The sequence below is a fragment of the Solanum dulcamara genome, chromosome 1, assembly GCF_947179165.1.
Source record: "Solanum dulcamara chromosome 1, daSolDulc1.2, whole genome shotgun sequence".
Lineage (NCBI taxonomy): Eukaryota > Viridiplantae > Streptophyta > Magnoliopsida > Solanales > Solanaceae > Solanum > Solanum dulcamara.
In genome coordinates this window covers 86,394,866-86,538,337 of record NC_077237.1, presented here as the reverse complement: position 1 = coordinate 86,538,337, position 143,472 = coordinate 86,394,866, and the positions used below count along the sequence as shown (strand labels likewise).

The 143,472-nt window shown below is 36.0% G+C and overlaps 11 protein-coding genes, 1 long non-coding RNA gene, 1 other non-coding gene and 2 pseudogenes across 17 annotated transcripts; 6 read left to right on the top strand and 9 right to left on the bottom strand.

Moving 5' to 3' along the window:
* Positions 1–29,243: 29,243 nt before the first annotated feature.
* On the bottom strand, positions 29,244–36,342 carry LOC129882839 (26S proteasome non-ATPase regulatory subunit 13 homolog B-like; annotated as a pseudogene).
* A 14-nt stretch (positions 36,343–36,356) lies between these two features.
* On the bottom strand, positions 36,357–50,345 carry LOC129882831 (carboxyl-terminal-processing peptidase 2, chloroplastic). The gene is made up of 13 exons (XM_055957305.1): positions 50,123–50,345; positions 47,289–47,661; positions 47,036–47,185; positions 46,347–46,429; positions 46,030–46,238; positions 39,731–39,799; positions 39,321–39,439; positions 38,747–38,822; positions 38,635–38,676; positions 37,524–37,632; positions 36,967–37,064; positions 36,781–36,874; positions 36,357–36,697 (listed from the first exon to the last, which is right to left on the bottom strand). Exons 1-13 carry the CDS (start codon positions 50,195–50,197, stop codon positions 36,572–36,574), a joined length of 1,623 nt encoding a protein of 540 aa, XP_055813280.1. The 5' UTR covers positions 50,198–50,345; the 3' UTR covers positions 36,357–36,571.
* On the top strand, positions 43,731–45,126 carry LOC129882845 (uncharacterized). Its single transcript, XR_008765835.1, has 2 exons — positions 43,731–43,842; positions 44,839–45,126. It is a non-coding gene; the product is annotated as an uncharacterized LOC129882845 (long non-coding RNA).
* A 6,533-nt stretch (positions 50,346–56,878) lies between the features above and the next one.
* On the top strand, positions 56,879–69,788 carry LOC129882816 (disease resistance protein Roq1-like; annotated as a pseudogene). The gene is made up of 5 exons (XR_008765830.1): positions 56,879–57,882; positions 58,210–59,295; positions 59,407–59,694; positions 67,730–69,028; positions 69,488–69,788. The product of XR_008765830.1 is annotated as a disease resistance protein Roq1-like (transcript).
* Positions 69,789–69,959: 171 nt separating this feature from the next.
* LOC129882824 (disease resistance protein RPV1-like) lies at positions 69,960–72,320 on the top strand. Its single transcript, XM_055957291.1, has one exon. The coding sequence runs from the start codon at positions 70,309–70,311 to the stop codon at positions 71,371–71,373; it is 1,065 nt and encodes a 354-aa protein (XP_055813266.1). The 5' UTR covers positions 69,960–70,308; the 3' UTR covers positions 71,374–72,320.
* A 6,678-nt stretch (positions 72,321–78,998) lies between these two features.
* Positions 78,999–83,277, top strand: LOC129882809 (histone-lysine N-methyltransferase family member SUVH9-like). Its single transcript, XM_055957271.1, has 3 exons — positions 78,999–79,539; positions 79,763–81,444; positions 82,829–83,277. Exons 1-2 carry the CDS (start codon positions 79,138–79,140, stop codon positions 81,371–81,373), a joined length of 2,013 nt encoding a protein of 670 aa, XP_055813246.1. The 5' UTR covers positions 78,999–79,137; the 3' UTR covers positions 81,374–81,444; positions 82,829–83,277.
* Positions 83,278–84,373: 1,096 nt separating this feature from the next.
* On the bottom strand, positions 84,374–84,455 carry TRNAS-AGA (transfer RNA serine (anticodon AGA)). Its single transcript has one exon. It is a non-coding gene; the product is annotated as a tRNA-Ser (tRNA).
* Positions 84,456–85,393: 938 nt separating this feature from the next.
* Positions 85,394–88,060, bottom strand: LOC129890542 (auxin-responsive protein IAA13-like). Its single transcript, XM_055966080.1, has 4 exons — positions 87,826–88,060; positions 86,654–86,946; positions 85,977–86,094; positions 85,394–85,696 (listed from the first exon to the last, which is right to left on the bottom strand). Exons 1-4 carry the CDS (start codon positions 88,050–88,052, stop codon positions 85,627–85,629), a joined length of 708 nt encoding a protein of 235 aa, XP_055822055.1. The 5' UTR covers positions 88,053–88,060; the 3' UTR covers positions 85,394–85,626.
* Positions 88,061–92,743: 4,683 nt separating this feature from the next.
* Positions 92,744–94,829, bottom strand: LOC129890535 (uncharacterized). The gene is made up of 2 exons (XM_055966074.1): positions 94,452–94,829; positions 92,744–93,967 (listed from the first exon to the last, which is right to left on the bottom strand). Exons 1-2 carry the CDS (start codon positions 94,827–94,829, stop codon positions 92,744–92,746), a joined length of 1,602 nt encoding a protein of 533 aa, XP_055822049.1.
* A 1,663-nt stretch (positions 94,830–96,492) lies between these two features.
* On the bottom strand, positions 96,493–97,241 carry LOC129890526 (pathogenesis-related protein STH-2-like). Its single transcript, XM_055966067.1, has 2 exons — positions 97,042–97,241; positions 96,493–96,894 (listed from the first exon to the last, which is right to left on the bottom strand). The coding sequence occupies exons 1-2, from the start codon at positions 97,217–97,219 to the stop codon at positions 96,596–96,598; spliced, it is 477 nt and encodes a 158-aa protein (XP_055822042.1). The 5' UTR covers positions 97,220–97,241; the 3' UTR covers positions 96,493–96,595.
* Positions 97,242–98,439: 1,198 nt separating this feature from the next.
* Positions 98,440–102,930, top strand: LOC129882801 (uncharacterized). Its single transcript, XM_055957257.1, has 8 exons — positions 98,440–98,720; positions 99,708–100,201; positions 100,297–100,369; positions 100,723–100,803; positions 101,341–101,404; positions 102,120–102,207; positions 102,307–102,391; positions 102,612–102,930. Exons 1-8 carry the CDS (start codon positions 98,634–98,636, stop codon positions 102,651–102,653), a joined length of 1,014 nt encoding a protein of 337 aa, XP_055813232.1. The 5' UTR covers positions 98,440–98,633; the 3' UTR covers positions 102,654–102,930.
* A 6,776-nt stretch (positions 102,931–109,706) lies between these two features.
* LOC129882786 (pre-mRNA-processing factor 19 homolog 2-like) lies at positions 109,707–121,612 on the bottom strand. 3 transcript variants are annotated; one of them, XM_055957242.1, is made up of 18 exons: positions 121,458–121,612; positions 121,270–121,355; positions 120,368–120,439; positions 120,199–120,261; positions 117,381–117,467; positions 116,783–116,912; positions 116,559–116,680; positions 116,352–116,468; positions 115,314–115,409; positions 114,934–114,993; positions 113,985–114,059; positions 111,678–111,782; positions 111,482–111,598; positions 111,287–111,364; positions 111,069–111,165; positions 110,574–110,625; positions 110,137–110,207; positions 109,707–110,035 (listed from the first exon to the last, which is right to left on the bottom strand). In XM_055957242.1, exons 1-18 carry the CDS (start codon positions 121,468–121,470, stop codon positions 109,923–109,925), a joined length of 1,554 nt encoding a protein of 517 aa, XP_055813217.1. In that variant the 5' UTR covers positions 121,471–121,612; the 3' UTR covers positions 109,707–109,922. The 3 variants fall into 3 exon arrangements, with proteins under 3 accessions (XP_055813217.1, XP_055813209.1, XP_055813221.1); XM_055957234.1 differs by having other exon boundaries at positions 116,768–116,912; positions 121,458–121,609; XM_055957246.1 differs by lacking the exons at positions 120,368–120,439; positions 121,270–121,355; positions 121,458–121,612 and having other exon boundaries at positions 116,768–116,912; positions 117,381–117,486; positions 120,199–120,263.
* Positions 121,613–126,558: 4,946 nt separating this feature from the next.
* Positions 126,559–129,295, top strand: LOC129895381 (uncharacterized). The gene is made up of 5 exons (XM_055971095.1): positions 126,559–126,603; positions 127,403–128,263; positions 128,341–128,514; positions 128,602–128,939; positions 129,029–129,295. Exons 1-4 carry the CDS (start codon positions 126,559–126,561, stop codon positions 128,917–128,919), a joined length of 1,398 nt encoding a protein of 465 aa, XP_055827070.1. The 3' UTR covers positions 128,920–128,939; positions 129,029–129,295.
* A 2,218-nt stretch (positions 129,296–131,513) lies between these two features.
* LOC129890521 (peroxygenase-like) lies at positions 131,514–134,848 on the bottom strand. Its single transcript, XM_055966061.1, has 6 exons — positions 134,593–134,848; positions 133,449–133,598; positions 132,655–132,740; positions 132,176–132,270; positions 131,877–132,002; positions 131,514–131,807 (listed from the first exon to the last, which is right to left on the bottom strand). The coding sequence occupies exons 1-6, from the start codon at positions 134,705–134,707 to the stop codon at positions 131,648–131,650; spliced, it is 732 nt and encodes a 243-aa protein (XP_055822036.1). The 5' UTR covers positions 134,708–134,848; the 3' UTR covers positions 131,514–131,647.
* Positions 134,849–136,694: 1,846 nt separating this feature from the next.
* Positions 136,695–142,084, bottom strand: LOC129882768 (probable disease resistance RPP8-like protein 2). Of its 2 annotated transcripts, none has more exons than XM_055957215.1 (4): positions 140,966–142,084; positions 138,610–140,400; positions 138,373–138,472; positions 136,695–136,952 (listed from the first exon to the last, which is right to left on the bottom strand). In XM_055957215.1, the coding sequence occupies exons 1-3, from the start codon at positions 141,975–141,977 to the stop codon at positions 138,402–138,404; spliced, it is 2,874 nt and encodes a 957-aa protein (XP_055813190.1). In that variant the 5' UTR covers positions 141,978–142,084; the 3' UTR covers positions 136,695–136,952; positions 138,373–138,401. The 2 variants fall into 2 exon arrangements, with proteins under 2 accessions (XP_055813190.1, XP_055813198.1); XM_055957223.1 differs by having other exon boundaries at positions 136,695–136,939.
* Between the last annotated feature and the right edge of the window lie 1,388 nt (positions 142,085–143,472).

Genomic DNA, 143,472 nt, shown 5'->3' with positions numbered 1-143,472 from the left:
AAGCATTTTATTTGAGACGCAATAGGAATTAGGCAATTTTGCTAGTTTTTCTTATGTGTTAGCCCATAGATTTTTACGTGCTCGAGGGTCGTGTCGAATTTTCTTGATTTCTTCCATAGTAGCATCCATAAAGACCTGGGGAACGACTCCAGTACCCCCAGTGGCACTTTAGAGGGGTTTAGGAGCATTTTATTTGAGACACAATAGGAGTTAGGCAATTTTGCCAGTTTTTCTTGTGTGTTAGCACACAGATTTTTTAGGTGCCAGGGGCCCGTGTCAAATTTTCTTGGATTCTTCCATAGTATTGTCCGTAGCGACCTGGGGAACGACTCCAATAGCCCCAGCGGTGCTTTAGAGAGGTTTAGGAGCATTTTATTGGCGACGCAATAGGAATTAGGCAATTTTGCCAGTTTTTCGTGTGTGTTAGCCCATGGATATTTTAGGTGTCGGGGGTTCGGGTTGAATTTTATTGGATTCTTCCATAGTAGCGTCCGTAACGACTTAGGGAATGACTCAAGTAGCCCCAGCGGTGCTTTAGAGGGGTTTAGGAGCATTTTATTAGAGACGCAATAGGCATTAGGCGATTTTGCCAGTTTTTCATGTTTGTTAGCCCACTGGTTTTTTACGTGCCGGTGGGTACGTGTCGAAATTTCTTGGATTCTTCAATAGTAGCATCCGTAATGACCTGGGGAACGACTCCAGTAGCCCCGATGGCACTATAGAGAGGTTTAGGAGTATTTTATTGGCGACGCAATAGGAATTAGGCGATTTTGCCATTTTTTCGTGCGTGTTAGCCCACAGAATTTTTAGGTGCCAGAGGTCTAGATCAAATTTTCTTGGATTCTTCAAAAGTAGCATCCGTAACAACCTGGGGAACGACTCCAGCAGCCCTGGCAGCGCTATAGAGGGTTTAGAAGCATTTTATTGGCGACTCAATAGGAATTAGGCGATTTTTCAACTTTTTCGTGTATGTAAGCCCACGGATTTTTTAGGTGCCTGGGTGCGGGTCGAATTTTCTTGGATTCTTCTATTGTAGCGTCCGTAACGACCTGGGGAACGGCTCCAGTAGCCCCGGTGGCGCTTTAGAGGGGTTTAGGAGTATTTTATTGGCGACGCAATAGGAATTAGGCAATTTTGCCATTTTTTCGTGTGTGTTAGCCCACAGATATTTTAGGTGCCGGGGATCTGGGTTGAATTTTCTTGGATTCTTCTATAGTAGCGTCCGTAACGACCTGGGGAATGACTTCAGTAGCCCCGGCGGTGCTATAGAGGTGTTTAAGAGCATTTTATTGGCGATGCAATAGAAATTAGGCAATTTTGCCAGTTTTTCGTGTGTATTAGCCCCAGATTTTTTACATACCGGGGGGCCGTGTCTAAATTTCTTGGATTCTTCTATTGTAGCATTCGTACCGACCTGGGGAACGACTCCAGCAGCCCCAACGGCGCTATAGAGTGGTTTAGGAGCATTTTATTGGCGGCGCAATAGGAATTAGGCGATTTTGCCACTTCTTCGTGTGTGTTAACCCACGGACATTTAAGGTATCGGGGTACGAGTCGACTTTTCTTATATTCTTCCATAGTAGCATCCGTAACGACCTGGGGAACAACTCTAGTAGTTCGGGCGGTGCTATAGAGGGGTTTAAGAGCATTTTATTGGCGGCGCAATAGGAATTACGCAATTTTGCCACTTTTTCGTGTATGTTAGCCCATTGATATTTTAGGTGCCGGGGGTCCAGGTCGAATTTTCTTGGATTCTTCAATAGTAGAGTTCCGTAACGACCTGGCCAATAACTCCAGTAGCCCCGGCAGCGCAATAGAGGGGTTCAAAAGAATTTTATTGGCGACGCAATAGGAATTAGGCAATTTTACCAATTGCCCAAGGATTTTTTAGGTGCTGGGGGTCTGGGTCGAATATTCTTCCATTCTTCCATATTAGCGTCCGTAATTACCTGGGGAATGACTCCAGTAGGCTCGGCGGCACTATAGAGGGGTTTAGGAGCATTTTATTGGCGACATAATAGAAATTAGGCAATTTCGCCAGTTTTTCATGTGTGTTAGCCCACGGATGTTTTAGGTGCCGGGGGTTCGAGTCAAATTTTCATGGATTCTTCCATAGTAGCGTCCGTAACGACCTGTGGAATGACTCCAGTAGCCCCGGCGTCGCTGTAGAGGCGTTTAGGAACATTTTATTGGCGACGCAATAGAAATTAGGAAATTTTGCAAGTTTTTCGTGTGTATTAGCGTAAGGATTTTTTAGGTGCCGAGGGTCCGGGTCGAATTTTCTTGGATTCTTCCATAGTAGCGTCTGTAACGACCTGGGGAACGACTCCTGTTGCCCTGGCGGCACTATAGAGGGGTTTTGGAGCATTGTATTGGTGACGCAATAGGAATTAGGCGATTTTGCCAATTTTTCGTTTGTGTTAGCTCACGGATGTTTTAGGTGCCGGGGGTCCGGGTCGAATTTTCTTGGATTCTTCAATAGTAGCGTCCTAAACGACCTGGATAACGACTTCAGCAGCCCCGGCGGTGCTTTAGAGGGGTTTAGGATCATTTTATTAGAGACGCAATAGGCATTAGGCAATTTTGCAATTTTTTCGTGTTTGTTAGCCCCCGGATTTTTTACGTGCCAGTGGTTTCGTGTTGAATTTTCTTGGATTCTTCAATAGTAGCGTCTGTAACGACCTGGGGAACGACTCCAGTATCCCTGGCGGCGCTCTAGAGGTTTTAGGAGCATTGTATTGGCGACGCAATAGGAATTAGGCGATTTTGCCAGTTTTTCGTGTGTGCTAGCCCACAGATTTTTAAGGTGTTGGGGTCTGAGTCAAATTTTCTTGGATTATTCCATAGTATTGTCCGTAACGACCTGGGGAAGGACTCCAGTAGCCCCGGCGGCACTTTAGAGGGGTTTAGGATTATATTATTGGCGACGCAATAGGAATTAGGCAATTTTGCTAGTTTTTCGTGTGTGTTAGCCCACAGAATTTTTAGGTGTCGGGGGTCTAGGTTAAATTTTCTTGGATTCTTTAATAGTAGCCTCCTTAACGACCTGGGGAACGACTCCAGCTGCCCTGACGGCGCTATAGAGGGTTTAGGAGTATTTTATTGGCAACGCAATAGGAATTAGGCGATTTTGCAAATTCTTCGTGTATGCAAGCCAACGGATTTTTTAGGTGCCGGAGTGCGGGGTCGGATTTTTTAGGTGCCGGAGTGCGGCGCTTTAGAGGGGTTTAGCAGCATTTTACTGGAGACGCAATAGGAATTAGGCAATTTTGCCAGTTTTTCGTGTGTGTTAGCACACAGATTTTTTAGGTGCCAAGGGTCCGTGTCAAATTTTCTTGGATTCTTCTATAGTAGCGTCCGTAGCGACCTAGGAAACGACTCCAGTACCCCCAGCGGCGCTTTAGAGAGGTTTAGGAGCATTTTATTGGCGACGCAATAGGAATTAGGCAATTTTGCCAGTTTTTCGTGTGTGTTAGCCCACGGATATTTTAGGTGTCGGGGGTCCGGGTCGAACTTTATTGGATTCTTCTATAGTAGCGTCCGTAACGACTTAGGGAATGACTCCAGTAGCCCCGGCAGTGCTTTAGAGGGGTTTAGGAGTAATTTATTAGAGACGCAATAGGCATTAGGCAATTTTGCCAGTTTTTCGTATTTGTTAGCCCACCGATATTTTATGTGCCGGTGGGTCTATGTCGAATTTTCTTGGATTCTTCCATAGTAGCGTCCGTAACGACCTGGGGAACGACTCCAGTAGCCCCGGCGACACTATAGAGAGATTTACAAGCATTTTATTGGCGACGCAATAGGAATTAGGCAATTTTGCCAGTTTTTCGTGTGTGTTAGCCCACAGAATTTTTAGGTGCCGGGGGTCTAGGTCGAATTTTCTTGGATTCTTCCGTAGTAGCGTCCGTAACAACCTGGGAAACGACTCCAGCAGCCCTGGCGGCGCTATAGAGGGTTTAGGAGCATTTTGTTGGCGACGCAATAGGAATTAGGCGATTTTGCAAATGTTTCGTGTATGTTAGCCCCCGGATTTTTTAGGTGCCGGGGTGCGGGTCGAATTTTCTTGGATTCTTCCATTGTAGCATCCGTAACGACCTGGGGAACGACTCCAATAGCCTCGGTGGCTCTTTAGAGGGGTTTAGGAGCATTTTATTGGCGACGCAATAGGAATTAGGCGATTTTGCCAGTTTTTCGTGTGTGTTAGCCCACGAATTTTTTACATATCGGGGGGCCGTGTCAAAATTTCTTGGATTCTTCCATTCTAGCATCCGTAACGACCTGGGAAACGACTCCAGTAGCCCCGGTGGCTCTTTAGAGGGGTTTAGGAGTATTTTATTGGCAACGCAATAGGAATTAGGCAATTTTGCCATTTTTTCATGTGTGTTAGCCCACGGATATTTTAGGTGCCGGGGATCCGGGTCGAATTTTCTTGGATTCTTCCATAGTAGCGTCCGTAACGACCTGGGGAATGACTCCAGTAGCCCCGACGGTGCTATAGAGGTGTTTAAGAGCATTTTATTGGCGACGCAATAGAAATTAGGCAATTTTGCCAGTTTTTCGTGTGTGTTAGCCCACGGAGTTTTTACATGTCGGGGGGGCGTGTCTAAATTTCTTGGATTCTTCCATTGTAGCGTTCGTACCGATCTGGGGAACAACTCCAGCAGCCCCAACGATGCTATAGAGGGGTTTAGAAGCATTTTCTTGGCGGCGCAATAGGAATTAGGCAATTTTGCCACTTTTTTATGTGTGTTAGCCCACGGATATGTTAGGTGCCGGGATCCGGGTCGACTTTTCTTGTATTCTTTCATAGTAGCGTCCGTAACGACCTGGGGAACAACTCCAGTAGCCCGAGCGGTGCTATAAAGTGGTTTAAGAGCATTTTATTGGTGATGCAATAGGAATTAGGCAATTTTGCCAGTTTTTCGTGTTTGTTAGCCCACAGATATTTTAGGTGTCGGGGGTACGGGTCGAATTTTATTAGATTTTTCCATAATAGCGTCCGTAACGACTTAGAGAATGACTCCAGTAGCCCCAGCAGTTCTTTAGAGGGGTTTAGGATGATTTTATTAGAGACGCAATAGGCATTAGGCGATTTTGCCAGTTTTTCGTGTTTGTTAGCCCATGGATTTTTTATGTGCCAGTGGGTCTGTATCGAATTTTCCTGGATTCTTCCATAGTAGCGTCCGTAACGACCTGGGGAACGACTCCAGTAGCCCCGGCGGCACTATATAGAGGTTTAGGAGCATTGTATTAGAGACGCAATAGGAATTAGGCGATTTTGCCAATTTTTTGTGTGTTAGCCCACGCATTTTTAAGGTGCCGGGGGTCCGAGTCGAAATTTCTTCCATTCTTCCATAGTAGCTTCCGTAATGACCTGGAGAACTACTCCAGTTGCCCTGGGGGCGCTATAGAGGGGTTTAGGAGCATTGTATTGGCGACGCAATAGGATTTAGGCGATTTTGACAGTTTTTCGTGTGTGTTAACCCACGGATATTTTAGGTGCTGCGGGTACGGGTCGAATTTTCTTGGATTCTTTAATAGTAGCATCCGTAACGACCTAGGCAACGACTCTAGTAGCCCCGGCAGTGCTATAGAGGGGTTTAGGAGCATTTTATTGGCAACGCAATACAAATTAGGAGATTTTGCTAGTTTTTCGTGTGTGTTAGCCCACGGATTTTTTAGGTGAAGGGGGGTCCGGGTCAAATTTTCTTGAATTCTTCCATAGTAGCATTCGTAACGACCTGAGGAACGACTCCAGTAGCCCCGGCGGCGCTTTAGAGGGGTTAAGGAGCATTTTATTGGCGGCGCAATAGGAATTAAGCAATGTTTTACCACTTTTTCCTGTGTGTTAGCCCACGGATATTTTGGGTGCCGGGGGTCCGGGTTGAATTTTCTTGGATTCTTCCATAGTTACATCCGTAAAGACCTGGGGAATGACTCCAGTAGCCATGGCGGCGCTGTAGAGGGGTTTAGGAGTATTTTATTGGCGACGCAATAGAAATTAGGTAATTTTGCCAGTTTTTCATGTGTATTAGCATATGGATTTTTTGGGTGCAAAGAATCCGGGTTGAATTTTCTAGGATTCTTTCATAGTAGCGTCCGAAACGGATTGGGGAACGACTCCAGTAGCCCTGGCGGCGCTATAGAGGGGTTTAGGAGCATTTTATTGGCGAGGCAATAGGAATTAGGCGATTTTATCAGTTTTTCGTGTGTGTTATCCTACAGATTTTTTAGGTGCCGGGGGGTCCGTGTAAAATTTTCTTTGATTCTTCTATAGTAGCATCCGTAACGACCTGGGGAACGACTCCAGTAGCCCCGGCGGCGCTTTAGAGAGGTTTAGGAGCATTTTATTGGCGACGCAATAGGAATTAGGCAGTTTTGCCAGTTTTTCGTGTGTGTTAGCCCACAGATATTTTAGGTGTCGGGGGTCCGGGACGAATTTTATTGTATTCTTCCATAGTAGCATACGTAACGACCTAGGGAATGACTCCAGTAGCCCCGGCGGGGCTTTTGAGGGGTTTAGGAGCATTTTATTATAGACGCAATAGGCATTAAGCGATTTTGCTAGTTTTTCGTGTGTATTAGCCAACAAATTTTTTACGTTCCTGGGGTCCGTGCTGAAATTTCTTGGATTTTTCTATAGTAGCGTCCGTAACGACCTAGGGAACGAATCTTGTAGCCCCGACAGCGCTTAAGAGGGGTTTAGGAGAATTTTATTAGAGACGCAATAGGTATTAGGCGGTTTTGCCAGTTTTTCATGTGTGTTAGCCCACGGATTTTTAAGGTGCCGGGGGTCCGGGTCGAAGTTTCTTCCATTCTTCCATAGTAGCGTCCGTAACGACTTGGGGAACGACTCCAATAGCCTCGGCGGCGCTATAAAGGGGTATAGGAGCATTTTATTGGCGACGCAATAGGAATTAAGCGATTTTGCCAGTTTTTCATGTGTATTAGCCACGGATTTTTAAGGTGCAGGGGGTGCGGGTCAAATTTTCTTGGATTCTTCCATAGTAGCATTCGTAACGACCTGGGGAACGACTCCAGTAGCCACGGCGGCGCCTTAGAGGGGTTTAGGAGTATTTTATTGGCGGCGCAATAGGAATTAAGCAATTTTTCCACTTTTTCGTGTGTGTTAGCCCACGGATATTTTGGGTGCCGGGGGTATGGGTCGAATTTTCTTGAATTCTTCCATAGTAGCATCCGTAACGACCTGGGGAACGACTCCAGTAGCCCCGGCGGCGCTGTAGAGGGGTTTAGGAGCATTTTATTGGGGATGCAATAGAAATTAGGTAATTTTGCCAGTTTTTTGTGTGTATTAGCGTAAGGATTTTCTAAGTGCCAAGAGTCCGGGTTGAATTTTTTTGGATTCTTCCATAGTAGCGTCCGTAATGACCTGGGGAACGACTCCAGTAGCCCTGGTGGCGCTATAGAGGGGTTTAGGAGCATTTTCTTGGCGAGGCAATAGGAATTAGGCGATTTTTTTAGTTTTTCGTGTGTGTTAGCCCACAGATTTTTAAGGTGTCGGGGGGTCCGGGTCGAATTTTCTTCCATTCTTCCATAGTAGCGTCCGTAACGACCTGGGGAATGACTCCAGTAGCCCCGGCGGTGCTATAGAGGGGTTTACGAGCATTTTATTAGAGACGCAATAGGAATTAGGCGATTTTGCCAGTTTTTCATGTGTGTTAGCCCACAGATTTTTTACATGCCAGGGGTCCGTATCGAATTTTCTTGGATTCATCAATAGTAGCATTCGTAATGACCTGGGGAATGACTTCAGTAGCCCCGGCGGCGCTGTAGAGGGGTTTAGGAGCATTTTATTGGGGACGCAATAGAAATTAGGTAATTTTGCCAGTTTTTTGTGTGTATTAGCGTAAGGATTTTCTAAGTGCCAAGAGTCCGGTTTGAATTTTCTTGGATTCTTCCATAGTAGAGTCCGTAACGACCTAGGGAACGACTCCAGTAGCCCTGGCGGCGCTATAGAGGGGTTTAGGAGCATTTTCTTGGCGAGGCAATAGGAATTAGGCGATTTTTTTAGTTTTTCGTGTGTGTTAGCCCACAGATTTTTAAGGTGCCAGGGGTCCGGGTCGAATTTTCTTCTATTCTTCCATAGTAGCGTCCGTAACGACCTGGAGAATGACTCTAGTAGCCCCGGCGGTGCTATAGAGGGGTTTAGGAGCATTTTCTTGGTGACACAATAGGAATTAGGCAATTTTGCCAATTTTTCGTGTGTGTTAACCCACAGATGTTTTAGGTGCTGGGGGTTCGGGTCGAATTTTCTTGGATTCTTCTATAGTAGCGTCCGTAACGACGTGGGGAACGACTCTAGTAGCCCCGGCGGCGCTATAGACGGGTTTAGGAGCATTGTATTGGCAACGTAATAGGAATTAGGTGATTTTGCTAGTTTTTCGTGTGTGCTAGCCCACGGATTTTTAAGGTGTCGGGGGTCTGGGTCAAATTTTCTTGGATTCTTCCATAGTAGTGTCCGTAACGACCTGGGGAACGACTCTAATAGCCCCAATGGCGCTTTAGAGTGGTTTAGGAGCATTTTATTGGCGACGCAATAGGAATTAGGCAATTTTCCTAGTTTTTCGTGTGTGTTAGCCTACAGATTATTTAGGTACCGGGGGTTGGGGTCAAATTTTCTTGCATTCTTCTATAGTAGCATCCGTAACGACCTGGGGAACGGCTCCAGTAGCCCCGGTGGCGCTGTAGAGGGGTTTAGGAGAATTTTATTGGCGATGCAATAGGAATTAGGCAATTTTGCCAGTTTTTCGTGTGTGTTACCCCGCGGATTTTTTAGGTGCTGGGGGTTCGGGTCAAATTTTCTTCCATTTTTCCATAGTAGCGTCCGTAACGACCTAGGGAATGACTCTAGTAGCCCCGGAGGCGCTATAGAGGGGTTTAGGAGAATATTATTAGCGACGCAATAGGAATTAGGCAATTTTGCCAGTATTTCGTGTGTGTTAGCCCACGGATTTTAAAGGTGCCGGGGGTACGGGTCAAATTTTCTTAGATTATTCAATAGTAGCATCCGTAACGACCTGGGGAACGACTCCAGTAGCCCCAGCGGCGCTATAGAGGGGTTTAGGAGCATTTTATTTGCGATGCAATAGGAATTAGGCAATTTTGCCAGTTTTTCGTGTGTGTTACCCCACGGATTTTTTAGGTGCTGGGGGTTCGGGTCAAAGTTTCTTCCATTTTTCCATAGTAGCGTCCGTAACGACCTAGGGAATGACTATAGTAGCCCCGGAGGCGCTATAGAGGGGTTTAGGAGAATTTTATTGGCGACACAATAGGAATTAGGCAATTTTGCTAGTTTTTCGTGTGTGTTAGCCCACGGATGTTTTAGGTGCCGGGGGTTCGGATCAAATTTTCATGGATTCTTCCATAGTAGCATCCGTAACGACCAGGATAATGACTCCAGTAGCCCCAGCGGCGCTTTATAGGGTTTAGGAGCATTTTATTGGCGACGAAATAGGAATTAGGCAATTTTGCCAGTTTTCCGTATGTTAGCCCACGGATATTTTAGGTGCCGGGGTCTGGATCAAATTTTCTTGGATTCTTCCATAGTAGCGTCCGTAACGACCTGGGGAACGACTCTTGTAGTCTCGGCGGCGCTATAGAGGGGTTTAAGAGCATTTTATTGGCGACACAATAGGAATTAGGCGATTTTGCCAGTTTTTCATTTTTGTTAGCCCACGAATTTTTTAGGTATCTGGGGTCCGGGTCAAATTTTCTTGGATTATTCAATAGTAGCGTCCGTAATGACCTGGGAATGACTCTAGTAGCTCCGGCGGTACTTTAGAGGGGTTTAGGAGAATTTTATTGGAGATGCAATAGGAATTAGGCGATTTTGCCAGTTTTTCGTGTGTGTTAGCCCGCAGATATTGCAGGTGCCGGGGGTACGGGTTGAATTTTCTTGAAATTTTCCACAGTAGCGTCCATAATAACGACTTGGGGAACGACTCCAGTAGCTCCGACGGCGCTATAGAGGGGTTTAGGAGCATTTTATTGGCAAAGCAATAGGAATTAGGCGATTTTGTCAGTTTTTCGTGTGTGTTAGCCCACAGATTTTTTACGTGCCACGGGTTCATGTCGAATTTTCTTAAATTCTTCCATAGTAGCATTCGTAACGACCTGGGGAACGACTCCAGTAGCCCCGGTGGCGCTTTAGAGGTGTTTGGAAGCATTTTATTGGCGGCGCAATAAGAATTAAGCAATTTTGCCACTTTTGTGTGTATATTAGCCCACGGATATTTTGGGTGTCGGGGTCCGGGTTTAATTTTCTTGGATTCATCCATAATAGCGTCCGTAACGACCTGGGGAACGACTCAATTAGCCTATGCGGCGCTATAGAGGGGTTTAGGAGCATTTTATTATCGACGCAATAGGACTTAGGCGATTTTGCCAGTTTTTCGTGTGTGTTAACCCATAGATTTTTTAGGTGCCGGGGGTCCGGGTCGAATTTTCTTGGATTCTTCAATAGTAGCGTCCGTAAATACCTGGGCAACGACTCAAGTAGCCCTGGCGGCATTTTAGAGGGGTTTAGGAGCATTTTATTGGCGACGCAATAGAAATTAGGCAATTTTGCCAGTTTTTCGTGTGTGTTAGCTCACGGATATTTTAGGTACCAGGGTCCGGGTCGAATTTTCTTGGATTCTTCCATATTAGCGTCTGTAACGACCTGGGGAATGACTGCAGTCGCCCCGGCGACGCTTTAGAGGGGCTTAGGAGCATTTTATTGGCGACGCAATAGGAATTAGGCAATTTTACTAGTTTTTCGTGTGTGTTAGCCCACAGATTTTTAAGGTGCCGGGGGTCCGGGTCAAATTTTCTTGCATTCTTCCATAGTAGCGTCCGTAACGACTTGAGGAATGACTCCAGTAGTCTCGGCGGTGCTATAGAGGGGTTTAGGAGCATTTTATTGGCGACACAATAGGAATTAGGCAATTTTGCCAGTTTTTCGTTTGTGTTAGCCCACGAATTTTTTAGGTGTCGGGGGTTCGGGTCAAATTTTCTTGGATTATTCAATAGTAGCGTCCGTAACGACCTGGGGAACGACTCTAGTAGCTCCGGCGGCGCTTTAGAGGGGTTTAGGAGAATTTTATTGGAGACGCAATAGGAATTAGGCGATTTTGCTAGTTTTTCGTGTGTGTTAGCCCACGGATTTAGTAGGTGCCGGGGGTCCGGGTCGAATTTTCTTGAAATCTTCCATAGTAGCATCCATAATAACGACTTGGGGAATGACTCCAGTAGCCCCGGCGACGCTATAGAGGGGTTTAGGAGCATTTTATTGGCGAAGCAATAGGAATTAGGCGATTTTGTCAGTTTTCGTGTGTGTTAGCCCACGGATTTTTTACGTGCCAGGGGTTTGTGTCGAATTTTCTTGGATTCTTCCAAAGTAGCATCCGTAACGAGCTGGGGAACGACTCCAGTAGCCCCGGCGGAACTATAGAGGGGTTTAGGAGCATTTTATTGGCGACGCAATAGGAATTAGGCAATTTTGCCAGTTTTTCATGTGTGTTAGCCCACAGAATTTTTAGTTGCCGGGGGTCCAGGTCATATTTTCTTGGATTCATCCATAATAGTGTCTTTAACGACCTGGGGAACGACTCCATTAGCCCATGCGGCGCTATAGAGGGGTTTAGGAGCATTTTATTATCGACGCAATAGGAATTATGCAATTTTGCCAGTTTTTCGTGTGTGTTAACCCATAGATTTTTTAGGTGTCGGGGGTCCGGGTTGAAATTTCTTGGATTCTTCAATAGTAGCATCCGTAATGACCTGGAGAACAACTTCAGTAACCCCGATGGCATTTTAGAGGGGTTTAGGAGTAATTTATTGGCGACGCAATAGGAATTAGGAAATTTTGCCATTTGTTCGTGTGTGTTACCTCACGGATATTTTAGGTGCCGGGGGTCCGGGTCGAAATTTCTTGGATTCTTCCATATTAGCGTCCGTAACGACCTGGGGAACGACTCCAGTAGTCTCGGCGGTGCTATAGAGGGGTGTAGGAGCATTTTATTGGCGACATAATAGGAATTAGGCAATTTTGCCAGTTTTTTGTTTGTGTTAGCCCACGAATTTTTTAGGCGTCGGGGGTTCGGGTCAAATTTTCTTGGATTCTTCCATAGTAGCATTCGTAATGACCTGGGGAACGACTCCAGTAGCCCCAGCGGCGCCTTAGAGGGGTTTAGGAGTATTTTATTGGCGGCGCAATAGGAATTAAGCAATTTTGCCACTTTTTCGTGTGTGTTAGCCCACGGATATTTTGGGTGCCGGGGGTCTGGGTTGACTTTTCTTGAATTCTTCCATAGTAGCATCCGTAACGACCTGGGGAACGACTCCAGTAGCCCCGGCGGTGCTGTAGAGGGGTTTAGGAGCATTTTATTGGGGACGCAATAGAAATTAGGTAATTTTGCCAGTTTTTTGTGTGTATTAGCGTAAGGATTTTCTAAGTGCCAAGAGTCCGGGTTGAATTTTCTTGAATTCTTCCATAGTAGCATCCGTAACGACCTGGGGAACGACTCCAGTAGCCCCGGCGGTGCTGTAGAGGGGTTTAGGAGCATTTTATTGGGGACGCAATAGAAATTAGGTAATTTTGCCAGTTTTTTGTGTGTATTAGCGTAAGGATTTTCTAAGTGCCAAGAGTCCGGGTTGAATTTTCTTGGATTCTTCCATAGTAGCCTCCGTAACGACCTGGGGAACGACTCCAGTAGCCCTGGCGGTGCTATAGAGGGGTTTAGGAGCATTGTATTGGCGACACAATAGGAATTAGGCGATTTTGCCAGTATTTCGTGTGTGTTAGCCCACGGATTTTTAAGGTGCCGGGGGTGCGGGTCAAATTTTCTTGGATTCTTTTATAGTAGCGTCCGTAACGACCTGGGGAACGACTCCAGTTGCCTTGGCGGCGCTATAGAGGGGTTTAGGAGCATTGTATTGGCGGCGCAATAGGAATTAGGCGATTTTGCCAGTTTTTCATATGTGTTAGCCCACGGATTTTAAAGGTACCGGGGGTCCGGGTCGAATTTTCTTCCATTCTTCCATAGTAGCATCCGTAACGACCTGGGGAACGACTTCAGTAGCCCCAGCGGCGCTATAGAGAGGTTTAGGAGAATTGTTTTGGCAACGCAATAGGAATTAGGCGATTTTGCAAGTTTTTCGTGTGTGTTAGCCCACGGATTTTCTAGGTGCCAGGGATTTGGGTCAAAATTTCTTGGATACTTCCATAGTAGCATCCGTAACATCATGGGGAACAACTTCAGTAGCCCCAGAGGCGTAGTAGAGGGGTTTAAGAGCATTTATTGGCGGCGCAATAGGAATTAGGCAATTTTGCCACTTTTTCGTGTGTGTTAGCCCACGGATATTTTAGGTGCCGGGGGTCTGGGTTGAATTTTCTTGGATTCATCCATAGTAGCGTCTGTAACGACCTGAGGAACGACTCTAGTAGCCCCGGCGGTGCTATAGAGGGGTTTAGGAGCATTTTAATGCGGCGCAATAGGAATTAGGCGATTTTGCAGTTTTTCGTGTGTGTTAGCCCCCACGGATTTTTTAGGTGCCGGGGGTTTGGGTCAAAATTTCTTGGATTCTTCAATAGTAGCATCCGTAACGACCTGGGGAACGACTTCAGTAGCCCCGATGGCATTATAGAGGGGTTTAGGAGCATTTTATTGGCGACGTAATAGGAATTAGGCGATTTTGCCAGTTGTTTGTGTATGTTAGCCCACGGATTTTTTAAATGCCGGAGGTGCGGGTCGAATTTTCTTGGATTCTTTCATAGTAGCATCTATAACGACCTGGGGAATGACTCCAGTAGCCCCGGCGGCACTATAGAGGGGTTTAGGAGCATTTTATTGGCGATGCAATAGGAATTAGGCAATTTTACCACTTTTTCGTGTCTGTTAGCCCACGGATCTTTTAGGTGCCAACGGTGCGGGTCAAATTTTCTTGATTTCTTCCATAGTAGCATCTGTAACGACCTGGGGAACGACTCCATTAGCCCCGGAGGCGCTTTAGAGGTATTTAGGAGCATTTTATATGAGATGCAATAGGAATTAGGCGATTTTGCCACTTTTTCGTGTGTTAGCCCACGGATATTTTAGGTGCTGGGGGTTCGGGTCAAAATTTCTTGGATTCTTCCATAGTAGCGTCTGTAACGACCTGGGGAACTACTCCAGTAGCCCTGGCGGCGATATAGAGGGGTTTAGGAGCATTTTATTGGCGCTACAATAGGAATATGGCGATTTTGCCAGTTTTTTGTGTGTGTTAGCCCACGGATTTTTAAGGTGCCGGGGGTCCGGGTCAAATTTTCTTAGATTCTTCCATTTTAACGTCCGTAACGACCTGGGGAACAACTCCAGTAGCCCCGATGGCGTTTTAGAGGGGTTTAGGAGCATTTTATTAGCGACGCAGCAGGAATTAAGCAATTTTGCCACTTGTTCGTGCGCATTAGCTCATGGATATTTTAGGTACCGAGGTTCCGGGTCAAAATTTCTTGGATTCTTCTATATTAGCATCCGTAACGACCTGGGGAACGACTCCAGTCACCCCGGCGGTGCGTTAGAGGGGTTTAGGAGCATTTTATTGGAGACGCAATACTAATTAGGCGATTTTGCCAATTTTTCATGTGTGTTAGCCCACAGATTTTTTATGTGCTTGGGGTCCGTGTTGAAATTTCTTGGATTCTTCCATAGTAGCCTCCGTAACGACCTGGGGAACGACTCCAGTAGCCTCGGTGGCGATTTAGAGGGGTTTAGGAGCATTTTATTAGAGACGCAATAGGAATTAGGCGATTTTGCAAGTTTTTCATGTGTGTTAGCCCACAGATTTTTTAGGTGCCGAGGGTCCGGGTCGAAATTTCTTGGATTCTTCCATAGTAGCGTCCTTAACGACTTGGGGAACGACTCCAGTAGCCCCGACGGCGCTATAGAGGGGTTTAGGAGCATTTTATTGGCGGCACAATAGGAATTAGGCAATTTTGCCACTTTTTCATGTGTGTTAGCCCTCAGATATTTTAGGTGCCGAAGGTCCGGGTCGAATTTTCTTGGATTCTTCAATAGTAGCGTACGTAACGACCTGGGAAACGACTCCAGTAGCCCCGACGGTGCTATAGAGGGGTTTAGGAGCATTTTATTGGCGACACAATAGGAATTAAACGATTTTGCAAGTTCTTCGTGTGTGTTAGTCCACAGATTTTTTAGGTGTCGGGGGTGCGGGTCAAATTTTCTTAGATTCTTCCATTGTAGCGTCCATAACGACCTAGGGAACAACACCATTAGCCCCGATGGCGCTTTAGAGGGGTTTAGGAGCATTTTATTGGCGACGCAATAGGAATTAGGCAATTTTGCCGCTTGTTCGTGTGTGTTAGCTCACGGATATTTTAGGTGCCAGGGGTACGGGTCGAATTTTCTTGAATTCTTCCATATTAGCATCCGTGACGACCTGGGGAACGACTCCAGTCACCCTGGCGGCGCTTTAGAGGGGCTTAGGATCATTTTATTAGAGACGCAATAGTAATTAGGCTATTTTGCCAGTTTTTTATATGTGTTAGCCCACAGATTTTTTACGTGCCGGGGGTCCGGGTCAAATTTTCTTGGATTATTCAATTGTAGCATCCGTAACGACCTGGGGAACGACTCCCGTAGCCCCGGCGGCGGTTTAGAGGGGTGTAGGAGCATTTTATTGGAGACGCAATAGGAATTAGGCAATTTTGTAAGTTTTTCATGTATGTTAGCCCACGGATTTTTTAGGTGACGAGGGACCGGGTCAAAATTTCTTGGATTCTTCCGTAGTAGCGTCCGTAATGACCTGGGGAACGACTTCAGTAGCCCCGGCGGTGCTATGGAGGAGTTTTGGAGCATTTTATTGGAGACGCAATAGGTATTAGGCAATTTTGCCAGTTTTTCGTGTGTATTAGCGTAAGGATTTTTTAGGTGCCGAGGGTCCGGGTCGAATTTTCTTAGATTCTTCTATAGTAGAGTCCGTAACGACCTGGGAAACGACTCCAGTAGCCCCGGCGGTGCTATAGAGGGGTTTAGGAGCATTTTATTGGCGACACAATAGGAATTAGGAGATTTTGCTAGTTTTTCGTGTGTGTTAGCTCACGGATTTTTTAAGTGCCGGGGGTCCAGGTCAAATTTTCTTGGATTCTTCCATAGTAACGTCCGTAACGAACTGGGGAACAAGTCCAGTAACCCCGGCGGTGCTGTAGAGGGGTTTAGGAGTATTTTATTGGCGACGCAATAGAAATTAGACAATTTTGCCAGTTTTTCGTGTCTGTTAACCCACGGATTTTTTAGGTGCCAGGGTTTTGGGTCAAATTTTCTTGGATTCTTCTATAGTAGCGTCCGTAACGACATGGGGAGTGACTCCAGTAGCCTCGGCGGTGCTGTAGAGGGGTTTAGGAGCATTTTATTGGCGACGCAATAGGAATTAGGCGATTTTGCCAGTTTTTTTGTATGTTAGCCCACAGATTTTTTAGGTGCAGGGGGTGCGGGTCGAATTTTCTTCCATTCTTCCATAGTAGCATCCGTAACGACCTGGGGAACAACTCCAATAGACCCGGCGGTGCTATAGAGTGGTTTAGGAGAATTGTATTGGCGACGCAATAGGCCTTAGGCGATTTTGCCAGTTTTTCATGTGTGTTAGCCCACGGATTTTTTAGTTATCGGGGGTTTGGGTTGAATTTTCTTGAATTCTTCCATAGTAGAGCCCGTAATAACCTGGGCAACGACTCCAGTAGTCCCGGTGGGGCTATAGAGGGGTTTAGGAGCATTTTATTGGCGACGCAATAGAAATTAGGAGATTTTGCCATTTTTTCGTGTGTGTTAGCCCACGGATTTTTTAGGTGCCGGGGGTCCGGGTCAAAGTTTCTTGTATTCTTCCATAGTAGCGTCCGTAACAACCTGGGGAACGACTCCAATAGCCCCGGCGGCGCTATAGAGGGGTTTACGAGCATTTTATTAGAGACGCAATAGAAATTAGGCGATTTTGCCAGTTTTTCATGTGTGTTAGCCCACAGATTTTTTACGTGCCAGGGGTCCGTGTCGAATTTTCTTGGATTCATCAAAAGTAGCATCCGTAATGACCTGGGGAACGACTCCAGGAGCCCCGACGGCACTTTAGAGGGGTTTAGGAGCATTTTATTGGCGGCGCAATAGGAATTAGGCAATTTTACCAGTTTTTCGTATGTGTTAGCCCAAGGATTTTTAAGGTGCCGGGGGTTTGGTTCAAATTTTCTTGGATCCTTCCATAGTAGTGTCCGTAACGACCTGGGGATTGACCCCAGTAGCCCCGGTGGCGCTTTAGAGGGGTTTAGGAGCATTTTATTGGCAACGAAATAGGAATTAGGCAATTTTGCCACTTTTCTGTGTGTTAGCCCACGGATATTTTAGGTTTCTGGGGTCGGGGTCAAAGTTTTTTAGATTCTTCCATAGTAGCGTTCGTAACGACCTGGGGAACGACTTCAGTAGCCCCGGCGGTGGTATAGAGGGGTTTAGGAGCATTTTATTGGTGACACAATAGGAATTAGGCTATTTTGCCAGTTTTTCAAGTGTGTTAGCCCACGGATTTTTTAGATGTCGGGGGTACGGGTCAAAGTTCTTGGATTCTTTCATAGTAGCGTCCGTAACGACTTGGGGAATGACTCCAGTAGCTCCGGCGGCGCTATATAGTGGTTTAGGAGCATTTTATTTGCGACGCAATAGAAATTAGGCGATTTTGCCAGTTTTTCCTTGTGTGTTGGCCCACGGATTTTTTAGATGCCGAGGGTCTGGGTCAGATTTTCTTGGATTCTTCAATAGTAGTGTCCGTAACGACCTAGGTATCGACGCCAGTAGCCCCGGTGGCACTTTAAAGGGGTTTGGAGCATTTTATTGGCGATGCAATAGGAAATAGGTTATTTGCCAGTTTTTCGTGTATGTTAGCCTACAGATATTTTAGGTGTTGGGGGTTCGGGTCGAATTTTCTTGGATTCGTCCATAGTAGAATCTGTAACGACCTGGGAACGACTCCAGTAGCCCCGGAGGCGCTTTAGAGTGGTTTAGAAGCATTTTATTAGAGACGCAATAGGAATTAGGGGATTTTCCCAGTTTTTCGTGTGTATTAGCCATGGATCTTTTACGGTGCCGAGGGTCAGTGTCGAAATTTCTTGGATTCTTCAATTGTAGCATCCGTAACGACATGCGAAACGACTCCAGTAGCCCCGGTGGCACTTTAGAGGGGTTTAGGAGCATTTTATGGGCGATGCAATAGGAATTAGGCAATTTTGCCACTTTTTCGTGTGTGTTAGCCCACAGATATTTTAGGTGCCGGGGGTCTAGGTCAAATTTTCTTAGATTCTTTTATAGTAGCGTCTATAACGACCTGGGGAACGACTCCAGTAGCCTCGGTGGTGCTTTGGAGAGGTTTAGGAGCATTTTATTGGTGACGCAATAGGAATTAGGCGATTTTGCTAGTTTTTCATGTGTGTTAGCCCACGAATTTTTACATGCCGGGGGTGCGGGTCGAATTTTCTTGATTTCTTCAATAGTAGCATCCATAACGACCTGGAGAACGACTCCAGTAGCCCCGACGGCGCTTTAGAAGGGTGTAGGAGCATTTTATTTGAGACACAATAGGAATTAGGCGATTTTGCCAGTTTTTCGTGTGTGTTAGCCCACGGATTTTTTACGTGCTGGGGGGGCTGTGTCGAAATTTCTTGGAATCTTCTATTGTAGCGTCCGTAACGACTCGGGGAACGACTTCAGTAGCCTCGGAGGCGCTTTAGAGGGGTTTAGGAGCATTTTATTGGCGACGCAATAGGAATTAGGCGATTTTGCCAGTTTTTCGTGTATGTTTGCCCATGGATTTTTTAGGTGTCGGGGGTCCGGTTCTAATTTTGTTGGATTCTTCTATAGTAACGTCCGTAACGACCTGGGGAACGACTCCAGTAGCCCCGGCGGCACTTTAGAGGGGTTTAGGAGCTTTTTAATGGCGACGCAATAGGAATTAGGTGATTTTGCCAATTTTTCGTATGTGTTAGCCCACATATTTTTTACATGTTGGGGGCCTTGTCTAAATTTCTTGGATTCTTCCATTGTAGCATCCGTAACGACCTGGGGAACGACTCCAGTAGCCCCGGCGGTGCTATAGAGTGGTTTAGGAGAATTGTATTGGCGACGCAATAGGAATTAGGCGATTTTGCCAGTTTTTCATGTGTGTTAGCCCACGGATTTTTTAGTTGCCGGGGGTTTGGGTTGAAATTTCTTGAATTCTTCCATAGTAGAGTCCGTAATAACCTGGAGAACGACTCCAGTAGTCCCGGTGGGGCTATAGAGGGGTTTAGGAGCATTTTATTGGCGACGCAATAGGAATTAGGAGATTTTGCCAGTTTTTCGTGTGTGTTAGCCCACGGATTTTTTAGGTGCTGGGGGTCCGGGTCAAAGTTTCTTGTATTCTTCCATAGTAGCGTCCGTAACAACCTGGGGAACGACTCCAATAGCCCCGGCGGCGCTATAGAGTGGTTTACGAGCATTTTATTAGAGACGCAATAGGAATTAGGCGATTTTGCCAGTTTTTCATGTGTGTTAGCCCACAATTTTTTTACGTGCCAGGGGTCCGTGTCGAATTTTCTTGGATTCATCAAAAGTAGCATCCGTAATGACTTGGGGAACGACTCCAGTAGCCCCGACGGCACTATAGAGGGATTTAGGAGCATTTTATTAGCGGCGCAATAGGAATTAGGCGATTTTACTAGTTTTTCGTATGTGTTAGCCCAAGGATTTTTAAGGTGTCGGGGGTCTGGTTCAAATTTTCTTGGATCCTTCCATAGTAGTGTCCGTAACGACCTGGGGATTGACCCCAGTAGCCCCGGTGGTGCTTTAGAGGAGTTTAGGAGCATTTTATTGGCAACGAAATAGGAATTAGGCAATTTTGCCACTTTTCCGTGTGTTAGCCCACAGATATTTTAGGTGCCGGGGGTCGGGGTCAAATTTTCTTGGATTCTTCCATAGTAGCATTCGTAACGACCTGGGGAACGACTCCAGTAGCCCCGGCGGTGCTATAGAGGGGTTTAGGAGCATTTTATTGGTGACACAATAGGAATTAGGCTATTTTGCCAGTTTTTCAAGTGTGTTAGCCCACGGATTTTTTAGATGTCGGGGGTCCGGGTCAAAGTTCTTGGATTTTTTCATAGTAGCGTCCGTAACGACTTGGGGAACGACTCCAGTAGCTCCGGCAGCGCTATATAGTGGTTTAGGAGCATTTTATTTGCGACGCAATAGAAATTAGGCGATTTTGCCAGTTTTTCCTTGTGTGTTGGCCCACGGATTTTTTAGATGCCGGGGGTCTAGGTCAGATTTTCTTGGATTCTTCAATAGTAGTGTCCGTAACGACCTAGGTATCGACGCCAGTAGCCCCGGTGGCACTTTAAAGGGGTTTGGAGCATTTTATTGGCGATGCAATAGGAAATAGGTTATTTGCCAGTTTTTCGTGTATGTTAGCCTACAGATATTTTAGGTATTGGGGGTTCGGGTCGAATTTTCTTGGATTCGTCCATAGTAGAATCTGTAACGACCTGGGAACGACTCCAGTAGCCCCGGAGGCGCTTTAGAGTGGTTTAGAAGCATTTTATTAGAGACGCAATAGGAATTAGGGGATTTTCCTAGTTTTTCGTGTGTATTAGCCATGGATCTTTTACGGTGCCGGGGGTCAGTGTCGAAATTTTTTGGATTCTTCAATTGTAGCGTCCGTAACGACATGCGAAACGACTCCAGTAGCCCCGGTGGCGCTTTAGAGGGGTTTAGGAGCATTTTATGGGCGATGCAATAGGAATTAGGCAATTTTGCCACTTTTTCGTGTGTGCTAGCCCACGGATATTTTAGGTGCCGGGGGTCTAGGTTAAATTTTCTTAGATTCTTTTATAGTAGCGTCTGTAACGACCTAGGGAACGACTCCAGTAGCCCCGGCGATGCTTTGGAGAGGTTTAGGAGTATTTTATTGGCGACGCAATAGGAGTTAGGCAATTTTGCTAGTTTTTCATGTGTGTTAGCCCACGAATATTTTATATGCCGGGGGTGCGGGTCGAATTTTCTTGATTTCTTCAATAGTAGCATCCATAACGACCTGGAGAACGACTCCAGTAGCCCCGGCGGCGCTTTAGAAGGGTGTAGGAGCATTTTATTTGAGACGCAATAGGAATTAGGCGATTTTGCCAGTTTTTCGTGTGTGTTAGCCCACGGATTTTTTACGTGCTGGGGGGTCGTGTCGAAATTTCTTGGAATCTTCTATTGTAGCGTCCGTAACGACCTGGGGAACGACTTTAGTAGCCCCGGCGGCACTTTAGAGGGGCTTAGGAGCATTTTATTGGCGACGCAATAGGAATTAGGCGATTTTGCCAGTTTTTCGTGTATGTTTGCCCATGGATTTTTTAGGTGCCGGGGGTCCGGTTCTAATTTTCTTGGATTCTTCCATAGTAACGTCCGTAACGACCTGCGGAACGACTCCAGTAGCCCCGGCGGTGCTATAGAGAGGTTTAGGAGCATTGTATTGGCGGTGCAATAGGAATTAGGCAATTTAGCCACTTTTTCGTGTACGTTAGCCCACAGATATTTTAGGTGCCGGGGGTTTGGGTTGAATTTTCTTGGATTCTTCCATAGTAGCATTCATAACGACCTGGTGAACAACTATAGAAGCCCCGGCGCTGCTATAGAGGTGTTTAAGAGCATTTTATTGGTGACGCATTAGAAATTAGGCAATTTTGCCAGATTTTCGTGTATGTTAGCCAACGGATTTTTTACATGCCGGGCGGCCGTGTCTAAATTTCTTGGATTCTTCTATTGTAGCGTCCGTAATGCCTTGGGGAACGACTACAGCAGCCCCGGTGGCGCTATAGAGGGGTTTAGGAGCATTTTATTGGTGGCGCAACAGGAATTAGGCAATTTTGCCACTTTTTCGTGTATGTTAGCCCACGGATATTTTAGGTGCCGGAGGTCCGGGTCGAACTTTCTTGATTTCTTCAATAGTAGCGTCTGTAACAACCTGGGCAATGACTCCAATAGCCCCGGCGGCACTATAGAGGGGTTCAGGAGCATTTTATTGACGACGCAATAGTAATTAAGCAATTTTGCCAGTTTTTCGTGTGTGTTAGCCCACAGAATTTTTAGGTGTCGGGGGTCCGGGTCGAATTTTCTTGGATTCTTCCATAATAGCGTCTGTAACGATCAGGGGAACGACTCCAGTAGCCCCGGCGACGCTATAGAGGGGTTTAAGAGCATTTTATTGGCGACGCAAGACAAATTAGGCGATTTTGCCAGTTTTTCATGTATGTTTGCCCATGGATTGTTTAGGTGTCGGGGGTCCGGTTCTAATTTTCTTGGATTCTTCCATAGTAACGTCCGTAACGACCTGGGGAACGACTCCAGTAGCCCCGGTGACACTTTAGAGGGGTTTAGGAGTATTTTAATGGCGACGCAATAGGAATTAGGTGATTTTGCCAGTTTTTCGTGTGTGTTAGCCCACAGATTTTTTACATACCAGGGGCCTTGTCTAAATTTCTTGGATTCTTCCATTGTAGCATCCGTAACGACCTGGGGAACGACTCCAGTAGCCCCGGCGGCGCTATAGAGGGGTTTAGGAGCATTGTATTTGCGGCGCAATAGGAATTAGGCAATTTTGCCACTTTTTCGTGTGTGTTAGCCCACGAATATTTTAGGTGCCGGGGGTCTAGGTCGAATTTTCCTGGATTCGTCCATAGTAGCATCTATAACGACCTGGGGAATGACTCTAGTAGCCCCAGCGCTGCTATAGAGGTGTTTAAGAGCATTTTATTGGTGACTCAATAGAAATTAGGCAATTTTGCCAGTTTTTCGTGTGTGTTAGCCCACGGATTTTTTACATGCCGGGGGGCCGTGTCTAAATTTCTTGGAATCTTCCATTGTAGCATCCGTAACGACCTGGGGAACGACTCCAGTAGCCCCGGCGGTGCTTTATAGGGGTTTAGGAGCATTTTATTGGCGACGCAATAGGAATTAGGCGATTTTGCCAGTTTTTCGTGTATGTTTGCCTATGGATTTTTTAGGTGCCGGGGGTCCAGTTCAAATTTTCTTGGATTCTTCCATATTAACGTCCATAACGACCTGGGGAATGACTCTAGTAGCCCCGGCGGTGCTTTAGAGGGGATTATGAGCATTTTATTGGCTACGCAATAGGAATTAGGTGATTTTGCCAGTTTTTCATGTGTATTAGCCCACGAATTTTTTACATACCGGGGGCCTTGTCTAAATTTCTTGGATTCTTCCATTGTAGCATCCGTAACGACCTGGGGAACGACTCCAGTAGCCCCGGCGGCGCTATAGAGGGGTTTAGGAGCATTTTATTGGCGGCGCAATAGGAATTAGGCAATTTTGCCACTTTTTCATGTGTGTTAGCCCAAGGATATTTTAGGTGCCGGGGGTCCGGGTCGAATTTTCTTAGATTCTTCAATAGTAGCATCTGTAACGACATGGGGAATGACTCTAGTAGCCCCGGCGATGCTATAGAGGTGTTTAAGAGCATTTTATTGGCGATGCAACAGAAATTAGACAATTTTGCCAGTTTTTCGTGTGTGTTAGCCCACGGATTTTTTACATGCCGGGGGGGCGTGTCTAAATTTCTTGGATTCTTCCATTGTAGCGTTCGTACCGACCTGGGGAACGACTCCAGCAGCCCCGGCGGCGCTATAGAGGGGTTTAGGAGCATTTTATTGGCGGCGCAATAGGAATTAGGCAATTTTGCCACTTTTTCGTGTGTGTTATCCCACGGATATTTTAGGTGCCGAGGTTCCGGGTCGAATTTTTTTGGATTCTTCAATAGTAGCGTCCGTAACGACCTGGGCAACGACTCTAGTAGCCTCGGTGGCGCTATAGAGGGGTTCAGGAGCATTTTATTGGCGACGAAATAGGAATTAGGCAATTTTGCCTGTTTTTCGTATGTGTCATTCCATGGATTTTTTAGGTGCCGGGGGTCCGGATCGAATTTTCTTGGATTCTTCCATCGTAGCGTCCGTAACGACCTGGGGAACGACTTCAGTAGCCCCGGCGACACTATAGAGGGGTTTAGGAGCATTTTATTTGAGATGCAATAGGAATTAGGCGATTTTATCAGTTTTTCGTGTGTGTTAGCCCACAGACTTTTTACGTGCTGAGGGGCCGTATCGAAATTTCTTAGAATCTTCCATTGTAGCGTCCGTAACGACCTGGGGAACGACTCCAATACCCCCGGGGGTGCTTTATAGGGGTTTAGGATTATTTTATTGGCGACGCAATAGGAATTAGGCGATTTTGCCAGTTTTTCGTGTATGTTTGCCCACGGATTTTTTAGGTGCCGGGGGTCCAGTTCAAATTTTCTTGGATTCTTCCATATTAACGTCCGTAACGGCCTGGGGAATGACTCCAGTAGCCCCGGCGGCGCTTTAGATGGGTTTAGGAGCATTTTATTGGCGACGCAATAGGAATTAGGTGATTTTGCCAATTTTTCATGTGTGTTAGCCCTCATATTTTTTACATGCCGGGGGCCTTGTCTAAATTTCTTGGATTCTTCCATTGTAGCATCCGTAACGACCTGGGGAACGGCTCTAGTAGCCCCGGCGGCGCTATAGAGGGGTTTAGGAGCATTTTATTGGCGGCGCAATAGGAATTAGGCAATTTTGCCACTTTTTCATGTGTGTTAGCCCACAGATATTTTAGGTGTCGGGGGTCCGGGTCGAATTTTCTTGAATTCTTCCATAGTAGCGTCCGTAACGACCTGGGGAATGACTCTAGTAGCCCCGGCGATGCTATAGAGGTGTTTAAGAGCATTTTATTGGCGACGCAACAGAAATTAGGCAATTTTGCCAGTTTTTCGTGTGTGTTAGTCCACAGATTTTTTACATGCCGGGGGGACGTGTCTAAATTTCTTGGATTCTTCCATTGTAGCGTTCGTAACGACCTGGGGAACGACTCCAGCAGCTCCGACGGCGCTATAGAGGGGTTTAGGAGCATTTTATTGGCGGCGCAATAGGAATTAGGCAATTTTGCCACTTTTTCGTGTGTGAAGAAATCCAGAATTTTGTTCCCTTTTTAGTTGAGCTGATTCACGAGCTCTTTGGATTGCATCTTCAACTTTGTTAACAGAGGATTTTGCCTACCAAAATTGCAAACTTTATAATAGTAGAAGAAAAAAGGAAAAAAATTAAGAACTCATCGAACAGTATTTTTTATAATAATTTTGTTTTTACCTCTATTTCATTTTGTATGACGGTGATTTGATTTTATGCTGAGTTTAAACATATAGAGAAAGATTTTCTGCAAATATTAAAAATATTTTTAAAATATGTGATGTTAAACGTATCCAGATACTTATAAGAGTATATTATTAAGGATAAAAAATGAAGTTTAACGTTTAAGATCTTCGAATATGGAAGATATAGTGTTGTCTGATGTGGCTTTGGTAGAACTCAGTATCTTTGGCTCCACTCTATAAACAAATCGTAAATTTAGAACCTAGCAAGCTCAAAATGGCTAAAATTCAAAATTCATAAATTTCAAATTTTGAATTGACCTTTGCTTTCAAATATATAAATGTATCATATTTTTTTTAACAGACCAGAAATTTAGTATCACACAAAAATGAAACAGATAAAATAAATAAATATATCCTAGGATATAATATTTCACCTCAACTTGGCTATGGAATTGATCAGGATTGCATTGAGCACTTGCCATGTTGATTCTTGATATATTATATAAATATATATCTATATATTTTAAATATAAAACTCCTTAATTTATGATGTTTTTGGTATTTAATATATATGAAAACCTTTTGGGTTGATGAGAATATAAGGAGGTTCTTCAGTGATTGGTTTTTAGATAAATTGAAGTACACATTTTGCTGCTATTTTATCTGCCTTTTTGTGGCTAATTTTTGTCTGACATTGAGAAAAGTATGTTAATCCATGCATGTTTTATTTCGTTTCATTTTTTTTGCATCTCTATCTCTTTTTTATTTAGAAGATAAAATCTAAAAAAGTATGTGCTAATGACAAAAGATATGTCAAAAGGGAATATGGCAAATTGGAGGAAACTTAATGTAAATTATAAAATACAATTTTAAATATGAAATAGGACTACAAGTCACTCATTTAAATGAATATTTGAGAAATTGAGAAAGGCAATGAAGAGGAGGTGAATCTTCTTGAAAAGATTACTTACTACTTCCTTCAAAACTACATAAATTTTGGTCAATATTTTAAAATAAATTTAAAATTACACCTTTATTCTAAATAATTTCTAAATAATTTTTAACTATCTAAATTTCAATTGTAATTTAACTTCAAAATTAGTCAAATTAACTCTCCAAAAGCGAAACACGACAACTAATTTGGGAGGGAGGGAGTATGTTCTAGAGAACCAAACTCCATGGGTTAGAAATCAAATTCATTGAGACACTAAGATTGTAAATAAATCAACACAAATATCAATATTGCCATAAGGTTGTAAATAAATCAAGATATTTGCAAAGGATCCTAAAACTTTTTCTTCTGAAATTGATAAGTACAAAGGATACTAAATTCCTAATGGTCAAGTACATACAAAAATAATGCCAACAATGTCAGTAAGCTACTAAGCTCTAGAAGTTAGTTAATTCTCCAGTTTTATTTCAGTCCTTTTCATGGACTGTATACTCCGAAGCAACAACGAGCAACCACAGAAATAAGACACTGGTCATTGGAAACATTCACTTGAGTACTTAACTTCCAATGGTTAAAATATGAGGGAGATTCCCATAGCACGCCCTCACTGGATTAGTAGATGCATGCACAAGCTGTCCAGAACACCACCATTATGAAAGGAAGGGTAAAACTTGAGATGGAAAGCAAGAATTTCAATCTTTCAAACAAAGGCAAACATGCCTTGGTACTTGACCAACCAAGAAAGACATAACCTATATAAAAGCATTTTGAAATGCCTGTGTTTTCTTTCTTGCAATACCTATTAACCCTCCAACATTACATAATATGCACAGTACTTGCATACCAAAAACAAGCTTCAAGAATGACATATATTTTATACTTTTGATAAGTACGAACAACATATATTAAACTAAGCCACCACTGATGCCTAACAGACATGTGGAATCAAGCCAGCCAGAGTATTGTCCCTGTATCACATAAGCAATGAAATGCCAGAACACAGTAACCTAACCTTAGATGTTGCATAAGCAATCTGACTCTCACGAGAAAATGATACTACAGAAGACAGCTCAAGTTCCACAAGAAATAGTGAAACAGAAAAAATGGTGTCACACAGTTTTCTCGAGAAATATCAATTGAAAACCTGAATTGCAGGATTACAAATTTGGGTAACCACCATGTAACAAACAAGAAAAAGTCGATAACTACAACTAATCCCAAATTAGGGCTGACTACATGAATCTGTCATTCTACCTGTCGTGAAAAGAGAATTCATCTTAGTATCTACACAATCAACCTACAAAGCCTTCCTTCTTTATCCGGAATTGGGGTCAACAATGGTTTGCTTACAGGTAAATTTATCACACTTCACAACAATGACAATGTAACCATAAATTTTCCAACAATATCAGCTACAACTCAATCCCAAGCTAGTTGAGGTCAGCAGTATGAATCCTCATTATCATACGCTCCATTTGAATCCATAATATTTCATTATTCCATACTTAAAACATATCTAACACTACAAGTTCTCTAATGTACTCTAATGATTATATACTTAGAGTCCTCTAGTAAACACTAGTCTTCTAGTTGATATCACCTATACAGATTTTCAACTTCCAATATTTTTAATCGCTTGCTAAAACTATCTAGATTTCGAGATATTTTATACAATGATTGTCTTCCATATAGAACCATATTCTATGGATAGATTTGCTTCTTACAATTAATCAAACGGCAAAGACTCGAATCAGCTCTTACATCTTAGAACTTAACAATTGATCAAACGGAAAGAGCAAATTTCAGCTCTTACAAACTACCTATACCTCATAATAGCTATAATCAACAAATTGCTTCATGATAAGAAACTCAGAACACACAGCCTGAAAAGCTTTAAAAAAAACACGAAAAAATAGATGTGAATAAGCCAGCAATATAAACTACGATAAAATTACTAGCGCATCCAAATATTTAGTTTATTCCTTCAGAAAACTAAGTACAACGTACCACATCATTGAAAAAAGGCTGAGTAAACCCTAGGTAGGAGGAGGAAACAGTACATATATTGTTGTTTTTAGGAGGGGAAGATTTTTAGGTGATAGATTTAGTTGATGTCGGAGTCATCGAAATCATCCTGAAAGGAATTGAAGAAGTCGGCATCGGTGAGACGGAGGTGTTCACCGCCTCCGAGTGGACCTTCACCGAACATGTCGATGGCGTCCACGTCATCGACGTCCATCGCCATTGTTGCTCCTTGTTCTTCCATGTCTGCTAAATAGTCTACCACCATTGGCTTCATTGTTGATTCTTCAACGATTCTGCTTCACCTTCTCTCGGTAGCTGCAATTGGGCCTTAGGGATTGTGAAGAGGCAAAATTCTAAAGTAAAGGCGCAACGGCCTATTTATAGAATAGAAGTCGGGTCAAATATGGACCCGACTCCGATATCTGAATCCGACTATATTATTGAGAGAAAAAAAAAACTAATGGAGAAGTATTTATTTTGTTAGAACCCTCCCGGTCCCGGGAATCACAACCTTTGTCATAATTTCTATCCTTTAGGTGAATACTTTTCGCAAATAACACAAGATATGTAATTCACACTAAGCAAGCTACATGCGATGAGGTCATAGCTGAATAGCAGACAAAGACTGAATTCAACTAATGAAAATTTTAAAAAATGACAATAAAAGAAAAGGATAAATTATTCCTTACATTCACTTTAACATGTCACATTTGCTTTTAAAATTAGAGTGTCGAAACTATATGAAGTTTGATTAATATTCTTAGATATATTTTTCAATATGTGGAAAAAATATATATATTTTTCATTATAATAATATGACGTGCATTTCAATTCATTTAGTTATTGAACATGTAAATTTAAAATTTATAATATTTAATTAATCTAATTCAATTTAATTAAAATTAGCCAAATTAACTTTCATGAACCAAACATAACAAGTAAAACAGATGGATATTAGGTATTTCCCTCTGTCTTGATTTGATTACCTTTACATGGAAAAGTCTTACCATTTTGTTGGACGAGAAGAGCAAGCTTCAGTTCGATAGGAAGCTTGCTATCTTAGATGCTGGTCTACAACTATAATATGTTGCAATTCTTTTGAACTAACAAACCAACATTGTGAAGTGAAAAATTGAACCATGCCGAATTTATTTCAGTATGGTAATTGTATAACATTTTTAAAACCCAAAAATCAGATCAAAATCTTTCAAAATCATATCGAACCAACTGATGAATACCCTTAATAACAGAAGCCAAAGCTTTGAGACAACTTTGATTATGATACAACTAAATCTGGAGTTTCAGCCTCTACGGATAGCAACGTAGTGTGAACTTTGTCAACCCAATTGTCTAGCCGATCCCGCAATGATTTTATCTGGGGAATTCCAAGAACTCTAGGTTGCACCCATGAGACGTGAATTGTTCCTTCCACTTGATCAATTATTCCCTCGATAAGATGCACCTACAGTAGGGAAACGTAAGAATAACTTTCAAATAAACCTCCGGGTGGAAGGTAGTTAACAGCAGAACTGCAAACACCGCCAGAAGTTGTGGTAGGATGGATAGGATCCCTCCACCCTTGTGCAGAGATCACATGTTCGAGTCCTTGGTATGGGACAATCGAAATTGACAGATAATTGGACCAAAAAGGAGCAAGCTACTGCTGATGACTGAGATAAGCTAAAATATTGATTCCTATAAGGCCTTTCGCAGGTTATCTTCCAGCACAATCGAGCTTTATATTGATAAAGTGCTGAATTAGATTTGAATCAGCACAAATAATGAATAGAAACGGGCAACATACTGTCGCTCAGCTGATATCATCCCATCCCATTATAAATATGAGCAGTTCTTTGTCATGCTCTTAATCTATTGAAACTGGAGAGAATAACAGATATAAAATTCTAATTTAACCAACAAGAAGAGTTTTACTTACAGAAAGGCTCTTCATGAGGAGATATTCCACATCTTCCACAACCAACTTTGTGCGTTCTGCAATTACAGTTAACAGGGTAGTTCTATCTTCTGGTGCGCGACTGCATGCAAAATGCATATTCCAGATATTCAGAGACTAATCAAACAGGTATCAAAAACAAATTTACTATCATTTTCGGCAGGTATGCCATAATACCTGAAGATAATTTCCATCAAGCAGAGAATATTGATTTTCTCCAGAAGCTTTTTCTCGTTCTGCACTAATGCTCATTGAGCACTCAATGCAGCTTGATGCACACAGCACAATTGTTGATAACGAATCAAATCGCCGGTGTTGAATGCTTCAAGAATATGATAGATCCACTCGACCGTAGTCCCTACTCCCTATGAGGCTTTTTACCTATAATAAAATTAAAACAGGTCCACTTAGATTCTGCATGTATCATCGACACAAACAGATAAGAATGTTATATGGCTCCTGTGGCTCAAATTCTGCTCCATTCTGCAATACTTTTGAAGCCAGCATGGTGATCAAAAAGGAATTTTCTGAGTTGTTTATTGAATTTTATGGTGCCGCCACTAAGTTGATAGTTTGTTTTCAGCTTATCTATTAGCCAATTTGGATGATCCAATGAGGAGAAACAAGATTCATATGGAAGAGAGAAGAGATATAAGGATAACTAGGACAATATATTACAGTCCAACCCTTATCCAAAAAAAAAAAAAAGGGGGGGGGGGGGGGCGATATTAGATCCCTTACCCACAGAGAGCATATTTCATAGTATACTCTGATGAAGGAATCCTATCATAAGGATGGATCAACATAATAAAACATGTTAGATACCCCAGAACCAACAGTCTACAAATAGGGCAGACCATAAATTTTTGGAAGACATTATGATGATGAATAACTTCTGAAAAGTAACAAAATTGTAAAAGGTGCAAGTTTTTTTATCATTAAACTTCCTAGAAGGTGGTGCAAAGATTAATCAACAGGCAAGTCCAAAATCTTCTGAGCAGCGTATTCAGTTAGTAACATCATAAATTACCAAGAATTCCAGGACTAAACAGGACATCTGAACTTCATCTTCTTTTTTTTTGATAACCATGGTGTCCAGGCCAGCTTGTGCACGCCAAGTAATACTGTCCACCAAGGCTTGAACATATGGGAAGAAATCCCTAATGTTTTTGTCTCTTCTGGGAATTGAATTGAACCTGAGATATCTGAACTTCATCTAAACGTCACCACTCTTGAATCCTTTTAGCTAATGCCATAAGAAAAGGCAGTTCCTATTCCTTTATTTGGAAGGGGGGAAAGCTTGAAATCCTTATAGCAAAAGCCAGAAGCAAGCACAGAAACACAGCCCCATAAGCCATGTTTTCCTATTAATACCCAGCTCGAGGACCATAAACTGGAAAATGCAGTTGAAGCAGGTCCATTCTGGTTTAAGCCAGTTGACTGGTTTTTTCCTTGAATTAGAAAAAACCTAATGTTGTCTAACCAGACTAGAAAATGGATCCATTCACAGCTTAATAGGTTCAAGGAGCTGGCCAACAAGTATCAAATGGCCTTAGCCCCGATAATTTACTTTAAGCAGAAGATGCAGACTCCCAGTCTAGCACAGATGACATCATGTTAACACCTCTTTACAGGATAGGGGTCCTCGGAAGAGGACACCAATAGCAAACTCCTAGAAGGGTCGTCCACTTGGACACTTTAAAGGAGCTTTACTGGTTATTTCCAATTCCATAACTCTAGCATAAGAAAAACACAAAAAACAAGGAAATGGATGATATAACCTTACAATTGGATGTGCAAGCAGCTCGCCAAAGTTGTATATGTCATCTCCCAGTAATGCAGAAAAGGACAAATCAAACGCCAAATCCTAAATAACATTGGAGAAACAATTGGCATGAATGGCAAGAATAAAACATAAGACTATCACAATATGAGGTCTACCTTCATTAATAGACTATAGTTACAAAAAGCTGCAAGGCACTACAACCAATAATTATTTCTACTCACTTACTCAGAAACTATAAAATACCTAGAGCATGTTAACAATCCAAAAAAAAAAAAAAAATACAGCAAGTTTGGAAGGACACCTTGCAATTGGATTTGGTGTAATTACTAATAATTACATAATATACTAATTACATAGACCTATTTGTTTTCGTAACATAATCACAATTCAATTCCATGTATCATGTTAAGTTGCACAAGTATAATTACATATGTTAGGTTGCACAAGTATAATTACATAGTGAGATATTTTTTATTTAACAATAAAAATTAAATGAACTTTTTGAGATGGACAAGTAAATAAACTTTCATGTGTGACAAATATATGTGTATATAAGAAATATTAAATTTTATTTATTACTAGGTAATTAAAATACATATTTTTCTAAAAAATACATTTAATTATTATAAATTGATAACTAATATGGTAAAGAGCAATCAGTATCTTCCCACTCACGAGAATACAACAGAACACTACATTTTAGTCCATACTTTAATTACAGGATTTCTGATCAGCAAACAGATGAGTCACACCAAGAAAATTGAAGCAAGGGAGATGTATGCACAGGGGTCATAAATCTAGCTAGACATTGGCCAAATATTGTGAGAGCGAGATACTACTATTTACCAGCTTAAACGATTCAGATAGGGATTCTACTGAAGTGTATGCAAGATAAAGAAGAGCACTTCTGTAAAACTCAGCGAACTCCTGGCGAGCTTTATGGTATTGAGATGAAACCCAATAATAGCTAGCATAAACAGATGGATCAATGTCAGTCATGCAGTCAAGTGTAGCTTTCCCTTTTTCTAAAAGATTCTTGCAATCTTTTTGATCCCCTTGCTCAAGCTTAAATAGGGTAATCTGCATCCTAATGTATAGAATTGGCTCCTCTATACGTATCTCCTTAGTAATTAGAAGTTTCTCAATAACTCCATCAAGGTAACCTATAGCAGCTACTTTCTCTGCATACCGCTGGGAAACAATGACTGCAAAATGTGCAAGCTTGAGAAGATTGATCTGTCTCAAAATCAGTGATGAAATTGTGATACAGCTGTATCAGTGTGTCGCCTGCCTGAAAGTGATAAGGGAAGAAAAAGAGATATGTTTAGCTACATTCTAAGCTCCAAAAGTGTCACCAACAGTGGAGCATTACCCGCTGCTAGTACCATCCTCAATAAAATTCAAGTATACATGGCATGTTTTAATGAAAAAACAGAGATGAGAGCTTTCCTGGTGAAGTTTGAGATAATTTTAACTACTCCCTACATCCCTTTTTTACTTGTCCCTGGTACTAAAAAATAACTTTTCCTTTTTACTTGTCCATTTTAGCAAATCAAGACTTCCAATATTACCCTTATCATTAAGCAACTACATAAAATATTAGAAGTCAAACTTAGATTTCCAAAATATAATTAATAAAGTTAATTTAGTAAAATAGACCCCTAATAAATACTTTCTTAAAGGAGTGCTAAGTCAACATGGGTCAAGTAAAAAGGAATGGAGGGAGTAACAGAGAGAACCTCCCACAGTTCCATCCCTCTATGCACTATTTATTTTTTTGGCCATCAAAACTTGGAAAATTTTGTCAGCAGTTGAATTGCATTATATTGAATGTATAGGCTAAGTATCAGTGTTACCTACAACATTCCATACAATATTGTGACTAAGAGACCATCAAACTAGAAGGAAACACACATAAGAATCGAATTAATTAATTAACATCATATCAATTAAAAATGTGGCCACCATGGCTTACTTTGTCAGACAATTATACAAGAGGATTTTGCACAATTCTTTTTAGTTTTATTTTTGATAAGTAGGAGTTCACACAATATAAGCTAAAGAAAGCCTTTTCCTGTAAGTAAGATTTCTCGAGGGTTTGAAACTCGGTGGATAATACGCCAGCCTATCTACCCCGTCTTCGGCACAAACCCATGGCATGCAATTAACACCAAATGTCATGCATTACACTCTTACCACTAGACCAAAGGCCTTAGAGAAACTAAAAAAGCCTTTTTACTTAAGTTGACCTAGCCACAAAGAACCAATCAAGACCCCAAATGTTGATCAGTGAAGACAAGAAAGCTTTTAAGTGTAGACGACTACTTGTACTTGAAATTTCTTTGGTTTGGGAGTTCCAGAATCTTGTCTGTGGAATTTCATGGCATCTGTTGTCATATCCCTTATGTGCCACAAACGTTGGTCGGGGATCTAATACAAATGATCCAAAGAGAGCCCTAAATGAATCACTTTCCTGGTCCATCAAGTATGGAGTTTTTCAGGGACAGATGGATAATCTAATATGGACCTAAAATTGTATCAACATAGCGGATAAGGTCATTTTTCTCTTCCACTAGCATCAACAGTATGCTGTAAAGAAGAAAAACAATGAACTTGGCATCATTGTTTCATTGTTAAAAATAGTGTTTCTTAGGAATTTATCTCCGGCATTGCACATAGCAACTGAATTTTCTTGTAAAGTAGGTGTAGCAATCATATTTTCAGAAACAAACATGTCTCAAATGGTTCCATCCAATTGTTTTGGAAGTTTCTCTTATATGTTGGTTGATGCATAACAATAGTATATTTCCCAATATCTCAGTATTTGCTATATAGTGATTTTTACAAATTGAATACAACAACATACCCAGTATAGTCCCCACGAGGGTCTAGGAAGGGTAAGGTGTACACAAACCTTACCCCTACCTTTGTAGGGGTAAAGAGGTTGTTTCCAATAGACCCTCGGTTCAAGAAAATTATTTTTCACAGGTTTGAAAGAAATGCAAGAGTCAAAAGCTTGATAATAGATAAAAGACAATCAAATGTTTTTAATTGATAATAGAGATTATAAGGTCATGATACCAGACATAGAAACACAGAAGCACTACTTCAATCAGTTGTTACATCACAATATGAACCAATTCTCAGAACCACATTTCAAATGCTTGATTAGTATATCAAGGTAAGCTTATCCAAAAGCTCGAAATTAACTACAACTATTGAATTAAAAATTCCATCTGGCTTCTAGAATAAAAATTTAGCTCTATAACTTTGTTCACCAAGACATAGGCAAATTGGAAGAAAGCACCTAGTTCTTTTGCCTACATATGGCCTTCCAACTCATCTTGAAATAGTTTTAAGCCTTAATGTGCCAATTTCTCCAATACAATACAAACTTTACTCCAAGCACTTCTACTCAAGCAGGAGAAATTTTTTTTACTACCTCCATCTCAATTTGTTTGTCGTATCTTTCATTTTTAATCCATTTAAAAAAGAACGTTTCTTTCCTTTTGGAAAACTCTTTAATTCTAACTTTATACATGACATACTTTATACTTAGCATGTTTAAGACCACTGGCAGAGCCATATGTACAGACACCCCTTTGTCGAAAAATTACACTATGTAGCTAGATAAAATTATTTTTTTATGTATACATATTATATATTGACAGCCCCTTGGCTTCTTAATGAATTTACTTCTTTATATTTGATGTGATAGTGAAAATTCTGGCTCCAGCGCTGTTTGAAACCACAAGATTAAGTTTATTTACTTTGTGGCGGTCAAACCCACCCATCGCACAACTACAAAACACCAAATATAATAATTTTTCCATTATATACAAAAATAAAACACGAAATTCTGAGGTAATTCTAACATAAAATTCAAAAATAAACCTGGAAAACGGCGAGTGCAACGAATTGTTCAAGCTTAAGAGAAAGCTGGTGCCAGAGCTTGCGCTGGTACAGATCTGATAGTGTATTGTACCACTCAGATAACTCTGGATGAGTACTCCGAAGCGAATCCAAGCACTGCAAAGCAGCCATCGTCGATAATCCTCTGTGTCCCGCCGATGAACGCAATGACGACGAAGAAGAAGAATGAAGTAGTAGCAGAGAGGGAGATGAAAATATTATTGTTTTTTTTGTGTATATAAAATCCTTTTTAAACCTCTCGGGTTGTCTACGTCACACCATTTGATACAACGTCCAGTGAGATTAGACTATTTTCGAAAAATCCTTGACTACTGTGACTTATGAAACAAATAAGATGTCTATGTCACATTATTTGATGCGGTCTCTGAACACAGCATGAAGCAATTATTGGTGTGACTAATAAATTCTGAATGATAAATGTGATTGTTTGAGCTATTTGGCCAACGACGAGGATGGTGAAAGCTAAAACGCCGGACAAAGTTATTCCATTTCAAATAGCTCAGGGGCAAAATCGACCCTCTTTAGAGCAAGAGTTCAACAATATTAGAAATTGAAGTTGTCCCTTGTTCTTGGTTCTTTGTATGTACAAAGATCAGATGCATGTATCTGGTAAAAGAATCAATAATAGAATCTACAAACAAAATGTTGAAAAAGCAAGGCATCATCTTCAGATTGCAGAATTCAGTCATTTCGAGAATAGCTCGATTCTATTTAGGTGGCAAGCAGCAGCAGGATTTTGAAGACAGTTACAGAAGCTCTCGTCATCTTTTGGAAATGATGCTGGCAAAGGATGGTCAGGGATTACACCAACCTAGAAAGACGATAAACATCAATAACTATATTTGCTCGTGGCAACTGTATATAATGAGAGTGAGAGATAGAGAGAGTATGGACCTTGTCTATATCATTGTGAGCAGGAGTTTCATACCGAGCAACTGTAACAGCCAAGCCAGAGCCATCTGATAGCTGGAATACTGACTGGATTTTACTGTATCAGAAGAAGAGACGAGTAAGAAGAGGCTAAGAACATTTTCTTTTGCCAGCTATAGCATTTTTGCACACGAGTAATAAAGTTGTTACCCCTTGCCATATGTTGGTTCACCAAACACCTGCGCACGCTTATTATCTTTCAAAGCACCAGCTAAAATCTCACTGGCACTTGCAGTCCCCTTGTTTACCTGAAAAACTTATGTTGGTGAGTTTGGCCCAGGGAGGGCGTGGTGAGTTTGGCCTGGGGAGGGCGCAGGGATTGGGGGAATCAGTGTGTGAAGTGTGAACTTCAAGTGATGGAAAGAGAAACTAGAACAACTTTTGGTGAAGCCAAATGTAAACTTAAAATGCTGAAGTGTGACATAAAAAGTGAGCTTCTGACTGATGCAAAATACGAATTTCATGTTAAACACAAGTTACAACAACACCGGAAGAATAGGATCATTATGCATCATTAAGCACCAATATATGACGAATGAGAAATAAAGTCAAGCCGTGCATCACAAAACAAGAAGATGCCATGAATGCATGTAGACGAGGGGGGGAAAACAAAGAACCAACTCAATTGTCTAACTTCATCATAAACCACTTAGCTGAAGTTAGGCTAATCCATGTCGACATAAATGACTGAGTATGAATAAACTTACCAGAACAGCTAGGGGTTCTGAAGCAGCTACCACATTGCTCCCATCCGTGTCATAAATATCTCGAACACCACGGCTATCACAAATGTATACAATCACACCTTTATTCAACCTGGTTGGCAGTGAAATCCATTGCATAGCACAGTTTAGTCTTCTTGCATAGCAGTAGCATTAGCATCAAAGGGGCAAATATTAAAATGCAAAAGCTAGAGAATAATAATATGCTGAACCAAAGAAAGCAACTTCATTGTATCACTAACAATGTAATCTCATAATCTCTCTGTTGTGAATTGAAACTATTATTTTGACTTTACCACATTTTATTAAAAGAACCTTTAGTACTTAATGATATATGGACCTATGTGTCACTCTTATATTTAAAGAATAAAATAGGGAAAGAGTTGTATTGGGATAAATTTTGTGGTCCCATGTAACTTTTTGGCTAGTGTCAACATGATTATCATTTAAGGAAAAATGGATTTTATTTTGGAATGAACTGAAAAGGAGAGGAAGACATTCAAGTTCAAACAGAGGGAGTACAGAAAATGGCAAAATCCACCAGTTTCCGCAATGGTAAAGGGCATTTAGGTTAAGTTCTTTTCTTTTTGATGATGGTGGAGTCTTGCACACACCTCAAATATCCCCTCCGTTGGGATTTGAACCTAAGACCTCATTTGGTTCTACTCCCATTTTGTTAAACAACTAGGCCACACCTGTGGGTGCATTCAGGTGTAAATGGGTGGTACATGGAAATCCGGTAAGAACTTCCTTGTTACTACTTTGGCGAAAAAAGAACAAAATCAATAATTAATAAATAACCACTGAGAGCACAACAACTTCGATTATAAGAAAACTATCTTGTAGTTAAAGAGTGCATTCAATTCAGTAAGCTAAATGAACATTAGACGCCTTTCATGCCTTTTTTGTTCCACAAACCAATTAAGAAATTACCACAGATAACTGAAATTACAAAAGTTTTCATTGTCAACACCTACATCAAATCTTGAAAAGATGTGTAATACTTATTGAGAAACTAGAATTCGAGTACATTGGATCATCAGCAGAATACTAAGCAGACACTTCAAACTGGAAAATCCAAACACAGAAAGCTTACCATATTTTTGCTATCTCAACTCCTTCAGGGAAGAGACCACCACTGCACAAGATTTCAACTTTCAGATCACAATTAAAGACTGTGAAATGAAGACATGGCGAGAGCTCGTCACCTGTTATCCCGAAGGTCCAACACAAAGGCCTTAACATTGTTTTTCCTTAAGGCTTCAATCGCCTCTCTTACGGCACCTACAGGGAGATCCACATAACTATTTAGCTGGAATTTATGAAAAAACTACCCAGATATTTAACTTTTCGAACATGTAACTGAACTCATCGCATTTCTAGAAAATTTTAGTGGAAGTATGCATTAAACAATAGATATCAAGGGTAGCAATATGAAGGGCAGGAGTCACTTTCCAAACGATTTCATTGCCATTGACGGAAATGCTATTTTCAACTATGGCATATTAACAGTGAGCACACCGGTAAGATACAGACAAATTCTAAACCATGAAGAGTGTATAATTTATGATAACCAAATCAGAAAGTAGAAAAAAAGGTTTTCCAATTTGATGCAATGCATCTGTATAGTGAAAAAATGCTCCTTAGAATGGAAAACAATTAAGCAAGGCCACTAATTCAGATAAATGGGCATTATGGAACAAAAGATTTGAGAGTAGCCTGGTTGTCTTGTAAGTAGGATAATGTTTTTTATTATTGGAAGTGGTTCATAACATAGTTTACCAGAAGCGTTCTGGTTGAATGTTGATAGTTTGATGTATCCGATCTGAGGAGCATCATCTCCTCCAGTGGGTAGCTTGCAGATTCTTGATTTTACAGGATTCAGAGAAACTTTCTCCCGTCTGGAAGACAGCATATTATTAGTATTTGTTAAGACTATGCATCTCTAGCTAAAAAGATAAAAGAGCATAATCATATAAAAATTATTTGCACACATACATATCTTCACTTGAAGAAAAGCTAAGGAAGAAGGCAAGTGCTGAAACTAATTCAGAACAATACAAAGTAGACAAAACATAAATAATAGATGCATTAATAGGTTTTTCTTTAATACATATAACGAGCCATGTTTAAAACTAAAGAAGTATGAAGATCGTAGAAAAGTTTTGAAAAGTTCAACAAGATGAACACACGTCAGTTGTATCTGCCTTGTCTCGGATCCACGGCGTACAGTTAGTTCCACACCAGTTCCATCAGGTCCCCTGTATATCAATTAAAGAAAGAGAAAAAATATATTAGAAAACTTATGCTACAAACAGAATCGCCAGTGGAAACAGTCTAACAAACCTGTTGATGATATTAGGATCTTACAATCAGAAAATATTATGAGATATTGACCTACAGTTGCAACCTATTCGCCACATATTCTTCTTTATTTTATTTTTTTTGACAAAGGTAAGAGGTTTGTATATAAATATTCAGCACTAAAGGCTGGGATCCCAAATTTACATCATGGAGCTACATACAGTTGAGTATATTCAACCAGTCAAAAAAAAAAACTACTCATCTTACAAAGAACCTAGAATATCTATAATAGCTATAGGATCATCTACATACTCAGAACTGCACCAATAGCAAAAAGTGATAAAGCAGTTCATTGAATCCTATGTAAAGGACTACTAATGCTCTCATAGCATCTCAAATTTCTCTCCTTCCATAAGGTCCACCAAATCACTGCTGGGACAATTCTCCATCTGTTTTTGTCTGTACTGCCACTACCTTCACTATTCCAGCTTTCTATGGCCTGACATGCCCTTTCTGGCATGGTCCAACTTATGCCCCTGAAGCTGGTAAACAAGTTCCAAAGTTGTCTAACCACCCTGCAGTGAAGAAACAGATGGTTGATTGTCTCTGCCTGTTGCTCACAAAAAAAAACATCTAGGACACATATGTATTCCCCTCTTCATGAGATTCTCCTGAGTTAATGCTGCCTCTTTTACTAACAACTAAGTAAAGACTGCCACTTATATGGAATTTTGACTTTCCAGATAAGCTTCCAAGGCAAAAATCTGAGTTGAGTCCCCATCTGGTTCAGGTTCTTGTAAGCAGAGCTAACTGTGAAGATACCTTTGCTATGATGAATCCACCTGAGAGTGTCATCTCCCTCTTTCAAGCCTCCAAATTGGTCTAGGGTGCCATAAAATTCAGCTAGTCTATCCACCTCCCAGTCTTGTATCATCCTTCTGTATGTTAAGTTCCATCCATGGATGGACCAGACTTCTCGCACAGTGGCTTGTTGTTGTTGATTCAACAAATAGATGTCTGGAAAGAGTTGTTTGAGGCTGTCATTTCCTAACCAGTTATCATCCCAAAATGAGATCTTCCTTCCATTGTTTACAATGAATCTAGTTCTTTCAAAGAAACTATGCCATAAATTTCTGATTGATCTCCACAGACTGATACCATAAGCAGAAGTAACTTCCTTAGATTTCCAGTAGTCTATCTTTTCATACTTGGCCTGAATCACTCTAACCCATAGAGCCTGCTCCTCTTTAGGAAATCTCCACAACCACTTCATCATAAGGCTTCTGTTCTGTTTCTTCAAGTTTCTAATGCCTAACCCACCTTGTTTCTTTGAAAGAACTACAGTCTTCCATTTGACCAAATGAAATCCTTTATTCTCTTTCTCTCCATTCCACAAAAAATTCCTCCTTAAGGCATCAATTCTTTCTTCCACCTTAGGTGGGAGAGGGAAAACTGACATCAAGTATGTTGGCAAAGCATCTAAGACTGAGTTGATCAGGATCAATCTTCCACCTCTAGACAAATACTGTGCTTTCCATCTAGATAGTCTTCTTTCACATTTCTCCACCACCCCATTCCAAATCTCTTTGGATTTTCTTTTGGCTCCCAAAGGCATCCCCAAATATACTGTTGGCAATTGACCTATTTCTCCTCCCAAGATCTCGGTCAGATGTTGCATTCTGTTCACATCATTAATTGGGAAAATATGACTTTTCCTCCAGTTGATATGGAGACCAGAAGTTGCTTCAAAAAGAATGAGTATCACTCTCAGGATCTTAAGTTGGCTTTCTTCTGCATCACAGAAGATGAGTGTGTCATCTGCATATTGGAGATGTGTGACTTCCAGTCTTTGGCTCCCCTCATTTGCTACATTGAAACCCCTTATTCACCCTTTAGTGTGAGCAGTCTTTAGCATATTGTTTAGGCCTTCCATCACTAAAATGAATAGAAAAGGTGAGAGAGGGTCACCTTGTCTCAGCCCTCTGTCTGAGGGGAAGAACCCTTCAGGAGATCCATTTATCACAATTGAGAACTTGACAGTGCTTATACAAAATTTTATCCATCTGAACCATTTAAGTCCAAAACCCATCCTCTGCATGATTTCAAGTAAAAAGCTCCAACTAACATGATCATATGCTTTCTCTATGTCCAGTTTGCACATGACTCCCGGGGACTTTTGCTTCACTCTTGAGTCTAGACACTCATTGGCAATTAGGATGGCATCAGTGATTTGCCTTCCTCTCAGGAAGGCCATTTGTTGAGTATCTACAAGCTTGTGCATCACTTTCTTCAATCTTTCTGTGAGAATCTTGGCTATCAACTTGTAGACACTCCCAATTAAACTGATTGGTCTGAAATCTCTCAATTCCTTAGCACCATTTTTTTTGGAATGAGAGCTATATATGTTGCATTAAAGCTCTTTTCAAAGAACTCCTGGGAGTGGAAGTTTTGCATAGTTGACATCAAGTCCCCCTTCACTATCTCCCAGCATTTAACAAAAAAAAACCATAGTGTATCCATCTGGACCAGGTGCTTTGTCTACAGCACAAGCTTTAAGTCCAAATAGGACCTCCTCTTCGTCAAAAGGCTTCTGTAGTTCTTGTTGCTCCTCTGTGCTGATGGAAGGACACTGATTCATGTTAAAGGATGGTCTCCAGTTCTCGCTTTCCTTATACAGCTTCCTATAGAAAGAAATAACTTCTCTTTTAATGTCTGTAGGATCCACCAGTTCTTGACCTTCTACCACCAGTTTATCAATATGGTTAATCCTCTTATGAGCATTTGCCATTCTCAGAAAGAAATTAGTATTTTTATCCCGTTGTTTTATCCATAGAGTTCTAGATCTCTGTCTCCAAGCTATCCCCTCCTTCTTTGCATAATCTTCAAACTCCTTTACCACACTTGCTTTTTGAAGAGCCTCTCCTTCAGATAAAGGCCTGGACTGTTGTATGTTGTCAAACTCATGAACTTTGAAGAGCATTTCCTTCTTTCTTTTTTCCAGATTCCCATGAGTGTTTACACTCCAGTCTTTTAGTTGACTTCATGGCTTTCAGCTTGGAAGCTAGGATGAAATCAGGTCTCCCTTCAAATTCAAAAGATGTCCACCAATCTTTAATTCGTTCCTTAAAACCCTCAGTCTCCAACCACCATCCTTCAAATTTGAAATATGATTTTGTGTGACTCCAACTACCACTTTTGAGTGCAATTGGTGTGTGGTCAGAACACACTTGTAACACCCCAACTTTTTTTTCGCTAAGATTCGGATCATTCTTCATGTACGTATAGGATCGTATTCGACGATTTTAAAGTGCATGCATGAGTTAGGATCACTTCCTAAGTAATTTAAGGGTGTTAGAGTTGATTTAGGGTCATAAGGGATCCCTAAAACCAAGCCAAGTCCAAAGAATTCGTCTTGGCTAAGTTTCCGAATGAGTTCGTATAAGGGTCGACTTCCAACGACCATATCTTTTTTTATATGACGAACTGGGTGTACCATGACCTATCAAATTAAAGGTCCTTGAGTCTTCTTTCCAACGCCACCAAGATTACAATTTTTGGAGTTCTGAGTCAAAAGTTATGACCATTTTACTGGAGCCGCTCTATCCTGGCAGAAGTCCGACGAACGACGCCCCCTTTATTTTTTTTAAGGGTATTTTTGTCCTATAACCCTTTGGGGAGTTATTCTAATATCTCTAAACTTGTAGAAAATAGTTTTCCTCATTAAAAACCCTCTCATTCACTTCTAAACATCAATGCTCAAGAATTTTCAAGAAAGCATCAACTTAGGGTTCTTTTTCAAGATTCTTCAACAAGGTAATTCCTTCAAAGATTTCAATCTTTCCAAAACAAACTTCTTCATCTATTCATAAATCTCTAAGAGAAATCTTAAATTCTAACCATAGGGTTTTCAAGAAAACAAATCCAAGAATTTCAAGAAAGGGCCTCTTGATTGTTCTTCTTCAACTTAAGATTCTTCATCTAGATTTATGGAGCTTTTAAGGTATGTAAGGCTAATTAAAACATGGATTTTTGTTCCTCCATGTGCCCCATAAACGTGTTTGATAGAATTGTGAAAGACTTAAACCTTCCATGAATGTTTTCTTGAAATTTTCCTAAACCCTAAAATATTTTTACATACTATTAATTGGTGGATGATCTTCATAACTTGAATTATTGAACAATTACTTTTCATATTCTATTTCATGAAGTATAACTACATATATTGACTGTAAATGATTATGCATATGTATTGATTTGAATGAAAATCATAAATTGGGATAGCTATGAATGTGAATGGCATAAATTAGGAACATAACTTATTGTTGTCATAAAAGTATATCTACTACTCTTGAAAGATGTGATTGAGACTAATTGAATAGTATGATTGGTTGAGAGTTTGATTGTGATAAAATTGATAAATTGATAAGGATCCATATGAGACTTGTCGATATGATTAGATTAAACTGATTGGATAGAGTTTTATGAGCATTGAGTCTTGGGAGGAGTATCGAGCACCGAATTGGGTAAGAGTAAGTAATAACTCGAACCCAATTACTACGTCGCCAAACGTAGGAGAGGATTGGACCGTTAAAGTCGGATGTTTCCCAAATTACTGTCCTGACATGATAGGACTTGATTGATTGTGGATCCATGATTTTTTTGATTCGTTCTTACCCTGGCAAGGTATGAACGGACGTGGCAACAACGTCGGCTTGTTGTACTATCACTGGCTCATAAGTGATGGTTGTCGGATAAGAGAAACTCCCATATAGGTCTTGATAGTACTCTGAGTCGGATCGGGATGGATTGAGTTGGATTGTATGTGATTGGTCTTGGTCTAAATTATATTTTGTTTAGACTCAGAACATCTTGATTGAGTTGTACCTTCTTCTGAGTTGATTTGATTCCACCGTGATGCATGTTTCATTTGACCATTTTACATACTCGTACATTCCACGTACTGACGCCATTTGGCCTGCATCGTTTCATGATGCAGAGACAGGTACTAGAGATCATCAACAGGCACACCGTTGAAGATCTATTCACTTCCAGCTAGTTGGTGAGTCCTCCTTGTTTCCGGAGGATACCACAGTTATCTTTTCAGCTTTGAGTTAGTTTTCCTTTATTTTGATTTGTGGCAGTCATGAACCTGTCATTGGCACCTCTTATATTGTTGATAGAGGCTTCATAGACTAGAGTGTGGATGATGCTGAATTGTTTCGTTGTGACTAGTTTTATTTTTTTCTAGTTGTTGAATGGAGATGTGGTTGGCCTTTGGCCTTATTATGAATAGAATTCTTATGAATTGAGTCTTCCGCTGATAGAATGTAACTGAATGAAAGTGTGATTTGGACCAAGTGGTTCGCTTGAAGGCCAGAAATGGTTTTCGAGTGCCGGCCACGTCTAAGGTACCCTCCCGGGGCGTGACAACACTCTAGGTAGTAGCTCTTGTTTCACGTTGTAGAACTTCTCCCCCCATTCAAGGGAATACATAATTCTGTCTATTCTCGAGACAGCTTCCATGTTGGATCCCCTGACCCAAGTGTAGTTCCCTCCTTCTAGTGGTATGTCCTCAATAACATCATAAAATTCATTCATGTATACAAAGGTTCTGGAGCAGTTCGGCTTTTCTGAAGCATACACGATAGAAGAGTAAAAATACTTCTACTTCAACGTCTTTACCTCATTAATCAAAAGTAATACTGTTTCTCCCAGGAATAAATCCAGTTTGCTTCAGTATAATGTGAGAAAAGATTAAGACCTCTGGATTAAAGTTATAGCATGTCGACCCTATCATTAGGTTTCTCAGGTGCAATAGTTATGAGTAAGTAACAACAGCATACCCAGTGTAATCCCACAAGTGGGGTCTAGGGAGGGTAGAGAGTACGTACACCTTACCCGAGGTTGTTCCTAATAGACCCTCGGCTCAAGGAAACGCATATCAAAGCAGATTGAAAAAGAAATAACGAAATTGAAGAAATCATGGCAAAATACTATTAAAAAAAAAGAATGACAATAATTATGAGTAAGTAAATTTAATAATTTAATGATGTTTCCCTTCCCTTCAAGCTCTGTCGATTATTGTGCTTCACTTGTCTGGTGAACCCAGAATAACACTTTTAACTCATTAAGAATTTGAACTATGAAGCATAAAATGACACTGCATTTCAGGACCAGAAAAACTTACTGTAACCGTTCTGCTGCATCATATATACCCATGTTTTCTGTGCTGGTATTGTCAATTTGTAAGATGATATCACCAGATGAGATGCCAGCCCTATTTGCAGGACCTCCTGGAGAAGCTGAGATAACTACCAGTCCAGGGGCTGATTCATTTTTCCCCGTTGGATAGCCAATTGACAACCCTACTCCAGTAAGTGCATTTTGAGTTCCTGACTGCCTTCAAAAAACATATGAAGAAATCTGTTTAGGCAGCAAATTTTCAATCAATCAGGATGGAGTTACCTCACCAGCTAACAAGACAAGAGAAAACAAGAACCATACCCTCAAACTTTTAAACTTTTCAGGCTCCAGAAAACGGGTGAAAGGGTCATCCAGAGTGGCAAGCATCTTTTTTATTGCTGCATCTGAAGACAGTGTAGTGCAATGATTCAACAATATGTACATTTAAGGGATGGAAAACTACAGCTGTAGCTGAGAAGCTGAGACAAGTCAGTTCAGACTTCAGATAAGTTTAAAGCTTCAAGGTTGGTTATTGAATCTGTACGTTTCTATCACTACATATATATATATTGATAAACAGAGTTTCCTGCCACAAATGAAATGGTTCCAGAAAATAGATGAGGTTGCTTAAAGAACATATCAGACAAAAATTCAGAACTCAAGATACAAATTATTAGTCCATCATGCAGGTGACCCTGACCAAAAGGTATATCCACTGACTGATGGGCACAATATAGCATTATCTCTGTAAAAAGGAAATACAAAAATGTGCCGGGTACTATTTTGCTAAGTTGCATCTTGTTGTACATGTTTGTAAGATTAACAAATACATTTTCCCTTCTATATAGATTGCACACTTTAGTCCTCTAGCTACTCATAATAATGAATTCTTCTTTTTCAATCAGAAGCTTCAATGCAGATGCATAGCAGATCATTTTTAACCTGAGTATATTGCAAAACTTCATGCAGATAATTACTAACAGATCATCCGAAAAAAGGGCAAAACTTACATGTTTCCTGCCTTGTGTTCATTGGTTCATTTCGTAGTGCGTCTTCTCTGTACCTAAACCAACTTTGACCATTGAAGGTCTTGTCAATATATGCACGGTCAATTGTTCTCCATGCCTCCAAGAAAAGTAGATTTTCTTCAGTGAGAGCAACTGTAAAATGGGAAGAAAATAGGAGATTCATTACTTATATTTGAATAATTGAGTATTACAAAATCGAAAAGCTAGACATCATCCATTAAACTGACAGACTTACAAGAAGGTGCTTTGACAACAGTAGCATTAACTGCCATAACCAGCATTAGTCCAATGCAGGACCGAGCAAATATCTCAGGTACTATACTCTTCAATATTTCTGAATACTTTAATGTTCTGCGGAGACTGGTTTTGCAGTTTCTTGGTAGAAAAGCTAAGCCATTTTTTATAACCAGCAAACTTTGCTTATCTATGAATATTTTTCTACACATCCGGATTGGCTGAGAAAACATTCTGTTTCTGTACATTTGCTCAGTGTAGCATAAAGAAGAGCAACTTCCAGAGTTGTCATTGCAACTTCTTTTCAGACGCAATATAGGATGATATAGTCGAGAGTGATTACTTCCGCTGTACAAAGAATTCCATGGAAACACCTGCAGAATGTTCAAAATGTATGATCTTTAAGAGAGAGAAACAAAGTTCTATTGATTAGGCATAGTACTAAGCTTGTGTTATAAGGATTCACAAGAACCATTATAAAATCTCAGTTCCTTTCTATGTAAACTGTGAGGTTATTGACAAAGTCCACTTGACTATCTATATCGTGTACATTTTGCATTTTTGCACCAAAAACACAAAGACAAAGAGGAAGAAAAGTAGCTTTTAGTTGGGTGATGCTTTACTTCTTGTTTACAGAACGAACATCTTGATTTTGTTCCTTCTAGATGGTCCACCATATACAAGCAGGAATGATTCCTCATAATCATTCCTTAGCCTTCCCAGCTCCTTTAAAATTAACTAAAGGGAAAAGGGTTAAATTTTCCAGTTTACTATCTAAAATTAAGCAACTTTGGCCTCCATAAGCTTTTGGTCTACTATTACCCCCTCCGCTGGGAAGCAGTCTTATTTTTACCTTGACCCATACTAATGAAGCTCCAAAGTAAGGTTGAGGGGTAAATTTGGACATTTTTTCTCAAAGAATTTGGACACGTCGAGTCCACCAATTTTACGCTGGAGTTCCGTTAACAAAAAAGAAAAATACGTGACGATTTATTAACAACAAGAATCTGAATGGACCAAAAGTGTGACAGCAAAAATTGAGCGATTTAAATAGTACAGGGAGAAATTTGAACCTTCTCCCTCAATGAAATAATAATGTTTAAAATATATGCTTTTGGTCTTAAAAAAACAATTATGTACCAGTGCTGCAATGAAATATCATGAATAGAGTGGAAGGATATAGAGGAACCGTGTAGCCTGCACCAACTAGTTTGAGACTGAGGTGTAGTTGACTGATTTATATGACTGAAAGAAGGGATCAATTTTTCATCTCTCTGATTTAAGCCTCTCGAATAATGTTTGAATCGTTGAATTTCTACCTTTTCTTTCATTTGATACACTAAATATCTTGAGATTATCATCAAATGAAAAACAATATAAACTTTCAATCTTTACTCGAATTACTGGCTCCGGAAGCGTTTACTACATAAATTGAAACAAGGATTTCCATGTTGCTTCAATGTTTCACAATTGAGAAAACAGACTGCCTAAATAATGAACTCTCTCTCTTTTAATCTACACTACACTCTTCCCCTTTCAATAATTTCACAAATATTACACACGATCCAATCAATAAAATTATTTAATCCGGGCCAGGTTATGCATACCTTTATTATTCCTCCAGAATTGGACAGATGGAGAGAAACCACTAGCTTTTGGCCTCTCCTAAACTCATTTTACACTTCAATACTTTTCTAATCAAACTATCAAGCTAATTAATATCTTCTTCTAACATTCATCTTGAGCCAAGTGTCTATCAGAAATAGTCTCTCCCTAGCTCTGAGGCAGGGGCAAGGGGCGGAGCCAGGTAGGGTCGAGGGGTTTCATCCGAACCCCTTCTATGGAGAGTTAATCTATTTATACATTGTTAAAATAATTTATATATATATATATAGATGCGGGGAATGCGACTGAGATGGTATGGACATGTGAAGAGGAGAGACACAGATGCTCCAGTGCGGAGGTGTGAGAGGCTGGCCATGGATGGTTACAGAAGAGGTAGGAGTAGGCCGAAGAAGTATTGGGGAGAGGTGATTAGACAGGACATGGCGCAGTTACAGCTTACGGATGACATGGCCTTAGATAGGAGGGTGTGGAGGACCCACATTAGGGTAGAAGGCTAGTTCATAGTCTCGTTATTCTTCTCTATTCATAGGCGTAGTAGTGCATTACGATCCCTTGCGCTTTGACTTCTGATTTCTGTTATTTCTGTTATTATTTATTACTTTCTATGCTTTGATTACTCAATTTTACATGTGACGCATTCATTATTTATTTAATCGTTATTTGTTATTTGTATTTATTTATTTGTATTTATTTGTTATCTATTCGTTATTTGTTTGTTGTTTTTCTCGTAAAGCTTTTAATTTTCTATTTTTATCTAACATTTTTTTATGCATTTATGCTTTTACTGAGCCGAGGTCTCGAGAAAACAGCCGTCCTACCTTGGTAGGAGTAAGGTCTGCGTACATTCTACCCTCCCCAGACCCCATGTTGTGGGATTTCACTGGGTTGTTGTTGTTGTTGTTATATATATATATATAAAGTAGATGTTGAATCCTTTGACTTTTTCGTGTGTATACTCCTACGTATTTTGAAACCCGTTAATGAAAATTTTGATTCCACGGAGTAAATTATGCGTACACTGTATCTTCTCAACCCCACATTGTGGAGCTACACAAAATCAAATTACTAGTATTAGGGAAATTAATGAAATCAAGAACACAAACTAAAAGAACAAATATTAATATGAAATATTAGGGAATTTGCCTTACTTGACCAAATGGAGTTATTTCAAGAACCATAAAAAACTTAACTTTCCAAATTTTCACATACCTTAAAAGAAATGGTGGGGTTTCTTCTTGTGATGATGAATGAAGGAGAAGGAGAATTTCCCAGAAGAGCCTCCATAGCTCGCTCAGAAATGAAACGATTTCAGTGGCTAACCAAATTTCAGCCACAAAAGATTCCAGTTTTCACTTTTGTTTGTTATCGTTTTGCTTTTCTTTTAAAAAAAAAATGAGCTTTTCGTCCTCTTTCACTTGTATTCATAATCTTATGTTTGAAAATGAAAATGAAAGTGTTTTATCATTCGAGAAACCCTCTTATTAGTCTTTATCTTTTTATTCTAGTGATTCGATTTATTTTTATATATATTTTATATTAGATTCTTATTTAATTTGAGACCTAATTAATTTAAATTATAATTATAGAAATTTATTTTTTAAAAATATTATCTATTTAAACTAGTTTTAAAATTCAATTTTATGAACTTTTGATTAAGGATGAAAAACGTATTCATAACAATCAATTTTTACAGTGGCTCAAATTTTTCTATAGTCTCTCTATCTTTCTTTTTTATATATATAAAAAATATAATTTGTTTATTAAGCTCAATTGTTTCTTGTTAGTTCATATCGTGAAATTTTGGTCAAGTCCTATATTGAATGAATCTCTTGTTTTAATTTCATGGAAGAATTTTATAAGCTTTAACAACAACAATTCAGTGAAATCCTACAACGTGAGGTTTGGGGAGGATAAAGTGTACGCAGATCTAACTCCTATTAAGATAGGGCGGCTGTTTCCGAAAGACCATCGGCTCAATAAAAGCATAAAAAGAGGTCAGATACGACTAAAAAGTACAAAGCGATATGAGAAAAGCAAATAACGTAAGTGACATAGATAAAATAGAATAATGAAAGTACAAAGAGTAATAGATAATAACAGAAATCATAGCACAAAAAACAATTATAGTGTGCTAATGCGCCTACTAATAAGGCAGAATAACGAGACTTTATATTAGCCTTCTACCCTAATATGGGCCCTCCACACCCTTCTATCTAAGGTCATGTCCTCAGTTAGTTGTAACTGTGTCATGTCATGTCTAATCACCTCTCCCCAATACTTCTTCGGCCTACCCCTACCTCTTCTGAAATCATCCATGGCCAACCTCTCACACCTCCGCACTGGGCATCTGTGTTTCTCCTCTTCACATACCCAAACCATCTCAGTCGCACTTCCCGCATCTTGTCTTCTACCGAGGTCACTCCTACCTTGTCCCAAATAACTTCATTTTCTAATCATGTCGCTCCTGGTATGCCCACACATCCATCTCAACATTCTCATCTCGGCAACTTTCATCTTTTGAACGTGAAAGACATTAACTGGCCAACACTTCGTCCTATATAACATAGTCGATCTAACCATCACTTTGTAGAACTTGCCCTTAAGTTGTGGTGGCACCTTCTTGTCACATAGCGCACCGAAAGCGAGCCTCCATTTCATCCACCTTGCTCCAATATGATGTGACATCGTCGTCAATCTCTCCGCTGCCTTGCCTGATAGACCCAAGGTAGTTGACAGAAGAATTTTATAAGCTTCGTAAAATTGAAAATACAAATGAAGAAATTAAATTTTATAAGGTGAAAATCATTACACTCTCCAACTTTATTTTAAAAATTAAACTTTCTCACTTAACTTTGAGAAATATTAATTCTATCTCTTCTTCTTAATTGACTTTTAAGTATCTATTTACCTTTATATTAACAACTTTTATCTTCTTTTCTTTTTTATATGCTTCTTTAAAATTATGATATATTTTTTTTAAAAAAACTATATAGCAAATTTTCTATAATTTTTTTGTAATATAGTCCAGAAAAAAGTGAGAAATATTGATTGAGTATATAGGATAATGTCGTTTTATAATGAAATAAATAGAGAGAATAAAAAATATTCTTATTAATTTTAACGAAATCTATAATAGAATAACTTATTAAATATATTTTGATGCAAGCAATATAAAAATATTTCATAATTATTTTTTTAAAAAAATCTATTTATATTGTAAATAATTTTAATTCTTTTTTTCAATAAATAAATTTTAAATTATAATTTAGAAAATATTTCATTTATTCATTCATCTATATAATAGAGAATAAGAAATAGACATAATATATAAATATGTTATCTAAATTGGCTTCAGTTCATTTTACTTTTTTTTAATTACAACCCCTCTGCCCTTTTACCCTAACATTTGTTAGAGAGCATTTTACCGATATACAATTTTTTCATGCATATTTAGAATAGGGATTTAATGTGAATAGTGAATATGGGTAGAAAAAGAATAAATAAATAAAAAATAAAGCTTCTGCCCCTTTCCATTGGCACTTTGTGGTAAATACTCTATGGTGAGCTCAAAATCTTTTTTCTCCTCCTAAAAGCTTGGGAAAATATCAAATTGGGTGGGTTATGGTACACTGAAGATATTTTTTTCACTTTTGTGTCGGATTCGAGCTTTTAATATGGGAGAAAATTAAATTTTTCAGAAATGGTGGAAAAGGTGTAGGGTATAATTACAGCAAGGAAGATGAAGAAAAAGGATAAGTTGTAGGTTTAATTAATAATTTGAATGAGAAATTGAGGGGGAAAAAGTGGAGGAAAAAATGATATGTTCTCTCTTGCTTTATTAAATAACCTTTGGTCCCACATAGGTGGTGGAAAGAAAAAGTCTCCTACTTAAAAGTAGAAGCACTCCTTTATGTTGTTAAAGGGTCAAGAAGAGGGTCTCCCCTCGCGCCGTCGTTGTCGTCGCTCGGCTCGGCTTCGGATTTGGATTTGATTGATAATCTTTTTGGACCAAAATTTCTTTAATTTTTAATTAATTAATATTATTTATTTATTTAATTAATTAAGTGAAAAAATCCTGACCCGTGACCCGCGACCCATTTCTTTCCCGGATTAATTTAAAAATATTTCCCTCCGTTTTTCCAACAGATTTTTGAAAGGTTGCAACCTTGTCCGAAAAGTTACAAACTTTTTCTCAACAGGCAAATCTATTTCCAACAGGTGCCTTTTAACAGTCTATATATATATCTGTTAATTCTCAGAATGTTCCATATGAAATTTCTGAATATACCATCTTCTTCTTCTTTCTGCACTTCCTAAAACTCGTGTGAAATACAGCTTTTTGATTGATTTATAGTGATATAAAGATTATTTAATATTTTTGATGATTTATGACAGGACATTATTTTATTAGCCAAAGGGCAAGACCAAAACTGAAAGAGAGGAGATATATTTATATTGTTCGGTTGCTAAAATTGAAGAATCGATGAACATTGAATTTTCTCCTTATAGATATAAATTATCAAATTATTTGAAGAAGACAAAATGCAGTAGTCAATATGTCAACATCACGGGGGAAGACTCGTATTCCCCTTACTTTTACTTTTCTTCACTTCATTACAATAAGTATTCATGTAATTACTTTTAAAAAAGGGTCAAATATATCGTCTAACTATTGCAAATGATTTAATAATATCATCAATTAAAAGTTTGACTTATTTATATTATTATTATTAAAAAATGGTTTATTCGTTTCATTATTTTTTAACATAAAATATATCTGGTTTTACAAAACTATTTATGCCACGTGGCCTCCTATTAGAGGTCCACGTCACTTAATTAAAAAGACTTATTATTTAATTAAAGCCTAACCCATATAAATAAAAAAAAATTATCAAATTATACACCTTATATTCCTATATTTTCAATTATTCCCTACCATTTGTAAAAATTTCAAAAAATTTTCTTCTGATACATACGAATGACGTTGATACATCGCAATTTATTACATAAGTCATTTTCATGATATATCGCTAGTTGATACAAATCAAACACACAATGAATCAATAAAACATAAATTTTACTGCTATTTTTGTTGTGTTAATGATATATTAGGTGTTATAAGCTGATTCATAAGTTTTATTGATATTACAATGAGCCCGTTTGGATGGGCTTTAAGTTGGTCAAAACCAACTTAAAGCCCCTTTTTGGCTTTTGAATGTGTTTGTCTAATGCTAACTTTAAGCCATAAAGTTCTTAAAGTCAGTCAAAAATGAAAAGTTAGGATTCTTAACTTTTTTATTCTAAGTGCTTAAAGTCATTTTTTTAACCATGGAAATTACTTTTTTATCCGTAATATTTTAATTAAATTCCCAAACTATCCTTTTTATTCTTTTAACTCTAAAATTCACATCATTTTCTTCATTTAAGCACTTTTATCCAAACACTCAACTGCTTATTTATAAAAATAATTTTCAGCACTTCAAAGTCTAAAAACACTTCATACATAAAAGTTACTTTTTAAGCCCTTCGAAATGGGCTCAATGTTTGGTTTGTATCAACTAGCGATGTATCATTAAAATGACTTATGTATCAAATCGCAATGTATCAGCGTCATTCGTATGTATCAGAAATCTGGAAAAAAAAAGAAAATTCGGATAATTACCAAAATAATCAAAATAAATTATAATTGGACTTTTTCACTATGGAATTTAAGTAATCATCCCTAAATAAAATCCAACCCACCCCTAACCCATTTCCTTTTTATTCTCTGGGCAATAAAAAACCAGATTTTGCTGGATTCAATTATGTCCATGCTTTCATGATTTTATTGGAATCCATCATAGCATGAGCAGGGGCTCTAACATTAGGAATTGTAAAGAAGGTAGAGAAGAAACAATTTTGGACAAGAGAGAATAGTTTAGAAGAGAAATGAGTATTTTTTATTTATTTTTTTTACAATTTTGATTTTAAATAAAAATTTCATGTTAATGAATTTTAATGAAAATAATTAATTAAATAGGTTGGGTGATTTTGTAGGTAAAATATTTATAGTTTAGTGACTTTGAGGTTATAAAAAATTGAATGACTTTCTGTAAGAAAAATCATTAATTGAGTAATTATCTGATATATTGGGTGTGTTTGGTATGAAGGAAAATATTTTTCATGGAAAATATTTTCTTGGAAAACAAGTGGATTTCTAACTTATTTTCTCATATTTGATTGCTGAGTAGAAAATATATTTTTGTGTTTGGTTGATGAATGAAAAACATTTTCCAACCCCGACACTCTAGCCTGGATACAACCTTGACGACCTATTTGAGATCAATCCCGACATTCGACTCGGGACCTTACCCACAACTTTTGATTCGGACCCCTACACTGACACCCGATCTCGATGACTAATTCAAGACATAATTCGGACGTCCAACTCGAGACCTCACCTCGATCCAAGATCCGATACCCAAACCAGGACCTGACTTCCGAATCATGACCTGACCTCGGGATCCAACTCCGACTCCCAACCCAAACTCCCGACCCAGAATCTGACTTGACACACAACTCAGGACCCGACTTCTAACTCGAGATCTGACCTTGACATTCGAACCTAAACCTTATACCCGACATTGTAACTGGGACTCGATCCCGATTGATCGGAACCGAATATCTGACCCATGACCTAATCTCGACACCCGAATATGGACAAGATCGACCAATTCAGGATCTGATCCCAATACTTAAATTGAGACCCGACTTTCAAATCAATACCCAATCCTGACAACCAACAACCGATGAAGTACCCAACTTTCGAATCGGGGCCCGACTCGACTCAACTTCCGACCTAAGATTCGACTTTCTAATCAGGACCCGACCACACACGACTTAGAACCTGACTTTCAAATTGGGATTGAAAAAAAATTAAAAATAATAATTTTTCGCGGGGGGGGGGGGGGGGGGTAAAAATAAAAATTTGAAAATTTGAAAACATTTTCACAAACAAAATTTTAATTATTTTTGGAGGAGGGAAGGGGTAAAAATAATGAAAATTTTAATTTCAAAAATAAACTTTTAATTTTTTTCCTCGAGGTAGGGCGTTGGGGGGCTTGTGGTAAAAAAAAATTAAATTTTGAAATATGTTTTTCAAAAACAAACTTTTTAAAAAAAAATCATGGGGGGAGGGGGATAGGAGTTGCCAGGGGTTGGGTGGGGTAAAAAAAATTAAAATTTTTAAAATTTGATGTATTTTTCAAAATAAATTTTTAAAATTTGATATTTTATTTGTTGGAGAGGGGGCTGGTTTTGGTATAGGAGGGTAAAAAAATTTGAAATTTTTTAAAAAGGAAATTTTGATTTTTTGGATAAGAAGGGTCGGGGTATGGAGTAAGGTAAAAAAAAATTATAATTTGAGGTTGAAAGAGAAATTTTGGAAAATGTTTTCCTGAATTTTTTTAGAGAAGTCATTTTTCTTAAATTTGAAGAAAATAAGTACATTTAGAAAATATTTTCCATTTAATTCAACCAAACATGAGAAAAATAAGATAATATTTTCCAAAAAATATTTTCCTTCTTACCAAACACGCCCATTATCTCGACATCCATTTAGTCATGAGAAGTGGTGAGCTGACTTAGAGCTTGTTTGAATTGATTTATAGTTCTTGACTTATAAAAAAAATAAAAATTCTAACTTATGACTTTTACTTTCTTTTTTTTAATATAAAAAAATTAGCTTAAAATCTAGTGTTTATAAACCTTTTTTAAATTTACCTAAAAACTCTATGATTAGAACCCGTTTGGACATGCCATAAGAAATCATGATATGAAATTATGAAATGAAATTGAAGTTTTGTTTGGACATGCAATTTGGTCTTTTTTATATTGTATGTTTTTCATAAACATAAAAATTTAATAAGTTGTAAAACTATTCAAATTGTCCAATTTTTTATACAATTTTACCAAATAAGCAAAAGTTTATAAAATCTCATAATACACAATTACAAAATTATTCTAAAAAAAATACAACATTTATTGATCAAACCTTAATTCAATAAAAATACAACATTTTGGTGATAACAAGTTTCCTACTGAGGCTGAAAAAAGGTAAAGTCTTTAGATTGTGGACACTATAAATTTGCTGGAAATTTCTAAGAAGTTGGACCCCATTCAACAATGATCTTGCATGTGAACTTCATTAGAGGCTGGACCCATTTGATAGGTGACCGATCCCTTGGAAGCCCTCGTATTACATCTATTTTTATGTGTTGAAATTGAAAGATGATAAGAAGTTTTCTGGTGATTTTTTCATCTGTTCTAATCCTGGTGGAAGATGATTGGAATTTTCTCCATAGACCAAATTCTGCATTCACATACCTGAGAAATAATTTGCCAGTTTGGACTTCAAATATTTCTCTTTATTAAGCAGCACAACAAATATATTATATGAGTTTCCTTCACCATATACCCAAAGTTGAGAACTTGCCTGTTAGTCTTTAGCAATATTCTTCAACAATGTCTCATTCTTCTTCTTCCAAAAATTGCAATTACGATGTCTTTTTGAGTTTTAGAGGTGAAGATACACGTAGAACCTTTGTGAGTCATCTCTATAATGCTCTGGAACAAAGAGGAATCCGTTCTTTTAAAGATGATGAACGACTAGAAACAGGAAAAACAATTTCTGATGAACTTTTGAAAGCCATAGAAGAGGCCAGATTCGCTGTCGTAATATTTTCAAAAAGCTATGCATCCTCAAGATGGTGCTTAGAGGAGCTTGCACACATCATAAAGTGTAAAAAGGAATTGGAGCAGACTGTGATTCCAGTCTTCTATGATGTGAGTCCATCAGATGTGCGCCATCAAAATCCCCCTTTCGTTGATTCATTTTCCCAACACAAAGATGATATGGAGAAAGTTCAAAGATGGAGGGGTGCATTTGTGGAGGCAGGGAAAATATCAGGCTATCATTTACTAAATTTCAAGTAAGCTTTCTTCTGTTGTTTTTTTGGGTTTCTCTTTTATCAAGAGGAAAAAGGACCAAACTTTTAGCTACAATTTCATACAATCATCATCCTATACTTTTACCGGGAAAGGAAAAAAGATCCTAGGAAAACAGATAGTTGTTTGATGATGTAATTAGTTTTTAAAATGTTATAATTCATAATAGTTGAGTTAAACTACCTTGTGACACGGGGGAATTTTTTTTTATACCTTTGTGACATTATTATGCGTTTGTTTTAGATATTAGTCTCTGACAAGTCTTTTCTTTTCTATTTATTTACTCTGAGATTATTTTCACTGTAATTTAGGGATGAGGCAGAGTGCATCAAGAAACTAGTTGATGATATATTTCCTAAGTCACTTCAAATTATTTCACCTTTCCCGGAAAGTTTAGTGGGTATGAAATCTCAGGTTGAGAAAGTAACCTCATTATTAGGTATGGAATCAAATGATGTTCGCTCCATTGGAATTTGGGGTATGGGCGGCATAGGCAAGACAGAAATTGCAAATGTTCTACACCAAACATACCGCCATCGATTTGAAGCTGATTGTTTTCTTGGTGATGTTGGAAAACTTCATCAGGAAAATGGACTAACATGGCTACAAGAAGTCGTCATTTGCAAGCTCTTGGGTGAAAAATTGACTCTAACTAGTGAGCATGAAGGGATGAATATTTTAAAGAATAGGCTTCGCTGGAAGAAAGTTCTGTTCATCCTCGATGATGTAAACCATCAAAAACAGTTGGAATTTTAGTTGGAGGGCCAGAGTGGTTTGGAATGGGTAGCAGAATTATTTTAACAGCAAGAGACAGGCACCTGTTAATCAGTCACGTTGGGGATAACGTGTATGAAGTCCAACTATTATCTGAGCATGAAGCACTTGAATTGTTCAGTAGGCATGCTTTTAGAGAAAAATCACCAAAAGAAGATTTTATGAAACTTTCAGGACAAGTGGTGAGGCATGCTGGTGGACTCCCTTTAGCTCTTAAAGTTTTGGGTTCTTCATTGTACAGACGAGACAAAAAGCACTGGAGACACACAATTGATCGGCTGAAGAGAATCCCTGACAAGGATATTCTAGGAAAGCTTAAGCTTAGTTTTGATGGTCTGGACAAAGAAGAGAAGGAATTATTTCTAGATATTGCATTTCTAGATATTGCATGCTTGGCTAGATACAATTTTGATCTTTACGTGGAACTAGTAGTGAGAGACGCGAGTCGTGGTGTTCTAATAGATTACCTTATAGAAAAATCTCTGCTATCCATCAACCTGTATAATAGAATCGTGATGCATACTATGATAAGAGGAATGGGTGAAAAAGTCATACGGGAAGAATATGCTAACAGCAGAATATGGCTTCCCGAGGAGGTTCGTGACCTTTTTAAAGGAAAGTTGGTAAGCAATATTTAACATGATTAATAATTTCTTAAGCTCTTAGGGCTGTTAATTTTAGTTTATTTTCATTTTTGTTTGTTAGCAATGAAATATATGTTTCATTCTTTACAGATAACAGAAAAGGTGGAAAGCCTACGTATCCCAAAGGATTACTATTTTGAAGATGATCTTGTCAATTATAGCAATATTTTCAAGAGGATGCAAAGCTTACAAATACTCATAATTGATGATGCACCTTTTAGCTCAAACTGCGCCATCACTTATCTTCCTTCCAGCCTGCGGCTTATTGAATGGATGGGGTATCCTTCAATTTCATTGCCAGAGAGCTTTGAACCATCACAGCTCGTTGTGCTTCGTTTACGTCAAAGTTGGCTTGTGGAACTTTGGTCAATATCAAAGGTATACTGTCTATCTCTATCTCCAAAGCAACAAAAGTGCAGTTTTTTTTTTTTTTGCTAGGCTTAATGCTCATGAATTAAACACTCCAAGATTAAAAGGCTACACAAAATAAGTGCTTTGATATACACAATTAACATAAAATATTTTTAATTTAGTAAGCACTCACTTGAAAAGTGAAAACATAAAACTTGCAAATCCAATGTACAGACTTAAATCAAACGTATCATCTCTCCCTCTCTACAGCAGTTCATACTTCTATCTTTCTTTTCCTGATTAAATCTTCAAAATATTTAGTTGGAATGGAACTAGAACTACAAGTTTTTGCATGGAATGCCCCTCCTTGTGGCTTGTCTTTAATATTGTGTCGGTGTTTTATTTTGTTGCTAAAATAGCCTCCGTTTGTTTATTATGCAAGTCAGTTGACATTTTGCCCTTCTATATGCCCAATCCGACAGTCCCTATGCTTTTCATGATAACGCGATACAAAGTTATGTTTCTTTTCTGCTATATTGTTGAATGTATCTTTCTATTCATCAAGACAAAATATTTATACAAATACATATGTTTCTATGAAAGGAAACTACTCAAACTAAAGCAAGGAAATCAACTAAGAATCTGCTGCAATAATTAAGTATATGGAAGATATAATATTTATAGCTATCTATTATATTCTGTAACACTCCCCCTCAAGCTGGAGCATAAATGTTGATCATGCCCAGCTTGTCACAAAGATAATTAACTCGAGATCCATTTAACGTCTTTCTGAACAAATCAGCTAATTGCTCTCCTGTCTTTACATAACCGGTGGAAATCAAGTTATCTTGGATCTTCTCACGAATAAAGTGACAGTCTACCTCAATATATTTTGTTCTTTTGTGATACACGAAATTTGAGGCAATATGAAGAACAACTTGATTATCACATCAGAGTTTTGTTGGTGTTGAATGTCTTAATCCAATTTCTATCAATATGTGATGTATCCACATGATCTCGCATGTGGACTGCGTCATAGCTCTATATTCGGATTTTGCATTGGATTGGGATACAACACCTTTTTTCTTACTTCTCCATGACACTAAATTACCACCAATAAAAACACAATAAACGGTAGTAGATCGTCTATTGGTTTTACATCCAGCCCAATCAATATCGGCAAAGTACTCAATGTGAATGTCCGTCGTTACCATATAAAATGCCAAGTCTAGGGGCCCTTTTCAAGTAACATAACATTTTTTCAAAAGCTTCCCAATGTTTGACTGTAGGTGCAGACATGAATTGGCTCACAACACTCACTGCAAAAGCAGTATCTGGACGAGTTACAGTGAGATAGTTTAATTTCCCTACTAACCTCCTATATCTCTCTGCATCATCAAAAGGGTTGCCATAATCTCTGGTCAGATGCACATTAGGGACCATTGGAGTACTACAAGGTTTGGTTGCTGACTTTCCAGTTTCCGAGAGTAGGTCACAAACATATTTTCTCTGAGACAAAGATTCCCTTCTTCCTTCTAGTTACTTCGACTCCCAAGAGATATTTGAGTTGTCCCAAGTCTTTTGTGTGGAATTTAATATGCAAGAATGACTTGAGTGAAGAGATCCCCGTATAATCACTTCCTATAATAACAATGTCTTCAACATATACTTCTAGAAGCATAATGTCAATCGTTGATTATCTATAAAAGACTGAGTGGTCACACATATTTTTTTTCGCCCAAATTCCAGAACTACTTTACTGAATTTTCCAAACCAAGCACGAGGGCTTTGTTTCAAACTATACAAGGATTTCTTCAGGTAACAAACTTTCCCATACTCCCCCCTGAGCAACAAATTCAGGTGGTTGCTCCATATACTCTTCTTTCACTATGAAGAAATGTATTTTTGATATCTAGCTGGTGCAACAGCCAATTCTTAGATGCAGCTAAGGAATTCAATAAGCGAATAGAAATGGGTTTATCCATCGGAGAAAATGTGTCTGAATAATACACCCCATAAGTCTGAGCATATCCTTTAGCCACTATTCGAGCCTTGAGTCTAGCTACAGAGCTATCTAAATTAACTTTGACCGCAAAGACCCATTTGCATCCCACTGTGTCACGATTCGATTCCCTAGGTCATGATGACACCTACTATACCCCACTAGTAGGTAAGCCAACCCGTCAACCCGGAACTTCAAGTAATGGGTTTGAGGGCAAAAACTAAACAAGAGTGGCGAATTATAAAGATAAGCAGAAAGAATAAGCGGAAGTAACCCAAAACATGATATAAACAATTAAAGATCCCTCTCAGAATCTGGAAGTCACAAGTACAGAGCTGCTCCAAAATAAAAGACGAGTACAAATCCCAAAAGTGGATCGAACATATATATACAACAACTGGCTAGTCTCAAAAGACAAACTACGGGCCATCCATACTGAAGGAGACGGAAGTGATCCAGACACGCCAAGTGCTCATCCTAGTCTTCGAATCTGATTGCAGCAGGCTCGATCTTTTCGTGATGGTAACTAGTGCTCGGTCCTGTATCACGAAAGTAGACGCAGAGTGTAGTATGAGTACCAAGACAATAGGTACCCAGTAACCATCATAGGCTGACTAAACAGAAAAGGTAAAAATAATATGAAAAAGAGGAATAAGCCTAAATAGAAGTCAACATAATCAACACATGGGAAAAGTGTATGATCTATGATAACTACAGCTAACTATACTCAACCGGACCTCCATAAGCCCAGTCGGAACATTCATGCACAAGTTAAATAAAACCCCAGACGAACCCCCATAAGCTCGCCGAGTACACAGAATAGCTACAACTATCAAGGTTGAGAACCAAGAATCTGCAATGTCAGGAACCAAAGAACTATATTATTTCCAAACCCAGAATCTTCAAGAGTCAATAACTAGGGGCGCCTTAGGGGTCGAGGCCGGTACTAAGACCTAGAGGCTCTCCCGAATATCCAACGTGGCTAAGGTCGGGACTGGGTGCCCGGATGCTCGCCATAATACATTGGTGCAATCAAGGTATGGACTGGTACCCGAATGTTTACTGTAGTACATTGATATGATCGAGGCCGGGACTGGATACCTGGATGCTCGTCATACTAGCAAGCCGACGGAGGCCGGGGCTGGTTACCCGGATGTTCCCCGATAATTCGGAATGGAGGTCGGGACTGGATACCCAAATGCTCATAGATAATCCAGAATAGAGGCCAAGACTAGGTACCCAGATGCTCACAGTTATTTTATCCTATGATGCCGAATATTCTCCTTTCCAACTAAACAATAACAGTAACGAGGATCTCCTTCCCAATGAGTCAATCGATATGTCGCCAAAACTAGAATCGAAGCCAAAGTCAACGATCACGAAATCTAGTGCTGCCGATGCATCACGAAAGTCACGATTATATCGAGTTATAGATATGGGTATTTTTAAGAGCAAGGGTAACTCCTAGCTAAGGCCAAACTACTAGGCACTAGCCCGCTACACCATTCTACAAGGATCTAAGTCCACTAGAGAGTCGCCGGAGCAACTAAAATAAGTTTATATCCTATACTAAGGCCAACATACTCCACAGTATCAATAACATGCTCATTCAACTCTCCTTATAATACTAACAAATAACGACAAGATACACATGCTTCTAAATATCCAAAAAAAATGATAACAAGCCTAAAGCATGATTTTTAACACCTGAGATATACAATTAAATTATCCAACCAAAATTCCAACTATTTCAACATGCGTTTACACATTCCATCTCAATCTAAATAAAGGTAAACCGTAGCCTACCTGTAGGATGAACACGCGAGCACCAAATTATTATGTCAGAGCTTTTCCCTTCCGAACGGTCTCAGAACACTGTCAAACTATCAAAAATAGAAGCACAATATCGATACAGTTGTTTAGATACTAATTTCATAAATTTTAGAGACGGACCAATTTTTGGGTCTAAAACAGAGATTGTGGAATCCGCATTCAAAAATTCGGATTTGACCCCCAAAACAGGTTCTAAATGTCACCCCAAGCTCACAAATCAGATTTATAACACAATTTGGGGTGAAAAAATAACGCAAGATGATTAAATAATCAATTCCACACTTTCAATCTAAGAAAACAAACAAGGCAGCCTTTTTACGCGTTGATTTCTCAAAAACAAAACTCTCCCAATCAAAAAAAAATTATACCATGACGTTTCCATCGAAACCCCACACAATCTAGCCTCAAAAATCACTCAATATGGAGTTATATTGATTAAGATACACTCTTCAAAAATTCAACATAATTTCATTTCGAAAATGGCAAGAGACAGCAATTTTGAACAGCGATTTACTAGTTGAGGCAGCATCTAAAATATCAAATCTTACCTAAAACAAAGCTTCTAATCAAGATTTCGAGCTCACCAATGGATTCCTCGCAAAAATATCTTGAAGATAGACTTTTGAATTACTAAATTTGGACTTGAAAAGCTCAAGAAATGAGAGTTCAAAGTTGAGAGAAAATTCTGAAAAAATTTGGTGCAAAATCTGCACTATTGCACCAGATTTTTCTGGTTTTGCATTATTTAAACTTTTCGAACGGACCCTCGAAATTCGTTCGAAACCCGATAAAAAATAAACCAGATATGCTACCCCACTAAATTCGATATTCCAAAATCAATGTAGCATTCAAAATTATCATACGAGATTATTTTAATAAAAAGTGGATCCCACCTCCAAATATCGAAATCCACCGAGGGGGTCAAAATGAACCCGGAAGCCTCGAGAACCAAAAAAAAGGTCATTCTAGACTAAACTCAACACTCCGGATCTAACCGTGCTGTCAGAATTTCCATCCAAGTGCGTTTTTCAAGAATATTAACCAAAGTCAACCATAGATTAACTTTCAAAGTTGAAAGAGTCAAATGACCCAAACTCGTATTGATTGCCTCGATAGTCATGTCAACTATGCTACTAGCCTAATTTGGCCATTCCGGAGCTGATGGAACCATCAAAATTCAAATTCGGGGTCTCCTTGACCCGAAATTTGAAAAGTCACAACTAAACCAAATTAGGCCTTCAAAATACCAAAATAGGCTCGAAACCTCTAAAAATTCACCCAACACTTCTTTTAGATCAAAAACTATCCCCCAAATCCAATGGAGTCATCGAAATTCTATTCCAAGCATCGAAACTCCAAAAGTTGAACAAAGTCAAACCTTGGCTTAAAATTCTTCAAATTCTCAACTCAAGGCCTCAAATCTTCGTTACAACTCCCAAAACTGATTTCTTAAAGTCTTCTAAGCCAATTTTGACATTTTGGAGCCACTGGAATCAATGAAATTCCGTTCTGAGATCTGTATCTCTGATTGACCCAAAATATCACTTTTTAATACTTAAAGTTTATGAAAACTCAAAATTTCCAAAGACTCAACTTTTCATAGGATTTTCTAAAAAAACCAACACTCTGTAACAATCAGAAACTACTCAGGGCAACTAAAGGGAGGGGTAAAATGGTTATTTTATAAAATTTCCAAAAATGACCTTCTTGGTCATTACACACTGCCTTTTTTCCTTTTGGTAAATCCACCAAGTCCCAAGTGTGATTCTTATCTAGTGCATGTATCTCCTCAAGCATTGCATTATACCATTCAGTATGAGTCAATCTTCCTTAACTGTCTTACGAATAACGACAGAGTCTAGAGAAAAAATCAAATATCTTGACGTAGAGGATAAATGACCATAGGAAACAGAATTAGTAATGAAATATGTTGATTTGTAACTATATGTGCCTTTGCGACTAGAATAGGGAGGTCAAGATCTTCTGGAGGATCAGACATATGAGGATTTGATGACAAAGGAACTGGTGCAGGACATGTATCATTGGCCTCTCGCCTCCTCGAGTAAACTTGTACAACCGGTGGTCTTGCTATCGTAGATGGGGAAAGAGCTGGCGGTACAATAATCGGTTGGTCCTCAATAGAAGAACTGAAAGATGAAGGGACAATATTTGATTCTTCTGTCAAAACACGGGTGACCTCATAGGCTAACCACTCATCTAACTATTTCCATCAAGATCTTGTTCATTCTTTCTGCCAAACAATTAAGCTGAAGAGTCTTAGGAGAAGTTTTTTTGTGTCTAATACCTTTATGCTTGTAGTATTCGTCAAACAGTCTACAATATTCATCATTGTTATCAATACAAATACATTACAATTTCTTTCCTATTTCTCTTTCAATTAAAGCTTTTAGCTGCTTAAAGACACTCAACACTTGGTCTTTAGTCTTCAAGACAAAAGCCCAAAGTTTTTTTGAGCAATCATCAATAAAAGTGACAAAGTAGAGTGCACCAGTCAAAGTCCTTGTCTTCATTGGACCGCATAAATCAGAGTGTACCAACTCAAGCAACTCTGTCTTTTTTGAAGGAGGGTTAGACCTAAAGGAAACTATATTTTGTTTTAAAGCTAAGCAGTGCTCACACTTTTCTAGTTTTGCACTTTGAAAATCTGACAATAATTTTTCTTGGCTAAAACATTAAGTCCTTTCTCACTGATGTCGCTAAACCTCTTGTGCCATAACGTTGAAGAGTTATCACTCTCAACTGCATTCACCATATCAATTCAAGTAGAAGTCGTAGTCTAGTATAGACCACGGCGTTTGTTACCATAAGTCATGATCAAATAACCCTTAATGAGTTTCCATTTTCCACCACCATTGGTACTAACATATCTTTCATCATCTAGAACACCAACAGAAATCAGGTGCATACGAACATCAGGTGCATGTTTCACATTATTCAAAACTAGTTTAGTTCCAACACTCCCTCTATTCTAATTTATGTGGCACATATAAAATTTGAAAAGTTAATCAATTTTTTCGTCGACTATAATTTTTTTTTATATATCACGAGTTCAATATATATTACTTCTCCTTATGTGACACAAATAGAATTTCAATAACAAAATTTCTTTGACCATAGTTTTTTTTCCATTATTATAAGTCGTTAATTATTATAATTTATAGTTTTTTTAAACGCAATTTGCAATTATACAAATTATTGAAAATATTTTTACTCTTTTTATCTCAATTTATATAGTACGGATAAAATATGAAGAGTCATGTCAACTTTTTATTTGACCATAATTTTTCATATATTTTTTAAAAATATTTTAAGTTGTTAATTATTGTGCTTTATAATATATTTTACCTAATTTTTAAATATAAATTATTAAAAATTTATTTAATAATTTAATATTTAAATGACCAAAATAACCTTTAATTCCACAAAGCACACATGTCGACCACGACATGTGTACTTGTAGCCGCTTCTACTATATAGTAACTTTTATATGCTTTTTATGACGTACCATGAGCGAAAACTAGAAATCCTGATAATCTGAGAAAAGTTAATGGAGCAATTTTATATTAGGTACCATAAGTGAAAACTGGAAATGAGTAAATGGAATTCATTTAACTGAGATATCATGAGTAAAAAGCAAAAATTATGATAATCCTATAATAAATGGAATAAGTTTATATGAGGTACCATGAGTGAATTGAGTAAATGAAATACGTTCAAATGAGTTACCATGAGTAAAAACTAGCTAGAAACCATGACAAGATAATCAGAGAGAATATAGTGTGAAATTCTATCAATTTGCCATGACTTGCACGACACAAGTGTTGTATCGCTTTACCATCTTTGCCACTCAACTAAGGTGGTCAGTCCGAAAATTTTTCACTACGTAAAAAGGCTATTTCTGAACCATTGTCAAAATCGGAAACAACTTCCAAATAGCAGGGCGAAAATAGCTTTTTTGTACAAGTCATATCCAATCCGAACCTTAAAAAATGTTGCATATCCTGTTTGAGTTAAATAATTTGTGAATCAAAGATGGGTCAAGAAACTTTGTTTGTTGGAGCAAATATAACAAATAAATCTACTGTGAAGCATGCAAAAGGACTTAAACATGCTATATACTTGTTTCTGTAATTCAACTTAACTAATTATTTATATTCAATTATCATAACAACTTTCTCTTCTCGTTTTTTTTTAAAATGAATACAGAAATTGAGCAACTTGAAGCATTTGGATCGAAGCAATAGCCTTGGGTTAACAAAAACCCGTAATTTTGGTGATATGCCAAACTTGGAGGCACTATATTTGCTGGGGTGTGTGAATTTGGAAGAGGTCCATCCCTCTCTTGGACATTGCAGAATGCTTACTTATTTGAGTTTGTATAAATGTCGCAAACTTAAGAAGCTTCCAAAATTTGTCTGCATGGAATCTCTCGAGTCTCTCAATCTCCTTGAATGCACAAGCTTAGAAGAATTTCCAGAAATCTGTGGAGATATGCGTAGCTTATCAATACTCAATCTAGAATCCCCGTGGATAAGAAGCTTACCCCCATCTCTCAGCGGCCTTAGAGAGATGTATTTGATTGATTGTGAAATTCTTGAAAGTATTCCGGACGCTTTTCGAAATCTTAGAGATCTCCGTATTTCAGGTTGCAATAAACTTGCAGCACTGCCAAACAGCCTCTTTGAATCACAGCAATTGGAATCTCTTTATATATACCGATGTTCTGTATTGGTAAAGCTCCCCATGTCTCTTGGAGTTCAAAAGAAGCTCCGTTTGTTACGTATAGATAGATGTGAGAACTTAAAGGAGCTTCCTAGCCCTATTCAGCTGAAATCCCATCATACGCTCAACATATCTAATACCCCAAAATTAGATACATTTCCCGAATTCAAAGGAGATATGCATTGCTTGAGAGAACTGACTCTGAATTCTACTGGGATAAGAGAAGTACCTTCATCCATTGGGAATCTGAGCGGCCTTAAAGCTCTCTATCTGGAAGGTTGGGAAGATCTTGTAAGTCTACCAGGCAGCCTCTGTAATTTGAGGGAGCTTTGTCGTCTTTCCCTCAGAGGTTGCAAAAAGCTAGAGAAGCTTCCAGAAAATCTTGGTGATTTGCAAAAGTTAGAGGAACTTGATGCGAGAGAAACTGCAATCTCCCAACCACCTCCCTCCATCACCAAGCTTGACAAACTGAAGATTTTAGGCTTGGGTAGACTTCCTGAGGATTTAGTGTCTTTGCACTTGCTGGATACTAAAAGTATCAGCAAACTCTCAGAGCTTTATCACCTGAACGTAGAATCCTGTCAGAATCTTAATGTATTGTCAGGAGAGCTACCTCCAAATTTAGAGCAGCTATTTGCAGATTATCATTTAGGCTTGAAGAGCATCAGAGATCTCGTAACTGATTATTTTAAGCTGTATAAGCTCTCAATATCCGACTGTGGAACTGTCTCAAGTGAACAAGTTAATGTGTTCCTACAGTATGTTCGCAGGGCATGCATCCAGGTTTTATCTATCCCACTCATATATGAATCATGAGTTGAATATTCTCGTCAAATTGATTTCAAGTAGTAATTATATTTTTTGTGTGATTGTTCTAACTTAAGCATGCATGAGCATATATCTAAGAAATTATTCATATATTACTTTAACTAGGTGGACTTTCATTTTGTAATTCAAAATATCTAAAAGGTTATGTCGTCACATATATAGGTCAAATAGTTTCGGTACTAATATGTTAAGTACTTAAGTTTAGCAATTTAATAATCAATGAATTATTATATATTCGGACGAAGAAAGAAGGTATCATACATATTAATTTGAATCATTTATTGGTTGAGTTTAATATTTAGAATTTTAATTAGATAAAAAATGGGTGATGAGTAGAATTTGGAGATGTGACATCTCGATTGATTTATAGTGATGTAAAGATTATTTAATTTGATTTTTGATGATTTATGACAGGACATTATTTTATTAGCCAAAGGGCAGGACCAAAGCTGAAAGAGAGAAGATATATTTATATTGTTCGGTTGCTAAAATTGAAGAATCGATGAACGTTCAATTTTCTCCTTTTATATATAAATTATCAAATTATTTGAAGAAGACAAAATGCATTAGTCAACATGTTTACATCATGGGTGAAGACTCGTATTCCCCTTACTTTTACTTTTCTTCACTTCATTACAATAAGTATTCATGTAATTATTTAGAAAAAGAATCAAATATATCGTCTAACTATTACAAATGATTTAATAATGTAATTAATTAAAAATTTGGCTTATTTATGTCACTATCATTAAAAAATGGTTTATTCGTTTCATTATTTTTTAACATAAAATATATCTGATTTTACAAAACTATTTATGTCATGTGGCCTCTTATTAGAGGTCCACGTCACCTAATTAAAAAGACTTATTATTTAATTAAAGTCGGACTCATATAAATAAAAGGAAAAATTATCAAATTACACACCTTATATTCTTATATTTTCAATTATTCCCTATCATTTGTAAAAATTTCAAAAATCCCTCTTCTAATACATATGAATGACGCTGATACATCGCGATTTGATACATAAGTCATTTTCATGATACATCGCTAGTTGATACAAACCATGTATCAATAAAAAACCAGATTTTGATGGATTCAATTATGTCCATGCTTTCATGATTTTATTGGAATCCATCATAGCATGAGCAGGGGCTCTAACAAACTTGAAGACACTTGTTTTACGGTGGTGTAAGAATTTGGAAGAGGTTCATCCCTCTCTTGGACATTGCAGAATGCTTACTTATTTGAGTTTGGATGATTGTCGCAAACTTAAGAAGCTTCCAAAATTTGTCTGCATGGAATCTCTTGAGGCTCTCAATCTCCTTGAATGCACAAGCTTAGAAGAATTTCCAGAAATCTGTGGAGATATGCGTAGCTTATCAAAACTCAGTCTAGGATCCCCGTGGATAAGAAGCTTACCCCCATCTCTCAGCGGCCTTAGAGAGATACAATTGACTGATTGTGAAATTCTTGAAAGTATTCCGGACGCTTTTCGAAATCTTAGAGATCTCCGTATTTCAGGTTGCAATAAACTTGCAGCACTGCCAAACAGCCTCTTTGAATCACAGAAATTGGAATTTCTTGAGATATCCCGATGTTCTGGATTGGTAAAGCTCCCCATATCTCTTGGAGTTCAAAAGAAGCTCCGTTTGTTAGAGATAGATAGATGTGAGAACTTAAAGGAGCTTCCAAGCTCTATTCAGCTGAAATCCCCTCATGAGCTCAAGATATCTAATTCCCCAAAATTATGTACATTTCCCGAATTCAAAGGAGATATGCATTGCTTGAGAGAACTGACTCTGAATTCTACTGGGATAAGAGAAGTACCTTCATCCATTGGGAATCTGAGCGGCCTTAAAGCTCTCTATCTGGAAGGTTGTGAAGATCTTGTAAGTCTACCAGACAGCCTCTGTAATTTGATGAATCTCCACACTCTTATCCTCTGCAGGTGCAAAAAGCTAGAGAAGCTTCCTGAAAACATTGGTGATTTGCAAGAGTTAGAGGAACTTGATGCGAGAGAAACTGCAATCTCCCAACCACCTCCCTCCATCACCAAGCTTTGCAAACTGCAGAAGTTAAGATTCTCACATGAACAACAATTTCAACATTCCCCAAGTTTCGTCTTGCATCAAGTGTCAGGTTTATCCTCCTTGACATCACTTGATCTTAGTAATTGCAACATATTGGGTGGACTTCTTGAGGATTTAGGATCTTTGCACTTGTTGGAAAAGTTGAATGTAAGTGGAAGCAATATTTCTTGTTTACCAAAAAGCTTCAAAAGGACTCTTACACCTTGAGCATCTGAACGTACAATTCTGTGAGAATCTTAATGAACTGCCAGGAGAGCTACCCCAAAAATTAAAGGAGCTATTTGCAGATTATCATTTAGCCTTGAAGAGTATCAGAGATCTCGTAATTGATTATCTTAAGCTGTTTAAGCGCTCGATATCCGACTGTGGAACTGTCAGGACATGCATCTAGATTTTGATCTATCCGGCCCGCTCATATATGAATGTTGAATATTCTCATCAAATTGATTTCTATTAATAATATTTTCTATTGCATGCAGTGTGACTTCCACCAAAGAGATTATTTTCTCATTTGTTTTCCTGATCAAGTCAGAATTCCAGAGTTGTTCGATTATGATCGGTTTATCAATCAAAAAGAGATCTCAATTGATCTGAACCCATCTTGGTATACCGATAAATTCATGGGTTTTTGGATAAGTTACGGTCCTACTACAAAGTACAGAAGATTAAGAGCTACATTGGTCTGCAAATCTGACCCTGAAAGAAAATATTCCTTGAAGTATTACATCCATGAAACATTGTCGTCCTTGTATCCTTTCATTTGTTGCGCCTACGTACCATTTGAAACATTGTGGCATGCTTCTGGCAATAAACAAGGGAAGAACACAAACGATTATTACATGTTGGAGGTATCTCAATTGGGCACCCCGGAGAAAGAACTATGCTGGGGAATTCGCCTGGAGTTTGAAAAGGATGCAACGAGTGATGCAAAGGTTTGTTTATGAGTTGTTTTAGATCACAAATTTTAAATAGTATGGAAAGAATATGTTCTACATTGTTGGTACAGTTGTATCAATGATAGATGGATGAAATTTTTATTTATAATGATGGTGTTCGAGTGAGAAACAACTTATCTACCCTTATAAGGTAAGTTAGCTTGCGTACACACCATCCTCTCAAGATTCCACTTGTGAGATTTCATTAAATATGCTGTTGATGGTGGTGTTGTATGAGTCATGATAAAGAGTACTTGCATCTGTGATAAAGCTAATTTGACTAAACATAGATATGTGTTATGTACGTGCACATCAAATATTTCACCAGGTATTTATTGCGTTCAACAAACACAAGTAAAAATTGATAACTCTTTTCCCTAAATCTCATTTTATGTGTGATTGTTATAACTTACGCATCCATGAGCATATATCTAAGAAATTATTCGCATATTTCTTTAATTAGGTGGATTTTCATTTTGTAATTCAAAATAAGTGATTATGTTGTCACATATATTTGTCAAATAGTTGTGGTACTAACACATTAAGTTTAGCAATTTAATAATCGATGAATTATTATACACTTGGACCAAGAAAAAAAGAATTGTTAGTCGAAATCCTAGAAGTCGTGTGCACTGAGAGCCACCTACTAGCCAAGGACCTGGCGGAGAATAGCAAGGGGGCACGAGGAATATCCTTCGTGGCTTTCCTTTATGGATATTTTACTTATATTCTATAATGAAAAAGTCTAATTATAATTTATCTCAATTTTTTTGGTAATTATTCGAATTTTTTTTTTCTCCATATTTCTGATACATACGAATGACGCTGATACATCGTGATTTGATACATAAGTCATTTTCATGATACATCGCTAGTTGATACAAACTAAACATTGTAATATCAATAAAACTTATGAATCAGCTTATAACACTTAATATATCATGAACACAACAAAAATAGTAGTAAAACTTATGTTTTACTGATACATTTTGTGTCTGGTTTGTATCAACTAGCGATGTATCATGAAAAGGACTTATGTATCAAATCGCGATGTATCAACATCATTCCTATGTATCAGAAGAGGGATTTTTGAAATTCTTACAAATGGTATGAAATAATTAAAAATATAAAAATATAAGGTGTGTAATTTGGTAATTTTTCCTTTATTTTCATACTCGATGAAATTAAAAAAAAGTCCACTAGAGATGGGCTGAAAACTACAGTAGAAGGGCTGGAATTGGGTGTCCTTATATCATTTGGGCCTGGTCTTACTATTGAGACAGTAGTTCTCAATAGTAAGCCCATTTAATGTATGCGATCGTCTTGCCTTTTTTACTTCTTTTTGAATTCACTTGGGGATCTAGAGCAGGTCTTTCTTGTATATCCCTCGTGTCGAGAGCTACTTCCTCGAATATCAACGCAGGGAGCCGCGAGGAGAGGAGCTGAAAGCCACTTGACTGGTTGGAGAGGGCCTTCTTCTTTTTCTTTATTTATTGAATTTTCTCATATTTTTCCTTCTATATCTTATATAGACTTTTAGCGTATAATAATTACCAATACGAGGACTATCGACTTCGCTTTCAACTTATAATAGAAGGGTCTCCTCTTCCTTCATTTCGTAAGCTTGCTCGCTTACCGTTTTTTTTTTTTAAAATTGTTGGGAGGTTGGGGGGGGGGGGGGTTACCACTTTAATGCTATGTTAAATAAGATATTATACAAATAATAGATACTATGTATTATTTATTCTTTTGATTAATTCATTTTAGGATAAGTACATTCAAAATAACCCAATATTATTTGCATAAAAATTATAATCAAATACAACTCCAATTTCAAAATAAAGTGAATTTTTTTTACAATAGTATATAATAGCTTGTATATGAGATATAATCTATAATATTATGTAATTATCTGTTTAAGATATTACTCTTTTAAAACAAATTTGATTGTCTATTTCAAGTAAATTAGTCAGAATGGATAATTTTAATAATTTTTAGAAATTAGAGTATAAAACATATTTAGGAAAAATATCGTACATTCAAATTCTAAATACATTTTTTGCAAAAAAAGTATGATCAAACACAACTCTTACTTCTAAATTTCAGACCATTTTATTTTACAGAATTTTTGCAAAAAAATCAAAACACAATACGAAAAATTCACTTTATTCAAAATTTGGAGCCAAAAATCTGAAATTTCAAATCCAACTTAGATGACAACTAAAGTTTTCCCGGTTTCAGCGGCAAGTGGTCCCTAGCCAAGTAACTTTAAAAAAAAACTATTTATTTTTTTACAAATAGAAGATTGTTTTTTTTTTAATTGAGTGTCCCTAAAAAGGACAAAAGAATGCCTCCTAATGAAAAATATATAATTCAAGATATACTATATACAAATCACAATAACAATATATCCATTGAAATTCAACAAGTGAGTTTGGGTAGTATAGAGTGTACGCAGACTTTACTACTATTTCATTAAGATAGAGAAGCTGTTTCCGGAAGACCATCAACTTAAAAGTATCAGCCCAAATAAGAAAGAAAAATATATCATAATGGCAAAAACAAAAAGCGATGCAAATTATACAAGACAAGACAGGATAAGAACAATAACAATAGCAAAATAATGTGATGATCGAGAGGCAATAACACACAACTATATTGGCACGCCTAGACCTACAATCAATTCTAAACAGTCATAGGGCAAGACATCATTCTATCCCTACGAACCTTCTACTCCTACTAACCTACTACCCTAATCCACGACCTCCACTCCTTTTTATCTAAGGTCATGTTCTTGGTGATATGGAGTTGCGCCATATCTTGTCTAATCACCTCGCTCCAATATTTTTTTGGTCTACCCCTACCCCTCCGCATTACCCCCAAATGAAGCCGCTCACACCTCCTAACTGATGCATCAACACCCCTTTTTTGCACATGGCCAAACCATTTCAGTCTCGTTTTTCTCATTTTGTCTGCCACAGAGGTCACTTCCACCTTCTCCCGAATAACCTCATTCCTAATCCCATCACTCCTAATGTGTCCATACATCCATTTCAGTATCCCATCTCCGCAACATGCACCTTCTGAACATGTGAGTTCTTGACTGGCCAGCATTCCACTTCATATAACAACACCGTTCTAACCACTGTTCACTTTTATTTATTTATTTTATTAAAAATATATTTATATTTTTCTTGGCGCGTTTAATATTTTAAGAGATAATTTTATTTTTTTATGTTTTAAACTTAACATTAATTATTTATTTATTAAATTATTTTTTAAAATTTAAAATTAAATATTAATTAATATAAATATTATTATAAAATATTTATATCAATTATTATTTCTTAAAAAACGTGCAGCATTCAAACTAAACAGATAAGTATGAATAAAAAAAATTATAATTATCCTTTAGGTGAAAAGTACCAACACTGCATATAAATTATGTCACCCACTATACACATGTAACAAGGAGAGCAACCTCACCTAACTAGAATTAGTTCTTGCTTTTGTGGGTGCTTTTTCTTGTGACATGTGCACAGTGGGTGACACAAAATTATGGGTGTGGCACTTAATTAGAGGTAGTCATAATAATAATAATTATGAATTCGATAAAATTTAATAATTTTAAATTAAATAATATATTTATATTTTAAAAATATTTGATATATAAATAATTTATTAATAAAGATAATTATAATTCAAAAAATTATAAATTAAAATATGTAGTTAAGGAAACATGATTGTTGATTATGGCCGTGTTTTTTTTTGGAAGATGATTTCATTTTGTGTTTGATATTCATATTAAAATTTGATTATATTTTAATTTTTATCAAAAAGTTTCACATTTAAAATTAAATCGCTTCATAACAAAAGTGACTGTATAATTTATGCTTAAGAAAATTCGAATTCTAAACCTTCGATTATAAAAAAATATTTACCACTTTATCACAATATCTTTGCCGGTCAATTGAGGATATATTATACTATATTTCTTTCTTAATTTGAGGATATCTTGCTCATATCTTTTACTCATGTTTAAAGAAGATTTCATCATTTCATTTGCTAAATATTGCAAGTTTGCAACATGTTTTTCGTCGCTTTATTTCCAAATAATGCGTTACTCTCAATATAAGTATCAAAAAAGAATGAAAAAATTATATAAATTGGATCTAATTTAAATTATTTAACTGAGTTGGATTACCCAAATTAATTACCTGTCCACTCTCTTGTTTTATTCACTGAACTATTATTTCTTCATGCTTGATACCATCGAAATATATATATATATACTCTAATGATATCTATATACTTTGATGGTATTAAACAGTAATTAAGTAATTTTTTCACTAAAATATTATTTGTTATATATGTATACTAATAATATCAAAGAGTAATTGAGTAGTGTTTTTTTTTATGCCATTAGAATATATATATATATATATATATATACTTCAATTATATTAAATAATAAACACGAATTAACAATTTAAAAAGATATAAGAATAAGAAGATAGCTATTTATAAATAGTTTTTTCTTTTTAGGCTACATGTGTTCTTTTCCCCAAAAGAATGTACTAGCCCAATCAAAACACCGTTCTTTTTATTGATCAATTGTTTCAAGGATATTTCATTTAAATTTGGAGATTTATTTTGCACAAAATTCAAAAGTTCTTTTATAAATTTAACTTCCATTGCGCCATGTCTGGTTTGATACTTATCTACTTGATAGTCGATTATTTTTTTATTCCCTTTAATAATGTTTTAAATTGGGTAACTATCTACCTGCACCAAGCATTTACCAAATTAATTTAACTTACTATAGTTATATGATTTAATGAAATAATAGTATACATTAAGTAATCACAATTAAGTGATCGCAATGAGTATAGAAACATAACTTTATACATCTGTTGACTTGATGTAAATATGTAATTTGGGTAAGTTTTTATCTTCAAATTATGTTTTTCATATTTTGCTTGATTTCACCATTTCTCCTATAAATGAGTACATCAAATTTTAAGACATAAATTTGTTCTTTTCTTATAGGTCTTGGATCTTAATATACAATTAAATCATTCTATAATAATGTTCTTAGTTTCGAGATCATTTTTACTGCTATAGCAATTGATTGTTATACACAAAGAACAGTAGTTGTCAATTAAATAATATTTGACTATCACAAGTAAAAAAATGTCAATTCTTAAGTTTAATCACACTTTGTATAGAAATGGAAATATTTTAATAATAAAAATATATTTTCATATAATATTCTTTTTTATAAATGATGTATTAAAGTATCAAACTATTTGATCTAAATCTCTGCCTGTTATTGGTGATCTTAGAAATTCTATTTCTATAAATATGATGAATTATTATATTATCAAAAAAAATGTTATAGAGATATAATTTTACAAAAAGTATGTTATTATAAAGATGATTATTATTGTTATAAGTAAAAAATTATAGAAAGGTAAAATATAATATAAAAAAATAATTGTTATAGTGAAATATATATATATGTATGTATGTATGTACACTCAAGTAACTAAGTGAATATTGACTACATTAATCTTGTTATCATTAAAATCAACTTATGAAACATATATAACCTTTAGATAAACAACAAAAAAAATGTGACAATCCAATCAAAGGAATTATGCAATAACCAACTCGCCATAAATTATAATAAATAGTAACTTACTAAACAAGAATCAAGTTGGTTAACAGTATTCATAATTGTAAATCATGATTAGGGAACATGCAAAAACAATGGAGCAAAGCTAGAAATACATGCTTGATAGATATTGGAATGATGGACAAAAGTTATTAACAATTTCAGTAGTTGTTATAATAATTTTAGCAAACTATCAAAGTTGTTGGGATAAGTTCAATAGTTATTTCAATAACTTTAAAACTTATTTCGTAATTGTTAACAACTTCAATAACTATTAAAGCAACTTTACGATTTTGATGATTTGAATATATTTTTCTTCATATGAATGATAATTAGGTGATTTAAAATCACCAAAACCATTTTTTAATGATTTCAAAATTTGGTATTAAGTTTCTCTAGAATGCTTTTGATGAGTACCAACAACACATGCTAAAAACGATAATCAAATTTTCATATTCAAACTTTCAACCACAATACACCTAACAGTGAATTTTGTTATTTTGAGACCGATAAAAAATATCAATTTTTTTTTATTATAAATAGGTGTGAATACATAAACAAAAAAAGTTTGAGACTCATAAAAAATATCTCCCAGTTAAAAGTTAAAGACAAATTTTTTACTTTAAAAAAATTCAACCCCTCATTTATAATCGAAGGGCCAATTACTATCTCCGTTTCATTTTAAATGTTGTTTAATATTTTAAGTTTTGATATACCCATTAAATTTTTTGGTTACTTGCATTAATAACTAATATTCCCTCAATTTCAATTTAAGTATCTTAGTTACTATTCGAACAACTAAAGAATATAAATTTTTTAATCATAATTTTTAAAAATATTCTAAATTATTAACTATTTTAACTTATAATACTTTTTATTTAATTTCTAAATATATAAATTATATTTTACAAAATTATTCAAATTCACATAGAATATTAATTAATTTGACACTCGTATTCCAAAGGAAAGACAATTTTTTTGAAACATAAGGAGTATTTGATTTAAGTTAAAGTTCATATCTCTTCAAATTCAGTTTTATCTATTTTTAATAAATTAAGTGCACGAATACATTTGAAAATAATAATAATTAATTAATATTTCTTTAATTTCCTAAATCGATGCTTAAATTCGAAAAAGAAAAGTACATTTAAAAATAGATTGGATATAATACATAATACAATAAAGATAAAAAGATTCCTTTATTTTCTGTTTCAGACAAATCCTGTCTTTTTCTTCATTTCCATGGAGAAATCTCAATATTTCTCTGCAAAACCCTAAATTTTCTCCATTTTTTTTTCTTCCCATGAGCTAATTTGTGTGTAAAAGATACAAATTCTTCTTCAGTTTGCTTGTTTTTCTATGGAAATGGGTTCTGTTGTTGGATTAGAAGACGTTAATTTCCCTACTGAACCGAAAACTCCAACACCCACCATGATTTTCCCTAAAATTGAGCCGAAACTTGAACCCCTTGATGAATTTACCCCTCAATCGACAAACCCCATTTCGAATTTCAGTTTCAATTTCAATTTCAATTCTAGTTCAGGTTTCAGTAATACTACTCCCCAGCAGCAGCAGGAGGAGGTTAATGCTACTAGTTCTCAAATTCCAAGCTCAAATGAGACAGGTGTGCATTCGGAGTATACTCGAATATCTGATCTTTTTCGAACTGCTTTTGCTCAGAGGTTACAGAGACATGGAGATGTTGAAGCTTTTGAGGATCCGGGTTGTCGAGCGATTGTTCCTGTCAGCGATGATTCACAGGTACTAGGGGTTGTTAAATTTAGCTCATATAAGAAATTCTAAATCAAATCTCGGAGAAGTTTGGGTTAAAAAATGGAATAAAATGGAATTTCTTTGTTAGTTTGGTTTGAGTTGATTTGGGGTTATGATGATTTTTTAGATGAATTTGATATAATGCTTACTGACCCAAGTAGTTTTTTGGTGGGTTGGATAGAACCTTTTTAATTCGTCAACTTAATCTCAGGTTTCTGATATCGTTGTTGCAAGAAGGAAGTATGAGAAGAGGTCATCGGAGTTGGTTAGAGTGACAGATCTTAAACCAGAGGATGAACGATATTTCCGTGACCTGATTCGAAAGACACGAATGTTATACGATTCTTTACGAATTTTTGTAAATTTAGAGGAAGACAACAACCAACATTTGGGTCCTGGTAGACAGACTAGAGCAAGGGGGGACTTGAAGGCATCACAAATGATGAGGGAGCATGGACTTTGGTTGAATCGTGATAAGCGTACTGTTGGTGCGATTCCAGGAGTGATTGTTGGTGATTTGTTCTTATATAGAATGGAGCTTTGTGTGGTAGGATTACATGGGACGCCTCAAGCTGGGATTGATTATCTTCCTGCTAACCAGAGCTCAAATGGGGAGCCAATTGCCACAAGTGTAATTGCTTCAGGGGGTTATGAGGATGATGAAGATGCTGGGGACGTGATTATATATACGGGGCAAGGTGGACAGGATAAGAACTCACGGCAAGTTGTTCATCAAAAGTTGGAAGGTGGGAATTTGGCATTGGAAAGGAGCATGCACTATGGAATTGAGGTGAGGGTAATTCGTGGCTTTAAATATGCTGGTAGTTCTAGTGGTAAAGTGTACGTTTATGATGGATTGTATAGAATCATGGAATCGTGGTTCGATGTGGGCAAGTCTGGATTTGGAGTGTATAAATATAAGCTTGTTAGGATTGAGAATCAGCCAGACATGGGAAGTGCTGTACTTAGATTTGCTGAGAGTCTTAGGACCAGACCACTGGAGGTAAGGCCCATGGGATACATTTCTCTTGATATATCCAGGAAAAAGGAAAATGTGCCTGTATTTTTGTTCAATGATATTGATAATGATCGTGATCCAGCTTGTTTTGACTATCTGTTGAAGACTGTATTTCCTCCATATGTCTATCAGCATGCGGGAAATGGTTCAGGTTGTGAGTGCACCGATGGGTGTGGGAATAGTTGCTTTTGCGCAATGAAAAATGGTGGACACTTTGCATATGATATGAATGGGATCTTGTTGAGAGGAAAGCCAGTTATTTTTGAATGTGGACCACATTGTTCATGTCCTCCAACTTGTTGGAATCGAGTTAGCCAGAAAGGTGTGAGGAACAGGTTTGAAGTATTTCGGTCTATGGAGACTGGTTGGGGGGTTAGATCGTTGGACCTCATCCTAGCAGGGTCTTTTATTTGTGAATATACTGGTGTTGTGCTCACACAAGAGCAAGCTCAAATATTTACAATGAATGGTGATAGTTTAATCTATCCAAGTCATTTTTCTGAGAGATGGGCGGAATGGGGAGATTTGTCCCGAATAGATTCTAATTACGTCCGACCGGCATACCCCTCCATTCCTCCTTTGGATTTTGCGATGGATGTTTCTAGAATGAGGAATTTAGCCTGTTACATGAGTCACAGTTCAAGCCCCAATGTTCTAGTACAGCCTGTGCTGTATGATCATAATAATGTATCTTTCCCTCACCTCATGCTCTTTGCAATGGAGAATATCCCTCCCCTAAGGGAGCTCAGCATAGATTATGGAATGGCTGATGATTGCACAGGGAAGCTTGCCATATGCAATTGACTAACTCATAGGAATTGGTGCAGTTTTCAATGTGATGCAGCATAGCTATTTTTGGCACACCATGTACTAAGGTAAGAAACCATTAATAGCTAATAAATCCTGTAGAGTTTGAAATTATGACAGTCATCATAACATTATCTTGAATTGCTGGTTTTGCTATTAGATTCTGTAAATTGGTCGTCTTTGAACTGTAGCTGCATGTGATCTTTGTTTTTTGCATCTTTCTTTATATGCTGATTGAAGTCCTTTGCACTTTGATTTCCTGGAGTGATTCTGTTCATAGCTGGCAGTCTTAATTTCGTGTAGCTCTGACAACCTCTTTGGCATGTCACTGTCCTTGCTTTACAATTTTAGAACCCACACAACCTATTTGAATATGCATACAATAGATTAGTAGTAAAGGCATTTCAAATGCATTTGAGTGTACTTCCTTTTTCAATAAATTTGAACCAGATGTCCTGTAATTATTCAGAGGCAGATAATAGTTCTATTGGCTCTACTTTTTTCTATTTGTACATTTTGTTCTGTGCTTTCTCTGTGTAAGAAGCTTCCAGGTTTACTTCAATAAAGCAAATAGGCTTCCAATTTAGCCGTGAAAAATTATATACACTAGAAGTGTTGAAATTTGAAGTATTAACTGCACCAAACAGGACAAAAGAAGAGTGTAGCCTCTGCCATCTTTGATTAGTTTCTTTCTGCTTTAGTACCAAATAGCATTATCTGTCACTTATTTAGGAGTATCAAATAGCATTATCTGACAAAATGTTCTCATTTTAGGAGTGCTCAAATGTTTCTGTTGAAGTACCTTAACAGATTGAGAATAGTCTCTGTTAGTATCTCAAAGGCAATCAAGACACTATTCAGTAAAATGTCATTTACACACCTTTTTTCTGAAGGAAAATTGTGGCTTTTCCACTTTATGTGCTACTCGCCTCTTCTGATAAGTAACAGTAATAACCCATCTTGCTAATGTATGTGCTTTCTTGATGATTGTGCATCTTGTTTAATGCTACTTGTCCTATACATTGTTCTGTTTTTCCTTGTGGATTTCATTCACTTGCATATATGGCGGGAGGACCTATAATAATTATACTTTATTTGAGTAAAGTGAACTTCATAGAACGTCGGGGAGAAAAACTTAGAATATTATAAGCTCCTTTTTACATGTTCTATTTCCTGGTTTTGGACATCAGTATACTCGATGCTTATACCTTTGTTATGTTGGAGAGAATCTAGCATGAAATTTAGTAAGCTACTGACTTGTGGTCGTCACCTAAGTTGCGCGGACTCTTCACTTTTGATGCTGTACCCGTATCGGTTTCTTCGAAAATACACTACTTTTGGAGAATCCGACACGCACATGCTGACACTTTTGAAGAGTTCAAGCAACATAGGCCGTCACTAACATCAATGTTAGCTAGACATTCAGCTGACGTTGAATTATTTCTTGTGCAGATGACGGGAGGTTGTTGGTGAACCTTTTCCCTGTTTCTTTTGCTCGCTAATACTCGCAATCTATAGAATCTAGCCCACATAACCTAGATTTCAAGGCGTGTTCAATGACTGCCTGAGAAGATAGAAGAAAGCTTCTTGCAGCAACTAACTTGGGAGTAATATTCTTACCCATTATAAGAACTCATGTTATAGTATTAGCTGCATCATGTTTGTGTCTTTTGTTCTCAAAAAAGGAAAAAGAAAACCTATTAGCTTGTAAATATGAAGATCGAACTTCATATGATCATGTACAGAAAATTATATCAATCCTGTGCCATGGATAGTTGTAATCGAGAGGTCAAATGCCTTTTGTCGTTCAAGTTAACAGAGGAGGTAGAGCTAGATGGTTTCAAATTTGTAATGCATGGTTTTTCAAGGATTGAAGAGGTAAACTAAATTTGGGGATTCTATATTCAATTTTCACCCTTCTGAATATGGCAATGCAAGAGATAGATCATCTCGTGGCTATTGAGAACGAATTAAATCTGAACAAAGGATGAGTACTTGATACCAGCTTTTTACTATCAAGATGGTGTCAACTTTCAAATTTTTGATTAAACAAGAAACATATTGTTATCTGATGCATTGGGTATCATATTGGTTTGTAGTTACCATGAGAAGTACAAGTTGATAATTGGAATAATGTTTACTGTTATTTTTGTAAATTTGTTGCTAATGGACAACTTGTCGTCTTAACCTAAACATTTTTCTTTCTTAGATATGAACATATTTACTATGATTTTATGTGTGGAGTTTGAAGAGGTTAGCGTATGTAGATTTAACCCTTACCTTAAGAGTAGGGATGAGTAAGGAGGGATGGATTTTCTTTGCTAGACTAGATAGTCAGAGAAATGTACTTGCTAGCCTATATCCATTAAGATCAACAAGAGGGTAAAGGAGTAAACTTTCCTAATTGTGAAAATAGGAAATAGGAATTTCATATATATATATATATATATATATGTAATAATCTTTCAAATTTGTTTGTTCATCAAGCTCTCTTAAAGAAACAGTCCAAATGCAATACCACCAACATAGTCAGTATAATCCAAAAAGTTATATCTAGGAGGGTAAAATATATGTAGACTTTATCTTTATCTCATAAATGTAGATTGGTTGTTTTCGAAAGAGCTCGACTCAAGTAATACATATCAAGTTAGTTTGAAAAAGAAAAATTCAAAAGTAAAGAGATCATAATAAATAATAGGGAAAACATTTCATATCAATCAAAAGACAAAGGGCAGTAACAATAGCCAAATAATGTGATAGCCGAAACACAAGAAATGAAAAATAACATAAATCGTAGGACAAGAAACTACGAAAATAATGTTACTATTACTAGTATGAAGGGACAAAATCGATACAATACACCAAACTATCACCAAGCCTATCCCGCAAGAAAGCAAGACAATGATCGGTTGGTTACCTACTAATCTTTTATTCTAACCGCGACTTTTTATCATTCCATTTATGATCGTGTTCTATATTAACCAAAAATAATAGAAACGTGGTCGGCAGGATTCGAACCTGCGCGGGCAAAGCCCACATGATTTCTAGTCATGCCCGATAACCACTCCGGCACGACCACTTGCTGTTCTATTTCAACCGTTTTAATATATTTGATTTAGTTTTACTTGACACGAAATTTAAAAAATAAAGACTTTGAAATTTGAGATTTTAATAAGTCATAAATGTTTCTATGACTATAAATCATTTCATTAACAGTAAAATTATCATATTAAAGTCAGATTGTTATTAAACGTATTATTGTTTTGGGACTAATTAAAAAGAAAAGTGAGTCATATAAATTGAGACAAAAAGAACCGATTTTCTGAATTGTAAATATATATAAATAATTGTTGGTATATTTATTTATTTATTAATGAAGTTCAGCTTAATTTTACGAACTTTCTGTACTTCAAAGTAATGTGTTACTATATATTATACTGTCAAGTTGTCAAATACTCAAAATTATGTATTTATTGATTTGCAATCCTAATCTTTGTATTGTTAACATTCAGATTTCAGAGTACTAGCTATAGCATAACTCATTCAATGAAGTTACTGTTGAATACTACGTGAAAAGCATACGTCAACCGAAGAAATAACAAGACCCAGAATATAAAAGATCATAACATGAGCGATATATTCGACATATTTGGATTCACACACACACATATATATATATATATATATATATATATATATATATATATATATATATATATATATATGCGCGCTAATTATAAATCTTATCAAGAGTTACACATTGTCAAAAAGTCTTCATCTGTTATTTTTGGGATTTAAAGTCGAGAGACTTTATCATGTGAGTTCTTAGAGGAACACAATAACAACAAATAACAGCATATTCGGTGCAATCTCACAAACTGAATTTGGGGAGAGTGATGTGTACGCAAATCTTATTTCCGATAGTTCCTTGGGTCAAGCAACGCATATAAAAAAAAGTACGAAAAAAATAAAGTAACGAAAACAGTCATGCTGAAAATAATGAACAGAAAAACAATAATAATATAAAGGTCGAACAAACATTTTGTATCAGCTATATAAGTGGTTTTAAGAACTAGCTTGAATGAAGCTTACATTAGACAGAAAAAATAATTTCAAAACAAAAATTGGTACTATAAAAAAAAAGTACTCTCAAAATGTGTACTCTTTGCTTCTCTACTTGTGCTATTTTCCTATATGGTCTTTCCACGCTGTGGTTTCATTTCATTTGCTAATTAAGTGAACTTCATGTTCTACATACCAAGTCCTTTGGCCTCAGTAGTCCTCATGATTCTTAGCCTTTTCACAGTGCTCAAAAACATCCTACAAGACAATGCAAACAAACATGTCAGCAAAAACAGATACAAAATTTAAAATTTATGGATTCGTACGACGATGATGATTTCTTGAAAATATAAACATATATGTCAAGATTTTTTATTTTCTTAATTATAATCGTGATGTTCGAGCCAACTTACATGTACCTTGATTAATTCCACGAAATACCTATACCACCTCCCACCAGCAACAAATACTAGGTAACTGTTGTATGCCAAGATTTTAACTAAATATACAACACTAAATTATGAGAAATATTTCTTACCTCCATGGAACATCTCCAACAAGCATCCAATCTCCATCTTTATCCTCATATGTGAGAACAAACTCTGATGATCCATCCAAGAGCTTACATGACTTTGTTACTTGTTCCTTTTCTCCACCTATTTCAAATAAGAACAAAATGCAATTAAGCATCATAGTATACAATATACCACTAACAAGAACAATCACACTAAAATATACTATCTTGGCTTTGAGGGTAGAAAGGTTTCCTCTTAAATGTGCTTTATACCATGCGAATTTAAATTAGTCGAAATCATAATAGGATATCAGAAATTGAGTGGAAAACCAAGTGTCTGATATCCATATTATAGCAAAGTTATTAGTCAGGAAACATTTTCAGTTCCAACTAATATCAACATCGAATTCAGAATTTAGGTTTGTTAGGTTCAACCTCTAAGGATTTACTATTTAACCCATTCGGTTTTTTCCACATATTCATGTTTCGGGTCAAAATCACTATATTCAGTTGACCCCAACAAAGTAGGTTGTATACGCTAAACTATTCTATTTGGACTTCTCAAAAATATTGTCAAACGTATGTCTGATCCTTAAAAAATGCACTACTTTTGAATAATCTGACATGCACCCCGTTGCCATTTTGTAACACCATAAGATTTCAAAGACAATTTAGTAACTATGATAGATATCTCAACTTACAATTTGTAAAATTGGTAGTTTGGGCTGATTTGAAGAACATTTCCTCCAAGATTTTGGCTAAGGTTTCATAGCAAGTGTGAGAACTCAAATCCACTTTTCTTCCAATTGTCAATCCATCCATATTCACCTTTATAAAATCTACATCATTATTCTTGGTATTTCCATGATTAATTTTCTTGTTTGAACTCTCAATTTTTTTGTTCACATTTTCTTCTTGATCAACATTTGTAATCTTTGATTGATTAAAACTGTTCATCCTGTAAGTCCTTATTGGTGGCCATCCCACAACCTGACTGCTTCAAAACATGCAATTATTGGTTAGAAATAACTAAGGTTAATATCTAAAGAAAGCAATTATATGAACATAGTAATGTGCATGAACCAAAGAAACAATTTTATTAATTAGAGAGAATTAAAGTAAAAAGATAATCATTTTTTGTATAATTATTTGGTATTCGAAAATCACTCATTTGATTAATCCCAAACAACATAACAATAGCAATAACATATTCGGTGTAATCCTACAGGTAGAGTCTATGGAGAGTAGAGTATCCACAGACCTTACCCCCTCCAAGACTCCTAACTCAAGAGGTTGAGAGATTGTTTTCGAAAGATTCGACTCAAGAAACACACAGAGATAAAAAAACATAACATATATACAAGAAATAATCGATAGTAACAATAGTTTTTCTAACATAAATATAAAGCTGATAATTTTTCATTAAGAATCACATTCATCCCGCCAGTGTGTTGGCGTCGATGAAGGTTTAAAGCCTCTTTCCTTCAACACCGAAATCATAATTTTATGTGTCTTCGCAACTTTAAAAGCCAGAAACAATCACTTCAAAGCCATAACTGAAGTAAAAACTCCTAAAATAATCACCAAATTTACCAAAAAAAACTTAATTATATCCTCATCATACCCTTTCATCATAAATCTTTTTCATAAATCAAATGGAAAATTATCATGGTGAAGCTATAACAAAAAAGACTACTGCTTAACATTTAATTGCACAATTTGTCTTTCAAATAGCCTGATCTTTAAATATTGCTCCTAACAATCTAATTTATGCCTAGCGTGGGACATAAGTTCTGTAAGGTTACGAGACACAACTTATGAAATATTATAATGTGAAAATATAAATTTATGCACAACGAAAAAAGTTATTTACCTGGCACTTGTAGAAGCAGATCCAATATTCTCATTAGTACAAATATTATTATATCTGCCTGTAATAAATCCATTAGGAAAATCTTTAGCAGTCAAGATTCTACCATACTCACACCATGTTGTTGATGATTTGTTAACCTTTGTAACACTACTTGGGCCTAGGCCCAAGCCCAATTCAAGCCCAGTTTCATCACTGTAAGATGAATTACTCTCTGAACACATGTCCATTTTTGATGCAAAACAAATATTGAAGTTCAAGAAATGGATGAGAATGAAGTGATCATATATATATATTGGAAGAGAATTAATTAAATTAATTAATAATAAAAATGTTATATATGGGACCCAAATGTTTGCCATTGAGCCAAGTATTTTTTTTAATTAAATAAAATAATTAAACAGATGAATTCTTCCTCTTCAAGTTTCATTTGAAATCATTTCAACTTTCTTTTTGCCACTATGTACTTGAATGGGTTATTTCCATGTCCCCTATAGCTTTTAAGAACTTTTCTCCTTTCTTATTCACTTTTTGTCCAAATGTTGGGATTAAAACTTACAATGAATATAATTTCCTTAGTACAACTAAAGGTTACGATGAAGTGACAAATATTATTATATTTTCAATACTTGAAAAAAAGAATTTGAGTGTGAAATTATTTTTTAAGAAGCAATTTTTTCTCTTAAGGTGGAAATGTCTATATGAATTAAAATTAATAAGGCCTCAAACGAATATCAAATACCAAATAAAAAATTGAAGAAAAAAATATTCCTAAACTCCTTGAAAATTTGGTAGTTTATTGTTTTTAGCTTACGTCCACCTATGATGGTTTTGGTTCACACTCCATTTATCTTAATCTTAATGAATAGAGTTACTCGATATCTGTTGTTGATATGAGATGATAGGAGATCATCTGTAAAATTAATTGTGTTATGCACAAGCTGACCCAAACATTACGATCATCACCTAAAAATTAAGGTAATTGTGTTACGCATATATGCTGAACTAAACACCACGACTATCATCTGAAAATTCCTTTATATGTTAAACTTTGTTTGTTCAACTATTTATGAGACAAATTATTTGATGGCTGTCCAACGAGGTTGGATCTTATTACATAGTTGTTGATTCATTTGAATTCTTAAAGCTCAGACTTGGATTTACTTGTGTAAAATCCATTGAAATTACTAAAGATATTAAACTATGACCTTATAATTCAAATAAATTGATGGATTGAATTAAGTAAAACCTGAATCCACAACTTATATAATTAAATTCCTGAATTCATCTCTGATCTCAAATAATTAAGCTTTATATACGTAACTTTGGACTATATATTTAGGGGTCAAATTAGAATTTTTTGTCTGTCTATCAAAAACTCTCTCTCTATATTTATAAAATAGGAATAAAATCGCATACACCCCATTCTTTTTCAATATTAGTAGAACAAATTATTTATTTAATTCTAGATGGTGAATATATGGCACAAAGCCACTATTAGGTCTATCTTTTTGAAAGCAAAAGGTTAAGTGATAGTTGTCTTCTGAATAATAGACAAACAACACAAAGAAAGCAAATAAATAAAGTATATTGAAGCCAAAAAATATGTAGTAGACTATGCCTTTGGCTTGTGAAAAGAATCAACCTTTTACACATTAACCCATGAGTTTTATGCTAAAGTTGAGACACTCAATTAGTTTGACTAATTAAGATTTTCTAAATCCTTGGTTTTGTTTTGTGTCATTAGAAATGCCTAATTAAGATTTATAGTCATCTAAAAAGACTTATATTTAATGAAGTTTCTCCATTAGCCTTCATTATCTAAGTCACCATAGGTCTGTGGCCAAACCGGTTTCTAAAGTTGACACTAACTTTCACTTATATATTTCAATTAGGTTTTGTTTATTTTAGTCACCTCATATCATATCTCGCTGTGCCATTTTAACACTTTTTTACAATCAACAAAAATATATGATGTGTGTTACACTCGCAAATGACGTGTAAAGTGACGAATTAAACGATGACATTTGTCATTTGTATAAAAATAATTCTTAAATAATAAATTTTGAGAAAAATAAAAAATGACCAATGAATCAATGACACATGGTATTTTTGCAAAAAAAAAAACGATTTTAAATCATTAAAAAGTTGCACAACCCCCACCCCTTTTATTGTCTTCTCCAAATACCCCTACCCCTAGGTGCACCCCACCCCTTGCCCTTTTGATTTTCTTCTCCAAATACCTCTATTCCTTTTTGCAGAAACATCTGCACACATATATCGTTTTCTTTTGATTAATGTCTTCTCCAAATATCTTGTTTTGCGGAAATAATCCATACCTTTTGTCTTCTCCATTAAATACCAAGTTCTTACTAGCTCTAGAATTTACTAAAAAATTTCATTCTCCTGTAAATAATTCTCTTAAGAAAGAATTTCATTAATATTTAATATTTAAATCTTGAAATGGGTCTATTCTTAAATTTAAAAAATATTTTCATTAATTTTTATCATTTTGCTGTAACTATCTTCATTCATCATTGATAGAATTTAAGTTAGTAAAAATGGTGAATGAAAATGGGGAAGAAGAAGGAAAAAAACAATTAAAAATGGATTAAATCGGGTCTTTCACGGGCGATTAACGAGTGTATCACACTCACTATGCCATAAGAAAAAAACGTCAAAAATGATACAGCGGGATCCGACATGAGGTGTCTAGAATGAACAGAACCTAGTTGAGATATTTAAGTGAAAGTTGATGCCAACTTTAAAAGGCTATTGATTGGTTTGACCTAGTTTTCTCTCACTCTTGCTTAGGGGTGGACATGGTATGATGTAGTACGGTATTAAAAAACTTTAGTTTGATTTCAAATTTTATAAATATTATGCTATTATCAATTTATCATAACAAATTAATTTGATATAGTTCAATATTTTAAAGTTTGATTTTGGTATATTGTGGTACCATAGTTTGTTTAACATTGACTTACATATACTCTTTTAGTAGAGAAACATGACTTCAACCATTCAGAAAATGTCTCAATTATATCATACTCGCTAATACCTTACACATTTAAAAATATTCAAAATAAAATATAAGATATTCTCTTCATGAGTCAATTATACAAAAGACATTTCAATCAAGATAGATTGATAGAGTAGTCAAAGATTCAATATCTTAATAATGAGTTTTATACTAATACTAATTATTTAATTAGGATTATAATAACATATATGAAAGTATATGTAACTATATATTTCGATATAATATTTTGTATTTTGATATTCTTTTTATAAATATCGAATATCGTATCAAATTTAAAAATAAAATAAAAATACATATTAAATATCATAATATCAAAATTTTTGATTTTTTTTTAATGTTAATTCGATATTTATTATACCATATTGAATAAATAAAAGAAAACGGAAGAGTACAATAACTTTTTATGCGACAATAATATTTTTTGCAGGCCTCGAAATAGATTCATGTTTGATACTATTAAGCTAATTATTAAATTAACTACATTAAAGTTTTGTATCTTACATATGATCTTTGTCGGACCAAATATTATATTATCATTCTGTCCAAATTAACTTTTATATATGTAATATAATACTTAATCAATAAACATGTTTTCTAGAGACAATGCTAGGAATAGAGAGCTTTATACTGGATTAAAAAAATAAATAAATAAAGATTTTAATAAAAAAAACTTAATATACCTATATAACAAACTACACGGACTCCTAAGGGTGTGCTCGATATACCTAAAGGAACCATTTTTCGTTTTTCAATTTTCTCGTGTTCGATTGGTCAATTTTATTTTTAAAAAACAAGCTCCACTAATAATATTCTACATTGATTATATCGTCTCTATTTTCCAACATAGTGCAACTTTATCCCATCCCCATAGCCCTTATTTTCCACCACCCTATATAGTATTTAATTTTTCTAAATTATACACAAATACTTTTAGAGTAATATTTTTTATGTCGATAAAAAAAATGAATGTAAAAAGTCCTTTTATCTTTTGTAATTTTTTTTTTTCATGAAAAATGATTTCCTTCGTACCGAACACACCCCAAAATTTAACTTATTTTAGGTGAATCTACCAGGAAAATATAAAAATGTTATTATAGACAGAAAGGTAGGGGACATAGAAAAACATTTTCCAGTAATTAAAGGCAAAAACATGGCAAAACAAATCAGAGACTAAAAAAAAGAAAAGAGACAAAAAAATATTTGGAAAAATGATGAGTGAGAAATTGCAAATAAAACTTGAAGAGGAAGAATTCATCATTTTGAAAAGAGTTGTTTGTTTCAATGGCAGACATATATGGGTCCCATAGGCCATAATCATTATTAGTTTTTAAAAGATAAAATTATTTTTTGATATTAAAAACATAAATTAATTTACTTATTTTTAATTAATTATCATTTAAGCAATACACTCCATTATTTTTGCTCAAGGTGAGAAGGAAAATTATTTGTGTGAAAAACTTATTTACACATACTTATTTTAAATTATATAACATATATATAAAGGACTTAAAATCTTACTTTATGGAAAAATAAAAAAACATTTTTGAAAAAATATTTCCCCCATACCAAACACACCTATATATATGAAAAATATCAAACTAAAATATCTAAAATGCCTATGAAACTGACTGACAAGCACCCTAATCTGACCTATACATGCCTTGAAAAAAATAAAGAATTCAAGAATGAACCATAAAAGAAAAGGCATTATAGTCTGGTTAAATTCTGCTTCACAAACCAAAATGGATTAAAATAATAATACATCATCTTATTAATTAAAAACAATAATAATTTCTCTTTGCAAATAATGTGTTATCCTTCATTTTCCTTTCCCTTCTTACAATTGGGCCTTGAAATCTCCTTTTGGGCTTGGGCTTTTCACACCCACGACCTGCTTCCAACTGATGGGCTTTGAAACTTTGGGTTCATACTTTTCCTTTTGGGCTTTCCACAAATACATTGACATTCATAACCATAAAAGTTACCAAAGCAAGAAAAAAGCCCACTCCCACCATCAGTGTGCCTTCTCGTATGCCGGCCCGTCGAATGGTAGCTACTCGACGCCATTCCCCGGTCGTACAATGGTGGTAGCTCGGTTCTCCACCTCTCGAGCTTCGATCGGAGGCCTTCGACGCTTTCATCTAAACTCCAACCATCCAAAACTGAGCTTTTTTCCTCTTCTAAAGGGTACTTCTTTTCAGCAATAGCAGCAGCCACTTCAGAGGGTGAAGGCCCAACTTCTGAATCAGACCATATTGAATGGGCCTTTAATGGGCCTCCAAATACAAACTTCCCATTATGCCCTTTTGGGCCTCCATAATCAAATCCACCATTATTATTTCTTGGCATGGGCTTTCCAATTAATGTTGTCTGTCTCTCTTTTGGGCTTACATCCAGGCCCAAACCTTTGGGCTTTATTGTAATGGACTTTTCATCAACTACCTTATTTGTCGGTGAGTCGGTTCCAGCCTTCTTTTCATTAATGGGCTTTTCTTTATCCCCAAATTCTAACTCTATAAGTTTGAGTTTGGGCTTTTCATCTTTGGTCTTGGGCCTATCATCATTGGGCTTGGTCCTGTTAACAAGACAAGATGACTCTTTACTAACAATTGAATCACTTAATACTGACCCAGACTTACCTTTTTTATTATTTGTTTTGGGCTTTTCCCTTAATTCTGCCCCACTTATAACAGAACTTGCTTTCCCTTTTTTCTTCATCATATGTTTTGGTGGCTCAAATGAAATACTAAGTATTGAACTTTCTTTTTCAACAGGCACAACATTTTTTTTGTGAGGAACTGCTGCAACTAATGAACTATTTGCCATCGAGGCACTATCGAACGTGACACGTTCGCTACGTTCACTCCTTGTACGACGTAGTATAGGTTTTAACGAGGTGGCATTGTTGTTGTTATCGTCTTTCTGAGCATCTGTGTTTTTTTGGTCGTAGTTGGGAAGATGTGCATCTTCGTCCATTAAATCGCGATATCCAACTGCTGACATACTCAATTGTCTGTATAATTGCATGCTTCTCATAGTCCCACCAAGTAATGTCACACCAATGTTCAATATTCCCTGAGGACGACCTGAAGGACGACGTATCTATATCCGAAAGAAAAAAAAATTAACTTTTAAATGTTAATTTCACACATATTTATTCGCTGAAATTGTGAATCATTGGTAACTAGGATCACCAGATATCTAAACATTACAATGCAACATACTTCCTTCGTTTCAATTTGTTTGTCTGATTTTTCACTTAACACGAAGCTATTTAAACACACATTAAAGCATATGACAAAAACTAATGAAATCTCTTTTTACAAAAAAAAAAATATGAAATTTCAAAAAGGGTATATTGAAACAAAAAAGAATGAACATCAAATAATGGAGATGGAAGAACATAGGACATATTACATTCCTTAATTTCACCTACAAAAATTACATTCTGAAATATATAACGGTGAAAAAAATAAAGGGATAATTTCATAGGCGAAGATTGAAAAGTTGCATGCATGCAAAGTTCCGATTTCACGTAAACAAATATTCACAAAAAGATTAAAATACAAAATAGAAAGAAACAAACCTGAAGTGCAACAAAACGCATACCAATGTGGTGTTGTTGATGTTGCAGCCTTGTAGGAGGAGGAATGAGATTTCCGACGAGGACACGAACGGACCCTACCAGCGAATCGCGGAACCAATGTACCGAAAAAATGTCAATTTGTACAGCAGAAGTATCCTGATGTAAAAATTCATCATCTACCCGAAAAACAAACTTGTCATTCCACGTGGGGTTGTTACCACCTTCGGCATCAATCCCCGTGGTGAGTTTTCGGGTAGGGTGGACCCACGCGGACGCGTAGGTTTTCATTTTCTTAGATATAGGTTCCAAATCTTGTGCGGAGATGATGTTTACCTCCAATAATTGGAAAGGTTTCAATACTCCCATTTTGGGAGGCATTTTGAAACGCTGTTGGTGATAGCTGATGATAATGGTGGAATGAAAAATTATATTTCCGCTCGCCGCCCGTCGTTTGATGGGACGACGAGGGGAAAATTTGGCATTAACGTGGAAGAAGACCCCTAGGGAAATTGGGGAAGGAGATGAAGGTGATTTTTTGAGAGGACATTAAAGAAAAATAAAAGATAGTACAAAGGGAAATAGTAATTGAATTCAACTTCTTTTTTTAACCATTAAGGTTATTAACACATTTGGATGATTTGTAATCTTTTAATTTAATTTTTTTCTAGTTAATAATCGTGGACCTTTAGTTTTTAGAGGAAAATCTTGTCATTATATAATATATAAAAAATTCAGAAATAAACTTATGTTTGGGCATTGGGTGCATGTGTATTTTAGGAATTTTGTTTTTTTTATGAACCAAGTTTGATGTCTGAATTTTTTTCCGAATAGTTAATGATTAAAAACACATTTAAATTATCATTTCTTTTGTGAATTTTATATTTTAATTATCCATTGTTTTATTTACTTACATAAACTACCACTCGTCTTGTTTTCTAACACACCTCGACGTTGAGTTATACCAAATATTAGTTCCCAAGCACGTATAGGCCAACTCAATATCGAGGGGTGTTTTAAAATAAATTGAATGATAATTGAGGTACGAACTCGCAAAAAGGTGAGAAATTTAGATAAGTAAATAAAGTAACGAATAATTAAAATATGAAACTTCCAAATAATAATAATAATTTAAATATGTTTTTTACGATTAACTCTTCATCAAAATTATAACATTGTACTCTATCATATTATCTGCTTGTGATCAAAATGTTAATGAGTTTTTCCAACGACTTCACAACATTTAAGAAAATATTGCGATACTTTGTAATCTTATACTTTCTCTTGTGTTTCAATTTAGTGAAGATGTTTGAGTTGAATACAAAGTTCTAAAAAATGAAGAAAGCCATAAAAATTTCAGTGGTTAGATACTATTTTATTAAAGGTAAAATAAAAATTTGAAGTTAAAGTGTTACTAAATATATAAAAAAATATAATTCTTTTTAAATGAATTAAAAAAAAAAGTCACACAAATTAATACTAAAGACTATATTTGTCGATGACTATATATGCTTTTGAAATTCAATGATGTGAACATTGGAAACATCATTGGAAATATTTTTTGGTAGTGGTCAATTCAAAAAGGAACAAAAAAGAGTAATTGACATGGACTATTCATCATTTTGTAATTGCTTTTGCCAAAATAGTAGTTAATATAACAACTCCTTTTGGACCCAAAGGAATTTGAAATATCTGAAAATCAACTAATTAAATTATATTTCCTTGGATTCTGTATTGATGTGATATCCTTTGACTTATACATAAAAACTTAATATTCCATTTTTCAAAAGTTGTATCGTTAAACTCTGTGACTATCGTTTTTACTTAAATATTTAAGTTATTAGAATATATATATATATTTATTTATTTAATTGTATCATTAATATGCCCTTCTCATGTTGTGCGAGTCTTTTTTTTTATAATATGTGATGGTGAAATTTCAATTTTTTTGTTTGTTTTAAAATCATATTAAAATATTTGATCATCTCATAAAAATGTTAAAGTTGTTAGAGAAAAGAGTACAACAATTTATCCGCAAGGGATATCTCAAGAAAAGAAACTTTAATTTAATTAATTATGAGTTCAACAACACAACACAACACACATTACTCAACTTCAAAGCCAAAATGTCAAAAATAAACCGTTAATTAAGCATAAGCAAAAGGGTTAGCAAGGAGATATGCTTCAACAAGTTTGAAAAGTTCAATAGCTTTATCTCTATCTTCTTTGATTTCTTCTTCTTTCACTATAAAATCACCATTTGTATGGTATTCACTAATTGTCTTGCAAATGCACCCTCCATTTTCACATCCTTCAAATCTAACATCATAAGAAATATGTTCCAAATTTTCTCCAAGAACTTCTCCTTCAATTAATGAATATTTTATTACCATGTTCTTGTTGTCAATGACATGGATCTTGTGTTTTAAGTACTTTATTGGATATCCTGCCATCATAATCGGTAAGTCAGAAACTAAGTAATAATAACTTATTTCATGTTCTTTAAACACGACAACTAAAAATGAATATGTACGCATTTATTTTCAGTATAGCGAACAGTGGAAGGAATTAAAGAAAAAATTGAATTAGTAACCTTCAACAAAGTTCATCTTCTTGATGCATCCATCATGACCTTCAATAGTCTCAATGTTTTTAACAGCTTGTGACATCAATTTTGGTACAAGGTTGTCTGCATCAAGAACCAAAGCCTTAAAAACCCTAGTTGCATCAACTTGTCCAACAATATCTTGGGTATATGTAGTAACACCCATGATTAATTTAATTTTGCTTAAATATAATTTTTTATTTATTTAAAAGATTATAAATTTTGAAAGGAAGGTATATATTGAGAAGGTATATATAGGAAAATTTTGGAGTGAGACTTTAGAAGTTGGGGTTAATTAGTCAACAAGTCAACTTTCTAAATTTCAACATTCAAAGCACTCCATTATAGACTTTGATATATAAAAATGCATTTTCTAGATGTGCTATCCACACTCTTGGAATAGATTTATGGAGAAGTCACCTATCAATAAAAAAGAATTGTGTCTCTTAGGGAACCTATATATTATATACTTACTACTTAGTAAAATATAATTTTATATATTAATAGGATAAAGAATATTTTTCATATCATTAGTGAATCTTAACATATGATGTATATAAAGCCACTTACCATTTTACCATGCGCCCGAATTCAATTTTTTTTTTAAAAAAAATATCTCATCACAATTTATTATTGACAATATGATCGTTTATGTCAGTGTTGATTTGTAATTTTGTGTAATAAATATAATAAATTGTACAATAATTGTTTTTTTTCTTTTTTTTCGAAGAAAATTTCAAACAAATCATGACCGCCGCTTAACCAAATTTTCAATATATGAGTCAAAATCAGAATATAGATTTCTAAATTGGGCTCCCTTTTTCCATATTTCCTTTGACATTATATTTTTTTATTTTTTTTTAAAGATAATTTGTCTTCCTTTTCTTCATTCTTAACTAAAAATATTGAGTCAAATTTTTAATATAAAAAAAGATTATTTAGAAAGCACTTTCCCCTTAAATAGACCTTGTGAGTCAATAATTTGAATTAATCGAACTACAATATAAATATCAGACATCAAACACGAAATATAAATTTTCTTTTCGTAATATATGATTCAGAATCAAAACATAATTTTTTAAATTGGGCTCTCTTTTTTCGTAGACGTTATGATTTTATTTTTACTGTTACAATAATCTATCTTCCCTATTCTCCACTTAATTAAAATTTTTGAATTAAGCCTTTAATATGATAAAAAGATTATGTTAGAAAACGCTTTCTCCCTAAATAAGCCTTATCCCACGCAAAACCCAATTAGGCGATTCTCAATACAGATATGAGATACCAAATAGGAAACAAAAAGAAAAAAAAAAACAAATTTTCGTCAAAATCAGAATATAGTTTTCTAAATTTAGATTATTTTGTTTACATTCTGTATCTTTCTCTTCTTTATTCTTTCACCAAAAGTTGTTCCTTTTCCTGTCAGCAAAAACAGCAAAATTCATACAAAAGAACCCTTTTTCCCTTCACTTTCCCTCTTTCAACACGTTTTCCTATCTGGGTTTTGAAAATCAACCCATTTTTGTTCAGAAATTCAAAGATTCTGAATTGGGTAAGAGCTAAAAACAAGAAAAAAGAATATGAATTCCATAAAGGATACAGTTTCTGAGAAGCTTTCGCGTCTTTTTTCTGATTCTCCTTCTAAATCTTCAGATCAACAACATCAGGTTCTTTTTCTATTTCTCTTATTTAAATTATAAAAAAAACCCTTGAATTTTGTAATGTTATATATATATATATGTTGTTATGAAAGATTGAGATCTTTGCTTTTGATCTGTTTTTGAGGTAGATATTTTAGTTAATTAAGCAATGTGATTGTATTTTGATGATTAAAGTTTGAATTTTTATGAGCACGCATGAGTTATCATGTTTAAATGTTACCAGACGCAAAAATACTAGGTGATTGAACGATAGAGTTAGTGGGGTAGTACAGCGGCGGACCCAGAATTTTTAATAAGGGGATTCAAAATCTAAAAAAAAGTAGACACACGAATTAGTTGAAGGGGTTCGACATCTGCTATTTATAAATAAAAAAATATTTTAACCATGTATAAATAATATAATTTTTCGCCGAGGGGTTCAGATGAACCCCCTCATTACATGCTGGGTCCGCCCCTGGGTAGTACAATATACGTTTGTTGTTTGAGCCTTCCCCTAACTCTTTCTAATGAGATGAGTAATCTGAAAAAACATTAAATTGGAAGCGGCATTATCTTTGTTTTCATTATTAGAAGGATTGATTGGTTGTTCATAATTGTTTACTTTTTTTTTTTAATAATTGCAAATATGAATAATTTCTTATTTTCTGAGAAGAAAAGACGAGATGGGATGAGCACTAGTCGTATTGGTGTACATAAACTAGGTGTTTGTGAGCTCTCCTTGAAGTCCGTTTAGAGATTTGTATGTCAGTAGAAAATGTACAGAACTTCGAATGTCAAAGGACCTCGAGATTATTGAGTATTGGAATGAAACATGATCAAGTTGAAAAGTTGTAAAACCAACACTAACAAGTTGTATTTTTTTTGTTTTGTTCTGAGAATAAAAAATTAATAATTAACAAAGAACACTGAATATTTGAAATGAAATCCTCGGTAGCAGTTTTTCGCTAATTCCACCAACACATTATTTGTGACACTGTAGTTCTCTGTGTTTAGGCCAGGCCATACACCAAAGAGGGAAGATCTTTATCATCTGTACTTTCTATCTTTCTACCGTCGACTAGTTTTAGTAAGTTCAGAGATCAAAATGATGTCAAGCCGCTTCAATCACATTCTTTTACATGGAGAAAAAAAAGTTTCTCATGGCGTGATAGACCCTTGGAGAGATACGCAGAATGTGATGATCATAATGATTACAAAGAGATGCCAAATGATCACACTGAAGAAGGTGAAAATGGTGTCATCAGGAGTTCAATTGGTGTGGTGAACGAATCATTCTATACGCCTAGGTGTAATGGAGAATCTAATTCTGCAAGGAGCGTTGCCAGTGGTTTTGAACCTTTCGAAGATGCATCTGATGGAGACAGTTTAGAGCAATCCATGCCTAATCTTGTTGATGATTCTGTTTTCATTTCTCCGGACTTGTATGATTTCTTCCAGTCTTCCCTCCCTAATATAGTGAAAGGCTGTCAATGGTCCTTGTTGTATAGGTAACTTCGACTTAGAACTAGTCTCCATTGAAGATCTATTGCAACTTTTGTGGTTGAATATTCATATTTACTCTGTTTATTTGAATGAAGGGCAGCACTGCGAAACATGGTATATCACTTCGTACACTAATTCGCAGGAGTGCTTATTCTTCTGGTCCTTGCTTGCTGGTATTTTCGCCTTTACATTACTGCAAAAACTTAATGTGCATGCATTACCAATATGTTGCTCCCTTTGTCCCAACTTATGTGGCACCGTTTGACTATACACAAGTTTAAGAAGTAAAGGAAGACTTGAAATCTGTGGTCTAAAACAAACCTTCGATATTTGTGTGGCTATGATTTTTTTTTAATTAAGGTGTAAAGTGGAATTTTAAAGTTAAGTTGTTTCTAATTATAGAAAGGTGATATTTTTTTTGGGACAGACTAAAAAGGAAAGTGTGCCGCATTAATTGGGACGGAGGGAGTATCATTTTTCATTCTTTTTTCCTGATGTGAATTTTTATTAATCATACTTGTTCCAGATTACCGGCGACAAGCAAGGCGCTGTATTTGGTGGGTTGCTTGAGGCACCACTCAGGCCTACCACGAAGCGAAAGTACCAAGTAAGTAAAATTCTTTTCTCCTTTTACATGAGACAAGTAACAATAGCCTGTATTCACTTTCTTTTAACCAATTTGAACTAATGGTAAATTAATGTCCCAAGAACAAACCACCAGCTTTTGTTGTCTAGTGTTACCCTAGGTAATTTCGCGAAGTCAAACACCCTTCCTATGAAGAGTTATTGAATACTTACGTACATAAGACTTAATGTGGTTTGTACAAATACCCTTCTCCAAGAAGAAATATCGTATATCCTTGTATAGAAGACTAGGTATCTTGTATTACTGGAGTACTTCCTGAGTATTCCTTTGTTCATAATACAAGTTACCTTTCTCAAAAAAAATAAATACTAGGTATCTTGTAGAGAATTGTATAATGTTTTAGATTATCTACTTTTTGGTATACTGCTTGTATACGGGGGATTTTTCCATTGTTAATAAAAATGTTTGAAAAACGGTAGATGATTTTTGTTTTTTCATCGTCACTGGTATTGTTTTTATTTCCATTGCTAAGATGCTTTCATTCTATTATCCCGACAGGGAACAATTCAATCATTTGTATTCACAACTGTATATGGTGAACCAAGGCTATTCAGACCTACGGGTAAGCATATCAAGTCGATAAACCCTTACTTCGTATATCTCTTGGACAGAAATTCTCCATGTTACATACGAGACCAAACTACTTAATGTGTTACTTTATGAGATTCTATCTGATCCATCAGTATTACTCCCTCCGTTTCAATTTTTTTGTCTTACTTTTCTTTTTAGTCTTTTTAAAAAAGAATGTCACATTCCTTTTTAGACAACTTTCTAATTTTAACTTTTCACATGACATGTTTGAGACCACAAGATTAAATGACCTTTTGATACATTCCACCTATCTTTATTTTAACCCCACAAGATTTAAAACTCTGTGCCAAGTCAAAAAAATTGAAACAGAGGGAATATGTTTTTTCTTTTCTCCCCTATTTTCATACGAAGAGTAGTTGTAAGACGTCAAAATTCCCCCCCCCCCCCCTCCCCCCCTTTTTTTTTATTGATGCCCCTTATCTAGTGAGTTAGTACACCACACAGCTTGGCTTCTCTTTCTTAGTTAGTTGAAGATTCCTACTAGTATTTTTTTTTGCTGGGGCATATACTGATCGTACACCTGTAGGCTTTTGTATGATACTACTCGCTTGAGCTTGCTATGTAACTTTCTGTATGGTTCCTAATATATAAGGTTAACATTACATACCTATTTGATACATGTAATGCACAGTACAGAAAAATTCCTGGAGCAAATTACCTAATCTTATTTTTTTTGGGGGGAGTAGGTGCCAACAGATATTTTTACTTATGCATGAATGAATTCCTGGCACTTGGAGGAGGTGGACATTTCGCGTTATGTTTGGATGGAGATCTGTAAGTTTCTCTGCCTAGCATTCGACATTGTAGCGTACAGTTTTCTTCATTACTAATTTATGAAGTTCAATAATTGTGATAAAATAATTTTCAATGAAGGTTATCTGGCAATAGTGGACCTTGTGATACGTTCGGGAACTTATGCTTGGCACATGATGAAGAGTTTGAGTTGAAGAATGTTGAGGTAATGTTTTCTTTAAATAACTTTAAATCCTGGATCCGCCCTTTGGTCTCAAACTCGCTAAGACGGTGACACTTTATATTAGCAGACTTCAGGAAAATTTTACTTGGATAATTTCCTCAAACATTGTATTACTAATCTTGTCCAGAAAACTATACTGTTTTGGACAATTTGCTGAACATTCTATGACCGATATTTTGACAATTTCGTTTTCTTGATGCAGCTGTGGGGTTTTACACATGCATCTCGATACCTTGCCTCGTAGCAAGCTGGAATGTTATTTTTTCGATTTATCCGATAAAATTAGAAATATGATTATTTATTCTTTGATATCCAAGGAGCAATTTGTCTCCATTTTAATCTTGGAGAGTTCCTGGTGTACATGGACAAGTTGTATCAAGAAATGAGTTTTTTAGTTAGTGTAGATTTAAGTCAGCTGATCATTATGCTTGTAGGTACTCGTTCTTCTTGTTTATGACATAAACATGTCAAGTCTTGGCACTCCATAAGTATTATTATATAAATTATTTATGAAAAATAAATTATAGTGTTTTATTTTATACACCACAACAGTTAAAAGTTTATGCACATCATTTATAGTTAAGGTTTTTTATTTTTATTTTTAAAAAGAATATTTTATATAATACTTGGTCTGCAAAAGGGGAAGGATATCTCCTCCCATAATAGTGTCGCTATTACAAACATGGCCTAAAACATGGCCATCAGAAATATTGTCTTTCAAACAAGTTTTCCTACTGAAACAAGTTCTTACTATGTCTGCCCATACATGTTTCTTTGCAAACATTGGTGGAACTAATAATACTTCTTCATCCAACTCGCTAGACCTTGCTCCTTCCTTACTTAGACTGTCCGCCGTTCCCTGAATATGTGGATCACTAGTGCACTCCCCAGCTTCTGAATCAATGACCTGCACTCAAAACTAATGTTAGTATACAGGGGGTTACCAGGCCTTTGTGGAGGGCTTGCAGTTCTGCTAGTGTAGGATTGCTGTGAGTAACCATCTTCATGAATCCAATGTTCCGGTCGCCTCTATGATTCCTAATCACACCACCTAGACCACCCATGTTGGTGGAGTTATTGGTGGCCCCATCAGTGTTAAACATGAAGTGACCTGGGGCAGGCGGGTTCTATTTGACTTGAATAGAGGTGGTTTCAGGTGTTCGGGGTTCATTATGTCTAATGATAAGATGATATTCAATGGCTTGGTTAAGAACATTGGGGAAGGAGATGCCATTCTTTCTCTGATTAAAGACATTCTCATTCCTCTGAATCCAAATATTCCAGAAGCGGAAAGGGATAAGGATTTCCTAGGTTATGACTTTGTTATAATGTCTGCCTTTGCTTTCCTTTCAAATGGATTCCCAGTAATCATAAGAATTGTCAAAGATGATAATGGTCCAAGGGTAGGTTGTATTTGAGTTCACCTCTTTCCATAGCTTGAAAGCATTTGGGCAAGTGAAGAAGATGTAGTTAATGTCTTCAGGCATGAGGTTGCAGAAGGTGAAAATGGGGTCTAAGGGAATCCCAAATTTGTGGAGGTAGCTATTGGTGGGAAGCCTGCCATGATGAAGCAACCAAAGGAAGGTTTTTATTTTGTTGGGTCCAATGGTTTTCCAAATCCAATTGAAGTTTCTATGGGATAGGGCAGGACTAAGGGAGGAATTATGGATAAGCACATAGACTGTTTTGGTGGTGAGGTTCCAGCCTAGTTTGTCTCTGGAAATCCACTTAGGATGCAGCTGATCTAAATGTCAGGGAGTTGGAAGGAGAGGCTGGAAAAATCTCACTTCCTATTTTTCCACACATTACAGACTTTTAGGTTCTCCTCTCCATCATTCAGGGGACCATAGAGGGTATTCCTAATGAAATCATGATTTGGAACCCATTTATCATGAATTATGTTGACATTCTTGCCATTTAGAGCGACCACCTATGCCCTCCCAAACTATCCTTCCAACCATTCAGCACATAGCTCCAAATTCTACAACTAGGACTTTTCCTCCGGTTCAGATTGTTCCTAAAGTGTTTTGATAGGAGAACTTTGCTCCGCAGACTGTTCGGATTATGGAAGAGTCTCCAGGCTAAGTTGGCATGGGAAGTTCTATTTTTGATTTCACTCTTTTGAATACCCAAACCACCTCTGTCTTTGGTGTCAGTAACAATGTCCCAGCTGATTAAATGAAGCTTCATTTTTTCTCTGTTGGAACCCCAAATGAAGTCTCTTTGGATTTGTCAATGGTGTTATTTTCTTTGATGGGATTCTAATGAATTGCATGATGTAAGTGGGAATACTTCCAAGGGAAGCTTTGGCAAGGATGGTTCTGCCAGTCATATTTATGAATTTGATTTGCCAACCAGTTAGTTTATTGTTCATGCTGTCAATAATGAACTGAAAGTCACTCTTATTTATGTATTTCCTTATACTTATTGCGTGTCCTGACAAGGAGGTACCAACTATCTTTCATCAATACAATTATTTAATTCATGAATTTTTTTAACTTCAAATTTTTTGAGACCATCCGTAATGATCTAATGAACGATACCCATAGGCTCTACAAGATTCACGCCATATTTTTAAGCGTTTAAAGGTGACAAAATAAGAATTAATGTTTTTCTTTATTATTTTATGTGTATTAGTCCATACATTTTTGAGAATATGATTGACCAAATTTTAAAGGGAATATGATTGACCTATTCTTTTAACCCCAATTTTTTCAGGATAATCTGTAATGACCTTGTGAATGATACCCATAACTTATATTGGATTCACACAATCTTATTTTAGCGTTTAGGGGTCACGAAATATAAATTCATGATTTTCTCATTTTTTGTGTGTATTAGCCTATTAATATATTGTAAATATATTCGTCCGAAATATTTTGACTCCTAATTATGTAAGATCATCCGTAATTACCTATTGAATTATATTTATAGCTTTTATAAAATCCACACCACTATTTTTTTTAGCATTTAGGAGTTACTAAACATGAATTCAATTTTTTTCTCAAATTCGTGAGTTAGTCAATGATTTTTTGGTAATATGATTTTCAGACATTTTTTTTCAAAAGTTTTACAGGACCCTCTATAATGACCTCAAGGAACAGTATATATAACTTTACCATGATCCACACCATTTTCATACCATTTAGGGGTCACTCAACAGAAATTAAACGAATTTCTTAGTTTTTCATGTGTGGTAGTAAATACATTTTTTGGTGATACGGTTTTTGGACACTTTTTTCAAAACCTTTACAGGACACTCCTTAATGATCTGGGGGAACAGAACGTATAACATCACCATGATCCACACAACTTTTTTTGTATTTAGAGGCCACTCAATAAGAATTAAACGATTTTATTTTCATGTGTGTTAGTTAATGAATTTTTTGGTGATATAATTTTTGGGCACTTTTTTTTCCAAAATCTTTAAAGGATCCTCCGTAATGACTTGGGGGAACAATATATATAGCCTCACTATGATCCATATCATTTTTTAACATTTAGGAGCCACTCAATAGGAATTATGTGATTTTCTTTGTTTTTCGTGTATGTTAGTCAATGAATTTTTTAGTGATATAATTTTCGGGCACTTTTTCTAAAACCTTAAATGGTCCCTCTGTAATAATTTGGGGGAACAATACGTATAGCCTCACCATAATTCACGCTATTGTTTTTAATTTAGGGTCACTTAATAAGAATTAAATAATTTTCTAAATTTTTTTGTGTATATTGGTCAATATATTTTTTGGTGATATGGTTTTGGGGCATTTTTTTTTATCAAAAACCTTTACAGGACCATCCGTAATGATCTGGAGAGAAATAGTATAGTCTCATCATGATTCACGTCATTTATTTTGCATTTAGGGGTTACTTAACAGAAAATACACGATTTTCTCAATTTTTCATGTATGTTAGTCAATAAATTTTTTGATGATATGATTTACGTACATTTTTTCTAAAATTTTACAAGATCCTCCGTAATGACATAAGGGAGCAATACTTATAGCCTCACCTGATCCACACAATTTATTTTGCATTAAGGGGTTACCAATAAGAATTAAAAGATTTTTTCAAGTTTTCATGTGTATTAGTCAATGAATTTTTTGATAATATAGTTTTCAGACATTTTTTTTCAAAACGTTTACATTCGCCTTCGTAATGACCTGGGAAAGTACGTATCGCCTCGCCATGATCTACACAATTTTTTGTTAGTCTTTAAGGGTCACTCAATAGGAATTATGTGATTTTCTCTTTTTTTTGTTTGTGTTAGGCAATGAATATTTTGGTGATATGACTTAAGGTCAATTTTTTAACGAAACATTTATGGGACCCTTCATATGTATCCGGGGAGAAGTACGTGTAGCCTCGGCACGATCCATGGCGTATTCATAGTATTTAGGAGTTGCACAAGCGAAATTATGCGATTTTCTCATTTTTCGTGTGTGTGTTAGCCAATGAATACTTAAATGAACTAGGTTTCAGTCAATTTTTTTTCGAAACCATTGTGGGAACCTACGTAAGTTTTTGGAGGATAAGTACATGTAGCCTCGGCAAGATCTACGGTGCATTTATTGTATTTAGCAGCCGCACTAGCAGAATTAAATAATTTTCTTATTTTTCGTGTGTTAGCCCATGAATATTTTGGTAAACTGAGTTTCAATCAATTTTTTTCTGAAATCATTATGAGACCCTTCTTATGTACCCGAGGGATCAGTACGTATAGCTTCAGCACGATCTATAGTGCATTCATAGTATTTAGGGGCCGCACCAGCGAAATTAGTCAATTTTTTAATTTTTCGTATGTGTTAGCCCATGAATATTTTGGTGAACTGGCTTCCGGTTAATTTTTTTCCGAAATCATTATGAGACCCTCCGTGAGTATCTAGGGGATCATTACATGTAGTCTCGATATAATCCACGATGCATTCATAACATTTAGGGGCCGCACAAGCGAAATTAAGCGATTCTTCTATTTTTTGTGTGTACCATGAATAATTTGGTGAACTGACTTCCGATCAATAATTTTTTGAAATCATTATAATACCCTCCATAAGTGTGTGAGAGATCAGTACGTGTAGTTTCGGCATGATCTACGTCGCATTCATAGCATTTAGGGGTCGTACAAGTGGAATTATGCGATTTTCTCATTTTTAATTTATGTTAGCCCATAAATATTTTGATGAACTGACTTTCGATTAATTTTTTTCTCAAACCATTATGGAACCCTCCGTAAGTACCCATGGTATCAGAACGTGTAGCCTTGGAAGGATCAACGATGCATTTATAACATTTAGAGGCCGTACAAGCGGAATTAGGCAATTTTTCCTCGTTTTTCGTGTGTGTTAACCGATGAATATTTTGGTGAATTAGTTTCCGATCATTTTTTTAAAACTATTATGGGACCCTCCGCAAGTATTGGAGGATCAATATGTGTAGCCTCGCACGATCCACGATGCATTCATAGCATTTAGGGGCCCTAAAAGCGAAATTAGACGATTTTCCTTTTTTTATGTGTGCGTTAGTCCATGAATATCTTGGTGAATTGCCTTCAGGTTAATTGTTTTTTCAAAACCATTATGTGCCCTCCGTAAGTACCTGGGCGATCAGTACGTGTAGCCTTGGCACGATCCATGGCGCATCATAGCATTTATGCCCGCAGAAACAGAATTAGACGATTTTCTCATTTTTTGTATGTGTTAGCCCATGAATATTTTGGTGAGCTGACTTCCGGTTATTTTTTTTCCAAAATCATTATGGTATCCTTCGTAAGTATTCAGGGGATCAATACATGTAGCCTCAGTTGGATCCACAACGTATTCATAGCATTTTGGGACTGCACAAGCGGAATTAAATAATTTTCTCATATTTGGTGGCTGGTAGCCAATGAATATTTTGGTGAACTGAATTTCGAATAATTTTTTTCTGAAACCATTATGGGATCCTCTGTAAGTACCCGATGAATCAGTACATGTAGCCTCGCCACGATCAACAGTGCATTCATAGCATTTAGGGGGGCCACAAGAGCAATTAAGTGATTTTTTTTGTTTTTCTCGTGTGTTAATCCATGATTATTTTGGTGAACTGGCTTGAGATCAATATTTTGTTGAAATCATTATGTGACCCTCTGTAAGTACCCTAGGGATTAGTACGTGTATCCTCGGCACGATCCACGACGCATTCATAGCATTTAGGGGTTGCACAAGCAAAATTAGATGATTTTCTCATTTTTCGTATGTGTTAGCTAATGAATATTTTGGTGAACTGATTTCTTGTCAATTTTTTTTCCGAAACCAATATGGGACCCTTCATAAGTACCTTGGGGATCAGTATGTATAGCTTCGGCATGATCCACGACGCATTCATAGCATTTAGGGCCACACAAGTAGAATTAAGCGATTTTCTCATTTTTCGTGTGTGTTAGCCATGGATATTTTGGTGAACTGACTTCCGGTCAATGTTTTTCCTAAATCATTATGAGACTCTCTGTAAGTAGCTGGTAGATCAGTACGTGTTGTCTCAGCACGATCCACGATGCATTCATAACATTTAGGGGCTTCACAAGCAGAATTAAGCGATTTTTTTAGTTTTCGTGTGTATTAGCCCATGAATATTTTTGTAAATATGACCGTCCAGAATTTTGTGACTATTAGGTTTGTAGGTCCATCTGCAATTACTTAGTGAATGATCTAGATCCACGCTGCATTTTTTTAGTGTTTAGGGATGACGAAACATGAATTTAGAATTTTTTTCCCAATTTTTCGTGTGTATTAGCTTATAAATATATTGTAAATATAACTGTACGAAACTTTTAGACTCCTAATTTTGTAGGACCATCCATAATTACCTAGTAAATGATATTCATAGCTCCTATAGGATGAACTCCACTTTTTTAGTATTCAGGGATTACGAAACATGAAATCCAAACTTTTATCAATTTTTCGTGTATCAACCTACTTATATTTTGTAAATATGACTATTCAAAACTTTTTGCCTCCTAGTTTTGTAAAATCATCCGTAATTACCTAGTAAATGATATTCATAACTTCAATAAAATCCACGACATTTTTTTAGCATTTAGGGATCATCACATAACAAAAATTTAGAAAAAAAATATCATTTTTTCATGTATATCCTATGGATATATTGTATTAGTCTCAACAAGATGCACACCACTTTTTTAACGTTTAAGGATCGTGAAACAGAAATACTCATGTCCTAGTTTTTTGTGTAAAGGATCAGTTCATTCAGACAGCTACTTTCCCAACCAGTGAATACAATATGAATGATATAACATCGCTTCACCAAGAATAGTATCCATACATTACTTCAATATTATCCCATGTTGGTATTACATATGTTTCCTTGCTTGAACCTTTACTAGAATGGAACTATATTGAACAAAAAACCAATTAAGTTACACTTGAAAGAACAATAAATCTCTATCAACCTCTGAATCGACGTTGCAGCTGGAAATGTGGGACTAGTATTTTGCTTTAATACTCAGCAAGTGAGCCTAACTCTCTGACTGATCCTCCTCAGGCAGCCCGAATATTCTTAAATTTCGATCCATGGATCCAACAGCTATGTACTTTGCATCTGGGCCGAATTTCAGACATGTTGCTTTACCTGCATGATACAATAGCAGACTCAACAATGATCTAATTAAAAACCTACAAGGACCATCATAAGGACATAAAGGCAAAAAGAGCAATGCAGAGAAGGCTTACCTGTGCCTGACAAGTCGGGGAGGATTTTGATGGAATTCCAATCGGACTTAACACTTGCAACTTGATAAACTCTGATTCAGTGCAAAATGATGTTGGTATTAATACTAATGGATCAATAGAAAGCTCTAAACAACATTCAGCATTTAAAATACATAACGTAATAGAAAATAGTCATAATCAACATAACAATGATGACTACATCTCAACCTCATATTATGTTCATTGATGTTTTCAGTTTTGGAGGGTTAAAGGTTCTCGAAACCAGTAAGGGGCTAAGGTAATGCTAAAGGAAAAATAAACCAGTAAGGGGCTAAGGTAATGCTAAAGAAAAATACAAGTGAACAAAATTAAGACACTTGAACAACAGATGTTCTAAGGGGGTAATGCACCTTCCTTATCTAAGACCCAGCATGGGGAAGTTTGTGTAGAAATCTTACCTTATATCTGAGCCTCCTAGTGCAAGATAACTTCCACTGTGGTCAAATTCCACTGCAAGTACAGGAGAAGCAGCATGTTCATTTTTAAAAGCATAAAAATTCCCATAGAAGATAAATTCACCTCAGAAAATGATTAAAACTGCAATAATGAAGGATAAATTTAAGATATAGTTGGTACAATAATTATTTTTTGACAGGTACACCATACAATTATGCAGCATCAGAAAGCTTATAAGGATTGAGGTCTGCGCAAAGGGAAATGACCCTTATATGCATGTGACTCCCAAAGATAGCGTACTCATAGATATTATAGTTCATCTCCACACAAGAAACTTGGCCTTGAAACTGCTTTGTGTGGACTATACAGTAAATTTTGCTAAAATGCTCAGTAACACCTTTCTGATTAGCACAAGTCTTTTTACATGTCTTTTGTGTCATACTCCAGTAGAATGCAGTTAAGACATTTTTTAAGAGTGAATGCAGTTAGTCTTGTACCTGACTGAGTAGCTGTATCTTCATCATAAAGAGCAAAGGTTCTAAAGTTTCTTAATTTCCGTAAATCCCAAAGTTTAACACCATCTTGAGCTGCAGTCTGACCAAACAAAAAAAAGAAAAGAAAAGAGCACCCTTCAGTTACCATTTAAATCATAAAACTCACTTAATGCTGGTAAAAGAATGGTCATCAAAGGTTCGTTCGGTACTAGAATACTCACCGCTAAGAAATAACCATTTTCTGAGAAGGAAATTGCAGTTACTGCTCCAACATGGCCATCAAATCTTGCAACATTTGCCTATATAGTAGGCACCAAAGGGGAACCCAAAAGGGAAAAAAGGACAGAACACTAAGAACACGGAGATAAAAGAAGACGTATTACATCAAACTTATGTAGCTCTTCAAGAACACACACCTGACTTTTTACATCCCATATCTTGACCTGAGCCCCTGCAGTCCCTGCTCCAAGGATCAGACCATCAGGGTGAAAAGCTGCAGATGTATAGCCCTCAGATTCTGAAGCATCTGCTACCTGCAGTAGAATTTTAGAGTTGATGACTCCAGAAATCTGAAAATTGTTTCTGGAAACGAGAGATAAAGGAGCAAGATACCTGAGAAAGGCATAAACCAGACGCAAGATCATAAAAGCACCATGTGCCATCAAGAGAAGCAGTCACAAAGTACTTATTGGTTGCATGCACGGTGACAGCCTGCACCTGAATTTATTGGTAGATGAATAACTGTTAAAAATTCACTATAGTTAATAGAGAGCTAAAATTTCAGATGTGGTATCATTCTTATGAAGTCAGAAATATCATGCCTCTGAAGAACTCATATAATAAAAGAAGGCAAGGACAAGGTATCACCAATTTCCACGCAAAAAAGAGATCTTTAATTTTTCCTACAAGGATGTGGAGTAGAGTTACAGAGCTTTCCTTCCTTTTGACCCACCCAAGTTTGTATTCTTGAGGTGGAAAATTGCAATGTGGCTACTTATGGTAAAGAAATAATGACGTCAACAGTCAGATAAGGGCAGCTGCCAAAACAAACAGAAATACCCCCTTTAGTAATCATGAATCTCTTTTTCTAAAAACTATTATTGTCCCATTTTATGTGGCACCCTTTCCTTTTTAGTTCATCCCAAAAAGAATGTCACCTTAACTATTATTAACTTTATAATTCCCCATTTACCCTTAATGAAATGATTTACAACCACACAAATATTTAAGGATAATTTTAGATCACAAGTTTCAAAAGTCTTCCTTTTTTTCTTAAACCGTGCCAACTCAAATGGTGTCACATAAAATGCGACAAAGGGAATAGTAACTATTTTGATGTTTTTTGAAATTTAGTAACTATTTTGATGTTATGAGTAAAATCATGGTATACAACATCAGCTATACCTCAATCCTAAACAAGTTTTACATGACTCCTCACTAAACATGTTGTTCCATTTAAGATCATCAGACCAATAAAAATAAAAATATGTCACTATCAAGCAAGAGGAATTCCCCTCCAATCCATTTTCTCCCTCGTGGAGGACCCTCATTGCTTCCTTCAAATGGAAATTGGCTCATGAACATTAAATTTCCCATTTTTAAGACTTTCAAACCTGACTTCATCACCATGCTTCAACGGCGCACAGTTATAACATCTTGATCCCATTTTTCTTCCAAGAATGCCTACCAGACTGTTTCCACAAAACAATGTTTTCCCTTATTTATGTTCCATCGACAACCTGAACCTGGCTTGCATCCGTCATCTACTCTCTAACATCCACCATCCATTACCAATGCAGGCCAAGCAGTAATGTCTTTCTACGACTTCATGTTTTTCCTCATTTTGAGCAGTCCTCAATAGAAGAAGAAATTGTTGTTCACTAGACCCAAATATTGAAAAAAGATTGAATCACAATGCTAAAATCGCTGTCCCTTCAACTTCCAATGGTAACAGAGTGCAGGAAATGTCTTTAAACTCATAGAAAAATCGAACAACACTTGTACCCGGCTGGATAGAGTCAGGCCAAGGAGTCAACTCCCATAAGATTAGCTTTCTTGTCAAAAGTTTGTTACCGTGTGAAGATTGACTTGTGGATAATACCACCTTCTGACTTGCATGTTCGGGTGCATCTTGACTCCAGCAGTGGCTTCGCTCCTTGGGTTTTACTGCTTGGATAAACCAACTTCGAAGATGCAGTAGGCATTTTAAAAAGGCTGTTTGAAGTAGTTCTCTTCTCTCATTCTCTCCTCTCTCTCTCTCAAGCTAGAGACATGCCCTGCTCAAATTTTGTCAATATTGCTTCCCCACAAATATTAATGGCAAAATATAGAGAAAACGTGCAACTACAACTAAGCATCAATCCATTGGAATGACTTCCATTCAAATCTTTCACATCTTAGGCATGGATCTCTTCAAAATGATGTTCCCGTCTAGGTAAGAAACATTCAAAGGCAAAAACCTATGTTGCTCAGACTCTTCAAAAATGTCGATGGGTGTGGGTTGGATACTCCAAAAGTAGTGCATTTTGGAGAACTCGACACGGTGCGGCAACAATTTTGGAAAGTCCAAGCAACATAGGCAAGAACCTAATGCGGTGGTCGAATATCAAAACTACCAATCGAAAGGTGCATTCTAAGTTTGAGAGCCCAAGAAAAAATACGTCTTCCATTTATTTAATGAAGGCAAAAGAATGTTTTCCATTTTTTTATGAAGGCAAAGGTATGTTTTCCATTTTTTTTTATAATGGCAAAAGAAAATTTACAATTTTTTTTTAAAGGCAAAAGAATGTTTTCCGTAATCCACCTTAATTAGTACAAATCCACCAGGATAACTTGTAGTACTTTGTTCTTAGAATATTTAAGAGGTCAAACATCATCATAATTTTCACAATTAGTAAATGAGATATTAAGATGAAGTACCTCAGCACTGTGGTCCTTCAAAGTATGCCTACAGTCATAATTTCCATTTTCAGAGTTTTGCCACACACGGACTGTCTGCAATAGTCAACTGCAGAAGTTTAACAGAATATGGTAGGCAGGAATAAACTATGGACTAGGTTATGCAAATGAACTTCAAGATGTGCCTTCTTTTTTTACAATTTGTTTTACTTAGTTTGGCTAACAGACCCATGTAAATTAATAAGTAACATCTGAGACTAAGTTGTTGTCACGTTAATCCGAACTCAACCAGATCTTAATCTAGAAATGAAAGGACAGAGGAATCAATAAAGAATACAAGCTTGACCAACATGCCCTTTATCTTTATGAAGGGTTCTGTTCTTTACTGCATATCAAATACTCCCTCTGTCCCACTTTACGTGATGTTGTTTCACTGGACAGAGTTTAAGGAAAAAAGAAAAGATTTTTGAAATTTGTGATTTAAACCACGCCATAGATATTTCCTTGGCTATGAATCATTTTATCAAGGATAAAATTGGAAGTTCAAAATTTAATTATTTCTATACATAAAAAGATGTCATTCTTATTAGGAAAGACAAGAAATAGAAGTGTGACAAATAAAATGGGGCAGAGGAAGTAGTAAATCTGTTGCAAAGCAAATAGTCACCAAATATGTCTGATTTAAGGAGATTCTGTACTTTAACATTTAAAGCTTGGATACCATGTAATCATGTATTTTTATCTCCTTCGCAAGTAAACCCACCTTCCATTAATTCCAAACAATTAATACCACTCTATACCACCAAACTGTAGGAAGCATTGAGGCAAGTAAATATTTTCCAAGACAAACAAGAAGGTGAAGTTGACTTTTCAATGAGAAGAAGATCATGACATTTGAATCCACAAAACAACACAAGGAAATGTACAAGTCAATTGCAACTTCTGATCAAAGAGAACCAATCAGGTTTACCTTATCTGCAGAGCCAGTAACTACTAGGTCACCCTCAGCAGCAAATCTGACACTAGTAACCTGCAAAGAGAGAATATGAGCCACAAATTCTTTCTCGAGTAAGGTTAATGAATAAAATAAAGTCTTAATCAGGATACCAAAAAGGAGAATATAAAAAAATAAAAAAAAGGGCAGCCCGGTGCACTAAAGCTCCCGCTATGCGCGGGGTCCGGGGAAGGGCCTGACCACAAGGGTCTATTGTACGCAGCCTTGCCTTGCATTTCTGCCAGAGGCTGTTTCCAAGGCTTGAACCCGTGACCTCCTGGTCACATGGCAGCAACTTTACCAAAAAGGAGAATATAATGAATCAGAAATTCTTTCTAGGAAAAAAGATAACAGACCCTCTTTGAGTGGCCACTTAGTGTCGATACAATCTGTCCTGAAGGTAGATCAAAGACCACAGCAGTGGAATCAACTCCACCAGTAGCAACGATGTCCTGATACAAAGTAAAAAAGAAATTTGAGCTACCACTATTAGGTTTGGTGATAAATCTTTTACATGTACGAAGACATAACCTCTAACCCAGGTGACAAGGTGCACATTGAATTTCTGATAAGCCACAGCATTTGGCACCAATTCAGTGTGAGTATATCTTTTGGCAAACTACAATGTGTATATTTAAATTTGATCACGATAAATATTTGATGTGAAGATTCAACAAAAGGAAACATCCTCGAAAATATGCAGTTCTAGCACTAGACTTAATTCAGCCATTGAAAATAGTATAGTACAATTTACCAGTAAAGTACTTTGCTCATTCAACACAATGGTTTTAGCTTTGACAGAATCCAAGAAGTAATCCTAAGATCTAACATTGTTGGTCCTAATAAAAGGTCACTGACCTGTGATTAAGCAGGAATACAAAAATAATATTGGCTTTCAAGATATCACTAGCTTTTATACATCAGCCTTACAATTCCCCAGAAGTTGTCGGATTTTTTTATCTTTTCAAAAACTGAGTTTTCCAAAACAATACTTAAAAAACATTAAATATTGTTTTGAAAGACTCATTTTTTGAACATGATGTGCATACTGCATACTTGTGAGAAGGTTACAAATATAAATTGGTAGTCAAAGAACTTGATACTGTAAAAATTATTGTCCTTGAACAAAGTCCAGTGAAAACTACTGATGCTCTTATAGCACTCACAATTCATGTAGAAATAAAGAAGCCACAAACCCTAGGCAACTGTACATAGCCAGAAGTTTTGGTTACGAAATGACTCATATGTCCACTTTTGTAGTTCAGAGATGCTCATAATCAAATCGATCAGTACCTTGGTCTTGTGTATGAACAAGAACGTTAAAGGAATAGCAATATGAACAAGAATGGAAAGGGAATCATTCAAAATAGTCCAGATAAAGATGGAGTCCATACCTTAGGATAATGGATATCCAGAGACAAGATGCCTGGTTTATTGGTTTTGTGAAGAGGATAACTATTCAGTTGGGTATATCTCTTAAGATCATCCACAGGAGCCAATGTTGCTGGTATCTACGTGGCAAATGAAGGTTGTATAATCATTATAGAATATCATAGCAACATCCTTACTATTTATAGCAATTTTGTCATCGCAAATATTACCTGTCGCCTTTTCCTTTGTTGTGAAAGAGCAGCATTACAATCCTGAAGCTCCTTAATAACATCACCTGATATTCCTGGGCAAATTTTCTTACTGCCGGGACCCATCTCCTCTTCCTCCACAGCTATTGGTACGAGTTGATAACAGAAATCAGAAAGTACGAAAAGAAAAGATGGCGAATTATAGACCTAAAAGTTTAAAAATCAAGGACCTCTTTTGCCATTACTTATAGCAGCACCATTAGCCGCTGATGTAGTTGCTGCCATGGGTACTTGTCTTTCAGCCTGACCAAGCAATGTTCTTGCCTCATCTCTTTCCTTTTTCAGCCTAGCAATTACCCGGCATGCAGCATCATGCTGCCAAGACAGGGTAGATATTCCAGCAAAGAATGCAATACATAAATTTTTTATAAAGAGCAAAGAATACTAGAGATAAGACATGCATGTCGGCATAAGAGGCAAACAAGTAGGCAACAGAGGAATATGAAAGAAAGGGAAAGGAAAGCTTGGAGCGATCATCCCCGATTTCAGTGATTCAATCATATAATATAAGAGAAAAATTTTGAACTACAAAGAATAAGACAAAAATGAAAAATATGATAGAGCTTTTTTTGTGCTACAGCTATAAATATTCACCATTCTCAAAAAAAATTATTTAATTCATTCATGATGATAGTGCTCAAAGATATGCTATACATGAACTCCTATCAAGCCCAACAACCTATATAAACAAACAGGACTTCTTTATTTTTTATAAACATGAAAAAAGAAGCTTTATAAATTCCTTAAACTTGTCTCAACGCCTTGAAAGATGCTCTATATTACCTGATATAGAGCATGACTCAGTTCTTGCCTTGCAGTATGTAATTGCTGTTCCAAAGCAAAATTGGATAGCATCAGACCGTCCCACTCCTACAAGACAAAAATAAACCTAAGACTAGATCCATCAATCTAAGATATAAAGAGTTTTACTTAACTATATAGCAACTAAAAAGGAATCTAATATTACAGGTACACATTTGAGTCCACCTACTGTGGGGTAACCTGAACAGGGAATTATGTATAGAATACATGAAATTAAAATGTCCAGGTTTACAATTATCTGATAGTACATACATGCTAACAGAATGAGTAACTAAAGAACATATAAAGCAAAAGTATGAAATTGGAATTGAATTTATCTTTTGCTTCACACAATTTGAGAACCGAACAGTCAGTTGCAAATCAACATTGCACTGCATCTCATGCTGTTGAGTTCAGTTTCATAAATCAGTTTTGAAGCCTTTATTTAAAACCTACAAGAACTGAAGTTGTTTTGGCAAATTTTAGCGGAGTTAACGCTAAGCTGGAGGATTGGAGACATACCTTGGAGTCTAAAGGGTTTAAGCTGAGTAGGACCAAGACAGAGTACTTAGAGTGCAAGTTCACTGAGACACCTCAGGAGATATAGATGCCCCAGTGCGGAGGTGTGAGAGATTGACCATAGATGGTTTCAAAAGAGGTAGGGGTAGGCCGAAGAAATATTGGGGAGAGGTGATTATACAGGACATGGAGCAGCTACAGCTTACTAAGGACATGACCTTAGATAGAAGGATGTGGAGGACTCATATTAGGGTAGAAGGCTAGTACATAGTCTCGTTATTCTTTCGTATTAGTAGGCGCATTAGCGCACTATAATTTCTTGTGCTCTGATTTATGTTATTATCTATTACTTCATGTACTTTGATTACTCTATTTTATTTGTGTTGCTTTCGTTATTTGTTTTTTCATAGCGCTTTGAACTTCTTAGCCTTATCTGACCTCTTTTTATGCTTTTATTGAGCCAAGGGTCTCTCGAAAACAGCTGTCCTACCTTGGTAGGAGTAAGGTCTGCGTACACTATACCCTCCCAGACCCACGTTGTGGGATTTCATTGGGTTGTTGTTGTTGTTGATAACCTTGGCAAATTCTGAGTTAGAAGTCGGTAATAGTATAAAAATCAAATTTTAGCGAGATTCTTGGCTTGGTCACTCTCCACTCAAGGATCTCTCTCTCTCTCGGCTCTCTTCCTGGGGCCATTCAATTTCTTCTCTAAACAATTGCAGACTTTAAAGATGAATACGGCTGGAACATCACTTTTAAAAGAAACATTATTGAATGGGAGCTTGACAACTATCTTAAGCTTGTCGTAATTGCTTAACAGCTCTCCTTCTCTCAAATCAAACCCGTACCTCCTCATATGGAAAGGAACGTATCTTTATCGTTAAAAGTTGTTATGCAATGTCTGCAAACCTAGCCACCATCCTCAGCGGTTATGGAAGAGTAAGACCCAAACAAAGTGAAATGTCTTTCTAGGTTAGTTGCTAATGAGGCTTGTCATACACTAAACAAGCTACACAGAGAGGATCTCAACTAAGCAAGAAATGCTGCCTTTGTGAGAGTAAAGAGGACACTAAACATTTGTTTCTTCACTGCATGTACACAAACGTGAGGCTCGCATCTAGTGTCCCATGTCATAAGAGTGTGGCACCGAGACTTAAAGGTAAGTTCTATAGCATAGTTGTTAGATTGACTATGTTTTACAAGATGGAGTATTGACCAGTCAAGAACTCGCATGTTTAGAAGATGAAGGTAGCAGAGATGATGGCGCTTAGATGGATGTGTGGGCATGCTATGAAAAACAAGATTATAAACGACGATATAAGGGGCAAGGTGGGAGTAGCCTCTAGGATGGACAAGATGCGGGAAACGAAGTTGAGATGGTTCGGACATGTGAGAGGGGAGCACAGATGCCCCAATAAGGTATGAGAGGTTGGCGGTGATAGATTTGAGAGAGGTAGAGGTAGATCAGGGAAGAATTAGGGAGAGGTGATTAGACACAACATGACACATCTTCAGCACCAAGGACATAAAGTATGGAGGTCAAGAATTAGGGTAGACGATTAGTAAGTAGTGAGCGTTTTACCCCTTCCCAGTGGTAGAGTAGGGTTCAAGTCCAGAGAACCTACCCGTTCCCTCACCAGTATTATTGCTATTTGTTGTTTCTTTTATTTTGGTTATCTTTACTATTTCTAATGTATGTACTTTCTTTCTTCATATTTTCATCATAGCTTGACTCATTCATTTCTTTCAAACTTGTTGTGGAAAATGTTTTTCTGGAGTTGAGGGTCTACCAGAAACCTCACTATCTCACAAAGGTAGAGGTAAGGTCTGTGTACACCCCACCTTCCGCAGATCCCACTTGTGGGACTATGTTGGGTATGTTGTTGTTGTTGCAAGTACACAAACAGTTTTGGCATTTTACTTTCAATTTATATCATGGGTCTAAAGTGGTGCAATCCTGTTTGTACCTTTCAGTTTCTTCATAGTTGACATAGAAAGGATCTACACAATGTCTCGCAACCTTACAGGATTACTATTCCAGCTTCTACTTGGTGAGCCATTTGGAAGGAAAGGAACAACAAATATAGACTTTCTTAGCTAATTAGACAACTTGCAATTATTTTGGTTAGCATTCTTTTTTTGCTGGTAGTTCTTATAAGCTACACATCACCTATCAAAAGTAGATTGATCTGATACTAGGCCTCACCTCAATGATATTTATTTATGTTGAAAATAATGCGGAGAAAATAATTGCAGCAAATCTAGGATCAGAAATACATACTATCTGAAACATTCCCAACATCCCAGGAATACTGGCAGCCTGAACAGGTCGGGGCTTCACTATCTGCAAAAGGTTCAGATTAAAGGAAGCTCCACTGTAAAAGTCTATTTGACATCATATGGCACAGAACTTCAGAATTGATGTAAAAAACTACAAGAAAGCCATGTACCTTGCCAGTTTTAACTGGAATAATGTCATCCATTGTCAGTGGCTCTCCAGTAACCGGACATTTACCATAATCCTATACAGACAAAAGGTCAGAAGGAACAACACCATGTAAACATGAGAAAGTGCAAAATATTTTTCTCATAAATCAAATTGTATTCATTAATGTTACCCCAAGTTGGCATTGTTATACCAAATTACATCATACAAACACGACTAAACAGTTAAACCTCCCGAAAATCTAAAAAATCATATATACATGTCAGTGTTTCATGTATGCACCAAAACTAAGGTAGGTAAAAGAGAATTCTTAACATGTAACGATGACCTTTTGGGCCCTTCAAGCGTTTTTGATTTCTCTTTACTTATAAAAAATGCAGCATTTACCTATAAGTCATAAAATACCACACTAAAGTTTCAATAAAAAATAGTGATATTCTTTACTACAAAAACTAGGATAAATTTCCAACGTTCAAATTGAAAATTAAGCATGTAAGACATTAATTATATGTTCATATTATCCTCTGGAAAGAAGCTGACTTAGACACAAATCGATGATAGGGAACATCACATCAAGCTAGTTATCAAGATAACCCCAGGTCAGTACTAGTATTTCTACGACAATAAATCAATCATATTAAACTTTAAGTACCATTATTAAACTAGTCGGGGTCAGCTATACGAGTCTTTTGTTGTCCATTCCTCTCTACTCATGCCCATTTTATTCTTATATTATAAAATTAACCTTTAATAAGCACTTATAAAACCTTCCATTAATATAATAAATTCTCAAATTATAAACCTTTTTACTTCAAACATTACTTTAAAATGACTATGATAAGCAAATTAAACTAACAGATAGAGCAACATTTTCCTACACACTAAACAGAGACTGTACAAACTAACCGAGATATGTCTTTCAATTAAACGCTTCTCAAAAAGAAGTCCGGATTTCGTTGATACCACCAGTTCTTCCGGTACCTCGCCGGAAACTGTACGGACAATTGGAAAAAAAATCATAAAGACGATAGATCAATGACAACCAACAAAATTATATATGAAGATTATACATAGAAATACGTATAAAAAGTTACTTGAACAGTTCATTGTTGAAATGGGAGCTCTCTTCTTCTTCTTCTTCACACTGATGAACAGTGAGAGCAAGGAGGAAGAGGAATAACAATCAATTTTTGAGGGTTTTTGTAGGATTGTAAAAGCAAAATTGAAACCCGGTCCGGAGTAAAACGGGCGGATAATGACCCGCTTCCTCTGGTCGGTTTCTTTTTTATTTTAATCAAAGCATCAACCATATTTATGATAAGAGAGAGTTGCTCAGATAACCATCGTCCATTTTTAATCTAATCGCGTTGAGCAAAAAAGACGTGAGCTTTTGGGAGGATCTTGCATCAACCATATTTACTATAAATATTTATTTGAGATTAATTTTTAAATAATCTAATTATGTAAAAAAATTGTAATATATATTATTACCAATTTATTTTGATTAAGTATTAGGCAGTAATATGTAAAATTGACATTTGAGCAATATTATTGTGCAAATGTACGTAGTTTACATTATATTATTGAGGGTATAAAATTGAAGTTGTCAGTAAATTAGAAAGTAACGTTTGAAGAATTTAAATAAGTTGATTATATATTTCAATATAAAATATAAAAGTGCAGAAAAATATATTGTGTTTGAATCACATTATTATCAATCAAAAAAACTATGTTTCATGGTTGCTCAAGAAAAAAGAATCACATCCTCAAATGAGAAGTCATATTGCAAACCTAACATAATTATATTGTGCACTCAAGCCCCAAACAAAATGACATATGTATTTTTACTACTTAATTAATATTTCTTCAATTTCATATTAGTTGTTATATTCTTCACACGTTTTTTAAGAAATTATAAATAAGAAGTATTTTTCACTAATTTACACTTTATTAGTCTTTTCAATGTAATCAATACAATTTACGTTCAAAAGCAATTAATTTTAAGGAGAAAATAGAAAAAGATAATTAATTCTATCTTAACGTTGTAAATTGACAAATACTATTATGGAACGGATATTTTTAGTATAGTTGACAATTAATATGAGACGTAGAGAGTATGTGTCTGTTTGACTGAACTTATCTAAAACAGCTTATAAGTTGAAAGTAGTTCAACTTTTTTTGGCTTATAAGCTGTTTTCAGCTTATAAACTGTTTTAGATAAGCTAAGCTAAACAAATCCAATTATTTTTTTGATCTTATTTTAAACACAAAATGTTTTAAGTTGGTCAGTCAAATACTCAAAAAAACTGAAAATAACTTATCCGCAACTTATAAGTCAATCCAAACAGATTCTATATAAGTTTCTTTTGGATACAAAAAACAAAACCTACAAACAAAATGTGTCCAACAAAAGCAAGGAATGACAAAGGCATTCAATAAAATTAGGATTAAAGTATACTTATCTAGAATGAATTTGTAGTCATTTCATATTAGAATTTGAATGTCTTGTTTGCACAATGTAAGAATGATGCTCAATGACCATTGGAATATATTTTCCAAACTTTAAAATAGAATATGTCTTGGATTCTAACTTAGCTTATCAGAATATATAGATTTTAATCCTATAATTTGGAGTTCTTGCCATAAGAAGTAGAAAGTTAGAGGTACCTAGCTATAGAGAATAATGTATGCTTGCTAACTATTGATTTAATCAAGAATTACACCAAGAGCATTTGCAAAAACATTTGCCCCAACATTAGCCACCCAGAAGTATATTTTTTGAGCCATCTTTTGTTATACAAGATCATGTATCTACTTTTTATTTATTTTTTTGGCTCATTCTGATTAATTGGAGAGATGGTGGGAAAAGAAGGGGCCATGATGTGTAGTATTTGTTCCTTTTCTTTGGGTGGGGTGGGGGTGGGGAGGGGGGGGGGGTCTTTTTAGGCATTGATATTTGGAAATATGCACTAATTTGACTAATTTAAATTCGCGTCAGATAAGCTTATTAAAAGGATAAAATATTTCTTAATACCAAGACATATTTTCAATTTCTTTAGGTAAAGATATTCAAAAATATGTACTGCTAATTGACTAATTCAAATCATGCCAGTTAAACTCATTAAGAGGTAAATGCTTCTTATCAATACGTACCTCTCTAATTTATAATGAAGACGAAGAGATTTTAGAACCATCCCACAGTAAACTGGAGTTATCAATTTTTAATTTCATTATGACTCGTATCTCTCTGATTTATGATGACGATGAAAAGTTTTAGAACCATCCCACCGTAGTATGGATCTTTTTTAATTTCATTATGACTTGATCGTTCGAAAAAGCCATTGATCGAGTCATGTTTTATATTAAAGTCACAAACATATCAAGCCAGATCAGGTACATGTTCAGAAGTACAATTTTTTTAATGTAAATATGTTATAAGTTCTTACATAGAGAGGGTTTCTAGTGTAATAGTAGTAAAAGTGTCTCAAAATTATTTTAGGTCACATGTTCTAATAAGTCAGATGTGTATTAATTCTAATATTTTATTCGAATTCTTTCGTTAGAATTTCTCTCTCTCTCTGTTAACTTTTTTAATTTTTCATAAGTATTCAGAGATGTCAATTTCTAAGATTGTGATAGTTGTTTGATACCAATTAAGTAAGAAGCCAAATAATTCAACGAATAAGAAACTTATGCTACTCTTAGGATAAGGTTTTATGCTTAGACGTAAATATATTATTTACTGAAATTCATGTATTTAAGAAAAAATTGTGATTGAAGTGAAAGTAAACGCCAAATATTTTTACTTTCTAATTAATACTACCATTCGATAAGAAAATGACATTTAGATAGGATATAATAACTCCCTCTTGTACTAATTTATGTAAAGTATTCGAAGCACAAGCGTCGAAATAATTAATTAGAACTATAGAATTGAATCTTAAGTATTAGTTTAGGAGACTACATGACTTGTGTTACTGATCATCGAGAATCCTTATGAAGCAGATGGAATCTTTTTATTCACAACTAACGTTTTTGGAGGTGGACAAACTAATGGATTAACCAGACTAATTATGGATGGACCCGTTCCATTGGTTCAAAACTTGATATTTTGTAATAGTTAAATCTTAGGCCAAGTAGTAGCAAATTCAACCATTTGATGCATGCCGCAGCTGAATATATAATTAATTTGAAATGGTTCAAACATGAAAAAATTATCGACCCTCAATCTCTATTCTTGAAGCTCTCTCATAATTAATCTCTGTCTTTGGGAATACATACCAGAGTAAAACCAAACTACCTATTTGATAATTGATATGAGAATATCAAATGAATTCTCATGTATAATTTTTTGAGTTTAACGGAGAGGAAAAGGGCCAAAATTATCCTTCAATTATTTGAAATAGAGCACATATACCCTTAAACTATATTCTAGCTCAAAAGTACCCTTTCCTTCATACTATTGGCTTAAAAATACCCTTCATGTCATACTATTGACTCACTTCTACCCCTTCGTTTGACGGAATGAAATGTGGCATCCCATGTATATTAATTTATGCTGCGTAAGATCTCCACATAATCATCCCACCCCACCCCACCCCATCAATTAAAAGACCCAAACCCATCCTTGACTCTCCTAGTTATGGTTTTCTTGACTCCCCGTAGTTATGGCAACCACAATTAATTTACAACAGTTTTTAAGCAAACTATTAATTGACTGTTTAATTTGCTAAACTATAGTTTCATCCAGTAGACATAGCTAACAAAGGGTGATAGATTTAATTTTCCAAAATGGTAATTAAGCAAACGTACTACCTGATCAAGCAGGTGCATTTCTAGGAAGAAGATGGGTGCGGTCAGGCTTGGAGTGAGCTGCAGAGTAACATAATTGTATGTTCAACGTGATCAATAAATGCTTGGAAAGTAGCTGAAGTGTTCTTCTTAAAGCAACAAGCATGGGTGTCTGACTGCCTCAAATTGTTATGGGAGTTGCTTAAAAACTGCTGCAAATTAATTGTGGCAGCCATAACTACGGGAGTTAGAAAACCATAACTACAAGTCAAGAATGGGTTTGGATCTTTTAATGGGTGAGTTTGAGTCTTTTAATTGATAGGGTGTGGTGGGGTGCTTATGTGGAGATCCTATGTGGCGTGAATTAATACACATGAGATGCCACATTTTATTCCGTCAAACAGAGGAGTAGAAGTGAGCCAATTATATGGTGTGAAGGGTATTTTTGAGCCAATAGTATGATGTGAAGGGTATTTTTGAGCCAGAATATAATTTAAGAGTATATGTGCTCTATTTCGAATAGTTGAAGGATAGTTTTGACCCTATTCCGTTAACATAATTTAAAGTTAGAGAACAATGGTCTTATAAAAATAAGGATAATTAACTTTGTTTAATAGTCATTACCAATGGTTGTGACTTCTAGTGAGACGTGGATGAATAAGATTCCTTTATATTGGAGGCGTTATTTAATTAAATTTTTTTGATTCAAATCCTTGAAATGGAAAAGATCCTATAAGAGAGCATTTTTTTCTTTTAATGCGACTTTGTGAATCTGAATTATATGGAGCTCCAAATTAAATGGATAATCGGATAATATTGAATATCGAGTGAAAAATTGATTTTAAAAAATAAATTTTCTTTAATATTCATGCAATGATTCAACTTTCATGATAAAAACATGTTAGATTGAATTGATTTATTATAAATTTAAGTAAATCAATCGCTATTAAAACATCTCAATTATTCATAAGACTCGAACGTGAAATATATGATTAATCAATCTCATTGTGACACTCAGTCATAGTAATGATCCTATAGAACCTGCTATAAAATAAACCTAGGCCAACTTAATTTGTTCAAATTAAAGTACAAGTCTTGTACAATTTACTTGACCTAAAAGTCATCTAATTACAAGCCTCCACGTGTCAAAATACCATAAAATGTTCCATAAATTGTCTGGCCCACCGACAACCTAGGTGTAACTCCATTGTACGGTCAGACATGTACGTATATATATTTAACTAACTTCTATTTCTAGTTATCATTATTTCCCCATACCCCCACCCCCACCCCCAAATAAAAAAAAATTCTTCATATTATATTATATATACCTTCTTGTTCTTCAAAACCAAATCTCTTCTTCTTTTTTTCTAACTTCTTTTTCTCTCTCTCCTATTTTCTTGCATGGAATTCTCTCTTCCATTGGTTCAAAATTTGCATTTTGTTAAGGTAAGATGAAAAATGGCAATCACAAATTCAAGATGGGAATTCAAAAGATACAATTTTTTATTGAAAAAGAAAAATTGATTCTTTTTCATCAAGAAAATGTTGAAGAACATGGTTGATATTCAAGAACATCAACTTTCCATTGTACAACTTATTTTAATTAGCTCTAATGGTGTTTTTATTAATGAGTTTTGATTTGAGATCTTGAATTAGATTATTAAATTCTTTTCTTGTTTTATTTTCCAATTTTCCAAATTTGAGATTCTTATTTTTTAATTTGTTTCAAGTTAATTAATTAATGAAAAACTAGTACTATGTAGATCGTCACCCTTTCCATTTTGGAATTACAAATGGAATATTTAGCTTTTCAAGAGTATTGCTTATGTTTTTCCAAGAGTGTAAAAATGATTCTTGAACTTTATTGTAGAGAGAGCACTTCACATGCATATATCATAATGGGATATTAGTGGTATACTAAAGTTCTCATTGCTTGTCTAAATTTGGAGTATCAAAATGCCATGAAAACTTCCATATTCTTTGCTTTTTTCCTATTTAATTCTTGTTATTATTTTTGGATCCCACAAGTCACATGGAGCACAAATACATGTATTTTTTCCATCTTTTAGATCGACTTTTTAGAAGGAAAAGGTGTCAAGCATTTCTGGTGTTCTGTTATATCGAAAATAACACAACATTCATGCACTTTAGTGCAAAATTTGTCCTTTTTTTTTTGCTTAGGAAAATGAGATGTAAAATTGTGATAGAAACTTACTTTTTTTTTTGTTATTTTTTTGTTTTGCAGGAAGAGATGTCAAGCCCCCTTAGTGATCAAATTTTGAATATTTGTGAATCTGAATTTTTCCCAAATGTACAAAATTCAGAAGTTGCTTCTAGCTCAAATTGTTGTAGCTATGAAGAACAGAGTTCATATTCAAACAATCTTGAAATGAACAAGTTTAGTAACACTATGGAGAAACATGAAGAAAAAAACATCACAACAGTTACATCTAATGTTATTAGCCCTTCAAGAATCAACAACAACTACGAAAACAACAACATCAACAACATCAACAACAACAACAACAACAACGATCTCTCGATTATATTTGATCCTCAAGAAGATCATCAAATCGAGAATGACATTTCTGCTTCGATAGAATTCACACAAGATGCAAACTTTTCAATCCCACATCATTTACTTCAAAATCAACATCATCAAGATTTATTCGACATAAATTCTCTCAACGATCAACATATGAAAATGACAGATTATCATGTTTCAGATGGATCCCTTCATCAGTATACTCCTGATCAACCCCCTACTGTTCCACTTATGGGGCCTCCATTAGGACATTACTATGAAGACGAATCTTTGTCATTTGTACCTTCTTACATGCGCGTTCCTACATCTTCTTCTTCTCCTTCTTGTCCCCTTCTTGATCCTAATTCACTCGCGAATTACTTACCTTTAAACTCAAACACCAACATCCCTAATGCTGAATGTTCAGCAATACTTGCTGCTGCTGCTGCCACCCCTGGAGGTGGCTTGTTTTTCAGAACAGAGTTTCCACCAGTACAAGAAATGGATTTTCATGTAGATAGTACTAGATTATTCTGCCCTGATTCCTTACCACGAGTCTATAACTGTTCTAACGAGCTTCAGGTACGTTTAATCTGCCAAAAACTAGTTCTAACAACTTGTATTGTAGTGACTGATTTAATTTTTTCATTGTGATCAAGGCACTAAGCAATGAGAGCCAACATTTGGCTAGTGCTACCCCTTTGGCATCAGAAATAACAAATTTGGAAGATACTACTTTTAGAGCTGTCAAGTGCACGCCGGAGGAGAGGAGGGAGAAGATTCATAGATACATGAAGAAAAGAAACGAAAGGAATTTCAGCAAGAAAATCAAGGTACGTCCATCCCCCCAACTCAACTAGTAAAAGAAAAAAAACGAATAAAGTTTTGTGCACTGACAGTGCATATGTCGATATTGTTAGTATGCATGCAGGAAAACACTAGCAGATAGTAGACCGAGGGTGAGAGGAAGATTCGCGAAAAATGATGAATTTGGAGAAGGTAGTACTAAAACAAATTCTTGTGGTACACATGAAGATATCACAAATGATCATCAAGATGTAAAACTCAATTTTACATATCATCAAGATCCTAACATGATTACTTCGTCTTCTGGACATGATCAAAATAATGTTAATGTTTCTCATAATGGACGGATTTTTACTTCGAATTGTCACTCATGTACCAGTCCCTATGATATTTGCCCTCCTCTGTACTGTACAGATGGCCAGTTGCACTAAACAATCCCGCAGATGAACAAGTACTCTTCAACAACTTCATACTTCAATTTTTTCTTCGATAACTTTATAAGCTTTTGCTAATAAGTTTCTTTTTTTGTGTGTGTTGAAGTTCGATCTACACAAGAAGATGAACTGGTGAAGTCATATAAGATACCTTTGGTGTAAATAACTTCAGTCGTCGTCGTCCACCAATCTTGGATTTCATCAGGCAGATTTTTACAGTTGCTTAGTTTTTTTCCAGTAGCAGAGCCAAACTGTCCCAATTATAAAGGGAATAATTAACATTTTAACACATACAAGTTTAGTATAATAATTAACTCAATGGAACTTCACAAGTGAGGACATGTAAATTTTGTAAATCTATACTATATAATTAACACAAATTGTCAATAATAATTATTCAATGGAACTTCACAGTGAGGAGGACATGTAAAGTTTTGTAAATGTGTATTGACAAAAGTTTGGACACTTTGTCAAATCTCTTGCATTTCTTTTTGTTATTATAGCTTTGATTAGTTGCCAACTTGAACAAACAAAGTTGTGTTTGCATTTGTTTTAGTCAGGTTAATTATATGTATTCTTCCTTTTACAACATATGTGTTCTTGACTACAACAACAGATAGAAAATGTAAGAAAAATCTAGAAAATCACAAAATATTCACACACTGAGTTTGAACTTGCAACGTAAAAAAATCTTACCAGAGCTGAATCACGTGTGCACTTCTGGCAGAGCAAAATCACATGTGTACTTGATGTATAACCTCATATTCCATCAAAATCCCAAATCGACAAGGATTTTTATGTCCTTTAGACTTTATTAATAATGATCGAACATTAAAAAAATCGATGAAAAACAAGTTTAAAAATCTTAATAGCTCAGTTAATTCTGACAGAGCAAAATCACATGTATACTTGGTGCATAACTCGACAACATCTTCCATCAAAACCCCTTGCGTGTACACTTCTGTCAGAGCAGAATCACATATGTACTTGGTGTATAACCTCGTATTCTATTAAAACCCCAAATCGACAACAAATAAATTCTTTAGACTTTACTAAAAATGATCGAACATTAAAAAAATAAATGAAAAACCAGCTTAAAAATCTTAATAGCTCAGTTAATTTTGACAGAGCAAAATCATATGTGTACTCGGTGCATAATTCGACAACATCTTCCATCAAAACCCCTTGCGCGTACACTGCAAAGCAGAATCAAATGTACTTGATGTATAACCTCATCTTTCATCAAAAACCCAAATCGATAACAAATATGTCCTTCAGACTTTATGAAAAATGACTCGGCAAAAACGAGACTAGGGACCATGCTCTCCGCTTTCTTCTTGTGGTTACTATTAGAACACAAGCCAAGATTGAAAGAACCAAACCTTCTTTTTCGGAGCAGAAAGAGATGTAGCCAAAACATATAAAGATCGGCAAAAGACCATCTAAAGAATTTTATGTCAATCATAATCGCTAAAATAGTGCCCCACTTTCTTCCTGTGGTTACTATTAGAACACAAGCCAGGAACTCAAAACGCGAACACTAAAAATTCGATGAAAAATCAGCTTAAAACTCTTAATAGATCAGTTAATTTTGGCAGAGCAAATCGAGAATCACGTATACTTGGTGTATAACCTCATCTTCCATCAAAACCCCAAATTGACAAATTGACAATGAATATGTCTAGGGGTGTACATGGACCGGGTTGGTTCGGATTTTTTACAAATCAAACCTAACCATTTATGTCGGGTTATTAAATCTATAAACCAAACCAATAAAAGTCGGGTTTTTCGATATCAAATTTTCTTGAGTTTTTTGGGTTTCTTGAGTTTTTCATAGTATCTAATAAAAAACACATAGCAGTACTTCTTAAAAAGAGTTCTAGTACAAAATATCAACATATAAGATGGAGGCAGAACTGTTTGAAGTTTTCACTTTATAATATAACTTATATTATTTAGATGAGCTTCTTAAGTTTAAGTCCAAATCTAAATGTAAGAAAGAAAACAAAAATTATGATTTTTTTTTTTATAAATTACATTTTAATAAATATTTTTATGTATAACATAATTTAAAAGTAGTATATTATAATCGAATCAATTTGGGTTCGATTTGACTTTTTTTTAGTTAAAATCAAACCAGCCCTATAATGATCAGATTTTTTTTCCAAACATCAAATCAAGTCAAATTAAATCACTAATCAAATTTTTTTTCCGATTTGGTTCGATTTATCGATTTAATCGATTTTTTTTTCCGATTTAGTTCGAATTATCGATTTATTTATCAATTTGCCTGTACAACCCTAAATATGTCCTTTAAATTAAAGAATGTCCTTTAGACTTTACACCATACACTAAAAAAATCAATAAAAAATCAACTTAAAAGTTTTAATAGCTCAATTAATTAAGTATCTAAATTTATTATTTTAATAACTCAATTGATTATCTAAATTCGCACTCGCACCTTATTGGCAAGACTTCAACCTCCATTTAAGTGCAATGAAATACCCTTTTTGTTTGCACTAAATGGAATTTGCTACGTAGAAATATCTTAATTTGTACCAACACACGAATTTCTGGATACTCCCAATATATAAAGGTTCTAACGCCAATTCGGGTGATATTGCTACCACTTTCGACATGCACAAATTACAAGTTCAATTCCGGGCTATTATTGCCCTGTTTATTACAATGTTGCTTTATACACTCTTTATAATAGTCTTGCCAACTACTCTTCCTTCAACCATCCTTCCTTTTCCATTTGTATCTTGGCACAATACTCGAACAAACTTCCATCGAAACAACGCCTTATAGCTTCTTTCGATAGAAAACCATCTTGATCTCTAGCAAGAACATACAGAATTCCCCACTCCAGTTTGCTCGCGACCCTGCAAAAGTCGAACAACTTAAGAGAAATTACTAGGGGACATTCGAGTTTGGGTTGAGAGACAAATTACCAGCCAAATAAGTCGAACGCCTCCCTGTTGCCTTCAGTCATTTCCCAGAGTTCTCCAAGACTAAGCTTATCAGGCAGAGTGCGAGCGTACTTGCTAAAACTGTCCTCGAAATGAACGGGCAAGAATCTATAAGAGAAGGAAAAATCGTTCAAATTAGACTTGCAAAGGATGTCAAAAATAATATAGACTTGTAAGGGAATAATAAGGGAATTAGTATTACTAACCTTCCCTCTCTATCGTAAGGATGTCAAAAATAATAGACACTTGTAAGGGAATAATAAGGGAATTAGTATACTAACCTTCCCTCTCTATCGTAGGTGCGGGTGTCACTTCCATGCTTGCACTTATGTATATTGTAAATATATATTGGGAGGAAAGGATTAGGTATCCACCCCTGCAAAGTCGCATCAAATATATATCACTAACGAAAGCACATATACATGAAACCAATTATTTCTGTATATGTGGGGTCGGGGAGGTAGGATGAACGCATACCTTACCCCACATCACAAAGGTCATAGCTCAATATTAATCAAATTAACCACAAATATAATGATCCATTTTGAGGAAGAAGAAGGAATAAAATCCTATTTCGATGGATCTTTAAGTCAATATGTATAAGACATTTGCTTGGTGGAAGACAAATTAACATCTTCTAGTGTCTTTTGATTAGCAATGTTCTTCTGATTTTATGATCGTTTACTATAAACATTATATTTCTAAGAACAGATCAAGTTTCTGGCAAATTAGTGTAGGATAACTCGAAGCAGGAACTTACCGGCAAAGAAGGATAACTCAAACCAACATTGATGACAATGGCAATTATGAGAGATGCTATCATATTGAAGCCAATTTGACGAAGCCCTGTTTGAAGTAGGGAAAAGAAAAAGGATCACCCGAAGTTTTCAGTTCAAATATACAAGAACTAAACATATCATGTTGGATATTTGATCACATCTAGTATTTTTCGAATTGCACATAATAAAATGTCAAAGTCTGAATGGCTACCGATGACACATTTTCTCTCCGGAAATGGTCAATAAATCAGAGATCCTAACCTACTTGAACCAGTTCAAAATTTAAATTTAATGAATTCAACGTTTAAATTTTTTAGTATTGAACTCGATGTACTGTTAAATTATGGGTTGACTTCTAATATTTGTTGAGATTTGAATATGTTTTTATATATATATTTACTCTGTCGAAAATTATGGGTACCGATCCCCGGGCTCCGAAAGCCATTATTTTTGTATGCATATATAGTAGATATTGAATGCTCGCATTTTAAATAGCTTAAATATAATAAAAATCGACTCCGCCAACTTACTACTGGGAATCAATATTTCACAAATGTAACGAGCGATAGACAGATAGTAATACTACCTAAACAGCGCTAATTGCCCTGAATTCAATAGCTGAAAAACAGATCTGAGAGATTGCTGAAGTGATCACATAACATTAGAATGTAACCTTACAATTTCTTCTTTTCCCAACTTCAATCTCATTATTTACCTATCATCTACATTAAAATTAAACTGCCTATAATACAAATAGCGGAAATGGAATGATTACCGGAGTAAGTTTCCCACGGGTAGATAATGCCATTCTCATCCTGATCAAAGAACGCGACGTGCTGTTGAAGAACGCTCATGCCGTGATGCCTGTGACCAGGAGTTCCATGCGGGTGCTCCATATCAGGAGCCACCAATCCCCTTGCCAGATCTGAATATACATAACACATATATTTAAACATCATATATTAATAATCCTTAGAGCAAAACTAGCGGGAAAAAAACAATCGAGTAAAATGTACAAGTCTTTGTTAAGGCTTGTAAAGCTCAGCTACTCAAATAAGATGAGAGATTAATTAGAAGCTCTACTCTAATAAGGCTACATTTTTTGATATACAAGGTAGAACCTGGCTGCAGGTCTGGGTGAACTATTCTCTTTGATTTCCCGCCCAGTATTGCCAGCCTAACTAAATCTGAATTTGTGCATCAGAGGGTCCATTTCCAACAATTTAACAATTTTTTTGTTCTATCTTAATTTGCGCATTGCAGGCTCATCGCCCAACAATTTTTTTCTGTTCCTAGAGACTTGAAACCAAGATCTTTGGCGAGATCAATCTCTCGCCTCACTTTCATAGTGTTTGGTTAGATAATATATAAATATTGTTTGAGATAATATTTTCTTACTTACTTAAGAAACACTAGAAAATAAGTGAAAACATTTTCCATGAAAAATGTGAATTTAGGCATTGCTAGGCCCATTTCCCAAAAATATTTTCCCTATTTCTATAAAACTCGAACCAAAATTTTTGGTTAAGATCTTTGTTAAAGAAGGAAGCCGTCCTCAGCGATTCGGCGGATCCGGATTTGCGCATTGCAAGTTTCATTTCTCAACTTTTTTTATTGAAAAAGTTATCTAAATACACAATTTATTTTGCCATATTCTTACCCTACCAATTATGCCTACTCTCTGGATAATTTTACGTGGTGTATCGATCGAATACATCGATTAACGCGATGTATCTGAATGAAGAGATCTTAATTATAAGAAGGTAGGTCCAACTTGCAATGCTTGCATGGCTCATCCCCCAATAATTTCTTTTTTTTCTTCTAGAAATTCGAACCCAAAAGAAGGTGTGATTCAACAAAATATAAGACACACAAAATACAACAAAGGTAATGTAATAAGAAAAAAAAAATGAACTTACAAGGCTTTGGAATAGAAGTTTCCAAGTCAGTCCTAACTTTCCTTTCAATAGTCACCGGAGCAAGTGGCGCCTCCGGCGACATCGCCACATTCCGATCAATCCCAGCAACCGCCATTTTCTCTCTACCAAAATTAACAAATTAATTTCCTCTCCTACTTAAAACACTAATGAAAATACCAAATGTGTGACAACAATAAACTTTAAAAACTAAAAATGTGAAGAGAAGTGTTAAAAGAGATGTATAGCTCAAGAAGTTCGTGCGTGGCACAATGCATGTGTTTGAGCATTTTTTAAAATATAATATATAGTACAAGAAATATTTACATGCATGAATCTTTACACCTAGCAAGTGACATTTGTTTTTCCCAATTTTGACACGTACTTTCATACGTGTCTACTTTTATGACTCAAAATTAAACAAGATTTGGACTCTTTTGGACCTTTTTTTTTTGTCTTCTCAAGAAGTTGTAGCGTTCGTTTAGCTCCATGATGTAAGAGTTTTTGAATTTACGTGTAGGGGAGCTTGCTAAGGTTCATTCGAATTTTTTTCCGAAAAAATTATATTATTTTTATATAATTTTTTTTTAAGTAAAATTTTTGAAGGTACTATATATATGATACTCTTTTCTTCATTTTTATTTGTCTAATATAAGTTATTTAATTTTATTCGTTCATAAATCTAAAAAATTAAGAGATAATTTATCGTGTTATATTTATTTTTACTTTTTTTAAAAAAAAATTAAGGAAGGAAAGAAAGAACAAGAAGGAAATTATAAGATGGGAATCAAATTTTCAATGAGAAGAAACTTTGTATAGCTAATCGAGCTATTAAAATTACCTTCACATTATATTTATTTTACTTTTAAATTTAAATGACTTTTAATTAATAAAAGTAATATAATAAAAATATTTTTTGGTTTATTTTTTTTTTAAAAATTATCAAATCAAATATGAAATCTCGATTATTGCGTTATAGGACTTATTTTTGAAAGTGAGTTGTTAACGTAATGTTTTTATTTTTTACTTTTACGAGTTTAAATTTGAAATTTTTAATTAATGTCAAATAAATTTCAATCATTATATCCCTTCTTAATTAAGTCAAGGGCCTGATTAACATACATATATTAAATAATAACTTGATTATGCATTATATTTTCAAAATAAATTACATGTAAAATAAAGTTGTGTGCATATACTCTTTATTATATATATAAATAATAATCACTCATATGACCACCTTCTATGATAAACTAGTAAACTGGTCCAAACATCGCACAGTAGCAAAACACTTCAGTTACGAAATACTTTTTTCTTATTCTTGAACATCAAATAGTTGAAAAAATAGGTAATTTTTGCAATAACTAAAATATTTTAAAATTTACTTAAAACAGATAATCTAAAATACAAGTTTATACTTTCAACTTAGAGATGTTTCATAAAACTTTGGTTCAAAAATTCAAACCGTAATCTTATGAAAATATAAAAAGAAAATTCAAGTATTTCCTTTTGAAACACACAATGATTTTATTTTTTTTAACATTGGAAATTTTTAATGTGTATATTTTTAAAGTTGGGGTGTTAATGAGGCCAAGTTATGGTTTCTAATTAGATATATAACAGTCAGTTGAGGTCAAATAAGATGTCTATTTGTGTATTATGTTTTGTTTTTAGTTTTTCATTTGACACTCAGTACTCTGCATTTTGCCCTGAATAATTCAAATTCATATTCTAATTAAAATGAAATGTTGAAAAATCAGTAGTATGTTAAGCATATTAGTTTGTGTTTGAAAGTTATTGATTATTTCTTGAATTGTATACACATTCAAACACTATCATACACAAAAAGAGGGAGTAAACTAATGACAATTATAGTACTAACTAATAGAAGTAGTAACAAGAGAGCTCTAAAGAAAATCATAATTGACGAAACAAAAAGAGATTTTTACCATTCTAAGGTCTTTTCTGTTACTATCAAACATCATACAAGACTCAATACCTTAATAGTCTAACAAACAGTTGTACACAAAGGTAGAATCTCTGGATCATACCTAGAGGCGGAGTCAGAATTTTCACTAGTTCAAAATATCAAAAATAAACACATGAAGAGGCCAAAGAGAGTTCAATTACTATATATACATCAAAAATAATTTTAACCATGTGTATAAATGGTATAATTCTCTGTCCCTGACTGTACAACCTCGCAAACATGAGAAGCAAGGCCTTCAACTTTCCCATCTTTTGCTTCAAATGTTTCCAAGTTGAGCAAATTAAGGATACTGTCCACTTGCCATCCTTTGTTCAGTCTTGCTTGAAATCATAATAGGCCAACCATCAACAAATGCATGACCTGAATAAAGAAACTGAGACCACATATAGATAACTAAATGAGGAACAAAGATCATGAATAATAAGCTACCTCATACATGTTAGGAATGAAAATAATTAGGTGTCATGCGGAAGCTAGCAACGCAAACCTCGAAAGACCACAAGTAAGAAGACAAAAACGAGAAATATATCATAAGAGACACAAACATTTAACGTGGTTCGGTCAACTGACCTATGTCCACAAGAGGAGATGAGAAATCCACTATAAATATGAGAGTACAAAATATAAAGAGAAATAACATCACACAATTCACTCTGAATATAAAGAGGTTCACACAAGTGCTAACGTAACACTTGTGTCTCACCGTTTCTCCCCCTACACAAAACGCTCAAAGCCCCTAGGACTACATTGTGAATGCTACCAAGTTAGAAGGAATAAACCTCTATTTATAGAGTCATAAACTTTTTCCTATAAGAAAAAGGACTAGCCAAATATGAAGACATTGTGTTTTTCTTTTAGGAAAAGGAAAATTTAATTATACTAGGAAAGTCAGGACAAACACCCAACAAGACATATATAAACTGTGATGGAGAACTCTTTTGGTTGACAAAAGATACCTTGTATAAATATGGAAAAACAAGGTTTTAATATTTAAGATAGGAGTTCAAATATGATAATAGGCAGTCTCGTGTTGTCCGTTCATATTAGTAGTCATACTATTGTTTCTATAGTTTCTTGTCCTTCGATTTCTGTTGATTCCTTGTACCTCAATTATAGTATTGTTGTTTTGTAGTTTCCATTCTACTACTATTTGTTGTTTTGTTATTATCTATTGATTCTTATACTTGTTGGGAAATACCAACATTCTGCCTATGGCAAGGCCTACTAGGGGATAGGGTGGCCCGGATCGGAGTCATGATCGAAAGTGGAGCTTGCGTGGTGGACTTAGTTAAGAGATAAAGTTGCGCATTTGCTATCAGCTATAACTTTTGGCATAATGGTAAGCGCTTGATCCTAACAAGACTTTCGTTACTTCTTTATCTGGTTTGCTTTGGACTGTTTTTCCTTGAGTCGAGTGTCTATCAGAAACAGACTCCCTATCTCTGGGAGTAAGGTCTGCGTACACTTCTACCCTCCGCAGACCCCACATTATGCGACTACTTTGGGTATGTTGTTGTTGTTGTGAGTCCAAATAGTTTTCTATCTGATCATATCACTTTTAACAGAAACACAAATTTCGATTACAACTAATGTAAGCAGTCATTATTGTTTTTGTGGTAGTATACATCAGTTCCATGAAACATGCATTTGTTGAAACTAGCTAAGCATGTTTTGCGCAGAAGATTGTACACAGTATGGATAGGTAACCGCGAAGTTTTTAGGATGAAGTAAATACAGTTTTAGTGCTTTATGATGAATGAATTGACAAGTTTACGAGTGTCCTTTTTACGAACCTTTTAGATGATATCTTCCCCGTGAGTTCTTATAGCTTCTTCCATTCCTTTGGTACTGTTGATGGACAAATGGTCTGCAATAATCCACCAAACATTGGTCCTGAACATGAAAAATAAGTTATGTATATATCAATTATTGAGATACAGACGCGTAGTCTCAAAGAAAAAGGTATGATACAATTCTTATAGTACGCTATTTTAAGTATTTTAGTGAAAAAAAAATGGATTGCAGAGTACCTGATATTTGCATTTTGAATTTGATCTTTGAATACTTCTTTGTGCCGAAATTTTTCCTGAACTGAACTTTGTTAAAGTCATCTCCTTGAACCTCTTGAAGCCTGTTTTGGAAGGTGTCTGGCATGTTTAAAATCATTATCTCCTTTATTTTAGTTAGATATAGCAATCCATCAGGAACCATCTCCAATTTCCTGCATTCGTCGATTTCTAGATGAGCTAGATTGGGCAGTGCCCCTGTCTCCACCCTCCAGCTTTCTAAATTTGGTAGCCCCTGGAGTTTAAGAGTTTTGAGGAGTGGAAACCCTTGTGGAGAACAACACATTTCCTTACCAATGAACGCGTTTCCACGTAATGACAAGGTAAATAGTTTAGGCAGCTTCTGAAGAATAACCATAGGGTCTTCTTCAAGTCCACTTTTTCTCAAGGTTAACTTAGTGAGGCTTTGTGAAAAGGAGTGGTGTTCTGGTAACTTAATGATATATCCGACTAAATCTAACTTGCGGAGATGATGACAACCTAACAGTAGTTTCAGAATGTTTAACTCTTTTTCTGAATGAAATCTGTAGAAAATGCGGAAAGATGTTTCCCTGAGTCTCCCTGATCTGAGGGTGAGGTGTGTGATGACCTCTTCCATTTCGTCTGAGTCCAGTGAGAGAACGGCTGCTAGTTTCTGAAGTTTTGTTAGCTTGAAGAGATCTCGAAAAGGAGAAACTTGTGTATCAAAGTTCTTCAGTATTTCCAAGTGTCTTAAAGGACTCAATTCCAACTTATATGTGTTTAGATGAGAAGGGGGAAGATACAAATTCCTCATGTTTTGCAGCTTCTGTATAGTATTCGGTAAAGTTAAGTACGAGAAGAAATTCACCCTCAAATCAAGTGTTTGTAGGTACTTAAGATTACCTACAGACGATGGAAGTTTTTGAAAGTGTGAATGTCTTAAGCTCAGGTATCTCAAGTGCACCAAATTACCAATTGCTTTGGGTAAAATTTCCTCAAAAGTGAACTTCTCAAGATGCAAAACTCTCAACATTGTGAAGTTATTGCACAGACCTTGATATAAAGGCAGGGGATATTTTGTGCCTTCGCGTCCTGTCTGTCTTGGAAAGAACAAAGCTGATCTAACATGCTGAAATGACTTATCATCAGTAGAGAAATAGTTCTGAACATCATTGTCTACTGTGATAGAGAGTCTACGTACAGTACGTGTTGATGTTGCTTTAGCTGAAGAAGAGTAGTGCATCGATTGATGCAAATGCTGAGGAGAAACTGACTTGAGAAAGTTTTCCTCCTTTGCTTTTGACAAACATGTATCTCTCATGAGATCATGAAGTCGACAAGATTTGATCCTTCCAGTTGTTTCCTCTAGTTGCACTTGAACCATGTACCTTTGAGCTAACTCGTGCAGATAACGTTCACCTATCTCCATCATTGCTGTCTCCTCTCCTTGGTTACCTTCCAATGATATCATACCTTCAGCAGCCCATAGCTGATACAACCTTCGCGCAGAAATCTTTTGATCCTCAGGAAAGTTGCCCAAGTACAAAAAACACGGCTTAAGCTGATATGGTAAATCATAATAACTTAAAGCTAGGACACCATGAATTCCTCCATCTTGTTCAAAACTTTCACCACTCATGTGTAAGTTAAGGTTTTGGCACGTCCTTCTCCACTCATCGATTTTAAGCCTTCTAGCTAAAAGTCCAGCAAGCACAATAATGGCTAAAGGCAAGCCTCCACATTTACTGACCATTTTCTTTCCAAGCCTCTCCAACTCCAAATCAATATTTAAATCTACACAAAAACAAGAGAGAATTTTCATTTCGCTCTGAGTAGCAATATGTTATAAATATATCTTCAATAAGCAATACCTCCAAGTTTTGTGCATTTAGAAAATTGAACGCATAACACACAAACAAACACTCAAACTTGACGTCAGCTAGCAAGTAAGCACTCAAACTCTCATTATAAACATCTAGACACCTCAACTCGTCTTCACTATATCAATTGAACACTCCAAGTTGCAAAATGATCATCCAGATCACCTCTAAAATTTACACCACCTCAGCATCAGGTGTCCACGAGATATAACTGGGATGAGCTGGAGTGTTTAGTTGAGAGTTGAGACCAAGTTGAGGTGTCTAGACGTGTACTCTTAAAACTAGAGTGCTTACTTGCTAACTGAGGCAAGTTCAATGTCTGTTTATCTATTATGTATTATGCCAATTCATATAATCTTATTTCCTTTTGTGATTGTCTTGGCTTCTTTAGTTGCTTGTTGATACTAAACTTCTTGGATTTTAACACCTATTTGAGCAAATTATTTAAATCAGAGTTCATTGAATTGAAGATAAATTACCTGGAGTGTTTATTCTGGGGAATGCTTTCTTATGAAGTAACTTCCAACTCTCCTCAGCATCCAAACATCTTGGTTCAAACAGGAAACAAGTTGGATCTATGTGTGTACACACGTCCTTCTTGCGCGTTGTCAGCAAAATCTTGCTTCTACTCTCTTTCCCCTTAGGAAAAGCATGTTTTACACTATTCCAAAAATTTGTTGACCAAATATCATCCAACACAATCAGGCATTTTTTCCTCTGCTGAATATTGTAAAGTGCCTTAACAAGCTCATCATCCATCATCATGTTAATCCGCATCCTGTTTTCAGGTTCAAGTTTTGTGAGTATACTCTGCAGCACATCTCTTGCTTGCCATTGTTTCGATATACTAGCCCAAGCAAAACCTTGAAAATGATTTTGTACATCAACATGACGATATGCCTTTCGTGCAAGTGTTGTTTTACCTAGACCTCCCATTCCACATATAGCAAAAACTACATGAAACTCATCATTTTCTTCATTGATCAACTCAACAACCAACTTATTCACCTCTTGTACTAATCCAACGAAATCTTCGTCTACAAGATGAGAGTAAGATCTCGTTAACCATTGGTTTTTCTCTACTGAGGACTCTCCTTGACATATAGCTCTTATTCCAGTATCAACATAAGTTTGCATACACCTTTTTATGTTATCAATTCTTGATATAACATCTTTTGTTTCCATCCCTATGTTATGTAGAGTTTTATTCTCCTTCCATAACGATCGATCCTTCCTCAATGTAATCTTATGCCTATATTTCTCAAGAATATTCTCCACATCATAAGCAACTTCTCTAATATCTGCTATCCAGTTTCTAACTGTCTCATATTCTGTTTTTTTAGCATCTGCATCTTGCAAGAAACATTGTATTCGATTTATTTCACCTCGAATATCTTGGATTTGATTGCCAACATTTGATAGGAATTTCGCCTCGTTCTTTAGTGTCTCATATAGCATTTGCAAGAGACCAAAGAGAGAACTATCATACATTTTTTGTTTAGTTTTGAGAAAACCGACTATTCAAGGGAGATTTAGGCATTTTGCTATTAAGTTTGCTTGAAATAGAATAGAATAGACTATAGAGAATAAAATTTCCTAGAAATTTCATAGTTACATGACAAGTAATTTAAGACTTTAGACTGTGACATATTAACTACTTATTGATTAAAACAAATAAGTTGAATGTAACCTTTTCTTGATCAAGACTTCATATTGTATTTAATATTTATTAGTAGAATTGACTTTGAAAATACTTTTTTTTTTGGATTCTGATTCCTCTGTAATCATAATTTTTTTTTCCTACTTTGACAGAGCCAAGTGGATCTATAAAGTTGGTGGAGTCGGATTAATCTTCCAACTAGACCATATAATTCATTTTGTTTAATTTTATTAATTACTAGGTTTTTTTTTTAATAATTGGACGTTTCATCGTGTAGTCCCATTCCAGAAAGTATAGTACAATTTTGTCCTTTTATGAGAGAAATTAAAAAAATAAAAATAAAATTAAAAAATTTGAAAGTGTGAATTTCATACCTAAACTATCACTTATTATAAAATAAACTTTATAAAAGAAATTACAATAAGTCAGCATTATGTCTAGAAATTTGGACGGGGTATGATGAGAGAATTGGTGGAGTGAGAGAAGAAAAATATTTATATTTTATTTTATATTTTTTGGGGGGGAAGGGAGTGGGGGGGGGGGGGATAGTAATGCTTTAATCTTTAATTTTTACTAATTGTAATAATTTATTTAATTTTTTATTTTTGTCCATGTGGAGTGTGATGTCACAATTTTTTTTACATGAAAGAAAGAGTGTAATACACACACCATGATGAGTGTAGAATAAAAGAGAGGTGTATTTTTCAAACTAATAAGTGATAGTTTAGATATTAAACTCACAGTCTCAATAGTTTAGTTATGAAACTGAAAAAAAAAGAGATAATTTAGGTGTGTTTTTTACACTTATCTCAAAAATAATTGAAATCTTTTAAGCTAGGTGGTAAATGATATCAGAGAGGAGCCAGCATGCGAATTCGGCCGAACACAATTAATTTAGTCTAAATATAATATGATGTTTAACTTATTTCAAGCTAAGTAACTTTAGAGCGAATTATTTAATTCGATGTCCAAATTCAGCCCAACCACCCGTTTAGCACCCACATGTTTCATAGTTGATGCCTATTGACTAGTGCTTCAAAATTGATCGACTTAATTTCTACTTTTTAGGTGGTAAAAGTAGGAATTAAGTCGATCAATTTTGAAGCATATTAGATGGTAAAAGTAGTTGTTTGTTCAGTTAATTAGAATGAAGTTGTTTTCTATTTTTTATTTGATAGGGTAGAGTTTAATGAGCAGTGACCATGGTATTCTTTAGTAAAAGGCGAAAGAATAATTTCATGTGAGTTTTTCATTTCACTTCGCCAGCAATTTATATGTAACAAAGTATTGGTATGCTTGATTATTAGTTTACTCTATGAATTTGAT

Coding starts and splice junctions, on each gene's coding strand:
- LOC129882831 (XM_055957305.1), bottom strand. CDS start 50,197: ATGGAGGCTCTTCTGGGAAATTCTCCTTCTCCTTCATTCATCATCACA. Junction 39,440..39,730: donor ACAAGGCAGATACAACTGAC/GTGTGTTCATCT, acceptor GCTGTCTTCCAG/ACGGGAGAAAGTTTCTCTGA. Junction 38,677..38,746: donor TTGGACCTTCGGGATAACAG/GTGACGAGCTCT, acceptor AATCTTGTGCAG/TGGTGGTCTCTTCCCTGAAG.
- LOC129882824 (XM_055957291.1), top strand. CDS start 70,309: ATGCTTACTTATTTGAGTTTGGATGATTGTCGCAAACTTAAGAAGCTT.
- LOC129882809 (XM_055957271.1), top strand. CDS start 79,138: ATGGAAATGGGTTCTGTTGTTGGATTAGAAGACGTTAATTTCCCTACT. Junction 79,540..79,762: donor CTGTCAGCGATGATTCACAG/GTACTAGGGGTT, acceptor ACTTAATCTCAG/GTTTCTGATATCGTTGTTGC.
- LOC129890542 (XM_055966080.1), bottom strand. CDS start 88,052: ATGGACATGTGTTCAGAGAGTAATTCATCTTACAGTGATGAAACTGGG. Junction 86,095..86,653: donor AACTACCAATTTTACAAATT/GTAAGTTGAGAT, acceptor TATTTGAAATAG/GTGGAGAAAAGGAACAAGTA. Junction 85,697..85,976: donor GTTGGAGATGTTCCATGGAG/GTAAGAAATATT, acceptor ATTGTCTTGTAG/GATGTTTTTGAGCACTGTGA.
- LOC129890535 (XM_055966074.1), bottom strand. CDS start 94,829: ATGCCTCCCAAAATGGGAGTATTGAAACCTTTCCAATTATTGGAGGTA. Junction 93,968..94,451: donor TGCGTTTTGTTGCACTTCAG/GTTTGTTTCTTT, acceptor TTTCGGATATAG/ATACGTCGTCCTTCAGGTCG.
- LOC129890526 (XM_055966067.1), bottom strand. CDS start 97,219: ATGGGTGTTACTACATATACCCAAGATATTGTTGGACAAGTTGATGCA. Junction 96,895..97,041: donor GAAGATGAACTTTGTTGAAG/GTTACTAATTCA, acceptor TTATGATGGCAG/GATATCCAATAAAGTACTTA.
- LOC129882801 (XM_055957257.1), top strand. CDS start 98,634: ATGAATTCCATAAAGGATACAGTTTCTGAGAAGCTTTCGCGTCTTTTT. Junction 100,370..100,722: donor CTTCTGGTCCTTGCTTGCTG/GTATTTTCGCCT, acceptor TACTTGTTCCAG/ATTACCGGCGACAAGCAAGG. Junction 102,392..102,611: donor TTGAGTTGAAGAATGTTGAG/GTAATGTTTTCT, acceptor TTCTTGATGCAG/CTGTGGGGTTTTACACATGC.
- LOC129882786 (XM_055957234.1), bottom strand. Junction 117,468..120,198: donor TGTTGGGAATGTTTCAGATA/GTATGTATTTCT, acceptor TTTGTCTTGTAG/GAGTGGGACGGTCTGATGCT. Junction 116,469..116,558: donor AACAAAGGAAAAGGCGACAG/GTAATATTTGCG, acceptor TTTGCCACGTAG/ATACCAGCAACATTGGCTCC.
- LOC129895381 (XM_055971095.1), top strand. CDS start 126,559: ATGGAATTCTCTCTTCCATTGGTTCAAAATTTGCATTTTGTTAAG. Junction 126,604..127,402: donor AAAATTTGCATTTTGTTAAG/GTAAGATGAAAA, acceptor TTTGTTTTGCAG/GAAGAGATGTCAAGCCCCCT. Junction 128,264..128,340: donor ACTGTTCTAACGAGCTTCAG/GTACGTTTAATC, acceptor ATTGTGATCAAG/GCACTAAGCAATGAGAGCCA.
- LOC129890521 (XM_055966061.1), bottom strand. CDS start 134,707: ATGGCGGTTGCTGGGATTGATCGGAATGTGGCGATGTCGCCGGAGGCG. Junction 132,741..133,448: donor CCCGTGGGAAACTTACTCCG/GTAATCATTCCA, acceptor TACTTCAAACAG/GGCTTCGTCAAATTGGCTTC. Junction 131,808..131,876: donor GCGTTCGACTTATTTGGCTG/GTAATTTGTCTC, acceptor CGACTTTTGCAG/GGTCGCGAGCAAACTGGAGT.
- LOC129882768 (XM_055957215.1), bottom strand. CDS start 141,977: ATGTATGATAGTTCTCTCTTTGGTCTCTTGCAAATGCTATATGAGACA. Junction 140,401..140,965: donor CCCCAGAATAAACACTCCAG/GTAATTTATCTT, acceptor GTTTTTGTGTAG/ATTTAAATATTGATTTGGAG. Junction 138,473..138,609: donor ATTCAAAATGCAAATATCAG/GTACTCTGCAAT, acceptor TTTCATGTTCAG/GACCAATGTTTGGTGGATTA.